Source organism: Rana temporaria, chromosome 5, assembly GCF_905171775.1.
Source record: "Rana temporaria chromosome 5, aRanTem1.1, whole genome shotgun sequence".
Lineage (NCBI taxonomy): Eukaryota > Metazoa > Chordata > Amphibia > Anura > Ranidae > Rana > Rana temporaria.
In genome coordinates this window covers 219,477,007-219,621,185 of record NC_053493.1, presented here as the reverse complement: position 1 = coordinate 219,621,185, position 144,179 = coordinate 219,477,007, and positions in this window count along the sequence as shown.

Genomic DNA, 144,179 nt, shown 5'->3' with positions numbered 1-144,179 from the left:
AGTAAGTGTGCCCTTATGTAATAGAATAGAAAAGCCCAAAGTATATATATATATATATATATATATATATATATATATATATATATATATATATATATATATATATATATATGCATTTTACTTTAGAAGAGCTTTGTTTCCTTTTGATGCTACATTGCAATGTGAGCAAAAAAAAAAAAGTTTAAGGAAATGGTTAATGTAACATAGAGATAACATTAAGTTGTGTGACGAGGGCACAAATTGGCACCCCTTTAAATTTCACATTGGGAACAGCACTGTGTCCATTCAGCGGCTGTGTCTGCAATTGAATGCAATGTGACTACCTGCACAGAGATGCACAGAACACCTGTGCTTCCCTATGCAGGGAAGCACAGCCCTCACGTGGGCTGCAGATTCATACACCCTATGCGTACAAGACCTTGGGCTTCATTCAGATGGTCTTGGGGATCTGTCTCTTTGTTTTCGTGCCTGCATCTTCCCCATGCCATGTGCAGGCAGCCTATAGAGGTGAATGCAGGCAGAAAAGCAGCATGGAGCATGGATTCAGATATTGTGCATTTTGATCCATTCACTTACTCCTGGCCGCATTTGATGCAGTCAGTGGAAGATGCAGGTGCAAAAACAAAGGAAGTCTGTGCGCAAGGTAAGTCTCTATACCCATCTGAACAAAGCCTAATGCCGCGTACACACGATTATTTTCGGCATGAAAAAAAAACAACGTTTTTAAAATGTCATTTAACCACTAGCCGACCGCGCACCGCCGTTCTACGTCGGCAGGTTGGCTCGGCTGGGCGAGAGCACGTAGTATAACGTCCTCTCTCTCAGCCGCCACTAGGGGCACGCGCGCACGCCCCCCGCTCGCCCCCGACTCCCGTGCGTGTGCCCGGGCACACGCGATCGCTCTGTACAGAGCGGGGACCGGGAGCTGTGTGTGTAAACACACAGCTCTTGGTCCTGTCAGCAGGGGAAATGCTGATCTTCTGTTCATACAACGTATGAACAGAGGATCAGTGTTTCCCCTAGTGAGGCCACGCCCCCCCACAGTAAGAACACACCCAGGCATACTTAACCCCTTCCCCGCCCCCTAGTGTTAACCCCTTCACTGCCAGTGGCATTTTTATTGTAATCCAATGCATTTTTATATCACTGATCGCTATAAAAATGCCAATGGTCCCAAAAATGTGTCAAAAGTGTCCGAAGTGTCCGCCATAATGTCGCAATACTGAAAAAAAATCGTTGATCGCCGCCATTACTAGTAAAAAATATATATTAATAAAAATGACATAAAAATACCCCCTATTTTGTAAACGCTATAACTTTTGCGCAAACCAATCAATAAATGCTTATTGCGATTTTTTTTACGAAAAAATATGTAGAAGAATACGTATCGGCCTAAACTGAGGAAAAAAAAATGTTTTTTATATATTTTTGGGGGATATTTATTACAGCAAAAAGTAAAAAATATTCATTTTTTTAAAAATTGTCGCTCTATTTTTGTTTAAAAAACGCAGAGGTGATCAAATACCACCAAAAGAAAGCTCTATTTGTGGGAAAAAAAGGATGCCAATTTTGTTTGGGAGCCACGTCGCACGACCGCGCAATTGTCTGTTAAAGCGACGCAGTCCTGAATCGCAAAAAGTACTCTGGTCTTTGGGCAGCAATAAGGTCCGGGGGGTAAGTGGTTAAAATGATCGTGTGTGGGCTTCTGAAAAACGACAAAAAAAAAATTCAAACATGCTGCATTTTTTAACGTTGTTTTAAAAAAATTTGTTTTTCGGGTTGTAAAAAAATGATCGTGTGTGGGCTAAAACAACGTTTTAAACCGCGCATGCTCAGAAGCAAGTTATGAGACGGGAGCGCTTGTTCAGGTAAAACTACCGTTCAAAATGGAGTAAGCACATTCATCACGCTGAAAAACGTGAATCGTCTTTTACTAACACGGAATCAGCTAAAGCAGCCCAAAGGCGAATAGAACTTCCCCTTTAGAGTGCCGTCGTACGTGTTGTACGTCACTGCACTTTTTTCATCATTTTTTAAAAACGATGGTGTGTGGGCAATGTCGTTTTTAATGATGAAGTTGGAAAAACTTTGTTTTAATTGGACATGCTGAAAAACTACGTTTTTTTCATGCCGAAAAATGATCGTGTGTACGCGGCATTAGAAATCATTCTGGGTATGGAATATATATATGGGATGGAACATTTAAATATACCTGTATATATACACCTGTAAGTATGTATATATATATATATATATATATATACATACTTACATTATATATACACACATACTATATTACCAAAAGTATTAGTAACTTTAATGACATCCCAGTCTTAGTCCGTCGGGATCAATATTGAGTTGGCCTACCCTTTGCAGCTAAAACAACTTTAACTTTGTTGGGAAGGTCGTCCACAAGGTTTAAGAGTGTCTATGGGAATGTTTTCGGTAGTGCATTTGTGAGGTCAGACACTGATGTGGATGAGAAGACCTGGCTCGCAGTCTCTACTCTAATTCATACCAAAGATGTTCTATCTGGTTGACATCAGGACTATGTGCAGGCCTGTCATCTTCCTCCACCCCAAATTTGCTCATCCATGTCTTTATAGACCTTGCTTTGTGCACTGGTGCGCAGTAATTTTGGAAGAGGAAGGGGCATCCCCAAACTGTTCTCACAAAGTTGGGAGCATGACATTTTCCAAAATGTCTTGGTATGCTGACAATAATGTCGTGTACACACCATGGGCCAAATTCTCAAAAACATGTGTAAATTTAGGATTATCTAACTTATGTCATTTAAGTTACGGCGCCCTAAGTTGGTGTCGTAAGTACCGTATTCTCAGTGCATTTGCGCACAAAACTGCGCCATCCTTAACTTAAGTTTCAATGCGTAAGGCGTGGTTATGGCAAGTGGGAATGAAGTGGGCGTGCTTCATTGTAATGAGCTGTGACCCCATGCAAATGAAGTGCCGGCCGTACTGCGCATGCGCGCACGAATCTGGACCTCACTGCGCATGTGCAGAACTTTGGTCAGCGCAATCAGTGAGATAGGTAAAAGGCCAAGCGTACTTAGTTTGAAGATCGCCCTGTGTCTAAATAGCCCCAGTCAAATTGACTTCAATATTTCCCTGTGTTCCCTTCCTAAAGCAAGTTGCTTCTGCTTTGAACGTTTGTCAGTGTTTGTTGGTAAGATTTGTTTGTGAGAAAAGTGTTTGTGGAGTTGGAGGGTATAGTTGGTGTTTGTTTTTGATAATTTGTTCTTTGTTTTGATTGTTTGCGTGTTTGTTTTTGATAAGTGTTTTTTTTTGGTTGTGTTTATATTTTTTGTTTTCCTTTTTTGCCTGTTTGTTTTCAAATTAATAGTAGCTGTCTGTATATTTTTTATTTTTGCTTGTTTGTATTTTCTTTGTTGTGTGTGTGTATTGTTGTTTGTTTTTTGGGTGAGTTCCCTGTTGCTGGGTGTTGTCTGTCATGGCTCCCAAGCGCAGGAAGCTTAATTTTACCCTGGCAGAGAAGCATATACTTGCTCAGGGCGTCATTAAATTTGGGCGATTTCTCCATGGCCCTGAGAGCCACACCACCACCCCGGCCAGGAGGAAGGAGATCCTTCAAAAGATCACCGATCGGATCAATGCGGCGGGGGGGGGGGGGGGAGCCCAGGACCATGGCTGGAGTTAAAAAAAAAAAAAATGACTTGAGGAGCGTGTCCCGGAACAAGATGGCAACGCTGCATGCCCATACCAGGGGCACTGGAGGAGGGGGACCCTGCCCAGTCAGGATGAGTGAGGAGGAATGGGCAGTGGCCCAGTGTTTCCACCCACAGCAGGTGGTGGGCCTGCCTGGCTTTGACAATGATCCTCTTATGAGGACAGGTAATTTTTTTGAATTTCTATCTGGTGATTAGCATGTGTGGGTGGGGGAAGGGAAGATGTGCCAAGTGTGTGGATCCAACAACCTGTGATTGTTTTGTGTCCTCCCCAGATGGCCAGGAGGTTGCAGCCCCATCAGCCCAGGAGGTGGCAGCCCCATCAGCCCAGGAGGTGGCAGCCCCATCAGCCCAGGAGGTGGCAGCCCCATCAGCCCAGGAGGTGGCAGCCCCATCAGCCCAGGAGGTGGCTGGCCCATCAGGTCAGGAGGTTGCAGGCCCATCAGGGCAGGCTGCTGCACCACCCCCAAGACAGGCTCATGCAGAGTCCCAAGAAGGGCAGGATTCGCCATGGGAGGGGAGTGCCCACAACTCCCCTAATTTGGATGTTGAGTGGGAGGAGGATGAGGGGGAGGAAGATGACAATATTCTGATTGGGCAGGAAATAATGATGGGCCAAGATATGACCTTTGAATCATACCCTGAGGGAACCCCACAGGCGCCCAGCAGTCAGGCCACCATCATGGGTCGCCCCTTCCAACCCTCCTCCAACATGCAGCAGCACCCATGGCTCACTCCAACTCCTCCTCCAAGGCCACAAGCCTCAGGGGCAAGTAGGATGCCGACCCCTGAAAACAGGGGGGGGTTGGTGCGTCTGCCGGTCAGTCTGTTGAGGGACAATGTCCGGCAGACCCGCAGTCTGTCTGCAATACAAAAAACAATGACCAAGGTGGAGCGCAGCCTGGGTGCAATGAGGGAGTCACTGGGTGACGTGGCCACCAACTCCGTGGGGGTCATCACCTGTTTGTGGGACCTGAGGAACGCCACAACAGGTGTGGCCCAGGAGGTGACTGCCCTCACCCAGGCTGTGCAGGCCAATACCCGGGCTGTGCAGGCCAATACGGCTGACATTACTTCCTGTCTGACAAGGATAGCCGTTGCCTTGGAGGGAAGGCCAGCAGGAGGACAGACACCAGGGGAGGCTGCTTCCTCCCCTGTACAGTCCCCCCCCCCTGAAAATACTCCCTCCCCTGTACAGTCCCCCCCCCCCTGAAAATACTCCCTCCCCTGCACAGTCCCCCCCCCTGAAAATACTCCCTCCCCTGCACAGACCCCCCCCGTGAAGATCCCCCAGTCGGCCGTGGCCGTCCCCGTGGCCGTGCCCGTGCCCGTGACCGTGCCCGTGCCCGTGGCCGTGGGCAGCCCAGAAGGAGCACTCGGCAACATCCTTAATTTGCAGGGGTACTTTTTTTTTTTTTTCTTTTTTTTTACACTGTACTTATGATTTGGTTTATGTGTGTGAATGATGTGTGAATGTGGGGGGGTGGCATTCCTGAAAACATAAGGGTGTCACCCTCAGTTTTGGTGGAGTAGGGATCCCCAGGACCAGGGAGAAGTCATCCTAGGTTCCTGAATGGTGTATGAATGCACAGTGACATAATTGGAGCCGTGGCGGGGCGTTACTGCTCCCAAGTACCAAAGGGGGGGTACTTGGATCTAATCCAATTCGATGTGCATGTGATGTGTCTGTGCTAGGGACCACAGTGACGTGCATTCATGCATTCTCATTGTGAGATAATTAATGTGCGTTTTGTAACTAAAAAAAAACATTCTCATTGGCATATAAGTAATGTGCATTTATTTTGCAAAGTAAAGATTTAAAGGTCACATAATCTCTGTGATTTGTTCTGGGCAAAGCAAAAACAAAAATATAATTAGGATCCATTTACTGGGCAAAGATGCCTTCAGACAGTTGTCTCCTGATTGCCTGGCCCTCAGCAGACCGGGTAGAGGGGTTTGGGGGGGGGGGGTTGCCTGGGTGGGGGGTTAGGTCAGGACATATCTCCACATGCATGCCCCTTCTTAAACAAAATTGTGCAGTATGCAACATGCCCCAATAATTTGGCATACAAAGTCTGGGGAATACAATAGTGTACCCCCAGTCTTGTCAAGGCATCTGAATCTTGACTTTAGCAGGCCAAAAGTCCGCTCTACTATAGCCCGGGTCTGGATGTGCACCTCATTGAATTTTCGTTCTCCGGGTGTTTGGGGGTTCCTAAAGGGGGTCATCAGGTGGGGTCCCAAGGCATATCCTGAGTCACCTGTAAGGGAAAAGACAGGAGGATATTAGTCATGCATGTGCCCCTTGTGATGTCTGCATCATGGGGGGGGCATACCTGACACAAATGTCACTCACCAATCAGCCAGCTGTCTCCATAAACGTTCATCTCAAAGTCTCTGTAGATCTTGGTCTGCCTTAGGATTTAACTATCATGGCACGAGCCGGGAAACTTGGCACAAACGTGCCAGATGAGGCCATGTGCATCTACGATAACCTGTACATTTATCGAATGCCAGCCTTTCCTATTTCTGAACAGGTGTTCAGTATCATGGGGGGGCTGTAGTGCCACATGGGTGCAGTCTATCGCCCCGATGGTCTTAGGAAAGCCAGCAATATTATAAAAGTCTGTCATTGCTTGCACACGCTGGTCCTCCTGGGTGGGCATGACAAACTGGTTGCTCATGCGCCGCAGTATGGCAGGGACCACCTGATGTAGACATTTGCTCATGGTTGACTGCACCATCCAAGCCACACCTCCAGATGCTCGCTGGAATGAGCCACTCGCTAAAAAATGGAGGGTTGCCATCACTTTTTCAAGAGGTGTCAGGGCATGGGAACGTAGGGTTGGGGCGATTAGATCCTCATGAAGGAGTTGGGTGATCTCCAGGATGGCCTCCCTATCAAAACGGTAGTTGCCAATCACCTCATAAGCTGGCATTTGCCAAATATCACGCCGTGGACGATAAACTCGCGCCTGTGCCCTCATCCTCCTCCTCTGTGCCCTCCTCCTCCTTTGTGCCTGTAAGGCAGCAAGTGCCGTCAAAATCATCGCTGGTCCTGGCATTTTTAAACAAAAACCTTCACAACTAGAGCTCTAACCTCTAGTCACTACCTTCAGCAAACCCTTCCACAGCATGTGTAAAATTAGGGCTGGTTTTATAATGTGGAAATTTAGTCAGAAAAACTAACAGGTGCGCACAGGGCGGAAAATACGGCACACACACTTAATTCTGAGAATCGCCCTAACTCCCTCATTTGCATCTTTGCCTATCAAAAACAGCGGCGAGCCTAGCGTAATTTGCGCCCGGGAATGCGCAGGTGTAACTAATTTAAGTACGGCTGAAAATACGGAAATCTTTGCTTAAGTCGTTTTGACGATCGTGCGCAAATATACGCGCCATGTAAATTTAGAAAAATGGAGTTAAGTCTGCGTATCTCTTTTGAGAATTTGGCCCCATCACTTTATGTGATGAAAAAAAACGACGTTTTTAAAAACGTCACTTTAAATGACCATGTGTGGGGGAAAACGTTGTTTTATGTCTTGTGAAAAACGACAAGAAAAAATTGAAGCATGCTTCAATTTTATGTGTCGTTTTTCAAAACGTAGTTTTTTACTTCACAGAAATTGACCGTGTGTAGCAAAAAACGACGTTTAAAACAATGTTTTTACACCCGCGCATGCCCAGAAGCTAGTTATGAAGAGAGCTTCAATGGAAAAAAGTGGTGAACGTAACCTCGCTTTGTTAGAGCATTGTGAAAAAACTATGGTGTGTAGGCAACTTCGTCTTTGAAAATTGAAGTTTCAAAAACGTCGTTTTTTACTTCACAGAAAATGTCGTTTTTTTTCATCACATAAAGTGATGGTGTGTATTAGGCATTAGACTAAAGGAGTTGGCCTGTTTTTCTCACGAAAAACCCAGTTCTCGCTGGTGTCTGAAATTACCAAATAAGGGCCAATCAACATTTTTTGAGTCTCTATTTCGCACTCTGGCCCCCCATCTTGAAGGTCTAATCATTTACGGTGGAAACTCTAACAGAGCGTTTGATGCAGGGACGGATAAAACCCGCCCCCCGGGAAGGGACTGCATTCGTCCCACCAGGCAGAGTCTCATATATGTAGGCCCTCCTCCGAATCGGCAGCAAAACCTGAAGCAGCGCATACAGCTTTAAACTTGGCTCTCACTGCCATGGCAGAAAAGAGTCTACGATGGGAGGGTGGGAGGTTTTACTATCAGAAGGACAAGCAAGGTCCTATGCTGGCGCATAGGCTGACTCCAACAGTTAGACCTCGCACCTTACCTAAAATTCAACTTTGCAATGGTACCATGACACAAAACCCGTAGAAAATCATGGAAGCTTTTCATGACTTTTACCGCAAGTTGTACAGCAAAGAGGGGAAGGACTCCCCGCCCAGCCTGATAGACTCCTTCCTAAATTCCTTGCAGATCCCCATGCTACAGGATCGCCACAGGAATTGCTTGGAGGCTCCCATATCGGTTGAGGAAATCTCTCTGGTCATAAATAAACTCAAAAATAACTCTGCCCCTGGCCCCGATGGTTTTTCTGTTCCGTATTACAAACATTTTGCCCCACTACTCTCCCCTTACCTGGCTCTATTTTTTTAGACACAACTCTAAATTCAGCTTATATCACAGTAATACCTAAACCAGGCAAAGACACTAGTTGCACTGATAATTGCCGCCCCATTTCATTGATAAATATGATTATTGATAAATGATCTAAAAATATTAACAAAAATCATGGCAGACAGGATTTCCAACTTTATTGGCCTTTATGTCCACGAAGACCAGGTGGGCTTTATGCCTGGACAACAGGGACCTGATCAGATCAGAAGAGCAATAGATATAGTCTCCTTGCTGGGGTCTGGTTGGGACGGGGGATCTCCACAGAAGGGTTTTTTGCTTTCTCTAGACCTCAGGAAAACGTTTGACTCTGTCTCTTGGTCTTTCATGTTTCCGACCTTACAAAAATGGGGCTTCGGCCAACACTTCATGAACACATTGAGGGCACTATACTCCAACCCGGAGGCAACAATTAAAATGCAGGGATACTACTCGACACCTTTCCCAATTCTAAACGGCACGAGACAGGGCTGTCCCTTATCCCCACTGATCTTTGCCATGATCATTGAAACCCTAGCTATCGCGATTAGAGACAACCCTGATATACAAGGAGTTCGCTGTGGGCCACAAATTCACAAATGTGCTCTCTTTGCGGATGACTTACTACTCTTTATCACCTCTCCCCTTACATCGTTACCAAATGTATGCAGGGTTCTTGATGATTTTGGCACAGTTTCTGGATTTAGGGTTAACTATTCGAAATCCCTAGCACTAAATATCAACCTACCAGATTCGCTGATGACGCAGCTTAAAGACAACTTTCGGTTCAAATGGAAAGAAAAAACAATTCCCTATCTAGGGATTAACCTCACCACTTCCATAGGCAAACTATATGCCGCAAATTTTCCCCCTATTCAAATTGGAGGAAGATCTCTTGCATTGGGATAAACTAGGCCTCTCCTGGCTTGGTAGAGTAAATTCAGTCAAGATGAACCTCTTGCCACGTATCCTATACTTGTTTAGATCATTACCTATCCCCATATCCAGGGACCACCTCAGGAAATTTCAATCTAAGATAATACAATTTATTTGGGGAGCAAAGGGACATAGAATGGCCAAAGGGACCCTGTTTAGGAATAAAGACCAGGGAGGGGTGGGTTTACCCAACCTCCTCTGGTATTATATGGCAGCACAGCTATCTCAACTCTCCACTATATATTCTAAAATAGCTCACCCTGACTGGGTACACATGGAAATACAAGCTATCCCACATTACACCCTGGACTTTATTCTTTGGTGTCCCGCTAAAACCAGACCTGCTAACATGGCCCCCACGCTCTCCCACTCCCTGGTTCTATGGGACTCTATTAAAACAAATCCACTCCTGATCTCACACTGGCGCCCACTGTCTCATATATTTTGAAACCCCTTGTTCCCTCCCGGTTTAGACATTGCTGCTTTCCGTTGGTGGTTAGATAAAGGTTTATATAGGATAGGACACTTTGTCCACCCAGCGGGGCCTCTCACTCTGGCCCACTGTATGAGTAAACTCGACATGCCAAAATCAGAAAGGTTCACCAGATCGCCAATTTTATCCGATCCTTACGATCATCCACATCCACCCCGCTATCGATTACAAACTATGAAAGGTGGTGCGGTCAAGCCATGGAGAAGAGGGGGGATATCGGTGATATACCGTTTGCTTGCTAGGGCTGAGTCCAAAACGCTCTATATGAGAGAATGGGAAATTGATCTGCAACATGATTGGAGCAATGAGGATTGGCATAGAGCATCGACTGCGGCTTCTAAGGGCATTTTAAATATAGTACTTGTTGAAGCAAATTTGAAAGTCCTAATGAGGTGGTATATGGTCCCCCTGAAAATTTCTAAAATCTATCCGAACGCCTCCCCTCTGTGCTTCCGCAATTGCGGACACGTTGGGTCGATGCTACACATCTGGTGGGACTGTCCCAAGATCCGGAGCTTATGGAATAAAATATTCCACACCATAAGGAAAATCACGGGCCTTCCGGTCCAACAGTCTCCTCAATATGCCCTCTTAAACGTTCCCATCCCAAAGACCCCTAAACTAGTCCAACGCTTGATCATGTTTGTTTTCCTTGGGACCAAGCTAACGATTGCTCGGGCTTTGAAAAAACCCACTGTTTTCTTTATCTTGGTCAAAAGGAAGATATCATGGATCATGACCCAGGAGAAAACGGTTAGCATCCTCTTGGATACAGTCGACAAACATGAGGCCATCTGGGAGCCCTGGATTAGATATCTATCTCAGGCATCCACCACCCATTGCTGACTTGGATTTGTGAGAATGAGCGAGTTCCACACTGTCTACTAGAGTTGAGCGAACCCGAACTGTAAAGTTCGGGTTCGGGAACGGACTTTGGGTTTTTCCCGAACCTGGACCCGAACCGGAATAATTGCTGAAAGTTCGGGTTCGGAGTTCGGAAAAAAAATGCGCGGAGGTCCTCCCAAATTCAATAACCAGACCCTTTAGGTCTGGTATGGATATTAAGGGGAACCCCGCCGTCAATTTGAAAAAAAAAATGACGTGGGGTTCCCCCTAAATATCCATAACCAGACCCTTTGGGTCTGGTGTGGATTTTAAGGGGAACTCCACCCCAAATAAAAAAAAATGGCATGGAGTTCCCCCTAAAATCCATACCAGACCCCTTATCCAAGCACGTTGACCTGGCCGGCCGCAGAAACGAGGGGGGGACAGAGTGCGGCCCCCCTCTCCTAAACCGCACCAGGCCACATGCCCTCAACATTGGGAGGGTGCTTTGGGGTGCCCCCCAAAGCACCTTGTCCCCATGTTGATGGGGACAAGGGTCTCATCCCCACATCCCTTGCCCGGTGGTTGTGGGGGTATGCGGGCAGGGGGCTTATCAGAATCTGGAAGACCCCTTTAACTAAGGGGACCCCCAGATCCTGCCCCCCCCTGTGTGAAATGGTAATGGGGTACACTGTACCCCTACCATTTCACGAAGGAAGTGTAAATAGTAGTTTTCAGAAAAAAACACACACACCGTAGAACAAATTACTTTATTAACTAAACCAAATAAAAATCCAGCGGTGAAAAAAGACGATCGATGCTGTTTCCTGCTCCAACATTGTGTCTATCCAGCGTTGGGTGATGTGTCCAGCGACGGGTGATGTGTCCAGCGACGGGTGATGTGTCCAGCGATTGGTCCAGCGATGAGAACATCCATCCATTCAAAGCACAGCTCAGCGAATGATGCGCCGATGCTTTGACGTTTCTTTTATAGAGGAGGCGGGCAACGCGTCACGTGACCCCGTCCCCCTCTGACGCACACTCTGCTACGTCACTTGGACAGCCCTTGCGTCAGAGCGGGATGGGGTCATGTGACGCATGGCCAGGTCAACGTGCTCGGATAAGGGGTCTGGTGTGGATTTTAGGGGGAACTCCACGCCATTTTTTTTTTAAATTTGGGGTGGAGTTCCCCTTAAAATCCACACCAGACCTGAAGGGTCTGGTTATGGATATTTAGGGGGAACCCCATGTCATTTTATTTTCAAATTCATGGCGGGGTTCCCCTTAATATCCATACCAGACCTAAAGGGTCTGGTTATTGAATTTGGGGGGACCTCCGCGCATTTTTTTTTTACTAAAAGTCCGTGTCCCATTGACTTCAATGGGGTTCAGAGTTCGGGTTCCCGAACCCGAACTTTCAGGTGTATGCTCAACTCTACTGTCTACTACTAAGCTGGCGCTGCTTTCTCCTTCCTTTTTTTTCTCTTTCTTTCTCTTCTGTCCTTTCTTATTTCCTCTTTTCTCTTTCTCTCCTCACTTGAGTGGATGCAAGGATCTGTCAGGTTATTTTTTGATTCAACCCAATGGTTGGACACAAATAATTGTCAGTGTATACCCTGCATAACTTACATCAAGTGTAGTTTCAGCTGCAAACAACTTACTAAGATTTTCTCTTTTTATCGCAAAAAACTGAAAGTTTTAAGCCAGTCACTTTACAATATAACTGTTTTTTGTTGGCATTCTGCATATTACCAGATCATCAAAGGTGCTGATGGGAATAATTATCTAAGTTATAAGATGAAGTTAGGATATCAAACAGTTGCGTTTCATCCTGTGTGTTCAGCTATTTGTTTTTTCCTATGGCCATGAGCTTTTCCACTTCATGTTTTTGGCTGTTATATATTTTGTGAAGCTCACACTGCATACACATGAATTTTAGTGCTGCTAGTTGGCAGGGCATAGATATGTAAACAACCAGACGCTGTGTTTTATCCAGATGCATCAATACCTAAGGCTAGAAATGTTTAAGTCTCTTAGAGTGGACCTGATTTCTTTTTTTTGTAGCTTTTGCTACACATATAAAATTATATATTTTTCTGGTCTTCTATTCCCTGATGTCATAAATGCAAGTGAATATTATGAGTACAAGGATGCTAACAGATCAGCAAAGAGGCTGATTCATATTTAACAGTGTAATACTTTGCTACATTTGTCTCTGGAGTGTTTTTAATGATTCTTTCCCATGGTATTAATTTTGTTCAGTGCGGTCTTATCACTAACATCTGGATTCGTATTGACATGTTCCTAGTAAAGTACCTGGAAGTGTTCTCTATCTAAACTGTACAATATATGACGTCTGCTCTTTGAAAGTGTAGGCTTTTATTATTTCCCTGGGAGGTAATTGATCACAAAGGAAATAATGTGATATCCAGCTGCAGTCTAACAAGTCAAAGATCATTGACTTTTGATTTAAGGTCAACAGTATGATAAACATCTGAAATTAAGTTATTTTATTAAAAACACGAACATCACATCATTGATGTTGATACTCTCTGCTCTGAATATTTTTATATCTTCAACACTTTATTATTATGTTGGTATATTATGTTGTATTGAATAATTCTGAGCCCGAAAGATTGTGTTAGGCCTCGTACCCACGATAGGTTAAACAGAGGACAATGGTCTGATGGACCGTTTTCATCGGTCAAAACCGATCATGTGTGGGCCCCATAGGTTATTTAACCATTGGATAAAAAAAAGCCAACTTGCTTTAAATTCAACCGTTAGTAGGCACAACCATTGGTTAAAAATCCACGCATGCTCAGAATCAAGTCGAAGCATGCTTGGAAGCATTGAATTTTTTTTCAGCACGTCGTTGTGTTTTACGTCACCGCGTTCTGACACGATCGTTTTTTTAACCGATGGTGTGTAGACGCGACGGACCATCACTCAGCTTCATCGGTTCATCGGTCCGTTCTCATCGGATGGACTGATCGTGTGTACGCGGCTTTAAAGGCTAAATTCACCTTTAGAAGCATTATATACTCATATTCAGTGTGTAACATGTTACTAAACCAGCAGCCTCTCACCCCCCCAGATCCCTCATTGTGACAGCGGGTGGGGGATCCTCTCTCCGCACCTGCTGTCACATTTTAAAAACAGGGTGGCTGTACAGGGCTCTACCCACACAGCCATGTCAGTCATTCACAGACTTCTGTGAATGAATGAACTACAAGTGCCATCTTTCACTGCTGAAGATGGCTTGTAGTTTTCAAGGAACTGCTGCGAGGGGGCAGATGAGCACCCTCATTGTTCATTGATTCTTCTTGCTCTGCAGAAACTGTCTTCCTGTACAGGAAGTATGGGTACACAGTTGTACTGAAAGTTTGCAGAAGCCTGTCATTGCACCCGCAGTCTGATGACTGCTGGTGCAATGCTCTGCAGGCTTCTAGGGAAACAAAATATAAATGCAGAAAAAATGAGAAATTATTATTAGTTATTATTTACAAAAGTGAACTTATCCTTTACATTTTTACATAAGCAAAAAATGGGTACGTTCTGTTTGATTTTAATGTGATAAATTAGATATTTCCCTTTCATGGGGGTTATATTATTTAATTGGGTTGTCCAGAATTAAATTATAAAGGCAATTTTTTTTTTTACCTTAATGCATTCTATCCTTCTGTACAGTATGTAGTTTCCCTCCAGCCCACCCTTATACTTACTTGAGCCCAATCTTGATGCAGTGATTTGCATGAGAGCAGAGGCCCCTTCATTGGCTCAGAGACAGCAGCAGAAGCCATTGGCTCCTGCTGCTGTCAATCACAGCCACTAACCAGGGATCAGGGAGTGGGGCCAAGTCCTGCTGTCTGTGTCGATAGGCTTGGGAGGGAGCCCATATGCGTGCCCCCATATACTATGGTGGTGCTCAGCGGGGGAAAGAGTTAAGCCCTGTGCACACGATCAGTTTGTCTGATGAAAACAGACCGATGAACCGCTTTCATCAGACAAACCGATCGTGTGTGGGCCCCATCGGTGAAAAAAAAATAGAACATGTTTTAAAATTTTCCTATGGATAAAAAACAATAGAAAAAAATGATCGTCTGTGTGGAAATCCATCGGTCAAAAATCCACGCATGCTCAGAATTAAGTTGACGCATGCTCGGAAGCATTGAACTTCATTTTTCTCAGCACGTCGTAGTGTTTTACGTCACCGCGTTGGACACGGTCAAATTTTTGACCGATGGTGTGTAGGCAAGACTGATGAAAGTCAGCTTCATCGGATATCTGATGAAAAAATCCATCGGATTAGATTCCATCAGATATTTGATTGTGTGTACAGGGCTTTAGGAATGCCAGCAGGGGAGCTGATATGAGGATGCACAGAGCAGGTAAGTATTTGTTATTTTAAAGAAAAAAATATGTTACATTTAGAATCAGTTTAACATATACTAGCTATCCTCTCTACATTTCCTAGTCAAGAAGAATCATACTGTGAAACAATGGATACTAAATACCAGTATCAATGTCAATTGTCAATTGGATATGTGAAATATCTACAAATTAACAGTGCTGTCCATTAATATTAACATGATGTACAACATTGCCCTGTCTACTAGAATAGGAAGAGAGACCCACCAGAGAAGACTATATAATTGTTGCCAACATTTCAGATAGTCTATAGAAAAAAAATACAATGGAACTTTAAGTGCAACTTAGACAACAAATAGAATTTCTATAAAACATATATTTTATTACATTCATTAAAAGTTTTGTAAATCATACAGTTACTAAAAAAACAAAGACGGCTGAAATTGCATGAAACTTTGTATAAATGTAGTGACAATGGGCCAGATTCACATAGAGCGGCGCAAATTAAGTTACTCCAAACGTATGTCATTTAAGTTACGGCGCCTTAATTTTGTGTCGTAAGTGCCCTATCCACAGCGCATTTGCGCCCAAATTTGCGCCAGCGTAACTTAAATCCCGAGGCGTAAGGCGGGGGTTATTGCAAGTGGGAAGGAAGTGGGCATGCTCCATTGTAATGAGCCGTGACCCCATGCAAATGAAGGGCCGGCCGTACTGCGCATGCGCGCACAAATCTGCACCTCACTGGGCATGCTCAGAACTCGGCTCAGCGCAATCAGTGAGATAGGTAAAAGGCCAAGCGTACTTAGTTTGAGAATCGCCCTGTGTATAAATAGCCCCAGACAAACACACTTCCCTTGCAAAAGTACATCCCTGTTTTCCCCTTCCTATAGCAAGTTGATTTTGCTCTGTCGTCTGTTGGTGTGTGTTGGTGAGTGTACTGTTAGTTAAAAAATTTGGAGGAGTAGTAGATTGTAGTAGCTGTGTTTTTTTTCTGAGTGTTTTTTCTGTTTGTTTTTTTGGTGTTTGTTTTTTCTGATTGTTTTTCTGTTTGTTTTTTCGGTGTTTGTGTTTGAATTTGTATTAGCTGTCTGCTTGTGTGGTTTGATTTTTGTGTGTGTTTGTACTGTGAGTATTTGTGTGTGTTTGTTCTGTGAGTATTTGTGTGTGTTTGTTCTGTGAGTATTTGTGTTTGTTTGTTCTGTGAGTATTTGTGTTTGTTTGTTGTGTTTGTTTTTTGTGTTTGGTGCTGAGTGTTGGGTGTTATGGCACCGAAGCGCAGGAAATTGAATTTTTCTGTGAGAGAAAAGCAGATACTTGCTAGGGCCATCACCCATTTCGGGCGTTATTTGCATGGCCCTGAGAGCCGGGACACCACCCCGGCCAGGAGGAAGGAGATCATTCAGCGAATTACTGATCAGATCAATGCGGAGGGGTGGGGGAGATGAGGACCCCCAGTGGGATTCAGAAGAAGATCAACGATCTTAGGAGCCTGGTCCGAGAGAAGATGGCCATGCCAGGGGCACTGGAGGAGGACCACCCTGCTCTGTCAGGCTGACTGAGGAGGAATGGGCAGTGGCCCGGTGCTTCCATAGCCAGCAGGTGGTGGGCCTGCCTGGCTTTGAATCTGATGATCCTGTGAGAACAGGTAATTTTTTTTTTTCTATCTGGTGACTAGCATGTGTGGGTGGGGGAAGGGAATATGTGCCAAGTGTGTGGATCCTCCAACCTGTGAATGTTTTGTGTCCTCCACAGATGGCCAGGAGATTGCTGGGCCATCAGGCCAGGAGATTGCTGGGTCATAAGGCCAGGCTGCAACACCCCCAGGACAACAGGCTGCAGAAGAGCCCCAAGAAGGGCAGGAGTCCCCAGGGGAGGGGAGTGGCCACACCTCACATCATGAGGAGGTTGAGGGGGAGGAGGATGAGGGGGGGATGAGGATGAAGATATGGTCATTGCCAGGTAAATCCTTTTGGCTTCGGATGTGGTTCCCCCTGAGGCTACCCCTGAGGCTGGCAGCAGTCAGGCCACCATCAGGGGTAGCCCATCCCACTCATCCCCCAACAGGCCTCCCCCACAATGGTATCTCTCTCCCCTCCTCCCAGGCCACAAGACTCAGCTGCAGGCAGGAAGGCTACCCATAAGGCCAGGGGGTGGCCAAGGTTCTACCGGCCAGTCTGCGGAGGGACCATGCTCTTCAGACCTGCCATCTGGGTCAGATCAACCGGACTTTGACCCAGATGGAGGACAGCCTGGGCTCAATTAAGGACTCATTCACTGATGTGGCCACAAACTCCTTGGCGGTCATCACATGCTTTTGTGACCTGCAGACCGCAACAACAGGCGTGGCCCAGGAGGTGAGTGCCCTGACCCAGGCTGTCCACGACAACACTCGGGCTGTCCAGGCCAATACGGCAGCCCTCACACTCAGTCTGAACAGGATAGCAGTGGCCTTGGAGGGCAGGCCAGCAGGAGGACAGTCACCAGGGGAGGCTCCTCCTTCCCCTGCTTCCCCCCCCAGGAGTCTCCCCTGGTTGGCCGTGGCCGTGGCCGGCCCAGGGGTAGCTCACGCTGCCGCCGTTAAGTTTGGGGGTACTTTTGATTTTTTATTTTTATTATTTTTTTATTATACTGTGCTTATGATTTTTTTTATGTGTGTGAATGATGTATGAATGTGGGGGTGGCATTCCTGATTAAATAAGGGTGTCACCCTCAGTTTTGGTGGATTAGGGATCCCCAGGACCAGGGAGAAGTGATCCCAGGTCCATGTGAATGGTTTATGAATGCACAGTGACATAATTGGAGCCGTGGCGTGACGTTACTGCTCCCAAGTACCATTGGGGGTACTTGGATCTAATCCAATTAGATGTGCATGTGATGTGTCTGTGCTAGGGACCACAGTGGGTGTGCATGCATGCATTCTCATTGTGACATGATTAAGGTGTGTGTTTACTGTGCAAAGATGCATTCTGCGAGGCGTCTCCTGACTGCTGTTCCCTCAGAAGAGGGGTACCCTCGGTTACTAAAGTCACTAGTATAGTTATGAGCATGGATGCCCCTGGCATGTTGGCATACAGATTGTTGTCCTGCAAGTGTGTGTGCTCAGCTCTTCCATAATGGTGTTGCTTTACCTGACATTTACACGGCTGGTGCAAAGTTAGGGCATCTTTTATAAAGTGTAATTTTACACCATGAAACTAGCAGATGCGCACAGGGCGTAGCCTACGCCGCACACACTTAATTTTGTGGATCGCCTTATCTCCCTCATTTGCATCTTTGCCTATCAAAACAGTGGTGTATCTAGCGTATTTTGCGCTCGAAGAAGCGCTGGTGTAATTTTTTTAGGTAGGACGGAAAAAACAGGATTTCAGGCGTATCTCGTTTTGAGGATACGGCGCAAAGATACGCGCGGCGCATTTTTCAATTACGCCGCGCATCTCGAGATAAGTCGGCGTAAATGCTTTGTGAATCTGGCCCAGTGTCTCCAATGCATTTCATGAAGAGGTCAATCCTTTCTTCAGGGGTATAGCGGGGGAGACTCATATACTTTATGTGTTTATAAATGGAATATAACATTTACCATTGGTAAAGAAACAATGGTATATGGACATGGAACTCCTCTGTATATTTCACAGTGGTCACATACCATATATGATGATCGATACTTCTTATACAGCCGTACATAGTTTAAAAAAAACATGTTCACTTTCGTCAGGTGGAGGGGGCTGTATTCTACTAGAATACAGGAATGGTTCTGAAGTGGAATGTGTGTGTATATGTGTTTGTATGTGCATTATATTAATGTATGCAAGCCTTGTTTTGTACCTACAGGTCGTCTTAGCTTTGTCCAGCTTGTTCAGGCACTCCCCCACTGCAAAGAGGACCCTGTGCTTTCTCAGAAGGTCTGTACCTCTCAGCCTCCCAGAACATATCATCTTGCTTCATTCGATTGGCAAGCAGATTGCTGTCACATTACACCTGCCCAAGCCCTCGGGATTATGTTCATGTTTATGGGTTCCTCTATAGACACGTCAACAGCCCTAGTGCATACATCAGCAGCAGCATGACCCTACAAGCCAAAAGGCAGGGAGATGCATGACAAGGTGAGGTGGGCTGAGGACCAAGAGAAGCAACTGGGGAATACACCCCCTCTCACTGAACCTCACTAACCTTCTATATGTGCAGAGAGCTGTGGCTTGACTGCTCGCCAATTAGAGATCCAGCATGCCCAAGGTTCTGTCAGTCAGTAGTAGAAATCGTTCTACCCAGTGAAGCACTGTAATGCTTTCCTTTCTGTCACCAGGGCCCACCACACATTACATTTTGTGTAGAGACCCCCATTACTCATGTTTTTACCCTTCTCTACTCATATATGCCATTCTTTCCTAACCCTCACTAGACACCACAGACCTCTATATGTGTGTGTACATTTATAAAGCTAAATATATAATATTGGGGACCTCTCCCTCATAACATTATGTGTAGAAGATTCCCTATTCCATGTGTACATTCCTGAGATTGTGCAATATGCACCCCTAAGCCCTATTCCTTGTGCAATAGGCACTCTTAGATACTGTGTCTGGTGTGATGTGCACTTCTGAGCCCTGCATTATATATATATATATATATATATATATATATATATATATATATATATATATATATATATATATATATATATAGCCCTGTACCCTGTGTGATATGAACTCCCAAGCCCTGCACTGCATTTAATGTGTTGTACATTTTATACTCTTGACCATTGCACCATACACACTGGTATATTTATAATATACTCCTGAAAACCAAACGTTATGCTATATTTTACATTTCATACTTTTGAACAAAGAGTTAAAGGGGTTTTAAACTCTTGTGTTTTTTTCACCTTAATGAATCCTATGCACTGAGATGAAAAAAACACCTGGCCTGAGCCCCTTTATCTCTTTGGCGGGAACACGCTGTCCTTTTCTCCACAGGGTTTATTGGATAGATTGATAGCAGCGCAGCCATTGGCTCTCGGGGGGTGGGGCCGATAGGGTTGCCACATCATCCCTTTAATCCAGGACACATATGAATTACACAGGTTCTGAGGCTGATTTAATGCAGATAAGGCACCAGGTAAATGTAATTACCACCTTTATTAGCCACAGAACCTGTGCAATTAATGTGTGTCTTGAATTAAAGGGATGATGTGGCAGCCCTAGGGGTCGAGTCTGGCATTTGTGTGTGTGTAGACGCAAATGCTGGACTCAGGAGCACAGCCAGCAGGTAGCCCCCTCTGGGGAGCGCTTCTCCTAGGGGGTTATCTGATGTGGGGAGAAGCTGCAGAGCCACCGGGGGACCCCAGAAGATGATGTTCGGGGCCACTCTGTGCAAATCGAGCCACACAGTGGAGGTAAGTATGATATGTTTGTTATGTAAAAAAAAAATACCCTTTACAATCACTTTAACCACTTCAGCTCCAGAGGATTTGGCTGCCAAATGACCGGGACAATTTTTACGATTCAGCACTGCGTCGCTTTAACTGACAATTGCGCAGTCGTGCGACATGGCTCCAAAACAAAATTGACGTCCTTTTTTTTCCAAAAATAGAGCTTTGTTTTGGAGGTATTTGATCACCTCTGTGTTTTTTTTTGTTTTGCGCTAAAAACAAAAAAAATAAATATGTTTTACTTTTTGCTATAATAAATATCCCTTAAAAATATATATATAAAATCCTCAGTTTAGGCCAATATGTATTATTCTACATATTTTTGGTAAAAAAAATGCAATAAGCGTTTATTGATTGGTTTGCGCAAAAGTTATACCAGAAAAAAGGAGAAAAAATTGCGCATACCATATGTGAAAACAAAAGAACAAAAGCTGCGTCTCAAAAATGTTATACAACATCAAAAATACAAATTAAAAGGAAGGAGTCGCGCTAAATAACACAAAATAAGTAGCTTATTATCCACTAAGTGACGTGGACACAATACAGGTGAAATATCTAATCAGCATATAAAAACTATCAAAGATATATGCACATGGTATATAAATTGAGAGAGTAAAAAATAATAAACATAGTCCAATAATAGACACAAATCGAGATAGTAAATCCCAAGTGTAAAGCAGATCCACACATGGTGTGATTGTAGACGAACAAAGGCCTCCACCAACAGAAAACACTGACCCTTACCAGAGCCAAAGATCTCATAGAGATCAGACACAGCGGGCCAGATTCACAAAGAGATACAACGGTGTATCTACAGATACACCATCGTATCTCTGAAGTAAACTGGTCCTATCTATGCGCCTGATTCATAGAATCAGATACGCATAGATAGGGCTAGATCCGACAGTGTTACACTGTCGGATCTATTTTTAAATTTAAAAATGGCGCCGGGGGCGTTCCCACTGATTTACAAGAAATAATATGTAAATCAGCGAGATACGCAAATTCACGAACGTACGCGGACCCGACGCAGTCTTCTTACGACGTTTCCGTAGCGGCGTACCCATCGTATACTTACCCTTTCTTTTATCAGGCGCAGCCAATGTTAAGTATAGCCGGCGTTCCCACGTCAAATTTGAATTTTTTAACGTCGTTTGCGTAAGTCATTCTCGAATACGGACGGACGTCGTTTACGTAAGCGTCGCAACCACTGACGTCCTAGCGACGTCAGTGGGAGCAATGCACGCCGGGAAATTTTGCGGACGGCGCCTGCGCATTTAAATCGGCGCGGGAACGCGCCTGATTTAAATATGACACTCCCCTAGCCGCGGAATTTGAATTCCGCTGGAGGATTTAGGATCCACCGTCGCAAGTTTGGAGGTAAGTGGTTTGTGAATTAGCCACTTGCCTCCTAAACTTGCGGGAGCGGATCTTAATTCACGTTAATCGAGCGGATCTATAGATTCTATAGATCCGCTGAGCTACGTGAGCTACGTGAATCTGGCCCAGCATGAATAAGGTAATATCCACCATCCGCAATGAAAGTGTAGTATAACCTCCGTCCAATGCAGTCAGACAGGTAATTTGCCACTATCCCAAATGGACACAGGATGACAATACTCCGGGATATGAAAAGGAATCAGGGGAAACTCACATAGTGTAAAAACGTATGGGTTTTAATGAATAAAATAGATTGTGCGCACTTACAGCAATCTTGAAATAAAACAGCATTAAAATCAGCCGGCCGGCTTGTAGGAGCGTGTACCCATCTCTTCCGGGTCCTCACACGTAAAGCGATGATGTCAGAGCGCCGCCTCCCGACGTTTCGTCTCTAATGGGACTTGATCACAGGATGAGGCGACGCTTCGAGTCACCGCATAAATGTAAACAAAGGGTGGAGCTAGCCTCGAGATGAGTCCAAATCAGCCGCACGTCCGCCATCTTAACTTCTGGAGAAGCAAGACAGCTCAAATACAGAACATATACAATACCTCTGAAAGAGAGTAAGGGCAAAAAAAACGATGTATTGGTATTGATAGACTCATCAGCTCGTAACCGACAGCAACCAATACAAACAAAACGTTAAAATGTACAAAAAACAAAGGGTCAATATTAGCAGTCAGCAATGTATATGGAAGAGAAGTAAATAAACAACTCCACACATATCAATCGCATATGGCCGTGTACTAACCCATAATGGTACTCAGATGTTATTACAGATAAAAATATATAACCAGAATCGAGTACCGAAAATAAAAAATATATATAAAGTGATGTCTATTACTGTCACTAATGGATGTGCAACTGAGTGGGACCCATCTCAAGTTTACAAAGTTTTATCACAAATAGAAAGACTGTTAATAAAACCACTCAAGCCTCCTCTTGTAAATGGTATACTATGAATATTGTAAATAACAACAACATTCTATATATACAGATATGTATACATAACAACACCGCTTTAACACATCAAATATTGTCAGTATTGGGAATAGATACCAATAAGGACAAATTTACATCAAATCATGAAAATAAAAAAACAAATATAAAACCAGTAATTGGTCAAGAACAATTACTTATTATTGTAAAAAATGTATTATGAGTTATCAATAAAGCAGTTCACATCGACCTCAATATTGAGGCCATGAGGAGTGTAGCATTTTATTTTGTGTATCCAAGACATTTCAGACCTTGAAATACTTCTCACTAGGTCATTCCCCCTCCAGTGTGCATTAAATTTGTCTATACCCAAAAAAACAGTATTTTTGGGATTTTTATTATGAGCAGTCAAATAATGCTTCGAAACTGAATGTTCCGTGAACCCACTTCGAATGTTAGTAATATGTTCATTGAGCCGTATATGTAAGGGACGTTTGGTCCTGCCAACATATTGTAGGCCACAAGGGCACATTAGCATATAGATGACCCCCACAGTTGAGCAGGTAATAAAGGGCTTGATATTAAAGCTCTTTAGAGTACAGCTAGAGCTGAACTCAGTAGTCCTTTTGGATTTACAACCATTTAAAGCACAACTCTGACACCTACCGCATTTGTAAAACCCTGATAGGCCCGCAAGTAACATCAATGGTATTTTAGGGGGGTTCAACACATTTGGTGCCAATTTGTCTTTCAAGGACGGGAGTCCCCTGAAGACAACCTGTGGTCTATCAGGTAACAAACCATTGAGAACATTATCGCTCTTCAGAACATGCCAATGTTTGGAAAAAATGTGCTTAACATTAGCATACTGACACAAATAGTCTGTGACGAATGGAGTCTTGAACTTATTAGCAGAGTCAGGGCGTGGCTTATCCTTTCACAACATCGCTCTGTCTATACCAATCACATGGTCCAAAGTTTCAGACAGAAAATGACGGCAATAGCCTTTCGCTAAAAAACGTTCTGTTAAAATATCGGCCTGTCTCATAAAAGTAACATGTTTAGTACAATTCCTTTTTAGCCGTAAATACTGGCTCTTCGGTACAGACTTAAGCCAAGAGGCATGGTGGCAACTATCTCTAGAGATATAAGAATTTCTGTCGATAGTTTTAAAATGTGTTCATGTCACAAAATTGCCATCCTCAACAGAAATGACAAGATCCAGGAAATTAATCCTTGCTTTGCTGGCCTCGTAGCTCAAAAAAATTCCTCGCTCATTGATATTGAGTGAATCAATGAACAAGGATAAATCACTCTCTGTGCCATTCCATAGGAGGAGGATGTCGTTGATGTATCTGGCCCACAGAAGAATCTGGGGCCTAGACTGAACACAGACGACATCCTCCTCCCACTTGGCCATAAATAGATTCGCCAGGCTAGGGGCGTATTTAGCGCCCATAGCCACTCCTCGGTTTTGTTTATAAAAGTGTCCATCATGCCAAAAAAAATTATGGGTAGCGGCAAATTCTAATAGTTCCATAATAAAAGAGATTTGTTCTGCGGCCAAACCACTATCTCTATAGAGATAATGCGAAACCGCATCCAAGCCTAAACTATGTGGGATGATAGTGTACAGCGACGTTACGTCTGCCGTCACCATCCGCAAAAGTTATACCGTCTACAAAATAGGGGGTCGTTTTATGGCATTTTTATTATTATTTTTTTTTTTTTACTAGTAATGGCAGCGATCTGCGATTTTTATTGTGACTGCGACATTATGGTGGACACAACAAACACTTTTGACGCTATTTTGGGGCCATTGTCATTTATACTGCGATTGGTGCAATAAAAATGCACTGATTACTGTGTAAATGACACTGGCAGGGAAGGGGTTAACCACTAGTGGGCGAGGAAGTCCTAGCCTAACTGTGTGGGGGCTGGACTACCAGTGACATGACACTTATTACTGCTCCCAATGACAGGGAGCAGTAGATCAGTGTCCTGTCACAAGGCAAAACAGGGAGATGCCTTGTTTACACTGGCATCTCCCCATTCTGTCGCTCCGTGACATGATCGTGGTGGGACACCGACGGACATTGAGTCCGCGGGTACGCTCACAAAGCTGGCAGGGGCGCGCACCCGCACAGCGGCAAATTCAAAGCAGCGTACCTGTAATTTGCTTTGTGCAGCCGTGACATTCTGCCGACGTAAATGGACACAGTCAGCAAGTGGTTAATTGTCTCAACAGTTGGTTCCCTTTGAGGGCTTTATTTAATGCATTCCCTTTGAGGGCTTTATATAAATACAGCTTATTACCCTAATACATTTCCAAAGTTCAAGAAAAATTGCAATTTTTAAAGGAAATACAGTACATAACCCTTTCTTTCTATGCCTAATTTACCATTTTAACTTATTTATAAGCAAAGTAAACGTATACAAATTTATCTGTCATTGAAGGCTTATGGTGTCTGTCGAATGTTCTAAGAAGATTCGACAGAATCTTTAAAAAAAAAAAAAGATTAGACGGAGCAACGAAACTGTACAATGCCGCAATCGTACATTTCCGGTCGAATATTCCGCCTACAAGCTATAGAAGAATTCTAATGTTGTATGACTTATAATAATTATATTTATTAATTATTAATACTAGTCAACCAACATTAGAATTATTCTATAGCCTATGGGCCGAGCATTTCACCATAAATGCCTGCTTGCTGCGATCGTATGTTTTTAGCTACTTCGTCGAATCTTCATGTCTCTCTATGTCAAATCTTTTCTCTCTATGTCAAATCTTTTCTCTCTATGTCCACTCTTCTTCATGTCTCTATAATGTCAAATCTTTTCTCTCAATGTCAAATCTTTTCTCTTTATGTAGAATAATATTGGACTAATAGTGTTAAGGTTAGGCACATTCGATCGCAACAAAAAACAAAAATAAAGCATTTGTTTATGTTGGATCTTTTGGTTTTCGTTTTCTGTGCTTTCATTATCGTTTGTTAAAATGTTAATGAAAATACCTGAAATTTGGACGAAAACTAATGCACATGTCTATTCTTTGATGCTCTGTAGGTTTCTCCCCACTTGGTCTTATGTCTTCTATCCACAACTCACTGGGCTTTGCCTTTGCTTTTTTGTAAGTCTCCTCTTCCTCTGTTTGTTTTAGTACCAAAATCCATCCTATTCTCAATTTTACATAGTTTTCATCTCTGACATTTATCCTTCTTTCTGGAGTCTTTGTTGAAATTTTAATGTTAGATTCTGATGTTTGCTGTTGTAGCATAATACTATGTGATTCTCGTAACTGGGTGTCCTTAGTACTGTATGGAAAAAATCAAGAGATAGTGTTGCGCTCCAATAGCATAGCATGGTGTAATTGGTAAAATGTATAAATAACCAAAATAATATAATTGATGAATGAATGTGCAAATATGAAGTCATGTAACAGTGACAATACGGGTCAGACACTAGGACACCGGAAGTGACGTTTGCACAGTGTGAGCTCGCTGCTCGTTTCTGATATACACTTATTACTATTTTAAATGTGAGTACCCTGTTTTTTATATGTGTGAATAAACCACTGAGTGGTTAAAACATATTACCGCATTTGCTGGCGTATAAGACGACTGGGCGTATAAGACGACCCCCTAATTTTCCAGCTAAAATGTTGGTTTTGGGATATACTCGCTGTATAAGACGACCCCCTTCCTACTAGTCATGCCTCGCCTCACATCACTGTGCCATTACATGCCTCACTGTGCTATTACATGCCTCACTGTGCCATTACATGCCTTACTGTGCCACCATTACATGCCAGACTGTGCCACCATTACATGCCTCACTGACTTTTAAGAAGAATTTCTTGTGTTAAAAAGTCGTCTTATACTCCGGAAAGTACAGTACACTAGAGAGCCTCCACTATGTTTTCTCACCCTTCTTGGTAAAACACTTTGGAGCTGTCTTACCTTGCTGACCACCCAGCCTGGAAGGAAGCCTTAACCCCCTAGTAGCCACACTATTGGAAGGATGGATAGGAGTTATCCCCTCTACCCCCGATTAATTCCATTGGTTTTATTGAATGCTGCTTACCTTGCAGCCGTAAGGTAATTTGCTAGCAGACCTTTGGGTGTCACCATACACTGAAGATTCACCAACAAGTCACCTTGCCACCTGCTCATGTCATTTAGCACTCAGCACTTCACTCGCACTTTGCAATTTCTTTTGATTAAATTGCATTACCTCTTGGACTGAGTCGCAGTTGCATCATCCATCATTGGTTTATATCAGTTATGTTCAGTCATTCATGTTGATGGGAGCATAACACCATCCTGCGATTTCCTCCGAGACTGCATATATTATCTTTACGTTGCGATTCTATTTCTGCACCCAACACTCTACTTGCACCTTGCAACCATTCATATGATGTGATTTTACTTACATTATACAGTCACCTATTTGTATGTATTTGCACTCTTATTCAGTTCACGGTTTTATTCATCCATCATTGTTGTAAATCAGTTATGTCCAGTCATTCATTTTGATTGGAGCATAACACCATCCTGCGATTTCCTCTGTGACTGCATATATTATTATCTTTACGTTGTGGTTTTATTTATGCACCTGAGTCACCTTATCTGCACTTTCTTGCACATTCATTCAGTACACCTTTGGATGCACCTTATCTTAGCATTTACAGCAATTGTTATCTTTCAGTCAGTCTATTTACATATTAGCACATTCATTTATCAATTATATTATTTTGGTTATTTATACATTTTACCAATTACACCATTCTATGCTATTGGAGCGCAACACCATCTCTTGATTTTTTCCATGTCTAACTGTGGGTAGTGGTTGGCCCATATGCCTTTACCCTCTGCACACATAGTTTCCACTGTAGCGCAGGAATAACTACTTTTCCCATCTCTTTAGTACTGTATGCATGCTTACCTCAGTTTTTGCTTCTGATTTCTGTCGTATTGTTTTGAATGGCTTATCCCTGCAGTATGATTCTAGTTTATGATTCTAGTTTATCTTCCTGCTGTGCTTGTAGCTGCTCGCATTTACCCATCATCTCCTTTTTTCAATGTTTGATTACAAGCAGTTATTACCTCCTTTTGGTGCAGGGCCAATAGCACTTAATGCAGTGCTCAACAGAAAATAAAGGAGCTTAAAGAGTATGCAAACCCTAAATCTATATTTTAGTATGTTTGACATGTTCTGTATATCTTACTGTATACAGTTTTCTTAATTAAACTAGTTCCATTCACAAATACCAGCAGTGTTGTTAGCCTACAGTGTGCGCGCCAGCAGCTGTCCTTTAGGTTGCCTATCTATAGGACTTAATAGGCAGCCCAAAGGACAACTAAAGAAGAACATGGCATCCTGAAACAGGAAGTGTTGTTACTGGTAAGATCTCCAGGATAAAATTTTGCAATAGATTCACAAAACCGTCTTTGCTTAAAGTGGAAGTAAACACATAGGGCCAGATTCTCAGAAGAGTTACGACGGTGTATCTCAGGAAACACCGTTGTATCTCTGTTTTTGGCCCTGGGTATCTATGCGTATGATTCCTAGAATAATTTCAAATCATTTCAGAATCAGATACGGCGTAGATCCGACAGGTGTAAGTCACTCACACCGTCGGATCTTAGATGTAATTTGACGCTGGCCGCTAAGTGGCGTTTACGTTCAGTTCTCATTTGACTATGCAAATGAGCCTGATACGCCGATTCCCGAACGAATTTGCGCCGCGTCGTCGTCGTTTACGTCGTTTCCGTAAGCGGAAGGTTACCCCTGCTATATGAGGGGTAACCTTATGCCAGTCCGCCGTATGCCATGTTAAGTATGGCGTCGGGTCAGCATCATCTTTTTCCGTCGGTTACGTCGTTTTACTAAGTCGTTCGCGAATACGACTTTACGTCAATGACGCTCACGTCGGCATCATTGAGGTTTTCCGTCGTGAGCTGGAGCATGCGCACTGGGCTATTTTTCCGCCCGGCGCATGCACAGTTCGATCGGCGCGGGGGCGCGCTTAATTTGAATACAAGCCGCCTCCTTTGAATTACACGGCCATACGCCGGGCCATTTACACTATGCCACCGCAAATTACGGAGCAAGTGCTTGGAGAATACGCCACTTGCTCCAGTAAGTTGCGGTGGCATGGTGTAAATGGCTTACACTACGCCAACGCCGATTCTTTGAGAATCTGGCCCATAGGCCCGGATTCACATACATCGGCGCATATTTACACCCCCGTAGCGTATCTAATATACGCTACGCTGATGCAGCGCAGAGAGGCAAGCACAGAATTCACAAAGCACTTGCCTCCCAAACTGCGCTGGCTTTCCTCGGCATAAGCCGGTGTAGGTGGAAGTGGGCGTGAGCCATGCTAATGAGGCGTGACCCCATGCAAATAATGGGCCGAGTGTCAGACAAGTGATTAAAATGAACGGTGCATGCGCCGTCCCGTGGACTTATCTCAGTGCGCATGCTCACAATCACGTCGAAACAACTGGCTAAGATACATCGAATCACTGCCTACGATGTGAACGTAACCTACGCCCAGCCCTATTCACGTAATACGTAAACGACGTAAAATACGACGGCTTGTGTTCCCTGGTCCATACCTTTGCATGGGTTGCGCCTCATAGATGGGGAATAACTTTACGCTGGACGTACGACTTACGCAAACTGCATATATTATGCGCCGGGCGCAAGTACGTTCGTGAATCGCTGTATCTCCCTCATTTACATATTTGAATAGAAAATCAATGGGAGCGCCAAATGCGTCCAGCATAAATATGCGCCCACTCTACGCCAGCGTAGGCAAGTTACGCCGGTGGACTGAAGCCTGTTTTAAGGTGTATCTTAGTTCTGTGGGCACAGCGCACAGATATGACGGCGCATATTTACACTTACGTGGCGTATCTCGAGATACGTCGGTGTAAGTGCTTTGTGAATTCGGGCCATATGTTTTACTTGTACCTACAAGTAAGCCTATAATGAGGCTTACCTGTAGGTACAGTGAATATTTCCTAAACCTGCAAGGTATAGGAGATATTTACACTGCATGCATCCGGTGACATCACTGGCGCAATAGCTCTGAAGGGATGGTATACCTGTCCTGTAGATTCTGAGCTCCATGCCATGGTCCGTGACTCCACAGGAGTGACGTCATCACTGCACAGCCAATTGGACAGCTGAAGGATGCACACTCGGAAGAACAAAATATGCCTTTACCTTGCAGGGTTTAAAAGAAAACAAAAGTGTGGTTTACTACTGCTTTAATAAAGCTGTATACAGTGAGATATGGTAGTTGATTTACTAAAGGCAAATAGGCTGTGCGCTGTGCACTTTGCAGGTGTGGTTGATCCAGAGCTTAGTAAATAAGGCAATGTCTTTACGAAGAATATCCAACAAGCAATAAAAATAATAGGATACAATTAGCAGAGCTTTCCCTCATTTGCCAAGCTCTGTAGCCACTGCACTTGTGGCAGTGGCATAAGTATAGGGGTCACTGAGGTCACCATGTTGATGGCCCCATGCTGCAGGGGGCTCTGAGGGCCCCCTGTATACCTCTATAGGAGGAGTGGCAAGGGCAACTGAGACCGAGCTCCCCGATCCTCAGCCAAGCTGTAATCGGCACTGTGAAGGGAGCACATCACATTTATTACATCTAAAGTGATAGCACAGTGTGTGCTGTGCTCTTTGTCTCCCCCAACAGTGCAGTTCCCGGCAAGAAGAGGTAAGGTAAAGCACTGATGATTTTTAAAAGGTTATCTGTATGTATAAAAAAAGAAATTACCATGCTAAATGTGAACAGTGAACAAAAGCAGCAACTAACAAGTGAAATACACACAAAATAGTAATGGAAAAAAATAGAGCTGCGCTGTATGTATGTGTGTGTGTGTGTGTGTGCATGTATGTGTATGTATGTGTGCGCATGTGCTTATATGAGTGTCTATATATATATATATATATATATATATATATATATATATATATATATATATATATATATATGTGTATGTGTGCATATATATATATATATATATATATATATATATATATATATATATATATAATGTAGCGTCCTGCTCCTGTTGGGTAGGCACTATTTGTAAATTTAAGTTGTCTGCGCTGTAGTTTAACTCAGAATGATTATGTCAAATTAATGGTTTCTGTTCCAGTTCAGCTGCGTTGCACATTTTCCACTTGACTGTGACCTGGCCAATCTACCACACAGTGCTGCCGGCTGGCTGAAAGATCCTGGTACTGTGTAGCTGTGTTTTTGGAACTTTTGCAAAGTATGTGTGTGGTTACATGGTCCTGTGGCAGAGGACTGTGCAAAGACTCGTTTGCACGCATCAAATCTGTGACAGAGACTGTTGAACGAGCTTCGCACTGGCTGCTAGGTCAGTGAGAGAGACCTTTCTGGTGGTTACTGAATCCAGTGTGGAAACGGTTTGTCCTCTGGATCCAAGAACATGCCCATGATTCACAAAGCAAGGTACCTGAATCTCCCTTAACCCTCCATCCCTCTGACTGAGTTTGTTTAATAAAACCTTGGAAGAAAAAAGAGACCAAGTGTTGGTGCAGACATGTGTGTGTGTGTGTGTGTGTGTGTGGGTTTACATGTATGTATGTGTTTAATCCTGACCCCCTATATGTGTACAATCAGAACAGATTTTTTTTTTCTTGCTTGTTCATAGTGCCATCAACAAAATGCTGTACCTCTGAAAAGCGATTCATGCACAGATCACTTTTCAGAGGCATTTGACAGCCGGTAAATGGACAATATGATGCTCTATGGACATTACCCATGATTAAGTCACGTGGCAAGTGACCATACACGTGGGGGAGGAGCCTGCCATACGAGACCTGTCGGAAATTCCCGAGTGAGGATCTCTACAATTCGTTACTGAGCGGCTTTCACAAAGAGGGGGAAAATCGTGAGTGTATCAGCGCACGGCGCCTCTGATTCTGCTTTGGAGCTTTGCAGCATTACACTATTGTGTGTTTCTTTTTCTCCCTCATATATTTCACATCCTGCCGTGATTTGTGTGGAGTGGATCTGAAGTAACTGCATTGCATATTATTCAACAAGGCTGTGTGGTATCATCACACTGAAGCGGGTCTGAATCCATTTGTAGTGCTCAATAGCCATCCTAGGCTGTGTTGGTTTGATTGCACTGACATTCACTTTCTGCTGATTAAACACGCACTGTTAACCCTTCAGAGCAATATCCATTCAACTATAGGGACGGTTATTGGAAACCTTATGCAGTCGATGCTATTTTGATTTTATCACATTTGTTTGCGGTGATAACAATACCGAGTTCACTCATCAGTATTAGCAATTTTTGTTTGTTTTTTATCACATTTGGCATCTGATCTTTTGTAGTAGATATCACATTAATTAGTTGTTTTTAGTGCATATGTACATTATTTAAATGGACAATATGTTGCCTCCTGACCGCCTGTTTTAACCCCTTAAATGTATCATCACTATGCTGCAACTGCATGCAATGCACACAGTTGCAGAGTGGTTGCAGTGCAAACCCCCCTCACCTAGGGGTATACTTCAAGGGTGCCTTGACTGCAAAAAGATTGAAAAAACTGGCATAGAGGAACAAATCTCTAAATTTTTCTCCTGCAGCCACTGAAAGCCTTTGGGAGGGAGAGGAGGAGAAGCAGGAGGAAATGGAGAAATCTGTTCCTTTATATGCAGCCACCCACTTGTGACCGGGCCCTGTTGTTCTGCCACAGGGCACTGAGAAAAGGGCCTGTCTGGGGGTCAGGATGGCCCTCCATGATTTCTTGCATTGGGGCCCTGAAGGTTCTAGTTAAGCCACTGACTTGCGGAGTGCAATTGCAGTTGCAAAAGTGCACAGTCTATTTGCCTTTAGTAAATAACCCCCATGATGTCAAACATATGGAAAAAAATTGATGTTGGCATGTGTTTTAAACTACAGTGATTGATCTTAGTACAGTGAATGTTTAGTGAATATCACATTTGCCGCTTCATACACATTTTCTGCTTTAAACACATGAGTAGACTATTTTAACTTCATCTTCTAAAAGGACTTAAAATGTATATGTGGCTAATATTATTAATTGGCTATAGTTGTAATTATTAGAAAATAAATCTATTTTCTTTTGTATTAAACAGCAAACATTGGTAAATGCCAGTGTTCTGGATATGCAACAATTCCCGCTTACAGACCAACAAAAGACATGCATTGATTTATTATACAAGGGCTTGAGCATTAAAAGACGACTCTTGTTCTAGCAATTAGTTATTTGCAAAAACAACATGGCTTTTCTACTTCATTGTATTTAAGACTGATCAATATAAAATTGTTGGGATTGTTGGCTATGCAATGAACACTAAATTAACTATAATAAGGGATGTTTGCAAATATAATTCCATGTCACTAAATTTTCCGAAAAGGCACGCTGACTAAGCAATACATTTAATATGTATTTATTGCTATGCATCTCACAATTTGAAACGCGTTAGCCTTGTCCCTGTCTTAATTTCAAGTTTGACTGTGATTTGGATTTTATCTTCATTAAAGAACGTCTTATACAGAGTGCAGCAGTCCAGGACGATTTCCTTTCTTGCAAGCTTGTGCAGAGCCAGCACCTACAGTATGTGTTCAAAGTAGGGTGGGAGCTTCAAAAAGACTCAGAGGCTTGGTGAGCGGTAATTCATTCCCCATGTATGTATCATTCTGTTCATTTTTGAGCTCTGGAGCACAGTTTAGCCTTCATTCAGAGGATGTGAAGAGTAAGTAACAAGAATCTCAAGCCTCCTACACATGCTCGGTTTACTCGGCAAGAACCAGGAGGGAAACTGCTGGCAGAGATTTCTTGCCGAGTATACCGAGCGTGTGTACGAGGCTTTCAGGTTTCTCGTCAAGAAAACTGCCTAAAATCTCGATGAGAAAAATAAAGATCATGTTCTCTATTTTCTCGTTGTGATTCTCGGCAGTGTTTTCCTGCCGAGACACCCGAGAGTGTGTATTCTTACCCATCGCCGTTGGAAAGCCGCACATGCTCGAAATGACTTTGACGCATTTGTGGTAGCTTCCTAGGCATAGGAAGGGTGCAGCAAGATGGCGGCGACAGCATCAAATGTAATGAGCGCATGCTCGTCATACACAATGACGTCACCGCGTTCTTGCCTTCCAAAAGAACTGCGGTTCTTTTGAATGGAGTGTCTGTACACTCGGGCGGCAAGATATTCTTGCCAAGAATCTCGTCAGGAAAAACGACAGTTTTTTTCCTGACGAGATTCTGGTCCGTGTGTACAGGGCTTCAGTTTTGATAATCAGTGTTTATTTTTTCCACTGAATTGGATGTCACTTTTAGAACAAGTGCAAGATTTCAAGCTATGATTCTTCTTTCATATGATAATATCAAACAAATCAATCCTTATAATTATTCTGTAGTGATACATTCCACTTTTAATAAGCTCCTACCAGCACAGGGCATTAATGCTTACTCTTGTTCTTAAAACTTCTAAACTTCTCTACCGTAGAAATCTCTAAACCCAAAAAACATAGATTCAACATACTAAAGCTTACCACCAGATGTGGTGGCAGCATCAATATTCAATTTGTTTAACCACCACCCACCAATCGTATTGTATAATGACAGCAGCAGGATGGTTCTCTTGTTCTGAGACAATATTATATGACATCATTCCAGTCTCGCCACACATGTGCGGTCAGGGAGCATGCATTGTGGCTATTGGTGGCCGCCATTACCAGCAAAAACATAAAACAATTAAAAGTCCATAAATCTATCCCCTATTTTGTAGACACTATGGGCCAGATTCTCAAAGAGTTACGCCGGTGTATCAGAAGATACGCCGACGTAACTCCGAATCTAAGCCCGTCGTATGTTTAAGTATATTCTCAAACTGAGATACACTTAAACATGCCTAAGATACGGCGGCCTGCGCCGTCGTATCTTAGGGTGCAATATTTACGCTGGCCACTAGGTGGCACTTCCATTGCGGTCGGCGTAGAATATGCAAATGAGTCATTACGCCGATTCACGAACGTACGCTTGCCCGCCGCACTAAATTTACGCTGTTTCCGTAAAAGATACGCGGCGTAAAGATAAACATGCCCCCTAGGTGGCGTATTCAATGTTAAGTATGGCCGTCGTTCCCCCGTCGAAATCTTTAAATTTTACATTGTTTGCATAACTCGTCCGTGAATGGGGCTGGACGCCATTTACGTTCATGTCAAAACCAATGACGTCCATGCGACGTCATTTAGCGCAATGCACGTTGGGAAATTTTAGGGACGGTGCATGCGCAATACGTTCGGCGCGGGAACGCCTCTAATTTAAATGATCAACGCCCCCTACCCGGATCATTTGAATTAGGCGGGCTTGCGCCGGGGGATTTACGCTACGCCGCCGCAACTTTACAGGCAAGTGCTTTGTGAATCAAGCACTTGCCCGTAAAACTTGCGGTGGCGTAACGTAAATGTCATACGTTACGCCGCAGCAGATTTGCCTGATTCTGTGTGAATCTGGCCCTAAAACTTTTGCACAAACCAATCAATATACGGGTGAAAGAAAGCTCTATTTGTGGGGGGAAAAATGATCAATTGGGTACAGTGTTGCATGACCGCGCAATTGTCATTCAAAGTGTAACAGCACTGAAAGCTAAACATTTGTCTGGGCAGGAACGGGGTGAAAATTAACTGTATTGAAGTGGTTAAACAGTTGCTGATATCTGTGTATTCATTTCAGTACAGCTCTGATTAGCCATTTCTCCATGCCACATGCCCATCAGCACTATCAACACCATTAAAAATGTGCTGCAGCACCTCCTATCCTCCAGGAATGATACTAGGAGGCAGTGGACATGCCCAACAGTCGCCCTGCAAAACAAAAGGTAAGGGCTTTGCATTCATGTGAAAGAAAGACATCTTAGGCCAAAAAAGGTCAAAAAAACAAACAAACATATTTTTACATTTTGAGCTATAAGGATGTAATCATATTGTGATATCTGATTGTAGGGAGGTGAATCAAAGAAAGCCTCTCCTTCCACTTTAAAAATGCAAAAAACAACAACAAAAAAATGGACAAATGTAAAAACCTTAGTTCAAATTTAGTCCAATAAAAGCTATTATAATTATTAGGCCTCATGCATATGGGCTTATGAATTTATGTTGCAGTTTTTCAGCTAGAACTTGGCAAAAAAAAATGCCTCCAATGTTTTTGCACACATTTATTTACGTATTTATGTGCTTGTATACATGTATTCATTATGTCAGTATGACGTTTATGCATGTATGTGTACACTATTTATTCTAGCCACCAGAATAAATGTACCTGCATATGCACAGTTATGTGTATTTAGACGCGTTTATGCCCATAAATTATGATCATAAACACCTCGCCAAATGCACCTTTCGACATTTTTGTATGCCTCTGAATCCTGTGTAAAAATACATGTATAAACACCTGTATGTGCATGATAACATTAAATAATGTGTAGCTGTGTTCATGGGCATAAAAAAAATGCCAGACACCTCCACCTGCACAGATTTTTTCTGCATGTGTGGGTGAGTTGAACTGGATGGATTTGTGTTTTTTTTTCCATCAGGTCGATTGCAACAGAAACCTATTTTTGTTCTCTAATTATTGAAAATGTATTCACATTTAATGTGATTTGTGGTTAGGGCAGATGGTGAAATATCACAAAAAGGTCAGATAAAAGTGCTTATATTTCAGGATGAAGTATATTTGTAGTTTTAAAATTAAAAGTGTTAGAAAATCTAACATTAAGCTATACTAGGTGTGGAGCATATGATCTGGTGGGTCTGAGGAATTTCTACAGAGAGAGGGGAAAAAAACACAAGTACCACAAAAAAATCAGTCCTCATTTAAATGCATTTAAGAAAAAAATAAAACCAAATAATGCAAATATTTCACAACACAAATACAAATGTCTAATAAATGTCATATCTTCACATTGTTTGGATAAGGAACTATTGAAGAAATTAGACCAACAGACATTTTTGCATGATTTACATGTTGTGTTGTCATGGACAATAATTATTATTTGTGGTTTGTAATTACCATATTTATCGGCGTATAACACGCACCCTAACTTTAAGAGGGAAGTTTCAGGAAAAAAATGTCCACAGCCCCCTGTGTATAACACACAGGCACAGTTTACCATCTATTTTCAGGGTAAAAAGGTGAGTGTTATACGCCAATAAATACAGTAAATTAAAGTGCACAATACTAGTACTTCATATAAGCAACAATGTGATCTGTTTTATTTGATATCATTTTGTGGTAATACTTTATAAGGATCCACGATCTAGGATGTATGAGTTAAAGATGAATCATATTATTTTAAAGAGTGCTGAAGAGAGCTATTCTGACCATGTATGCAACAAATAAAGCATTTTTTTTAAATACTTTTTATTTTGTATATCTGCATTTACACACATTGACATTGTCACATTTCATCCTTTTCAATTCATTTGTTTCCTTCATATTAATAAATGCATTTACAGAATAATTCTTTATATACTTCCCTTCACCCTGAATTCTGTCATAAAAAATACTAAGTAGGGTGGAGATTGGAGTGGGTGGAAGGTAGAGAAAAATCCCCTCCCTTCCCCCTCCCTCCCAGAGAGATAGAGTTCAAGTCACCCATTTCCCCTGGCTGCAACCTCCACTACCTCCCCCTTTCTTAGGTTCCATATTCAAGGTAGTTTTCTGTCTATGCCCCTTTTATACATTATTCCTTACCTGCTAAGAGTTAAAGATGATTTTAACCATCCATCCCAGATTCTATGGTATTTCTGTGGTGTTCCTCTATACTTGTACATTAATTTCTCATATGGAAGTATTTGGTTTATTGCTTTAAGCCATTGCTCCCTAGATGGAGGTATTTGTTGCATCCACCTAAGCACAATTTGCTTACGTGCCATAAATAGTGTTTCTTGTAGACAGGTTCTAACATATACAGTCACCCTCTGGCTCTCGATCAGTCCCAACAAGCAGATCTCTGGGGTAGATGGAATGCATTCTCCCAGCACTTTTGACAGTGTATCCAGGACCTGTCTCCAATATCTACCTATATGGGGGCAGGACCACATTAAATGTTCAAAATCAGCCTCTGGTGCCCCACATCTTGCACATGTCACATTCTCTATTCTTCCCATCAGGCTTAGTCTATGCAGGGTAAGATAAGCTTGATGTATTATATATCTGTTTCAATCTATTATTGCTTGCAGGGGACACTACCAAATGTGATTTACAGGCTTCTGTCCAGGTCTGGTCTGTCATAGATGTACATATCTTTTGCCATTTTCTCTTAATCTGGAGTGGGGTCTCCCATGTCTTAGCCTGCATTAGATATGTCTATAGTGCAGATACTTGTCCTCTTGGTCCCTGAGTTCTTAATATTCCAATTAAAGGGAGTTTTGATATATTAATACTTTTACTGCCAGCATCCAGCGCATGTCTTATTTGTAAAAGTCTATAAAAAAATGTATCTGTTAAATGATATTGTATTTAAAAAAAATCAATTGAACATACTCTTCCATTTTGGTAGACCTGTTCCAATTCCACTATACCTCTTTGGATCCAGAATGTATTATCCTGTAATATACTTAATTCTTCAAATATTGGGTTATTCCACATGGGTAATTCGGATTGGATATCTCAAAATCGTATACATTTTTAGCCTCTCGCCATACCGATAGGATCACCATGCTCTCGCTGATTCGAACTCTTGGTAATTGCGTGCCCCTTGCTTCAAGTCCTATCAATTGATTATCCGCCAGTATTATTTTTAACAAATACTTCTCCACCCCCAGACTTTGTTCTTGTATCAGCCAGTTACACAGATGTCTTAATTGTCCCGTCAGATAGTACAAATACATATCTGGCAGAGTCAATCCTGTTTCTAATTTTGGGTGCTGTAATGTTGCAAGTTTTACTTTAGATTTACCTTTGGTCCATATACATTAAGTGAATAGAGAATTCAGTTTTTAAAAGATCTTTTTAGGGATCACCTGCGGGGAGTGTGAAAAAATATATGAACATTTTGGCAGTAAAATCTGTTTAATTACATGTATTCTACCCACCACCAAGAGTGGTAAGTTACTCCAATTTTTCAATTTAGATTTAATATACTCCATTAACGGGTTTACATTCACTGCTAGTGCATACCGAGGTTGCCATGTTATATAAATTCCTAAATACTTAAAGGAGTCCACGATTCTAAGTGAGGTGTCTATCATTTCCTCCAATTCTATTTTCTTCGGGGTATTCTGTGTTTCCCGCATATACAATATAATGTCGTCCGCATAGAGACCAATCTGTTCTATACTCTCCCAGATCTTTATCCCCTGATATTCTTCAGTCTGACAAAATCACAGGGCCAGTGATTCAATTTTGTTATAGCAAATAAAAGAGGGGATAAGGGACATCCCTGTCTCATACCTCTAAATAAAATGTATTGATGGAGTCAATGTTCCATTGATCAACATTTTGGATCTCGGTTTTGCATATAAAATCTCAACCCATTGTTTAAATCCATTACCAAATCCAAACATCCCCAGTGTTGCTTGCAAAAATCTCCATTCCACAGAGTCAAAGGCTGTATCAAGGGATGCTAGAGCCCCTGACTCTGGTATATCTTCATTCATTAATGTCACCAATTGTGTTCTATGGATATTTATCAATGTTGATTTACCAGGTATAAACCCTGTCTGGTCTGTGTGGATTATAGATGTTATTACAGTGTTCAATCTTCTAGCTAATATCCTAGCTAGGATTTTGTAATCACAGTTTAACAAGGATATTGGCCTATAGGATGTGCATTCATATGGGTTCATATCTGGTTTTAAGATTAGAATTACCGTTGCTTCATTGAATATGGAAGTTCTCCCCTAGCAAGGGCTCTTTATATACCCTGGTTAATATTGGGGCTATCCCATCTGGTCCTGAGGATTTACCACTGGCTAGCGATGAATTTGCCTCCCTTACTTCTTCCTCCATAATTTCCCCATTCATGAATTTTGCATTCTCTCTTGATATTTCCGGGAACTCTTATCTCCTCCAAATACCCATCTATTTCCTCCTCAGTGCATATTAATGAGGTAGCATACATATTGACATAATACTCATGAAAGCATTGCAGGATAACTTCTATTGTACCAACAAGTAACCCATATTAATTTTGTATCTTAGAGATAGCAGAGTTTGTTTGCTGTTTGGCAATAAATGCCAGTAGTCTACTAGACTGATTCCCTTGCTCAAAAATGTGTTGCCTCATAAAGAATTGTTTCCATCTGACCTTTATCTCCATTTGTCCCTTGTATAACTTAAGGAGACTTTCCCACCTTGCCTGGTTTTCACTTGAGGGATTAGATACATAATCATCTTCTGCTTGTACGCATTGTTTAGCTATTTCCTCCTCTCCTTGCATACTTGATCGCTTGATATGGGATATGGTTGACTTCAGTATCCCACGGAGTTATGCTTTGAATGCATCCCACACTGTGCCATACATTGCATAGTTCTCATGTGCCTCAAAAAAACATTTAACTGCTCTGGGATACGGTCATTAACCCAATCTGGGATAGCTAGTATGGGTGCATTTTCCAGATTGGTTGGCTCCCTCTAGGGCCAACTCTCAAATGGCAACTGTTCTGGGTCATATAGATTAAAGATATCATCTTCTTTTTTAATTGTCAGAGAGATCAGGTACCCCCATCTGTATGACACCTCCTTTTTCCCTCTGTGTTGACTGTATCACACCAATTTCCTCTCGCAGAGGACCCAGCCACATACTCATCATCATTTGAATGTCCTCCTTGGTGGGGAGAGCACATATCAGTTTCCTAATCTCCTGCTCCCCCCCAGGTCTCTCATTTCTGTGCCCTGTATATTTGAAAAGCATACCTGTGGATCGCTGGCAGACATTCTCTGTTTCAGTATGTCCATTTTATCTGACATCTGAGGCGCTGCGGGTATGATTTTGTTCTGTTCACTCTGTTCTACTCCCCTCACAGCCGGAGAGCTATGCCGCGTTACTTATGGCTCCCTCTTCGGCTCCTTCACCTTCTTCTCTCCCTGCGCTTGCTGCATCTCCCAAGCTATCGGCTGAGTGTCTCCTGGAATCCGGTGATGTGGATCTCCGCCAACGTCCTTGCCAGCCTCCGTACTATACTCCAGGCTCGCTCTGCCGCTCAGCGTCCTGCTGCTCAATAAATTTAGTCTGGCACTGCTCTGGAATTGCTCCTGCAAACGAGTGGCGTACGAGTGAGTAGAAGAGCTCACCCCTCTTGTCTTCCTTATCCAACCTGGCATGAGCTGCTTCACTCCTGGTCAATCAATCCACTTGCTTCTCAGAGAGCACTGTCAGGACCCCAGGCACACACACACGGCATCTCACTCTGCCATGTTTAACCACAACCCCCTGTGGGCGGAAGTCATAAAATAGCAATGAACACATATGTGCAAATAATAAATGAAACACAAAATGATGACCATCAAAAATGATATAAAAGGTGAGTAGGGATGATCCGAACACCCCTCTTTTCGGTTCGCACCAGAACTTGCGAACACACCAAATGTTTGTGTGAACTTTAGAACCCTATTAAAGTCTATGGGACTCAAACATTTGAAATCTAAAGTGCTAATTGTAAAGGCTAATATGCTTAGTTATTGCCCTAAAAAGTGTTTGGGGACCTGGGTCCTGTCCCAGGGGACGTGTATCAATGCAAAAAAAGTTTTTAAAATGGCTGTTTTTTCGGGAGCAGTGAATTTAATAATGCTAAAAGTGAAACAATAAAAGTGAAATATTCCTTTAAATTTCGTACTTAGGGGGGGGTGTAAAGTTAGCATGTGAAATAGCGCATGTTTCCTGTACTTATAACTGTCCATGCACAAAGTGTCATTTCTGAAAGGAAAAAAAGTCTTTTAAAACCGGACTTGCGGCTATAATGAATTGTCGGCTCTGGCAATTCAGAGCGAATTCATTCATAAAAAAAAAATAGCGTGGGGATCCCCCGAATTTCATTACCAGGCCCTTCAGGTCTGGAATGGATATTAAGGGGAACCCCGCCGTCAATTAAAAAAAATGACGTGGGGTTCCCCCCAAATATCCATTCCAGACCCTTCAGGTCTGGTGTGGATTTTAAGGGGAACTCCACCCCAAATAAAAAAAAATGGCATGCAGTTCCCCCAAAAATTCACACCAGACCCCTTATCTGAGCACGTTAACCTGGCCGGCCACAGAAAAGAGGGGGGGACAGAGTGTGCCCCCCCCTCTCCTGAACCGTACCATGCCACATGACCTCAACATGGGGAGGATGTCCCCATGTTAATGGGGACAAGGGCCTCATCCCCACAACCCTTGCCCGGTGGTTGTGGGGGTCTGCGGGCGGTGGGTTTATGAGAATCTGGAAGACCACTTTAACAAAGGGGACCCCCAGATTCTGCCCCCCCTATGTGAATTGGTAATGGGGTACATTGTACCCCTACCATTTCACGAAGGAAGTGTAAATAGTTGGAAAAAACACACACACCGTAGAAAAAAGTCCTTTATTAATAAAAAATAAATAAAAAAAATCCAGCTGTGGTAATCTACTCGGTCCCAGCTCCCTGCTCCAACGTTGTCTGTATCCAGTGACGGTTGATCTCTGGTCCAGCAATGAGAAGATCCATCCATCCAGAGCACAGCCACGCCAACCTCCTCTCTCCGCTTGACACATTCCAGCGAATGACGCAGCTGAAGCTGTGACATTTCTCCCATAGACTTTAACAGGGTGTTCCGCGGCTTTTCGAATTTGCCGCGAACACCCGTAATTGTTTGTTGTTCGTCAAACAGGCGAACAGGCAATGTTCGAGTCGCACATGAGTTCAACTCTAACTCGAAGCTCATCCCTAAAGGTGAGTGAACAATCCTAATAAGTGAAAAACACTTGATGAGGAAAGTCCTATATTCTGGAGTGCTCCTCCTTTGGAGCAAATGACTATTAGGACAATATGTGGTGAATTGCAATGTGGCGGGAATGGCGTGCGCCGGCAGCCACAGCAGATACACTACTGGAGAGGATTTGGAGGAAAAGTGGGAGAAACTACCATTCAAGGTCCCTGTATGTCAATGCTCTATTTATGCAAATCATTATACCATTAAGGTGAGAGATCTGGGAGACTGGGCATGGATAATTTTGTCCCTATTGGGAGACCCTTTCATATCACCACATATTGTCCTAATAGTCACTCGCTCCACAGGAGGAGCACTCCAGAATATAGGACTTTCATCATCAAGTGTTTTTCACTTATTAGGATTGTTCACTCACCTTTTATACCTTTTTAGATGGTCATCATTTTGTGTTTCATTTATTATTTGCACATTTGTGTTCATTGCTATTTTATTAGGCATCCCAGTCAGGATATTTTCTTTAGCGCAAGATCACCTTTTATATTAATATATTCCCTTTGGCCTCAATTTCAAATGGGATGTTAATTGCTTTATTACCAATAGTTAATTAACTTCATCCTTGCATTTTCTACTTGTATACCCCATTTTTAGCTGGATATTTTGGAGTGGTTTTTTTTCCCTTGTCCTCCTTCCCCCTTTTAATATTTGATTAATATATATATATATATATATATATATATATATATATATATATATATATATATATATATATATATATATATATATATATATATATATATATTATATATATATATATATATATATATATATATATATATATATATATATATATACAGTACAGACCAAAAGTTTGGACACACCTTCTCATTCAAAGAGTTTTCTTTATTTTCATGACTATGAAAATTGTAGATTCACACTGAAGGCATCAAAACTATGAATTAACACATGTGGAATTTTACATAACAAAAAAGTGTGAAACAACTGGAAATATATTTCATATTCTAGGTTCTTCAAAGTAGCCACCTTTTGCTTTGATTACTGCTTGGCACACTCTTGGCATTCTCTTGATGAGCTTCAAGAGGCGCAGCACCCCATCACTCTTCTTCTTGGTCAAATAGCCCTTACACAGCCTGAAGGTGTGTTTGGGGTCATTGTCCTGTTGAAAAATAAATGATGGTCCAACTAAACGCAAACTGGATGGAATAGCATGCCACTGCAAGATGCTGTGGTAGCTATGCTGGTTCAGTATGCCTTCAATTTTGAATAAATCCCCAACAGTGTCACCAGCAAAGCACCCCCACACCATCACACCTCCTCCTCCATGCTTCACGGTGGGAACCAGGCATGTAGAGTCCATCCGTTCACCTTTTCTGCGTCGCAAGACACGGGGGTTGTAACCAAAGATTTCAAGTTTGGACTCATCAGACCAAAGCACATATTTCCACTGGTCTAATGTCAATTCCTTGTGTTCTTTAGCCCAAACAAGTCTCTTCTGCTTGTTGCCTTTGTTTAGCAGTGGTTTCCTAGCAGATATTCTACCATGAAGGCCTGATTCACACAGTCTCCTCTTAACAGTTCTAGAGGTGTGTCTGCTGCAAAAGGTGGCTACTTTGAAGAACCTAGAATATGAAATATATTTTCAGTTGTTTCACACTTTTTTGTTATGTATAATTCCACATGTGTTAATTCATAGTTTTGATGTCTTCAGTGCGAATCTACAATTTCCATAGTCATGAAAATAAAGAAAACTCCTTGAATGAGAAGGTGTGTCCAAACTTTTGGTCTGTACTGTATATATATATATATATATATATATATATATATATATATATATATATATATATATATATATATATATATATATATTTTTTTATATATATATATATATATATATATATATATATATATATATATATATATATATATATATATATATATATATATAATATCCCTAGCATTATGTGCTATCATCACATCTAGTGAAACAACAGTATATACTGTATATTGGTATCTAGCCACTAGTTATGTGGCTATTTATTTATTGCCTGTATTAGTATTTAGGGCTGGCTTGAAGTTTTATTTCTTAGATAAGGGCGGCATACATTTAACCTGGATATTTATTTTTATCATTATTGTCTCCCATTTTTTTTTTTTATTTTGGAAACCATTTACTTACCGTCCTCATTAATATATTTCTTTGGGATTTTGTAGACATCTACATTTTGCTTATTCTTTTAGTTGAGATTAAAGAATTGAATTAATTATGGTATTATTGTATTTGGAGTGTTATTTTTTTGTAACAGCATGTTGATAGTATATATATTTTTATGCAGTTAAAATAATATTTCTCATTTGCCAAATTTGAGCAACCGAATTGTGTGGTTTGTGTGGCAATCTGGTTGCTCGGTTGTGAGCTGTGTTCTGTCTCTCTTAATTATAAAGGAGCAAGATCCTCTTTCCACACATATATTTCTTTTAGGTGGCTGAAAAGTAGAAGGAGTATGTATGCTTGAGCTATTAAGCCTGGGCGGCTTTCTCTGTGCAGGCTGAGTATATTTATAGTGAGACAGAGGGATGTTGTGTGTATGAGAGGTCACAGCAATGAGCTGGACCGGCATGGGATAGCGCAGAGGGAAGATTCAGGACCTAGGAATTTGATGCAATCAGGAGCTGCCGCGGCGTTCCTGGGCAGCAACAGCCGGGGATTGGTCCGTCGCGGCAGCCGCCTGATTGGTCAGTTCGCGCGGCTATTAGCCCGCGCTGTACGAGGCTATTTAAGGGAGCAGGTGAGGCAATTCGCTCAGTCCGTTCCCTGACGAGCAGCGACGCCCACCCGCCCCCCCCTTTTTTCTCCTTTGTTGTACAAGTCATGTTGTCTTCCGTATTGGGGGAGTAGTCATCCAGCTTTGGCTGGATGGACAGCAATTAATTTTATTTTAAAGTATAAGTTTAGCCAAGATGGACTTTTTAATTTAATTTATTTATAAGTTTTTTGTAGCCCCCACACACTTTTATGGATGACACCGTAACCAATTATATTCAAGCTAATAAAGTATGTTGTATTAAATTGTTGTACGGTCTCTTTGTGCTAGCCCATGTCCCATCCCCCCCATAAGACGTCACTGTTGAAGAAACGCATAGGAATGTGGCCACTCTCAGCATCCGTATGCAATACAGTAGCAATCAAAGCACTATCTAATGCTCTCTGCTTTGTACTATCAGCCTACTGATTTACCCTGTTGTGGAGCTTGTCACTGAACCCTGTAAGCTTTTAAATAAATGTTGATGCTTGTTATGGACTTCATGATGGAGATTTGTATTTATTTCCTGGCATTAGATTGGGAGTTACTGTGAAGTGACAACCATCGTTTTTCCTGCTAATCAATTAACCTGTAACCTTTGACCCATATTTTCCGGTAAGAGGCTTTATGATAATTTCTTGGGGGATCTCTTTGCACCTGAGTTGGAAGAACACGTTAATGGTTTTTCATTTTTTCTCTATGGAATTCACAATATTTTTTTTTTTTCTTTATGATATCAGGACATTTGCATATGCACCGTGTTTGTTTGCACATCAGCTGTTTCTTACATGCACAAAGAAAGTGTTGGATGTTTATCTGAAATGTACCCAATGCGGTTTCATATTTCACTTTTTGCAATTTGTCGCTTCATATTATAACTTTTTGCACAATTATTGTTAGATCTTTGGCACATATTTTAATTGGACAGTGATGTTTCAGTGGCAGGTGACTAAGTTACAATTTGTATTTACAGATCAAAAACTGATCAAAAACTGATCCATTTACCCAATATCAGTTTTCTGCTGTTCTTTCTTCATGCTTTCAAAATCTAGGTCTTTCTGGCTTCTACTTCTCCTTTCACTCATTTAGAAGAGGTGCTGCCATGGTGGCAAGCAGTATTGGTTTTGCCCAGTGGTGGCTGGTGCTCCATCAGTCAGATGGGGTGGCAGAAGGACTTCACCATGGACTCCCCCGTCGCTCCAGCCTGCTACCACGTGCCATATCCCCCCCCATCGCCGGCTCACTTACCCTGTTCTGCTATCTCCGGTTGTCACTGCCTTTACCTGCAGGCTCTGGGCTCTCCTCCTCCTGCTCCCGTTCAGCTCCTCATCTCCGAAGCCGGGTGCTGGGCTTGCTGCAGATGACTGCACACTCTGCCCCTGGACTGACATGTTGGAGGTTGCCCTCTCCCCCCTTTTGTATCCTCTGTGTCCTGGCCTCCGTATCGCCCCCTCTGTCTTCTCCTCTCAGCCAATCAGGGTATATTAATATTAATTTTCTAATGTCACACAAGTGGGTGGGCTCAGGGCATGGTGCTCTGGCACCCCAGGCCCACCCTTTTATGAAGCCAATTAGAGCATCAGACTCTAATCATGTGATTAAAAAAAAAAAAACTATTGAAATCCGACACCCTGCATGTAGATTAGGGGACAGACGCATTGATGGGGGGGGCGCCGTGCCACTTATGGATGGGCCTCCAGAGGTTTTGCCTCTGAGGAAGTTAAAAGTCTGGAACAGCAACTGATATACAAGTCATAATGATTTGGCTAATAAGTAATTATTAATTAATTTTCTTTGTCAGACACTGCTAAATTCAAAGCCTGGATTGTGGGCCATTCATTTATTTACTGGGCCCAAATGAAAGCTGCAACCAGGAATTACTCAGAGACTTTAGGCTTGAATGGTAATGATTTTTAAAAGTTCTGGCAAGGTATTAGGAGCCTAAGGCCTCGTACACACGACCAGTTTCCTCGGCAGAATCCATCAAGAAACTTGGTGGGAGAGTTTTTTTGCAGAGGAAACTGGTCGTGTGTACATTTTTCATCGAGGAAACTGTCAAGGAACTCGTCAAGCCAAAAAAAGAGCATGTTCTCTTTTTCCTCAACGGGAATGGAGAAAAGTTCCTCGACAAGCCGAACAAGAACTCGACGAGGAAAACGATGTGTTTCGCCCGCCGAGTTCCTCGGTCGTGTGTACGAGGCCTGAGATGGAGGAATTTGAGATATTAACTTATATGTTTATCAAATATCTAAGGGTTTATTATTGCATTTTCAGAGGTGGCCCCCTGCAGGTCATTTGTTCTATTCGGATAGGATTTGCAGGCATTTAAATACAACAATTCAACATTTCATCATCAATTCCAATGGATTATCATATCATCACATTGATTTAGAGGGTTTCATCCCAGGTCTTTAGAGATCAGATTTTGTGCATGTATTCACTATACAGTGCCTTGAAAAAGTATTCAAAAACGTAAATATATTTTATTGAGATTTTATGTGATAAACCAACACAAAGTGACACATAATTGTGAAGTGGAGTGAAAATGATAAATGGTTTTCATTTTTTTTTTACAAATAAATATGTGAAAGGTGTGGCATGCACTAAAATCTATTGGAACCAATTGCCGTTAGAAGTCACCTAATTAGTAAATAAAGTCCACCTGTGTGCAATTTAATCTCAGTATAAATACAGCTGTTCTGTGAAGCCCTCAGATGATTGTTAGAGCACCTTAGTGAACAAACCGCATCATTAAGGCCAAAGAATACACCAGACAGGTCAGGGATAAAGTTGTGGAGAAGTTTAAAGCAGGGTTAGGTTATAAAAAAATGTCCCCCAGCTTTGAACATCTCACGGAGCACTGTTCAATTCATCATCTAACAATGCAGAGTATGGCACAATGGCAAACCTACCAAGACATAGCCATCCATCTAAACTGACAGGCCGGGCAAGAAGGAGAGCATTAATCAAAGAAGCAGCCAAGAGGTCCATGGTAACTCTGGAGGAGCTACAGAGATCCACAGCTCAGGTGGAAAGAATCTGTCCACAGGACAACTATTAGTCATGCACTCCACAATTTGGTCTTTATGGAAGAGTGGCAAGAAGAAAGCCAGTGTTTAAAAAAGCCATAAGAAGTATTTTTTGAAGTTTGCGAGAAGCCATGTGGGGGACACAGCAAACATGGAAGAAGGTGCTCTGGTCAGATGATTCCCAGTGTGAAACATGGTAATGGCAGCATCATGTTGTGGGGATGCTTTTGTTCAGCAGGGACAGGGAAGCTGGTCAGAGTTGATGAGAAGATGGATGGAGCCAAACACAGGGCAATCTTAGAACAAATTTTGTTTGCAAATTACTTGAGACTGGGGTGGAGGTTTATCTTCCAGCTGGACATTGACCCTAAACATACAGCCAGAGCTACAATGGAATGGTTTAGATCAAAGCATATTCATGTGTTAGAAAGTCCAGACCTAAATGCAATTGAGAATCTGTAGCAAGATTTGAATATTGCTGTTTACAGATGCTCCCCATCCAATCTAACAGAGCTTGAGCTATTTTGAAAAGAAGTATGGGCAAAAATGTCATTCTCTAGATGCGCAAAGCTGGTAGAGACATACCCAAAAAGACTTGAAGCTGTAATTGCAGCAAAAGGTAGTTTTACAAAGTATTGACTCGGGGTGGGCTGAATACAAATGTACGCCACACTTTTCACATTTTTATTTGTAAAAAAAAATTGAAAAACATTTATCATTTGCCTTCCCATTCATAATTATGTGCCACTTTGTGTTGGTCTATCACATAAAATCCCAATAAAATACATTTATGTTTTTGGTTGTGTTGTAACATGACAAAATGTGTAAAATTTTAAGGGGTATGAATACTTTTTCAAGGCACTGTAGGTTTGGATAGTTTCAAATTAGGTTTGCAAGTATTATCGACCAGGACACAGCGTTTTGTGGTCTCAGACAATTGTTACACACTTGGCTTTGGCTGGTGAGGTTTGTCGTCCAGTCTGAATCTGGATGCCACTGAGTCATTCAGCTGAGTTTGAATTTAAGAATAATGTTTAAAGTAACATTTTGGTTATTGGAATGGAATTTTTAAACATTGGGTTAACCTTTAATTAAACACTGTGGCCATATATTGACCAATTAAACTGAGATTTGGCATCTGTCTCTTTATTGTTGTCTATTTTTCTACTGCGTTCTGTCCAGTGGTGGTTCAACCATTTGCACCTCTTGTTCACCTATTTAAGCTGGTTCCTGCTCTGCTTCTACCTGCCACCTGAGGAGGTACCAGTGCTCCCACCACCCCCCATCCTCCAGTTTTTTCTGTTTTTACTGTTGTTTAACCACTTAAGCCCCGGACCATTTTGCAGCTAAATGCCCAGGCCAGGTTTTGCGATTCGGCACTGCGTCGCTTTAACAGACAATTGCGCCAGACAATTGCGCGGTCGTGCGACGTGGCTCCCAAACAAAATTGGTGTCCTTTTTTCCCCACAAATAGAGCTTTCTTTTGGTGGTATTTGATCACCTCTGCGGTTTTTATTTTTTGCGCTTTAAACAAAAATAGAGTGACAATTTAGAAAAAAATGCAATATTTTTTACTTTTTGCTATAATAAATATCCCCCAAAAACATATATAACATTTTTTTCCTCAGTTTAGGCCGATACGTATTCTTCTACCTATTTTTGGTAAAAAAAAATCGCAATAAGCGTTTATCGATTGGTTTGCGCAAAATTTATAGCGTTTACAAAATAGGGGATAGTTTTATTGCATTTTTTTTTTTTTTACTACTATTGGCAGCGATCAGCGATTTTTTTCGTGACTGCGACATTATGGCGGACACTTCGGACAATTTTGACACATTTTTGGGACCATTGTCATTTTCACAGCAAAAAATGCATTTAAATTGCATTGTTTATTGTGAAAATGACAGTTGCAGTTTGGGAGTTAACCACAGGGGGCGCTGTAGGGGTTAGTGTTCACTTAGTGTGTGTTTACAACTGTAGGGGGGTGTGGCTGTAGGACTGACGTCATCGATCGAGTCTCCCTTATAAAAGGGATCACTCGATCGATACGCCGCCACAGTGAAGCACGGGGAAGCCGTGTTTACATACGGCTCTCCCCGTGCTTCAGCCTCGGGAAGCGATCGCGACGGAGCGGCTATAAACGAATAGCCGCGCCGTCGTCCCGGATCGCTCCCCGAGGGAACCCGCCCGCCGCACGCAGCGGGCGGGGGTCTCGATCAGACCCCCCACCCACTAGAAGGCAAGGACGTATATATACGTCCTTCTGCCTGTCCGTGCCATTCTGCGGACGTAAATAGTCGTGCGGCGGGCGTTAAGGGGTTAATATTGTTTATGTCTCAGTGTTATTTAGTGGGGGGTTTGTCATCCAGTCTAAATCTGGATTTACATCAATGAGTCATTCTGCTGATTTTGAATTTAAGAAATATGTTTGAAGTTGAATTTTGGTTATTGGAATTGTTAAACATTGGGTTACCCTAAATAGACACCATGGCCTTAATTTGACCATTTAAACTTTGTGCTGCCCCAAAATGCCTTGGCTGTCTTTTAGCACAATACCAATAAATTGTATATTTTGGTCTGATGCTCCATCCATGTATGCACATTTTTTTTTCTGGTCAGATTCTTGTGACAATTATTCTACAAACATTTCATAAATAGACCCCTTTCTTGAAATGATTATATCTGTTCCTATAATGACTACAAGTAAAATATGGACATTACCAGTTACTTAATCCTAATGATTTCTTCTTATTAATATTGCATATATTCAGTAACAGGTATGTAAAGAATAATACAGTAAAACAGCTTACATTTAGGTTAGACCAGTTCTAAGCATTTAAAATTAAAAAGAAAAAAAATATTTAGTCATAGGTAAGGATGAGCTTTGTGTTGGACTCGAACATTGTCTGTTCGTACGTTCGGCGAATTTCGAACAAAATGGGTCGTTCGCGCCAAATTCGAGTGACGCGCAACGGCCCATAATTCACTGCGGCATTGCGCGCTGATGATTGGTCAAGCATGCACCATGACCCTGCATGCTTGGCCAATCACAGCGCGCAAAAAATTAAGATACATAATTGGCCAAAGCCAGGGTGGCTTTGGCCAATTATGGCTCAGGGGGTTTAGTACACGCCAAACACTATATAAGGCCGCCTGCAAGGCGGCCGCGTGTAGTGTGTTCCGGCTTTGTTAAAGAGAAGTCAGTCAGTCAGTTAGAGAGAGGGAGATAGAGATAGACACATTGGGGTAGATTCACATACCTTTTGCGGCGGCGTATCTCCAGATATGCCGCCGCAATTTGAATTCCGCGCCCGCGTAGCGTTACGCCGATTCACAAAGGCAGTTACGCTGAAAAAATAGGCTTCCTCCACCGACGTAACTTCATTGCGGCGGCGTAGAATTGTGTGCAATATAACTTTGGCCGCTAGGGGCGCTTCCGTTGTTGTCGGCGTAGAATATGCTAATTTCCTAGATTCACAAACGTACGTGCGCCCGGCGTTCGTTTTTTACGTCGTTTGCGTTAAGGCTTTTTCGGCATAAGGCTGGCTCCTGCTATTAGGAGGCGCAGCAAATGTTAAGTATGGACGTTGTTCCCGCTTCGAAATTTGAATTATTTACGTTGTTTGCGTAAGTCGTTCGCGAATCCCTTTAAACCTGAACACAGAGTAATTACACAGGTTCTGGGGCTAATTTAATGTCGATAAGGCACCAAGTGAGTTTAATTAGCAGCACCTTAATCAGCCAGAGAACCTATGTAATTAATATGTTTTTGCTTTTAAAGGGATGAGATGGCAACCCTAGAAAGATCAGAAAAAAAACAATGGCTGGGTAAGGACGGCCCGGTGTCTATTTTGCCCAAGGTACGGACAAGTCCTCTGGGATCCATGCCTGGTTCATTTTAATGAACGTGAGCTTGTCCACATTGGCTCTGGACATGTGGCTGCGCTTGTCTGTGATAACGCCCCCTGCCGTGCTAAATACACGTTCAGACAATACACTGGCCGCAGGGCAGGCCAGCACCTCCAAGGCATAAAGGGCAAGCTCAGGCCATGTGCCCAATTTGGAGACCCAGAAGTTTAAGGGGGCATAGACATCATTCAGTACGTGTAGGCGTGTGCACACATACTGCTCCACCATGTTGCTGAAATGCTGCCTCCTGCTAAAACGTTCCATATCAGCTGGTGGTGCTGTTTGTTGTGGCGTGCTGACAAAGCTTTTCCACATTTCGGCCATGCTAACCCTGCCTTCTGAGGTGCTGGCGGCGCCCCTGCTGCGTTGGCAACCTCTTCCTCTTCCTCTGCCTTCGCCTTCTGCTTCCACTGTGCCCCCGCTGCCAGGTGGGAATTGCACCAGCAGCGCGTCTACCAGCGTGCGCTTGTACTCGCGCATCTTGCGTTCACACTCCAGTGAGGGAATTAAGGACGGTACATTGTCCTTGTAACGGGGATCCAGCAGCGTGGCCACCCAGTAATCAGCACCTGTTATAATGTGCGAAACACGCCGGTCGTTGCGGAGACACTGCAGCATGTAATTGCTCATGTGTACCAGGCTGCCCAGAGGCAACAAAAAGCTGTCCTCTGTGGGAGGTGTATCATCTGTGTCCTCTGTATCCCCCCAGCCACGCACCAGTGATGGCCATGAGCTGGTCTGGATGCTATCCTGCTGTGAACATGGTTCCTCCTCCTCCTCCATGTCTTCCTCCTCCTCATCCTCCACCGCCTCATCCTCCAGAACTGTGCCCTTGATGGACAATTGTGTACCTGGCCTTTGTTGGTGCACGAACTCCCCCCCTTGAAGCCACTTGTGAATGACTGAAAGCCTTGGAAATGATCCCGATTCCTCCTCCTCCTCCTCCTGTGCCACATCCTCTTCCATCATCGCCCGTAGCGTTTTTTCAAGGAGGCATAGAACTGGGATAGTCACGCTGAGAGCGGCGTCATCGGCACTGGCCATGTTGGTGGAGTACTCGAAACAAGGCACACAGGTCTCGCATGGAGGCCCAGTTATTGGTGGTGAAGTGGTTCTGTTCCGCAGAGCGACTCACGCGTGTGTGCTGCAGCTGAAACTCCACTATCGCCTGCTGCTGCTCGCACAGTATGGCCAGCATGTGCAAGGTGGAGTTCCACCTTGTGGGCACATCACATATGAGGCGGTGAGCGGGAAGGCCGAAGTTACGCTGCAGCGCTGCCAGGCGAGCAGCAGCAGGGTGAGAACGCCGAAAGTGCGCACAGACGGCCCACACTTTCTGTAGCAGCTGTGGCATATCGGGGTAAGTTTTCAGGAAACTCTGCACCACCAAATTCAGCACATGCGCCAGGCAAGGGATGTGCGTCAAACCGGCTAGGCCCAGAGCTGCTACGAGATTTCGCCCGTTATCGCACACCACCAGGCCCGGCTTGAGGCTCACTGATGCCAACCACTCATCGGTCTGTTGTTCCATGTCCCTCCACAACTCCTGCACGGTGTGTGTTTTTTCCCCCAAACAGGAAAGTTTTAAAACTGCCTGCTGGCGTTTACCCATGGCTGTGCTGAAGTTGGTGGTGAATTTGTTACGCTGACTGGATGAGGAGGCGGTAGAGGATGAGGAAGCAGAGTAGGAGGAGTTAGGAACAGGAGGCAAACTGAAGCGCCTTGCTATCATCGGTGGTGGAAGGACATGCGCCAAACTGCTATCCGCCTCAGGCCCAGCCGCCACTGCATTTACCCAGTGCGCTGTTAGGGAGATATAATGTCCCTGACCGTGCTTACTGGTCCACGTATCCATAGTTAGGGTGGACCTTGGCACAGATGGCGTTGCGCAGTGCAGGGGACCTGATTTTGTCCCCCACTTGGTTGTGCAGGGAAGGGATGGCTCGCCTGGAAAAGTAGTGGCGGCTGGGCACGACGTACTGTGTGACAGCCAATGCCATCAGGCTTTTAAAACTCTGTGTCTCCACCAGACGGAATGACAGCATTTCAAAGGCCAGTAATTTTGAAATGCTGGCATTCATGGCCAGGGATCGCGGGTGGGTAGGGGGGTACTTCCTCTTTCGCTCCAGTGTTTGGGAGATAGAGAGCTGAATGCTTCCATGGGACATTGTGGAGATGTTTGGGGACCCAGGTGGTAGTGTTTCTTGCCGGTCCTCTAATTGAGGGGTGGCAGGTGGCACTGTCACTACAGAATACAGGGCAGCTCAGTGATTGTGATTGTCATCAGGGAAGAGCAAACCTCTTGTGGGAGGGAAAAATAAAGAAGTAAAGAGGATATGCTCAATTAACAACCTTAAAACAGAGGAAAACTGAAAGGAATCCCGACTATCATATATGAATCTTGGAGCATGTTGAAGCACAATGGCAACAGTGAACAATGGACAGGTTACCAAATAGAGTATTATTTCTGAGCCTATAATTTCTTAACACATGTTATTTCTGGTGTACTAGGTACAAGTGTGAAGATTTCAAAGGCCTTTGGACAATGTATGCAAGGACATTTTTGCTAAAATGATTGAATTTGGAGTGGGTTGATTGGATTATATTGCTTTAAAATAACCATGTTTACTCTACTAGAGCTCCGTAAATGTTATACCATAAGGTAATGATTAACTGTAAGTCAGGCTAACACAACACAGAGTGCTTTAGAGTAAACTGTGTGATTATGTTTGAATAAAAGTAATTGAATAGCAGTATTATAAAGATGTGTAGAATGTGCTATAAACCTTAATGTCAGCTGGCTAATTTACCTAATAAGGACTGTATAATTAATATAGATTGAGGAAAACGTGAGCAATTACCAATCACAAAGTAACAACTTAATATGAAATATGTTTCACATGTAACAATGATTTACCTTTATGGAAAATAAAGTAGAAAAAAAACTATTTAAAAGTCAATTTAATGTAACATAACCACAATCATAATAATAATTAGTATTAATTATAGGTGTTACTGAATTTGGTATCATCTCATATATAAGGGTTAGGTTTAATTTGTAACAACATAGAGAATCTAGCAATGTTCAGCAAATAACACATCATAATATCACATTATTCTTTATTTAGGGTTGAAAATATATTTATTGGTAGTTTGACAGACAATACAAGGAAGCATCTAAAGTTACAATCTGGTGACAATCGCAAGCGAACATGTGTGGTAAGCCCAATGGCTATCACCCATAGCTAAACTCCTATCATCATACAGTATATTATTAACATTGACATTTGGAGTAAAGGGTAATTCCGGCTAGGAGAGCCCCGTTGTTCATTATAAAATTGTATACAAAAAAATTGAGGAATTAAAAATAAAAAGGGTCGAAAAAAAGGGGGGGGGGGGGAATGGTCCAAATATGGGTGTGAATTGAAAAAGAAAGGGTAAGAGGAAGAAAGAAGAAACGGGGAGGAATAAAAGAAAGATAGTCAAAGAAGAGCGTAAGGGCTGCTGACGAGACATTCGTAGAAAGGAGTTACCAGAGGACAGAGGGGGGGATCCGTAGGCCTGATTGTTCCCGCTGTCAGATTGTATGTTAGGGTGATCGAATCGGGGTCAACAGCATGTTGGCGAGAGTATCAGGGGCGGAGAAGTGGAGCCAGATGGACCACAGTACCTTATATTTTTCAAAGGTGTTGTTTTCAAGGGACATCATCTCCTCCATTCTCATGGAATCATTCTCATGGTAATCAAGACCCATTGTGATAAGGGAGGAGTGGTGGTTGTCTTCCAAAATGATGGGATGAGCTGTCTTGCTGAGGACATAAAACAATGGAGGAGATTCCGTTTCTGTGATGTTATTGACCCAGGGAGTATTATAAGAAGAGTTTATTAAAACATTCAAATACCTGAGACCAAAAGGGACGGATCCTCTTGCATTCCCACCAGACATGTAGATAGGTCCCTGTAGAGGAAATACATTGCCAACAAGAGGCTGGAGTAGATGGGAATATTTTGTGTAATGTGGAGAGGTCCCTGTACCATCTTGACAGAATTTTGTAGTTATTTTCCTGAGAGTAGCAAGATATTGTTGATTTGTGAGTAAAATGAAACAAGGTCTGCCAATCTGATCGGCAGGTGTCCTCTCCCAAGTCTGCAGACCACATCCTGGTGTAAGGTGGTACGTCATCATGTGTAAGAGCTTGTAGGAGACAGTATAGTGTTGAGAGAAGGTGTCTGGGTGTTTCAGAGAGGGAGCACAACCGGTCAAATTCAGTATAGGAGCGGTGGATTTGGGAGGAAGAATGTAGATGTTTTGTGAAAGTGGATAAGTGGAGGGTGGTGAGCCGGTCATGGGAACATGTCCCTTGCAGTGGGTGAACAAAGGAGTGCGCTTGGGGCCAGTCGGGACATTTAAAGGGCATTCATCTTTATTTATATTTGTCAGAATAAACTGTCTTTACAAACCTGCTAAAACATTTTTTGGTGGTTCTGGGATCTGGGCTGCCGATTTCATGGAAATGTAAAATATAAGTCAGAGTACATTAATGCAATACTGGTACATAAGGGAGCTGGAATTTAGAAAAAAAAAAGAAAAAAAGTGAAGTTAGTCTTTAACTGCTTGCCGACCAGCCGCCACAGTTATACGTTGGCAGGTCGTCTCTGCTGGGCGAGATCACGTAGCTATACATCATCTCGCCGATCAGCCAATAGGGGCGCGCGCGCACCCCCCGCTCGCCCCTGACTCCCGCGCGCGTGCCCAGCGGGCACGATCGCCGCCGGGCACCTGCGATCGCTCGTTACAGAGTGAAAACCAGGAGCTGTGTGTGTAAACACACAGCTCCCGGTCCTACATACAATGTATGAACAGCGATCAGTCATTTCTCCTAGTGAGTCCACCCCTTCCTACAGTTAGAACACACCCAGGGAAAATACTTAACCCCTTCCCCGCCCCCTAGTGTTAACCCCTTCCCTGCCAGTGGCATTTTTATAGTAATCAATGCATTTTTATAGCACTGATCGCTATAAAAATGCCAATGGTCCCAAAAATGTGTCAAAAGTGTCTGAAGTGTCCATAATGTCGCAGTACAGAAAAAAATCGCTGATCACCGCCATAACTAGTGAAAAAAAATATTAATAAAAATGCCATAAAACTACCCCCTATTTTGTAAACGCTATAACTTTTGCGCAAACCAATCAATAAACGCTTATTGCATTTTTTTTTTTTTTACGAAAAATATGTAGAAGAATACGTATCGGCCTAAACTGAGAAAAAAATATTTTTTATATATTTTTGGGGGATATTTATTATGGTAAAAAGTAAAAAATATATATATTTTTTTAATTTTGTCGCTGTATTTTTGTTTATAGCACAAAAACTAAAAACCGCAGAGGTGATCAAATACCACCAAAAGAAAGCTCTATTTGTGGGAAAAAAGGACGCCAATTTTGTTTGGGAGCTACGTTGCACGACCGCGCAATTGTCAGTTAAAGCAACGCAGTGCCGAATTGCAAAAAATGCTCTGGTCTTTGACCAGCAATATGGTCCGGGGCTGAAGTGGTTAAAGATATGATAGAGAATTTTTTTGTTATTTTCTGGCCTTTTTTAGACTCAAATTGCTAGCTTTTAAAATAATTAAAATTAAATTTAGTGAGAAGTGTGTCTTTTACTAAGGCTTAAATTGAAGCATTAGATACAGATAAATATAGAGTTTCTTTAAATAAAAGTCTTGGGGATGGTTTAAACAACCACATGACTATAGGATTTGCTTCTGCAAAAGTGACATTTTGATAGAAAAAAATACAGCTAAATTACGTTTCCTGGATGGTCTTGTTTTGTTTGTAAACAAAGACTGCATTAGATTCTCCCAAAACTTAGTTCTAGCCCCTTACCCTGTAAAGAGGTCTGGTATGAATTTTTGAGGGAGACCCCCAGGTAAAAATGATGTTGCATAGTTACATAGTTACATAGTTAGTCAGGTTGAAAAAAGACACAAGTCCATCAAGTTAAACCATAAGAAATAAAATAATAATAATAATAATAATAATAATAATAATAATAATACTATAATAATATATAATAATAATAATAATAATAATAATAATAATAATAATAATAATAATAATATCATACAATCACATACAATCACATATAATTACATATACCCAATTCTATATAGTCCTCCTGCAATTCATACCAACTTCTTAATAGGGATCTGATATGGCATAAAAGGGAGATTCCAAGAAAAAAAAATGATGTGGGTCCCCCTCACAATTAATACCAAACTCTCCATCAGGAAAGGGGGGGGGGGCATTATCAAGACATTCCTGGCCCAGTAGGGTAGGTGGGGGTCTGTGGGTCAAACTTATGTTAATCTAGAATCCCACTTTTAGATTAGTGGCTTCCCAAATCTCCAACCTCCCCCCAGCCCATGTGATACCCACCCACAAAATAATAAAATCCTTTATTTAAAAAAATAATAAACAATGTCCCAAGGTATAGATCGAATATCTGTCACAATAAACAGTACTTCAAAGATCAAAGCACACAAACATGACAACCCATGTACAACGATCGTACCCAATGGACCCAATGGCCTCTTACCATGAATGACAGCTCCCTGTCAGGCTGCTAAACAAACTCTCTGTCAACCTGAGCCCGAAGCTCAGCCCTTATTATACTATATCTTTAGCACTAACAATTACTAGTATAGTTTTCCATTTTTGGAAGTCATAAAAAAATGTATGTGTTGTGTAAATTTACGTGTTGTGTAATCCAAACATTTATTGAACAAGGGTAAGAGGTAGCAAAAACAACATACTAGTGTATATTTTCAGCTCCATATACTGTAGCTATGTATTTTAACTATTAGACGTGTCTTATATGATAGTGAAACTATAAAATGTGCTTTAAGAGGGCTAATCAAAACAGAAGGTGAATCCATGCAGATGTGATTTGTTGGCGGTTTTAACAACTATTTAGAGAGCTGTGAAAACGAAGCTGGTGACTGTTAATCTAAATGGGAAAATAAAGAACAAGTTGTGTATAAATACAGTATGCATGGACGTATTTGTGCATTTATTTTATTTTTTATATCCATTGGCCTAATTTACTAAAATATGAATTGAGATTGGGGCCTATGTCCCAATATTCATGCAAGCATAACAAATAATACCTGCATTGCATTTCTTTTTTTTTACTTATCTTTTATTTATGTTTTTTCCAACAAATAATCAAAAATACTACAACTGACAAGATGTAATTACAACTTCAATACATTCTCCTTCAGTTTTTTTTCCTTAACAGTCATCGTTCCTATTACCACTCTTCTTTAATACCCCCAAACAACCGACCTCCCCCCCCCCCCCCCCCCCCCCAAAAAAAAAAAAAAAAAAAAATTCCCTATAGAAACCCCCCCTCCCCCCCTCTCTCCTCTCACGAGATGTAGGATTGGTTCTTTTAAATTCCTTCTCTTCACCTCTGCCTTTACTCTAATAACGTCTTCCCTTCCTCCGATCTTATAAATACGTTCCATCCTGACCATGTTTCTTCATACTGTGTCCTCCTATTCTGCGCTGAATGCACCAAATCTTCCATTGCCCCAACCTCTTGAATCCTTTTAAGCCAACCTGCAATAGAGGGGGGGCACGAGTCCCTCCACCTCAACGTTATTCCTTCCCTTGCTGCATTAACCATATGGGGCACTACCGACCTCCTGTACTTCTGCACCGGTATCTGTGAGCTATGTAACAGAAAAAAGGCAGGATCATCTGGGATCCACTCTTCCTCAAATTTTTGTGAAATTCTTCTCACCTCCTCCCAGTACTGTCTGATTTTTTGGCAGGACCAAAAAATATGGATCAAAGTTCCTTGCTCTCTACCACACCTCCAGCACCTTCCATCTGCTTCTTCATCAAATTGATGTAATCTTTCTGGGGTGTAATACCATTGTATAAGGAGTTTGTAGTTAGCTTCTTGTATCTTTGAACATACCGAAGAGTTGAATGCTAGGTATATTATTTGTTTATGCTGACTTGGGGTGAAGGTTCTCCCCAAGTCCTTCTCCCATTTCCGCATTCCCGGCATCACAAATTCTTCCGGTGGCATGTTCAAAAACCCATACATTTTAGATAATACTATTGATACTGGTTCCACCCCATTACAATAAATCTCCATTGTTGTCAGCTGCCTTTGAAATTCAATTACCAAGCCCAGAGATCTTAAAAAATGACTTACTTGAAGCGCCTGCCACGTTGAGAGTTCAAATAAACCTCCAGCCTCTGTCAGATCTCCGATTGATGGCCAAGCATTTGGCTTTAAAAAATCCGAGACCTGTCGGAGGTTCTTTCCTTTAAACTTTTCAACTATGTCCTTCTCCATCCCTGGGATAAAATTAGGATTACCAATTATGGGTAACAGTGGTGATTTACTTGGTGTATATTTCTTATCGCCACATACTTTTGCTGAGATTAACAGTGTGGGGCCTATTATAGGGTGTCTCTTAAGTTGTCTAGGGAGAGCCGCATAGCACCAAGGTGCTCTACCTAAAGGTATCTGACTTATGTACTGCTCTATACTTACCCAACGTTTACACTCCCCATGTCTACACCAGTCTACCAACCTGGTCAAGTGTGTTTCTCTATAATATTTTATTATATTTGGGACTGCCATCCCTCCTGCACTTTTAGGCATTCTCAGCAGATCTCTTTTAATTCTGGCTTTTTTCCCTGCCCAAATAAATTTCATAAACAGGGTATTCACCTGTCTAAGAAAGGTCATTGGTATAGAGATTGGCAGTGCCTGAAATAAATACAGAACCTTTGGCAAAATGCACATTTTAACTATACTTCCTCTCCCAAACCACGAGTGCATTCCATTTCTCCATTTATCTAACAAAATTCGTATTGCATTGTACAGTGGGGGAAAATTCAATGCATATATATTTTTGATCTCTAAAGATATATATGTACCTAAATATTTTAATACCTTCCCCCATTTAAACTTAAAATTCTGTTTTAATATGTCGCCCATAGGTTCTGGGATCGCCACCTTCATTGCCTCAGATTTTGTTTTATTTATTTTCAGGTTCGATATCCTTCCATATTTCTCTATTTCTCTTACCAGGTTGGGGAGTGATACATGAGGGTTGGTCACTGAAAAGAGCAGGTTGTCCGCATATGCAGCTACTTTATGTACCTGATCTCCCATCTGGATTCCCTGGATATTCACATTTTGTCGAATTCTATTTAACAGGGGCTCTAATGTAAGAGCAAACAACAGGGGCGATAGGGGGCATCCCTGTCTTGTTCCGTTCGTAATTCCAAAAGGGGGTGATATTACTCCATTAACCCTTACTGAGGCACGTGGGCTTGTGTACATACTCATAATCCATCTGACCATCCGTTCACCCAGGCCCACTTGTCTCAGCACTTGCTCCAAAAAACGCCAACTCACTCTGTCAAACGCTTTTTCTGCGTCAGTGTTCAAAAATACACAGGGAATTTTTTTCTTTCCAACATAATGCACCAGATTAAGGATTTTAATCGTATTGTCTTTTGCTTCCCTCCCTGGCACAAATCCCACCTGGTCCATGTCCACTAACTGTGCTATCAATGGTTGCAGTCTAGACGCTATTATTTTAGAGAAGAGTTTTAGATCAGCGTTTAACAGTGATATAGGCCTATAACTACCACACTCTGCCGGATCCTTCCCCTCTTTAGGGATCACCGTAATATGGGCCAACAGTGCCTCTGGGGGAAAAACCGCCGTTCCCCCCACTGCATTAAAGAATTTTGTCATCTGCTCGTTTAGTATTCTGGAAAATTCCCTGTAATAACTTACCGAAAATCCATCAGGACCTGGAGATTTCCCTACTTTGACTTTCTTTAAGTTTTCCTCTACCTCTTCAGTAGTTATAGGACTCTCTAATTTCTTCCGAACCGGTGATGGCACTCTAGTTAATCCTGCCGCGGATAGATACTCCTCCGTCTCCAACTTTGTATCTGCTTCTGATGGTAAATTATATAACCCCGAGTAAAATTCCCCAAATGTTTGGGCTATCTCTCTAGGTTTTTTTATAAGCTGTCCCTCTTTCCCTTTAATCTGCGGAACATATATCGACCTGCTCTTTTCCTTGAGTTTCCCTGCCAATAGTTTACTGCATTTATCGCCTAACTCATAATTGACCTTCTTTCCTCTCTGTATGATCGCTTTGGCTTTAAACCGCATAATCTCTGAGATCTGCCTCCTTAATTGTCCTAGCTCTCTCCCCACCTCGGGTGATTGTTTTTTTTTGTGTTGAAGTTCTAATTCCTGAATTTCCTCTAGTATCTCCCTAATCTGTCTTTCTCGTTTTTTTTTTAAGTATGATCCATGTTTTATCAGAATTCCCCTGATTACTGTTTTATGGGCTTCCCACACCATACTAGGGTTACTCCCTGGCATATCATTGACCTGAAAGTATGCCACAATCTCCCTAGCGACATCCTCTCTTACTTCTGAATTTTGCAACAAACTCTCGTTTAATCGCCAGGTTCTATCTTGGGCAAATACATCGGAAGAGAGGGAGAGGCCTAAGCTAATCGGTGCATGGTCTGACCATGTTATGTTCCCAATAGTTGTCTCCGTTACTGAGGTAATCAGATAATGATGGATAAGAAACATATCTACCCGAGTGTATACTTGATGTGGATTAGAAAAAAAAGTGTAGTCCTTTTCATCTACATGTAGGATCCTCCACACATCCACTAATTGTACCTCGTGTAGTTTCTTTATTATCCCCCTTCTGATACTCCCTGGCACCGACGAGATCCCTGAAGATGCATCTATTCCTGGGTCCAGCGTAATGTTGAAATCCCCTCCCAAAATTAATTTACCCTCTGAAAATTCATCCAATTCTGTAAGAGCTTTTTTAATAAATATGTCTTGTTTCGTATTTGGTGCATACAGCGAAGCCAGGGTCACCTTAACCCCTCCTATGCTACCTTTCAGGAAAAGGAACCTGCCACTAGAGTCCAGGCGTTTATCTTGTAAAGTCCAAGCCACTCGATTTGAAATCAAGATTGATACTCCCTTTGTTTTCGCCTCCTGGTTCATTGCGTGATACACGCATGGAAAAAATCTATTCTGGAGAAATGGCAGGCTCCCTCCCCTGAAATGAGTCTCCTGTACAAAGGCCACATCCGTCCCCCAGTTCCTTAAATCTTTCAAAAGCATTTTTCGTTTTTCTGGAATATTTAGTCCTCTAGCATTCAGTGAAGTTACTTTTATAGTCCCCATCTCGAAAATCAGAGAGAGGAGAGAGAGAGAGAGTAAAAAAAAAAAAAAAACCCTGACCTACCCCCCTCCCTCCCTTAAATCAACCCCAATCCCTCTTCTCTAGCCCTAAGGAAAAATACCACCCAAGACTGGATCCTTCTCCAGTAGTCACCGTGGGTGTAAACCTACTCTGGGGGAAATAACGGAGCGGTCAAGTAGCACCATCCAGCCCCACTCCACTCCACTCCTCCCCCGACCTTCTTCCCATCCCATTTCCCCATTTTCCCCTCCTCTCAATCCCCCTGTCTCCTACTCTCTTACGTCTCTTCCCTCCCTTTTTCCCCTTCCCTCTCCTCATCCCCTTTCCATTATTCTATGTTTCCCTTCCTAGTTTTTTTCTACTGCTTTTCTCATTCCTCTTCCTTATCTCAACCCCCCACTTCCTCCCCTCTAGCTCCTTCCCTTGTCTATTCCTTTATTATATTTACGTTATATTTAGGTTACCCATCTTCTTTAATTTAATAGGTGGGTTAAGTGAAACCCACTACACGGGGGGAGAGAGCCGGAAAACAGGTTGAGCTCACACTCAGTAAACCTCTATCTTTATAGAAATAACCTCATCTCTAACAGAGGGAGGGAGAAAAAATAAAAAATAAACCCCAAGAGAAAAGGGGGGGAAGATATGATAGAGAATTTTTTTGTTATTTTCTGGCCTTTTTTAGACACACATTTCTAGCTTTTAAAATAAATAAAATTCAATTTAGTGAGAAGTGTGTCTTTTACTAAGGCTTAAATTGAAGCATTAGATACAGATAAATATAGAGTTTCTTTAAATAAAAGTCTTGGGGATGGTTTAAACAACCACATGACTATAGGATTTGCTTCTGCAAAAGTGACATTTTGATAGAAAAAAATACAGCTAAATTACGTTTCCTGGATGGTCTTGTTTTGTTTGTAAACAAAGACTGCATTAGGTTCTCCCAAAACTTAGTTCTAGCCCCTTACCCTGTAAAGAGGTCTAGTATGAATTTTTGAGGGAGACCCCCAGGTAAAAATGATGTTGCATAGTTACATAGTTACATAGTTAGTCAGGTTGAAAAAAGACACAAGTCCATCAAGTTAAACCATAAGAAATAAAATAATAATAATAATAATAATAATAATAATAATAATAATAATAATAATAATAATAATAATATAATAATATATAATAATAATAATAATAATAATAATAATAATAATAATATCATACAATCACATACAATCACATATAATTACATATACCCAATTCTATATAGTCCTCCTGCAATTCATACCAACTTCTTAATAGGGATCTGATATGGCATAAAAGGGAGATTCCAAGAAAAAAAAATGATGTGGGTCCCCCTCACAATTAATACCAAACTCTCCATCAGGAAAGGGGGGGGGGGCATTATCAAGACATTCCTGGCCCAGTAGGGTAGGTGGGGGTCTGTGGGTCAAACTTATGTTAATCTAGAATCCCACTTTTAGATTAGTGGCTTCCCAAATCTCCAACCTCCCCCCAGCCCATGTGATACCCACCCACAAAATAATAAAATCCTTTATTTAAAAAAATAATAAACAATGTCCCAAGGTATAGATCGAATATCTGTCACAATAAACAGTACTTCAAAGATCAAAGCACACAAACATGACAACCCATGTACAACGATCGTACCCAATGGACCCAATGGCCTCTTACCATGAATGACAGCTCCCTGTCAGGCTGCTAAACAAACTCTCTGTCAACCTGAGCCCGAAGCTCAGCCCTTATTATACTATATCTTTAGCACTAACAATTACTAGTATAGTTTTCCATTTTTGGAAGTCATAAAAAAATGTATGTGTTGTGTAAATTTACGTGTTGTGTAATCCAAACATTTATTGAACAAGGGTAAGAGGTAGCAAAAACAACATACTAGTGTATATTTTCAGCTCCATATACTGTAGCTATGTATTTTAACTATTAGACGTGTCTTATATGATAGTGAAACTATAAAATGTGCTTTAAGAGGGCTAATCAAAACAGAAGGTGAATCCATGCAGATGTGATTTGTTGGCGGTTTTAACAACTATTTAGAGAGCTGTGAAAACGAAGCTGGTGACTGTTAATCTAAATGGGAAAATAAAGAACAAGTTGTGTATAAATACAGTATGCATGGACGTATTTGTGCATTTATTTTATTTTTTATATCCATTGGCCTAATTTACTAAAATATGAATTGAGATTGGGGCCTATGTCCCAATATTCATGCAAGCATAACAAATAATACCTGCATTGCATTTCATATGTAATTGTTTCCTTGTTGCCTTTTGCTGTGAAAATGTAACATTCCCTAACATTTGATTCCAATACCGTGTACAGACGATCGGACATTCTGACAACAAAACCATGGATTTCTTTCAGACGGATGTTGGCTCAAACTTGTCTTGCATACACACGGTCACACAAATATTGTCGGAAAGAACGCCAAGAACGCGGTCATGTAAAACATGTACGTCGTCATTATTAAAGGGAAGTTCAACTAGCAGGGGAAATATTTTGAGGGAGACCTCTGCACTGTGTACAGTCTATGCTAGCTGCAGTGTAAAGTGAACTATTTGTGACAACTTCCTCTCCTTAGGCTATTAGCTAGGGATTCTTAACTGAATGGTAAAAACAAACAGAGGGGAGAGTGTAAAGAAAAAAGAAAAACATAAAAAAAAGCATATGTGGTCCCTCCCAAATTCCATACCAGACCCTTTGAGTTTGGTATGGATTTTAATTGGAAACCCAACCCAAAAAAACAAGATGAAAAAAACATGGGATCCCCCAAAATCCATTCACATGATGTCAGAAGGGGGCGGGGTCACCCGTGGCATCACCAGGTGGCCACGCCCTTGCCTATATAAGCGCTGTCAAAGTGAAGAGAGAGCAGTCAGCAGGAGGCCTCCCATGGAGGTGGAGAATTTTAAATTTTTGCTATTATTCGGGTCTGTCGCAGAGTCATTGATGGTGGATTTACATTCTTGGAAGACCTTAATATTAATAACAACAATATTAAGTTAGATTACACTATTAGCGATCTCAGCGTAAATTTCCTGGATGTGGTGATTGAATATTGTGAGGGATCTTTTAAGACCAAAGTGTTTTTCAAGAGCACGGATCGGAACAGCTACTTATGCATCAATAGCGGACATCATCCGACTTGGATCCGCAATATACCTAGGGGCCAGTTTCTTCGGGTCCGTAGGAATTGCACTGAGGATATTGATTATTTTGTACAGGCCAATGTACTAAAAGACAGATTTGTACAAAAGGGATATGATGAAGCTAAATTGAACTGTACCATCCAAGAAATCTCTACTATCCCTAGGGAGGAATGTCTTAGAAATAAAGACACCATAATGACAACTAACCAACACCAATGTAGTTTTCTATCGGGCTTCCATGCTCAGTATAAAGATATTGAAAATATATTTAAAACACATTGGGATATTCTGAGTAAGGACAGACACCTTAACCAAATCCTGCCTTCATTACCTAGGTTTATTTACCGCAAGGCACCCAATTTTGGAGATAGGGTGGTTCAGAAAATACTAGACCCCCCAAACATATGGTTGAAATTAGACCTTACTGGTTTCTACCCGTGTGGCAGATGCATCTGTTGTAAAACGGTGAAAATACACAACAGGGGAATTAAGGAAATACAGGGAAGTGATGGTAAGACCTTTGAATTGAAGGAATTTACGACGTGCAATTCATCACACGTAGTATACCTCCTTTGGTGCCCTTGCGGCCTCCTTTATGTTGGCAGAACAAAACGATTACTCAGGATAAGAATATCAGAGCACTTGGCCAATATAAGGAAGGGTTATAAATACCATAGTGTCTCTGTCCATTTTAAGGATAAGCACAGCCAGGACCCCACACTTGCTCAATTTTGTTGGATCGACTGTGTTTATCCAAATTGGAGAGGGTCCAATAGGGTAAGGGACCTGTCACAGCGAGAGACGTCCTGGATATTCGCCCTCAAAAGTCTTTTTCCGCGGGGGATGAACATCGAACTAGACGTGAATAGTTTTATCAATAATTCCTAAATGGACGTTTTTGACTGAATTTTCACTCTGTATTGTAGTCTTATTCATCTAGGAGGGGTTGTTTACCCCTTGGCCTTAACCTTGAGTGTGTCCTTAATTAATAACTTTAGGGATAAAACATTTTCCCCTTCATTGTTAGTTGGGCCCTCCAGCTGTTGTGGGATTCATATAAAACTATACATATTTTTTCCGGGCTTTATAGTTTTCCTCATGATATATTTCCGGCTCTTTTTATATATATGGTCTAGTTTGGGCATAACACCCATGACTTTCCTTGTTTTTTTATCTTATTGACTTTTATTGTATTTTTTAGTAACATTCCTTATATATACATAATGTTGTTTAACATTTGGTATTACCATTAATGTCTTAATTATTGACATTTGTTTCCATATTTATCATCCATGTTTTTTAGAAATGTGCAGTCTTTTATATTTATTTTATATTGTTTATATATGCCTAATACTGTGATCCGATGTATTTATTTTGGCTGAAAATGCACCGGTAGGAGTGTTGTTTGTATCGCTGGTTGCTGCATGGGATGTGTCCCCCTCTGCAGCATCTGACGATTGTAGAGTTTAAATAAATATGAGGCAAGACAGCATGACCTTCTCTGCTGACACTGCATCATCTCCCAGAGGAGATGTTGTGGCTATGGACTTCCGCCCATACTGTGAGTCTCACAATGACTCACTTCCGCCCACACATCGCGATTTTAACTGACAGAATTCCGTCCATATACACCAGCTATGGTGATTGGAAGAATCTGCTAGATGGGAGACACGCATCCTAGCAGTGATGAATGTCTCTGGGCCCTCAATTATGATGGATGGATGATTAAGATTTCCTATTGGCTTACTCACCAACCCCCAGAAACGTCGCACAGGAAATGACACCTAACATTGGAGCCAGTGCACAGGTGACACCTAACATTGGAGCCAGTACACAGGTGAATCATGTTCCTTCTTAATTTTTTAAGTGTATCCACCATTATTTAAACAGTGAATCTCAGATGTATTACCTCATTCCATGAATAAGTCAAATTTTACGACAAAACATGTCGGAAGCTTGGTTATCATCTGATCAGTGACCAATTGCTAACGTGAGAAGATAGGCCAGTTGCGTGTTTGTTCGCCAGTGACCAGCTTCAATTTCACTTCCAACACAGTGTGGGGATCGAGTGGTGTGAGTTGCCTGGGTTTTATTTTCTGGGTCCGCCGAGACCGTTGCATTTCAGCCGCACAATACAGAGGAATCTTTGCTGTGTATTTATCACGCTTTTTAATTTTGGCATTGTGTGAGAGCATCTTTTGAAGATTTTGCTTGTGGTTTGTGATTAAATTACTTTTACGGTTTTACACTATGTCACACTTTCTTCATTTATGAGGATCTTACTTGTCCACCTGTCTGGGAACGGAAGCTCGCCTGCTGATGTAAACTAACTATAACAAAGCTACTGTGCCAAAACACGAGAGTGCTAGGCATATAGTTCCGGTGAGTGGCCATTTCTATTGGTGGAGGATTCACTATTTTTTCACATCGGGTGTGGTGGAAGATTTCTTTGAATATGTTTTGAAGATTTTACACCTTGAAGGAGAGAAAGAAGTGTTTTTCCTTTTCGCTCTTCCATGAACTTTATGTTTTTCTATGAACACTTTTATCACGGGCTTTTGACTCATTTGCATTTATATTTGGATTATTATTATTTATTATTCATCACAGTGTGGATCACACACACTTGAGCGCTGTTTTATATATCATTTTTGGTTTATTGGTTTAAACACGTTATATATACTTTTTTATATTGACACTTTTAGAACAGCAGCTGTGATTTCTACTATTGTTGTTGTCCTGAGCGCAGAGGTGTGAATCAATAGGGCGCCATTGTTTGATCACATTTTTTTCTATATATAGGATTTGTAAAAAATTGTCTCTTGTGGTTTTTTACTATTTGACACTTTTTTTGGTGAATGGGTAGGTGTACGATGTACCCAATATCCATTCACATAGGGAGATCTGGGGGCCCCTTGTTAAGACTCCAACAACCACAGCCCAGGGTTGTTGGGAAGAGGCCCTTGTCTTCATTAACATAGGGACAAGGTGCTTTGGGGTGGGGGATGCAGAGTCCCCCTGCCCGAAAGCACCCACCCCCCCACGAGGGCATGTGGCCTGGTATGGTTCAGGAAGGGGGTGCTTGCTCGTCCCCCCCTTTTACTGACTTTCCAGACTGCATGCTCGGATAAGTGTTGAGACATGCTTGCTGTTTATGGCTGAGGTTTGTGCATAGCAGAGAATATTCCTCTTGTGACCATCTGTACATCAGTAATGATGGCTACAAACAGGGCCGCTGTTAGAAATTATGGGGCCCCGTACAGCCTACCTGACGGGGCCCCCTTCGACCACATCTTTGACCCCACCCCTAACCCTGTTATAAAACAAAAGGCAGGTTTGTTGCTGTTTACACGTGCGTGCGGGGGCCAACATGTGCGTTCGCAATTGCGCGTAAACATTTTGTTAATAAAATTACATTGTAGGTTTCATTTGTTTTTTTTGCTTTCACAAGAAATGAATAACATTCCTTGTGATAGCAGAGCCATGACAGGTCCTCTTTTTTACTTTCTGCCGAATCACTGGGGCTAAAAAATTATATTCGATCATTGCTGCAGTGATGGGGGTAAAATGCAGCTCCACTGCACATGTTTACTGCTCCCCCCCAACTGAAGTAGCATTACAATCATCATCACAGGCAGCACAGTAAGCAGGGGCTCTATCATGGCTGTATGTGACATGGCTGTTTGCTGACTTTGTTAACTTATGGCTGTACTGTATATAACAGACTGTAACACAGCACAGCCATAACAAAGTAAGTCAGCAGCCATAAGACACAGAGCCAGGATAGAGCCCCTACTTACATAACTGTGCTGCCTGTGAAGACTATTGTAATGCTACAGTAATGATAACCTGCTGAGTTCTATTCTAAGGACACAGTGAGGACTCTATGCTTTATTCTTTACTCACTGTGTCCACTGCAGCCAGGCTCTCCTTCATGTCAGCCTCCTTGGCTGCATCTCAGCACCTGAGAACGGAATCATAGTATCACTCCGCCGGCCGGAACTAATTGAGTGAGTAGTGGAGGGGCTGCATATACATCCGCTCCCGAAAATGAAGAAATAGTCCCTTCTCTGTGAGCACCTGGGCCCCTCTGTTGACCTGATGGGGCCCAGGAAAATGGTATAACCCCGCTCCATAAAACAAGTAGGAGCGGGGGAGAAGTTTACCAAGCTTGATTTTTTTATTTTTTATTTATTGCAGCTGTAATGCTGGCCGGGCCCCTCTATGCAGCTGATAGGGCCGGGCCCCGTACAACAGGGCTGGCTGTACTGCCCTATCAGCGGCCCTGACTACAAACATAAATTAAATTAGCCACTTGGCCTGTTTTCAAGTAGTCTGAACATGGTGAAAGTATTGAAAGAAAAACTGTACAGGTCAGTCATTATTATTTTTACTTATTCACTTTAGGCCTTGTACTCACGGCAGGACATGTCCGATGAAAACGGTCTGCAGACCGTTTCCATCGGACATGTCTGGCCGGGGACTGCCCGGGGACTTCTGTTCGATGGCTATACACACCATCGAACAGAAGCCCGCGCGTAAACATTACGCGGGGCGTGTCCGCGGTGTCGCCGCGTCGATGACGCGGTGTCGCCGCGACAATGACGCGGCGACGTGGGCGGGCCGCCTTAAAAATGCTTCCACGCATGCGTCAAAGTCATTCGACGCATGCGAGGGATGCGGGCGGCAGGACATGTACGGTAGGTCTGTACAGACGACCGTACATGTCCGGGCGGACAGGATTCCAGAGGACTGTTTTAAAACAAGTCCGGGAAACAGTTGTCCGCTGGAAACCTGTCCGATCCGTCCCAAAATGGTCCGCTCGGGCCAACACACGGCCAAACATGTCTGCTGAAACTGGTCTGCGGACCAGTTTCAGCAGACATGTTTGGTCGTGAGTACGGGGCCTAACAGGAAGCAGAGGCTCCATATGTACTGGGAAAATATTGCTACTTGCTGTATATTTAAATATACAGTCAAATTAGAAAGACATAAGGTTCCATTAACATACATTAATAACAACATAATCATATATACTATTTTTTTTTAAACGACATCTGTCTAAATGCTTCAATATAGATTGTTTTTTATCTACATCCTAATCCCTTGAGGAGGAGACCGTTACCGTTTAAATTTGCAAGTACATTTGCCTAAGTAGGCACCTTTCTTATTTGAGTATTGATTTCAGTTCTTTCATTGCTACCTAATTTAGGTGCTGCTCTTTTACAACATAATAGAAAATAGAAACAATCTAGTGCTCAAATGGAAGAAATAAATTGTAAATTACCAGGGATATAATTGAAATGATTGCAAGCAACAAACCTCTGGTAGTATAAACCACAAACTGCAGCACAGTACAATGCAATTCATCATTAATACAACTTTCAACTACCTTTAAAATAAAATAAAACATTAGTATTAAAGTGTATCCAAGTGTATCCATATTACAAACATGTAATATATTCCAGTTTACCAGTCCTTAGATACAGTGACTGTATTAGTTTTAATTTTTTATGCTGTTTTTGGACTTTTTCACCTGGCAATGGGCCAGTAGAACATCATAAAACTAAAGACTGCAAAATGCAACTGTGCATAGTAGCCAATCAGCTTTTAACTTCAGCTTGTTCAATCAATCTTCAACAACAAAACTGGAAGCTGAAATATCGATGCAGAGCTGCACCAGATTTTGTACTTTTCAGTTTTAGTAAATCAACTCCCTGGAAGAAGAACCAAAAAAAGATGACGTCTGTCACAGATATACCGTTCCCCAGCATGCCCCGCGAGGGAAAAACTACTCCAATTGGCTGCTGGGGAAAAGTGGCTCCCTCAGAACCCCTCTAGCGCCACCTGTCGCTAGGGGTGGAATCAACACCCCTGGAGCGCAGACTGACCTACAGGACAGTTCAGGAAAGACAGCAGCCCATAATTTATATATAATTTATATATATATATATATATATATATATATATATATATATATATATATATATATATATATATATATATATTGTTGTTAATATTCATTTTAACCCACTGGTGCTGATATTACAAAGAAATAAGAAATAAGTCTTCTTCCTCTTATCACACCAGCTTCTCTCCCAGATTCTCCACCTCTGAGCTGGTGAATCTGGAAGGGAGATATTTCAGTAGAAGGGCTGTGAGATCTTCAAATCTCGGTTTATTAAACTGGCCGTTTGTCACAAAACATGTGCTTTGATGAGAAGCGGAGAATATGTTCTCTGCTACTTATCTCTGTTTATTAAACCGGCAATGCTCTGAGATAAGCTGTGATCATCATGATCTTGGCTGATCACGGTTTATTAAACGTACATTATACTGTAGGATGAGATCTCTTTAAAAGGGAAAGATAGATAAATCAACTTAGTAAGGAATTATAAGGGATAGAAACAAATGGTTGGAATTAGTCCTCATAAAGATATGGCAAAGTTGGAGGCAGATATATCTTCCTTAAAGGGTCAAATGAATCTAAGCCTATCACTCTGGCTAACATTTACTGTCCCAATGCTCATCAGGTGACCTTTTTCAAGACCACGTGTGACCTCTTAGCTGCCTTCAAGTCAGGACTCTTGCTTCTAGGGGGGGACTTCAATGTCCCCCTGAACCCCTTGCTGGACTCCTCCACAGGTACCTCCACCTTGACCTATAAAGCACTGAGGCAAATCAACCTCTGCCTTCAGACCCTGTCCCTGCATGATGTTTGGCGCACGCTGTGTCCCTCAGATAGGGACTATACTTTTTTTTCGGCCCCCCACCAAAAGTACTCTAGGATCGATTATTTTTTCCTCTCCCAATCAGATTTGGCATACCTCCAGACTTCCACGATCGAGCCGATGTTTCTATCGGATCACCATCCGATTAGTGTCACCTTAGCCTTTCCCGAAATGTCCTCTAGGTCTAAGACTTGGCGTCTGAACTCTTCCCTACTTAAGGACCTACCTGTTACTGACCAAATCCGCACGCGCATCCAACAGTATTTCACGGAGAATTCCAGCCCGGAAGTTTCCCCGGTTTCCCTTTGGGAGGCGCATAAATGCGTCATTCGGGGAGAGCTGATCGCCTTAGCTACGAAAGCCAAGAAACAGCGCCAGGAATACATAAACTCCCTCATAGCGACAATTAAGCCGCTTGAGGCACTACACAAGAGGTCTTGTGCCCTGGCTACCTTACACGACTTGACACGAGCCAGAACTTCTCTTATGGAGGAACTGGGCAAATGTACTAGGAGACGCTACATTCTCGGGCAGAGGATTTTTTATGAACAGGGCAACAAAAGTGGGCGCCTTTTGGCACGTGCGGTGCAGAACTCTAAGCTTACCTCCACTATACACCACATCCAGGGTCGAGATGGTACCCGGCTAGTTAAGAACGAAGACATTGCCAAGGAATTCGAAGATTTTTACTTCAAATTGTATAATCTCCATCCCCAAGCCCGCTCGCAGTCCAAGATCTCCTCGAGGAGATCGCAGATCAAAGACTTTCTTTCCCGCTATAGCCCCAACCCAATCTCCCCACAGACGTCGCTCGCCCTGGAAGGTCCCATTACAGCTGCGGAGGTAGAGTTAGCTGTAAAGCAAATGAAGACCGGAAAGGCCCCGGGCCCGGACGGTTTCTCCCTACAGTATTATAAATCTTTTGGCGGGGTACTTACCTCCAAGCTCCTGGATTTATTCAATGCCCTGTCTGACCCTCAGAATAAACCCGATAGTATGCTGAGAGCCCACATAACGGTGATTCCAAAGGACGGCAAGGATCCTTCTGCAGTGGCCAGCTACCGTCCGATCTCACTCCTAAACGTGGATATAAAAATCTACGCGAAAATCCTAGCGAATAGGGTGGCGCCCTTGATCCCGGGTATTGTCTCTTTGGACCAGGTGGGTTTTGTCCCTGGACGGGAAGCCAGGGACAACACCATCCGTACTCTGAATCTTCACCACTGGCTCACATCTACAAAGACCCAAGGATTTTTTCTTTCTCTCGATGCTGAAAAGGCGTTCGACAGAGTGGCCTGGGACTACATGCAGGAGGTACTAATGGCTTTGGGCCTGGGGCCCCGTTTTCTGTCGCACATCCTAGCCCTGTACGCGGGCCCTTCAGCCGCGGTTAAAGTCAATGGCCAGCTGTCGAGCGCCTTTCCCATTAGCAACGGGACGCGACAGGGCTGTCCTCTGTCACCTCTGATATACATTCTTACACTGGAGCCCCTTCTTAACAGGCTGAGAGACAACCCAGACATCTTAGGGATCAATGTGGGGGGGAGGGAGTACAAGGTGGCTGCCTTTGCAGACGATGTTCTTCTGTCCTTGCGCTCCCCCAGGATCTCCCTTCCCAATCTTCTTAAAGACCTGAATCATTTTAGCTTTCTCTCAAACCTAAAAATTAATCACACAAAATCCCAAGTGCTTAATGTCTCCCTTCCCTCCATGGAAGTGTCGCACTGTCGGGAATCTTTCCCCTTTAGATGGACGCAAGATTCTCTCACTTATCTTGGTATCCGAATACCCCCCAATTTGGAGGACCTGTATGCGAAGAACTTCCACCCAGCCCTGCTTAAAGCCCAATCATGCCTTGGAGAGTGGATGGGTATGAATGTCTCTTGGTTCGGCCGTGCGGCCTTGATTAAAATGATAATTCTGCCACGCTTACTCTACCTGCTACAATCGGTGCCCATCTCCTTGCCCTCGGGATTCTTCACATCATACAGGAAGGCATGCTCAACCTTCCTTTGGAGGGGGTCTCAACCCCCGAATAAAATACTCCAGACTCACTTTACCTAAATCTAGAGGAGGCATTGGCCTCCCAGACCTCCAGAAGTACCATAGTGCATGTCACCTCGCGAGGATAGCAGACTGGAATATCCATGCCGGGAAGCTTTGGGTCCCTCTGGAGAGGAGCTCCTCGCCAAGCCCCCTACATTTACTCCCATGGCTGCCGCCCAGGAATTGGCCTCAATCCTTGCGGACCCATCCACTCATTTACCCCTCACTCCTAGTCTTCAAGAAAGCCTCAACGTTGGGTCCCCCGTCCTCCCAACCGAATCCCCTGACGTCCCTGCGGGGAAACTTAGATTTTCCACCTGGCATGTCGATTGACTTTCTGAGCCAGGAATGGCCCTTTGAGGACGTGCTAGCCCTTCAACTTTTTTCCGCTGGGAAGCCTTTATCCTTTGAGGCCGTGAAAACTGGCTCTAAGACATCTTCTTTCTCCTTCTGGACATATAGACAGATTCGTCATTTCCTCGCGTCTGTGGCGGATCAATCGCTATGGACGCGACAACTTACGCCTTTCGAGTCTTTGTGCCATCGCAAAACGCCGCAAAGGCACCTGATCTCTCTTCTATATGCCCTCTTAATGGAAGGCCAGTCGCAAACGCCGTCCTCACCACAGCTCGCTTGGAACAAAGACCTTCAAACCTCCCTGTCAGCGGAAGATTGGCACACTATCTATGAATTTGCCCATAAAGGCTCTGCGAACGTGGCGGTTCAAGAGAACGGTTCCAAAGTGATCACTAAGTGGTACAGAACCCCGTCGCGCCTCCATAAATTTTCCCCTGATATCCCCGACACTTGCTGGAGATGTGGTGCGGGAGTGGGGACTATGCTCCATGTGTGGTGGGATTGTGGCGCCCTCCAACCTTTTTGGAGGGGGGTTCACGACCTCATCTCACATGTCACTACATACACCCTGGATTACACTCCCTCTCAATTCCTTTTGCATCATTCCTCGATCCCCAAAAGAGAATATTTCAAGTCCCTGGCCATGCACATGGTTAATGCTGCCAGGGTTTGCATCCCCAGGCATTGGCGCTCTACCGAGGTCCCGACAATAAGAGAATGGCTGGCATGGATCTCTTTGATAAAAGAAATGGAGGAGCTGATCCACATCTCCCAGGATAGAGTACAGAAGTTCTCCTTTACTTGGGCTTGCTGGAATCATTTTGTCACCACTGACCGCTTCCGGCAATGCGTTTCCTGAGTCGACAGCGACGAAGGAGGCCCCCCCCCCTCCCTGATCATCGGGGGGGGGGGCAGGCACGGACCCACTCTCCCAACTCCCTCCTTTCCGGTTCTTTCCCTTCTTACCTCCACTTTGGCTTTTGTCACCCCCTTTACACCTCTCTCCTCTCCCTTCCCTCCCCCCCCCCATCCCCTCCCCACCGTTCTTTACTCTTCCTCTACACAGACACTTGTTCCCTTCATTTTCAAGATACGTCACACTTTAATTACTGACCGAGACTGAGGCCTTGCTTCACCTCCCCCTCTTGCATTTGGCACGAGGGGGTTGGGGGGAGGGGAAGATTGTGAGTTAAGATCTTCCGCCCTATTCCGCTTATTTAGCCTTATGTGCCTCATGCAGGGTCTAAAAACGTTGATTGATGCCTATCTGTAGTGTTTCGCATTATGCTGTCTTCATGGTGTCTGTTGTGTGTTAATTATCTTGTCATGTATTTCATGGTATGTTTTGCAAAAATAAAAATCTTTTATGGAAAAAAAAAAAGATATGGCAAAGTTGTGTATATAGAAAGATTTCTTGAGCAATCTTCCTTGATAGGAAAAGATATAAGATGTATCTAAGAAAAGATTTACCGTATATAGAAAAGGATGAATTGGCTCTGGGATTTTTCTGTATTATAGAATATAGATCCTATATGCAAAGCAAATATACGGGTAGATTTACAAAAATTGTAGAGTGCAAAATCTGTTACAGATGTGCATGGTAATCAGCCAGCTTCTAACTTCAGCTTGTTCAAGTAAGTTCTGACAAAAACCTGAAAGCTCATTGGTTTCTATGCAGAGCTGCACCAGAATTTGCACCCAGTATTAGTAAATCAACCCCATAGACTAGAGTGGTGAATCAAGTAATATAGCCTAATATATAGTGCTCTGAATATGAAGAGTTGGCAAGTCCAGTAAACCACCTTGTGAAAAACACCATAAGATTCTACACATTTAATTTATTAACAAATGAAGCTTGTGTTGTACTCTGATAGGGATGGACATGCGCAGGAGGATGCAAGTCATGCTTGGTATGCAAAATTAATAATATAACAAAACAGCCATGACCCATGACCCCGATAATGCATTTCATCATATAGACTTCAATAGAAGCATCATCAGATATTCAGTGCTGTCATTTGAATATCTTTTGTTAAGGTGTGCAGTGCATGTGTGTGGTATTTATGTACACTGGATAGTTACATACTAGTGTTGTATTAATATATACTCTGTGTTTATATAGATCTATATCTATCTATCTATCTATCTATCTATCTATCTATCTATCTATCTATCTATCTATCTATCTATGTGTATATATATATATATATATATATATATATATACGTACGTGCGTGCGTACGTACGTACGTACGTACGTACGTACGTACGTACGTACGTACGTACGTACGTACGTACGTACGCAGTTGTGCTCATAAGTTTTCATACCCTGGCAGAATTTATGATTTCTTGGCCATTTTTCACTGACATGCAGCCACCTTTTTAATACCAGATCAATGAAGCAGCGTCTTCTGACATCTGTTATGCCCTGTACACACAATCGGTTCATCCGATGAAAACGGTCTGATGGATTTTTTCATCAGATATCCGTTGAAGCTGACTTTCATCAGTCTTGTCTACACACCATCAGTTAAAAAACCGATTGTATCAGAACGCGGTGACGTAAAACACATTGACGTGCTGAGAAAAATGAAGTTCAATGCTTCCAAGCATGTGTCGACTTGATTCTGAGCATGTGTGGATTTTTAACCGATGGACGTGCCCACAGACGATCGGTTTTTTAACCATCAGATAATTTTAAAACAAGTTCCTAGTTTTTTCACCGATGGATAAAAAACTGATGGGGCCCACACACGATCGGTTCGTCTGATGAAAACGGTCCATCAGACCGTTTTCATCAGACGAACCGATCGTGTGTACGGGGCTTCAGGGAGAAACAGGAATGGGACCTCACAGGGTGAATAGAGGAAGGGTAATTTCTCACAGAAGCTAAATGGAATCTGCAGATTTAATACATAAGCAGGAATTAAGATATTTGAACGTACATAGTGTTATACTGTATGTTAATGACATGAAGGTGGTTTTGAATGTCTGTAACCCTCAAGGTAAATTCCTTAAAGCAGGCCTTTACTCATTATGATAGTTAAAAAGTACAATGTGGCAAATTACTATTTCCGAGAAAATATATTGATTCTTTGTAAGTTAAAATCATGTGGGACGTGTAACCATTTTACAATCAAAGAGTTTAAGAAGCGTACTGTGTTTGAATCATTAATAGATGACATTGCTCCTTCATCATATGCATAGAAATTAACAATGATGAGATACTTAGAGTCCAGATTAAAGTTAAGAGCTGAATTTTAAGCCAAATCAGAAGGTCACATAATAAGAAGTTTAAGATCAATTAAGCAGATGTCAAGAGAATAACAGCTAAGAATAGAAGTCACCTTTATAAGTACTAAGTACTAAAGACTGTCCATAATACATAGCATCAATACAGAATTCTTGATATACCGCTGATGGATTTCCTGTATTATTGATGTTCCTTAGTGTAAAATTTGTATTGATCTCACCATTATATCTCCATCGATCAACCAATGTAAAAGGAAAACCAGGTATTAGTTTTAAAATGTTTTCTTGCATTACTGATACACTACCTAAGCATCCAAATTGATCATATTTCAAATCCATTTAGGGCTTCATAACATGCGAGTTGATTATGAAGAATGAAACAATGCCAAATCAAGGAATATAGCCACATATATAGTGCTCTGAATATGAAGAGTTGGCAAGTCCGGTAACCCCCTTGTGAAAAAAACCATAAGATTCTACACATTTAATTTATTAACAAATGAAGCTTGTGTTGTACTCTGATGGAGATGGACACACACAGTCATGCTTGGTATGCAAAATTAATAATATAACATAACAGTCATAACCCATGACACCGATAATGCATTTCATCATATAGACTTGATTAGAAGCACCATCAGATATGTTGTCATTTGAATATCTTTTGCTAAGGTGTTCAGTGCATACATACAGTATTTATGTACACTGGATAGTCATGTGGTGTGATGATACGCGGCGGGATTGGAGAAATAGGCGGAACCGGAAGTGACGGAAATATACAAGCTCGGCGTCCGTGGATTATTACCTGTTTATTTAATCAAAAAGTGAGTATATCTACATTTTTATTCAAATAAATTGGCTTGTTTTAAATGGGATTACGCTATTGCTGATTTCTCTTCAATTCCATACCTCCCTATATTGAGCCTGTTATACTAGAAGGACACACTACAATCCATCTCTGGACCCATCATAGAGGGACCCTCTGTGGATTACTGCATTTGATTTATTCATGCTGTAACCTTACAGCAGTAAGGTGAGGGGCTCGTACACTCGTACAGTGGACTATCCTGGCACCGGCCATTTCTTTCACGGAGGAGGGATATACCACTCATCTCAACTGTATTTGATTGCCATAGTACCTTCTGAGACTAGTTTACACGTTATAGATTCTCTTACACAGAGTTTGCATTTGGACTTTTTACTTATGCTTATTATTCATATTATGTTTTTTAAAAAAAAATGTTTTATGCTATGGAACCTTCTCTATCTTATTCTTAATGGAATACCTTGATGGAGAGGATGTTGTTATTTGGAAGGATACCCTGATTTATCTCCAGTTCTTACTAGAAAGTTTAAAGACCCACTAACAAAGCTTATTTAACCTTCTTTTTAGTTAAAGAGGTCATATCCTTCTAGTGAGTTGGACATTAAACCCCACACATTAGGTGCAACTGTAAAGTTCTCTGCTTATGACGATGGCACAGACAAAATTACAGGACATTGGGGAGAAGATAATAAGAGGAAAAAAAAAATCTCACAAAATGAAACAAAATGGATATTCCTGTTAGACATCCTTCAATCAGCGGGTATGGATATAGATATCAACTGTTTTATTACCAATTTTTTATAATTTTATAAATACCTCCCACTTCCACCTTTTAACAAATGTTAATATATTTTTTTAACAATTTAATAAAACCTTTCATTTCCATATTAATTACAGATACCCACCTCTATACTCATTATCGTTAAAGTCCTCAGGGAATACACTTAAATATATTATTCCCATACACATACTTTTGTGTCATGTGTGTATGCCTAAAGCTCATTTTACTTCCATTTTATACATTCCAAACATTTTGTATTTAATTTTTATTTACCGTATTTTCCGCACCATAAGACGCACTTTTCCCCCAGAAATATGGAGGAAAATGTCTCTGCGTCTTATGGTGCAAATATACGACAGGCACCGCCCCCTGCCGCCGATGGCACCGCCCCCCACCGCCGATGGCACCACCCCCCACCCAGTGCACCTTGATGAAGTAAGTCTTTCACGAAACTAGTCGGGCGGAACGAGCGGCACACTGGCATCACCCCCTGGACTGCTCAACAATTTCCCAACTGACGGGTCTGTCTGTCTGTATCCGGCTGGTACAGCGGACTCAAGGCTTCTTTTTTAATGCAAAAGTGTGAGTTTTTTATACATATGAATACTCTATAATACATTTTTAAAAAGGTTTTACACTATCGAAGCATTCCCATGTCTCTTTCCATTTATATGTGATCGTCATCATTGGAGATTTGGATGGTGGATATGACCCTTTTCAGGCTGCCCATATGCTGCTGAGTCCAGCTGTTTGTATTACCTACATGCGATTTGGGGACCCCTGTAATAAGGGACCAATGAGATCTGGTAAGCAGATTGGTGTGCTCTTTCCGTGGAGGTCTTTTTCTGTTGGATGGTCACTAAGCATCAATACCATATATGTACATCACTCAAGATTACACCATTTAAGTTTTTTTTTCACATGGGTGGAGGAGAATTGTTTTTTTCTTCCTTTTTTTCTACAGACAATTTTGTTTTATTCTACTTTTTTGTGTTTTGTTTTTTGATTGTTTGGTTCATGGGTCCTTTTTTGTTGTAAAGTGTCTGGCTTCGCATTTATGAGGACTCGTGTAATATCATACAACATTATATCACGTGACACAAGGACTTCTATATGTTTTTGGGAATTTATCACTGTTTATTCCAGAATTTATATATGAATGTTTATTTGTCAATTATCACACTATTCATGCACAGTGTTTTATGAGCTTTAGCGCAATTATTTATTTTTCTCTATTTGTTCACTGTTTGTATTACACAGCGAATCGCAGCTTTAGCATTTTTGCATCACAGCAAACGTTCACTTATCTGTTTTTACGGTTTTGTTTTATTAGCGCAGTTTATATCACAATTTTTTTCCATATCATAATCAGAATGGCTTAAGCCTCGTACACACGATCAGTCCATCCGATGAGAATGGTCTGAAGGACCGTTGTCATCGGTTAACAGATAAAGCTGACTGATGGTTTGTCGCACCCACACACCATCGGTTAAATAACCGATCGTGTCAGAACGCAGTGACGTAAAACACAACGACGTGCTGAAAAAAATGAAGTTCAATGCTTCCAAGCATGCATTGACTTGATTCTGAGCATGCGTGGATTTTTAACCGATGGTCGTGCCTACTAACCAATGGTTAAATAACCTATGGGGCCCACACACGATCAGTTTTGATAGATGAAAACGGTCCATTAGACCGTTGTCCTCTGTTTAACCTATCGTGTGTACAAGGCCTTAGGGTATAATATTACAATAATAAAATTAAAACCAAAATTGTACCTGTAAATGGATGGACAAATCTAAAAAAACATTTTTAACCACTTCAGCCCCAGACCATTTTGCTGGTCAATGACAGGGCCAATTTTTGCGATTCAGCACTGTGTCGCTTTGACTGACCATTGCGCGGTCGTGCGACGTGGCTCCCAAACAAAATTGGCGTCCTTTTTTCCCACAAATGGAGTTTTTTGAGGAGGAGGGGGTGGTCAACCATATAAAAGGCAGCAGCGAGGTCCAAGAGTTGGAGTGCAGAGTAGTGTTCATTGGTTTTGGCTGTTAGTAGATCGTTTGTTAGTTTTAGGAGAGCATTTTCTGTGTAGTGTTGGGGACGAAATCCAGACTGAAGGGGAGCAAGAATGCTATTATGAGTCGGTTGTAGACCAGACGTTCAAGGAGTTTAGATAAAAAGGGGAGCAATCATTCTCTTTCCCACAGCCAAGACTCTTACTTGATAGGAATGATGTCAAATAAAAGAGATCATAAACACTTTGGTAAAAAAATAATCCAAATCAGAGTATATTATTTAGTATGTGTTAAAGTTATAGCGTTGACAAACTATGGTATATATGGCGACCGCAATACAAATATATACGTTGCGGTTTGCAAGTGTTTATTTATGATTATAGCTAATGATATCAGCAATAACCCTGGTACGTTTTTTTTAGCAGGCGGCTGGCTTTCTCATGAAACTGCTCATGAGCCACTGGAACCTTTTCCAAAGCGATTGGAGGGGGGTGCTGTCCCACCACTTGCCAGTGTTTCTCTGGATTTGCTGGTTCCCCCCAGAAACAATCTGACAATGCGGCCGGCTGCTCCTATAGGTGATCAAAGAGTTAACACTCCAAGACTCTATGGCCTTGGAGGACCAAAATGACATCATGACATCACCAGTCCAGCCTGGCATTTTTTTAATGTTGCAAAGCTGTAAAAGGAAGACTTACTAGAGGAGGTATTAAGTAGGGGATCAGGAGATACATTAAAATCCCCTCATACAAGCAGGAGGCCTTCTTTAAAATCAAGCAGTTTCTTTAACCACTTCAGCCCCAGAAGAATGTACCCCCTTCCTGACCAGAGCACTTTTTGTGATACGGAACTGCGTCGCTTTAACTGACAAACCTTACAAAATTGGCGTCCCTTTTTCCCCACAAATAGCGCTTTCTGTTGGTGGGATTTGTATCACCTCAGCAATTTTTTGTTGTGCTGTAAATAAAAGAAGAGTGACAATTTTGAACAAAAAAAGCAATATTTTTTACTTTTTGCTAAAATAAAAATCTCCAATAAATATATATGAAAAAAAAATCATTGTCATTTATACAGTGATCAGTGCTATACAAATGTACTGATTACTGTGTAAATGACACCAGCAGGGAAGGGGTTAAACCCTAGGGGGTGATCAAGGGGTTAAGTGTGTTCTATTAAGTTATTCTAACTGGGGGGGTGGGCTACAACTGACATGACAGGGAGCAGTAGATCCCTGTCATGTCACTAGGCAGAACAGGGAAATGCCTTGTTTACATAGGCATCTTCCCGTTCTGCCTCTCTGTGTCATGATCGCGGGCAGCCAGCGAACATTGAGTTTGCCTCTCCCACGGGCACGGAGTACACGGTGGGCGCGTGTAGCCAAATTAAAGGGGACATATCTGTATGCCCATTTGCCCACCGCTACCATTGTGCCGACATATATCGGAGTGCATCGGTCGGCAAGTGGTTAAAGGATAATTTCACCTTTTATAACATGTTACACCCATATTCAGAGTGTAACATGTTATGAACGAACTGGCCTCCACACCCCTCAATTCCCTGATTTTACAGCTGGTCTGGATCTTCTCTCCCCCCTGCTAGCTGTCACAACTCCGCCCGCCTGCTGCATCACTCATTTACAGTGTTCTGTGAATAGAAAAATATGAGGTCCAGCAGCCTCTGCAGCTGTCGGCTTTCAATTAACTACCACAGCACTGTGGTAGCTCGTTCTCTCTTCCTGATAGATTGTATCTACTTGCCCATATGGGATGTACAGGCACACAGATACACTGACAGATCTGCAGGAGACCTGCATGGCACCATAGATCTGCTGATTGCCGGTGCTATGCTTGAGGCCCCGTACTCACGACCAAACATGTCTGCTGAAACTGGTCCGCGGACCAGTTTCAGTGGACATGTTCGTTCGTGTGTAGGCAGTAACGTACAGGATTCCAGCAAACAATCGTCGGCCAGACCGTTTTCCAACGAACAACTGTTTCCTGGTCTTGCTTTAAAACAGTCTGCTGGAATCGTGTCCGTCAGACATGTTCGGTCGTCTGTACACAAAAGCAGCGTACAAAAACCCCGCGCATGCTCAGTCCAAATGAGGAGACGGGAGCGCTCGTTCAGGTAAAACTCGCGTTTGTTTGGGATATGGCACATTCGTCATTAGAAACCTTTTATTCTAGCAAGAGAACAATGTCTTAAAAAGGCGCACTAAACCACATTTTCTTGCCTCGTTTTATTAATTCTTCTCTTGCTAGAATAACCCCGTTCTCTTGCTGATGCAATTTCAATAGAGTTGTCCCATACTGAAATGTCACATTTCTTGCTTGTGATGTAATCCTTTAATAATGTTTTCTATGCCAGACGTGTGTTTTGGTTGGTGGTCCTCCATAATTTATAGTAGTCATTTTTGTAAAGGAATGTGCATATTTTTTTTTTTTGTTGTTTCTAGTTATGTCACCATTTAAAATATTTTTTTTTTACATGTTTTTTTTAATTTTTTTTTTTATTTATTTTTTTTGGTGTTTCATTAGAGAATATTAAACCATGTTGGCACACCAAATGTCCCCCTCCCCCAAGGAGTGTGTCCTTTGTAAATTACCCATTGTATATTTATTAAAGGTTTGCTGCCTAATAATCCCCACAGTATAACAAACAATAGACATGTTTTCAAATGAAAGCAAAAAGCCTTTTATTCAGGCAAATGTCATCACAAAAAATAAAAAGAACGGCAGCACTAGAATAGATATCAAACTATATGCAAACTTGCATTTCCAACATGGTGAAGGATAAACTTCCAAGCCTCAGGAGCCAAACACAAAAATATGAAGCAGCAGCACACAAACAAAGGAACCCAAACTGTGGTAGTACAAACAAGATGTCCTTTATGTGGAAGGAAATGGAAGGCAGAAAATCAACGTTTCCTCCTCTTTCCAGCCTTCCCTCCAGGCAGCCTTCCAGCGGATCTAACACGGGGTCTTGCAGGTGGGGTCGATGTGGCAGCAGGAGGATGGTGTTCCGCAAGCCGGGCCGGGTCACATAGCCCAGTCTCTGGGGTCAGCAGGCCCCTCTGCATCCACCAAAGGACCTGGTTCATCAGGGCCTTTGCCAGTCTTCTCTGGTCCTCCTCCCCTTCATTTAAATCATGGGCCAATGAGGCACTGAAGGCCTCTGTGGGGTTGAGGGGGGCCCTCATGATGGCGCTTGCCTCCTGTATCATGCGGAGGCTTGCCTCCTCCACAGGCCTCAACTGCCTCCTTCGGCCTGATGGCCTCACCTGGGGGGGAGAAGACTGGCTGGTGGTGGTTCTCCTGGCCGGGGGGACCTGCTGCAGGCCACTGGGCCCAGCCTCCTCCTGGCTGCCACTGACCCCGGCCTCCTCCTGGCTGCCACTGACCCCGGCCTCCTCCTGGCTGACAGACACTTGAGGATCTGCCACCTCCTGGCTGATCTCTTCTTCCTGTGTGCAAAAAAAAGGACATTTTTTACAATTTCGCTAAATAAAACCACACTCATTTTCATGTTTTTCGTTTAGTATTTTCTGTTCATTATTACTTGAATACACTCTACTTCTGACCCCTGCAGTTGTCATCTCTGACACCTATTTGTCTGAACACCTTTTTTTTTGCTTTTTCCCAGCTTGGCTTTTTTTTTACAATATCTAATCATTAATCCACCAAGAATTATTTACGCAAGAAATATAGAGGAAACTACTATACCTCCTCATCGAAGGGTGGCAGATCTGCATCTCTGTCAGCCAGGCCCTCTTCCTCCGACTCTGCAGGGCTGTGGTCATCTGGGGAAGGTCCGCTGGAAGGTAGCATGGAGGAAAGGTTGGAAGAAAGACTCAACATCGTTTTCCTGCCTTCCATTTCGTCCCGCAAAAAAGCCATCTGTTTATAATACCAAAGTTTGGGTTCCTTTGCTTGTCTTGCTGCTGCTCCCGATTTTTTGCTTTTATTAGCTTTGTATGCTCTCCTGTATGTGCTTCTGAGGTTGGCAAGTTTATCCTTCACCATGTTGGCAGTGTATCCTGGCACCCAAGTTTGCATATAGTTTGCTAGCTCTTCTAGTGCTGCCGCTCGTACCTCTTTATTGCAATATAATGCGTGTTTGGAATTCCACAGGATGGGCGTCTCCTGATATTTTTGGAGTAAGGCCTCTATAGCTTCCTTGGTTTGTAGGAGGTCCATTGAATTGTTTGAAAAATTATATTTCTTTTTGAGTCTAGATTCCAAAAACATAAACCACAGAAAAATAAATATTCAAAAGGATCAGCGTTGACCTTGATCTAATATGTGTCTTCAAATTTATTACCTATATCTAATTACAAACACAGTCTCTCTTGTTTAAACAATGATTGGCAGCCCGGCCGCATTGCTTGTACCAAACATTGATTTGCTAGATGCAGAGCCATTGTTAACATTGCAGTAAATATTTTTAATATAGAAAAATAAACAATGCTTACAAATGACAGTATTCATCTAGGCACTCTTTCATGTGTAAATCTCATGCCCCTGACAATGGATGACATAAAAGACACTTCCTAATGACCTCTGTACAACCAACACTTGAACAATACTTTGCCTGATCTGAATACACCATTCAAAAACTTGTCAATGAGGTACAGCATTGTTCACATCTCTATTTTGTGAGGTGTCCAAAAGCATTTGGATACCAAAATAACATTGTGGTACCCCATAGACAGAATAGCTTAAAAAGGGTGCAACCAACAGCCCAAACCCCCATCCCATGTGTCTACATTTTCAAGGCCTCTGCTGATCACATTTTTAATTTCCTTACCTTCCTGTCTCTCGCTCCTCGTTTCTCACGCTCGCCTAATTACCGCGTAAGATGCGTAATCACGGCGTGCACCTTTTAAACACTCCGCGTATTTATTAAACCCCGCCCTCGTCACCTTTGCGAGGCCCCTAATCAATGAGTTTAGGAAATATGGCGTTAACTGTGTATGTTCTGGATGCGCTCGAAGATTCTCCGCGTAACCGACGTAAACATGTTGTTTGCATTCTCTACACTCCGCGTATGTATTAAACGCCGCCCTCTTCTCCGCCCATGGCGTAAGAATTCATCTTTTCCACGCCCATAATCTCTGTGGGAAAGGAAAGATGGCGATGTCACACGAGCGGGCACGATGCTCTCATGCCACAAGTGAAGGGACAGAGGCAGGGACGTCCCGATCAAGGCAAAGAAGATATAAAGCCACTAATATGCGGTTCCAGGAAATGGTGGAGTTAGTTTACATCATGCGAAAGAAGGACTATGATGGTGAATTAGGGCCATACAAGACCCCTAACCGCCGAAAGGCACATATTATGGACAAGGTGGCGAGGAGAATGCAGAGGATGTTTGGGATCACCAGGTCCAAGGAACAGCTGAGGAAACGATGGTCAGACTTAAAATTGAGGGAGCCACATCAGATGAAGAAAATACTTAAAATTCTGCGTAAAAGTAAGTAAATATATATTGGGGTTGGGGGGGGGGGGTGATTGTCTGCAATAATGTGTTGCCATGTATATTTCACCATCTGCCTCCTTGGCCTGCTTGTAATTTTAAAGACATGTTGTCATTAATTTTTTATGACCTAAATACCGACATATTTACAAATAGTGTTCTTAGTAAACAACGTAACATCACATAGTTTCTCAGAAAGGCTCGGTTATTCCAGGAACAACACACCTGGACATGGCTCACTGGCCAAAAACTTTGTTTGTAAACATTGTGTAAAAGCTAGTTCTAGAAAATAAAATTATGAGAATGGGAAAGGCAAACAGGATTCATTCTAAAAACAGTGGTAATAAAGCAGATGTTTTCACATCTGCAATGCAGAGCACCTGTGTCTCCCCAAATCAAAAATGGGTTTTGGTAGGGTCTCCCAGAAATACAGTTTAGGGGGGACATCCATGTGTGTCACTTTGCTAAAAAGGGGCAGGATCAGAGCTTGCCATATAGAAGTAATTGCAAAATGTAGGTTTGGTGAAAGATAAAAGTAACTAAATGAAAGCATCTTCTAAGCAATGTGTGCGATTTATGCTCTCCAATATCTGTGTGCTGATGAGTCTACATTTTTTTTGGTTTATTTCAGGGGAAAGAAGTCGCCAGCATTTGGAGGAGGCAGAGAGGGCCAGACAAGGCCAAAATATGCCATCTCAACATGTGGAGGAGGAGGAGGATGTGGAAGGAGAAGAGGATGTGGAAGGAGAAGAGGATGTGGAAGGAGAAGAGGATGTGGAAGGAGAAGAGGATGTGGAAGGAGAGGAGGAAGGAAGAAAGGAGGAAGGAAGAGAGGAGGAAGAAGTAATTTTGGACTTAGAAGTTATAGCAGATGAAGGGCAAGTGGCGGAAGAACAATTTGGCGAATTGAAAGAAGGTGGATTGATGGATGAAGGAGGAGTCCAAGATGATGGGGAAGTGGTGGAAGAAGGAGGAGTGATAGAAGATGATGGGGAGGTGGTGGAAGAAGGAGGAGTGATAGAAGATGTCGAAGAGGTGGAAAGGAGAAGCCCATCAGGTCAGTGTCACCCTAGCTTGATTCAAAAAAACATATGTAGATAGGCCTCATCGAAAAATAAGGTTGTAAATGCCATTTTTTTTTTTTTTTTTAGGGGAGGAGGATGGTGTGCCAATATTTTCACGTGCAAGTGCTGCTATAATTATTCAGCAGGTAATGGAGTGCAGCACTGAAATGCACAATATGCGTGAAAGGATGGTTGTCATGGAAGAGAATTTAACAAATGTCCTTTTGGAATGCTGCACGGAAATGGACAATATGCGGCAAAGAATGATGGTCATCGAATCTAATTTTAAAAACATTATTGACATGATGGGCCGTGTCAAAGACTGAAACACCCCCCGCCCATCCCCCGCCCCCACAAACATTTTTACAGTTTTAATAATGAATACGCCAAAATTTTAAGATACACACACAGTGTGCCAACATGTGCTATCTGCCATCACAGAATATCTAATGTCTGTGCTTTGTGGGTCCAACCCCCTCCTCCATCCTCAAGTAGTTGAGAGGAAGGGTTTGCTCCCACAGAACACAGACATTGATCACCCATGATGTCAGATAGCACATGTGGCCATTTGTCTGTTGAACCAATGACATTTGGCGAGTTTGCACTGAATGTGTGTATCTTCCAATTTTGGCGTGTTCCAGTGTGAAAGCACACCATGACTGACTGCTGTTGTGAGTTTTTATATTTTTTGAATTGGATTTTGTTACTTTTTGACCATGTTGAACATTTTGGGATACTATAAAGTTTAGACCATAAAGAATAAACAACGCCAACAAATTTAAAATATATATATATAGAATTATAAATCTCTCTATTCACTGAATTTAGTGAAGTCGAGATTTGACTCCAAAATCTCACCAAAAAATTTACTTTTTGAAAAACACACCAAAAACAAAAAAAAATGGTTAAAAAAATATTGGTTTTTGTGCATAAAAAATATGCCAAAAAAAAAAAATTAAGGCGGTAAACACCCCACCAAAAATAGTCTATATATATATATATATATGTAAACAATAAATCTAACTATATTTGATAAACAAAAATGTGAACTTGTTAATAAATGTATAATCTGCATAATATTTTTGGTTGAATTACCTGAAAAAAAAAAAAAAAAAAATTTTTTTGTAGACTCCTAAGTACAAAAGCAGGGAGTAATGAAAAAAATATAAAATAATTTTTGGGGTCATGAACAAGCAAAAATTAAAATACTTGACCTCAAAATTTACAAATGGAGTTGCTTCTTATTTCTAGACTCAATACCCTGTTTGTAGATGAGTGAATACTGTGCAAAATGTGGTTAGTTACTAAAAGTGGAGAAATCAATTATGCATTACAATTGAAGAAGTTAGTTAGAGAACCAGGAAGACAGATAAAAAGAGAAAAAGCATTAATGACAAACAACTGTATAAAGTCCAATGGTCTAATTATGTATTATTTTTGAGAATATTCCTTTCTTTGGGGGCCGAATTAGAAAGAAATATGATCTGGCATAGCAATGGCCCCCCGACCCATGAAGTACTCAACATATTTGTCGCGTACCTCACGAGCTGATTGGGGGGCCAAGCCAGCACGACCAGTGTCCAGCCCGGGAAGGGGATCTGAGGGTAGTCTTGCCTCAGAACCGATGTCGGGTAGGTACGTCTGGGAGTGCCTGCGTAAAAAGTTGTGCAAAATGCAGCAGGCAAATACAACGGTGTCCAATTTATATTCCGCCAGATGTATCGATGTCCTGAACAGGCGGAACCGGTTGGTGAGTATCCCAAAGGCATTCTCGACTACCCTCCGAGCCCTGGCCAACCGAAAATTAAACACACTCCTCTCTGAGGTGAGGGTCCTCTGGGGAAAAGGCCGCATGAGGTGAGGACCAAGCCCGAAAGCCTCGTCCGCTAGGAACACAAACGGAAGTCCTTCCACATTATCTTCATCTGGTGGCAATGCCAGACCACCAGCTTGGAGACGATCATAGAAATCAGTCCGTGCGAACACTCCCCCATCAGACATCCGGCCGTTCTTCCCCACGTCCACATATAGAAACTCATACTGTGCCGACACCACCGCCATCAACACAATACTATGATAACCCTTGTAATTATAATAGTAGGACCCCGAGCGGGGTGGGGGCACAATGCGGACGTGTTTCCCATCTATTGCTCCACCGCAGTTAGGAAAATCCCACCGCTGGGCAAATTGGGAAGCCACAGACTGCCATTCCTGTGGTGTGGAGGGTAGCTGTGGGGACAAACAAAAAAAGAGATTTAGTACTTTGTAACAAAAACATCCTACAAGCATCCTTGTGACAGTTCACAGTATTAAAATTGCATTTGAAAAATGTGCATGGAGAATTTGGGAAATGAAATATATAGGGCCACTTCATTAAGAGACTCCACAGCCCTCTGATGGGGACAATAAAAGTTTGAAGGGGGGGGGGGGGGACACAAAAACCAAAAAGTCCTGTTTTAAAAAATGGCAAGGTGGGTTTGTCCCTAGGATAGCATGCTGGACAGGTTAATATTGGGTAAGGGACAAATATGCAGGTAGGTCAAGAAAAAAACATGTAAAAGCTGATATCAACATGCATAGGGAGAAAAGGTAACGTTAGTTAAACACACAGCATATCTGGGAAATTAAAAATAAAGTTAGTTGGCCACATTATTACAGCCAGGAAACTTACCTTAATATACTCCTCATGCATAACTTTGATGATGGCAGCACACGTGTCCGGTATGATGACCCCAAGCGCCTGCGGAGAGATGCCTGTCGAGAACTTGAGGTCCTGCAGGCTCCTCCCAGTCGCCAGGTACCGCAATGTGGCAATAAGCCTCTGCTCGGCCGTGATGGCTTGGCGCATCACAGTGTCCTGCCTCGTGATATAGGGGGACAGAAGTTCCAGCAGACTGTTGAATACGGGGTCCGTCATGCGGAGAAAATTCCTAAAGTCATTAGGATTATTCTCCTGGAGTTCCCTAAGCAGAGGCATATGTGAGAACTGGTCACGCTGGCGCAACCAATTCTTGGTCCAGAAACGCCTCCGCCCCCTGTTTCTGGCCAAAGTACTGGACAAATGAACATATCCAGCAGCCATCCCATAAACAGCACCAACTCGCGAAAATTGACGCTGCTGCTCCATCATGGCTTCAAACCGGCCGGCTGGTCAGTCAAGAACACACTGAAACAGAAAGCACTCGCAAATCCAGCACTACCTGCGACAAACGCGTGACAAACAGATACGAGCGCACAGGATGCAACTGCTAAAGCAGAAACAACCTGCTAGCCTATAGCCGAATGACAACTACGTTACCGCAAGCACACGCACTGAACCCGTGAATACACGCTGTCAAAGCCTGGAGACCGAGAAGCGCGAATCAGCTCTAACCAAACCTTCACTAACACGAGCAAACCCGTAACTAGCAAAAGAGGAACAGAGGGCGGCGCCATTAAGTTTGGTCTTCCCCTTTATAGTGACGTCGTACGTAGTTTACGTGCACGCGTTCCGGTACGACGGTAATTTGGTCCGCTGGTGTGTACACGCCAGCGGAACCAAACACAAATCAGCCTTGTACGCCGGAAACTGTCGGCCAGACAGTTTCCAGCGCACAGATCCGGTCGTGAGTACAAGGCCTGGGAGGCTCCAGAAACAAACAAAATAATAAATGCACAATTTTTTACCTGCAAACAAATGTGTATTTATTATTTTTTGCTAAAAGGGGAGCTTATCCTTTAACCACTTTTTTACTGGGCAATTTTACCCCTTTCCTGCCCAGGCCAATTCTCAGCTTTTATTGCTGTCGCAAGTGGAATGACAATGCTCTGTCATGCAACACTGTACCCAAACAAAATTTGTATAATTTGTTTAACACAGATAGAGCTTTCTTTTGCTGCTATTTAATCACCACTGAGTTTTTATTTTTGGCTAAATAAACGAGTAAAGGTCGACAATTTAGAAAAATAAAAGTTTTCATAGTTTGTTATAACATTTTGCAAACAGGTAATTTTTCTTCTTCACTGATGTGCGCTGATGAGTCTACACTGATGGGCACTGATAGGCACTAATAGGCTGCATTGGTGGGCACTGATAAGGTGGCACTGGTGGGCACTGATGAGGCTGTACTGATAGGTGGCACTGAAGGGCACTGATAGTCAACACCGATGGACACTGGTAGGCAGCACAAATATGTGAAACTGATGGGGGGGCACAGATGGGCACTGATTGGCAGGACTGATGGACACTTATTGGGCTGCACTGGTGGCCACTTATTGTCAGCACTGGTGGGCACTGATTAGCAGCACTGGTGGGCACAGATTGGCAGCACTGGTGGGCACTGTTGGGACTGCACTGATAATCAGGACACTGATAATCAGTGCCCTGATTATTAGTGTACATATCCCTTTTAGAGAAACCAGTTATTGGCTCTCTTCTCCTCTCTCGTGCTGTCAGCATGAGGAAAGGCATGCCAATAACTGGCTTCTATTTACATCCATGATCAGATGTGATTGGACACAGCTGATCACATGGTAAAGAAACGCTGATTGTCTCTTTACCTCAATCTATGGCCAGCAGTGTCCCCTGGACACTGTGATTACAGAGCGCGCCATCCATCATATGACTGCCTCCCAGAACTAGCCAGCCATGCTGTAGCCGTCATTTCACTATAGAGCAGTCAGCAAGTGGGTAAAATGTTAGATAGAAAATTGTTAGGGGCATAAATGTTGGCAATGGTAAACGTGTGACCTTGAACTGTACCTTTAACCACTTAAGCCCCGGACCAATATGCAGCCTAAAGACCCAAGGTGTTTTTACAGTTCGGGACTGCGTCGCTTTAACAGACAATTGCGCGGTCGTGCGACGTGGCTCCCAAACAAAATTGGCGTCCTTTTTTCCCCACAAATAGAGCTTTCTTTTGGTGGTATTTGATCACATCTGCGGTTTTTAGTTTTTGCGCTATAAACAAAAATAGAGCGACAATTTTGAAAAAAAAGCAATATTTTTTACTTTTTGCTGTAATAAATATCCCCAAAAACATATATAAAAACATTTTTTTTCCTCAGTTTAGGCCGATACGTATTCTTCTACCTATTTTTAGTAAAAAAAATCGCAATAAGCGTTTATCGATTGGTTTGCGCAAAATTTATAGTGTTTACAAAATAGGGGATAGTTTTATTGCATTTTTATTTTTTATTTTTTTTTTACTACTAATGGCGGCGATCAGCAATTTTTTTCGTGACTGCGACATTATGGCGGACACTTCGGACAATTTCGACACATTTTTGGGACCATTGTCATTTTCACAGCAAAAAATGCATTTAAATTGCATTCTTTATTGTGAAAATGACAGTTGCAGTTTGGGAGTTAACCACAGGTGGCGCTGTAGGAGTTAGGGTGCACCTAGTATGTGTTTACAACTGTTTGGGGGTGTGGCTGTAGGAATGACGTCATCGATCGTGTCTTCCCTATAAAGGGAATGACGCGATCGATGCGCCGCCATAGTGAAGGACGGGGAAGCCGTGTTTACACACAGCTCTCCTCGTTCTTCAGCTCCGGGGAGCGATCGCGACGGAGCGGCTATAAACAAATAGCCGCGCCGTGGTCCCGGATCGCTCCCCGAGCGGACCCGACCTCCGCATGTAGCGGGGGGGGTCCCGATCGGACCCCCCACCCGCTAATAGGCGAGGACGTACGTGTACGCCCATGTGCCTGTACGTGCCATATTGTGGACGTATATGTACATGCGGGGGTCGGGAAGTGGTTAATGTACAAATATCTGCCTTCTGGGAGTGCGCATGCGCGAGGGATCCAAGATGGCCGCGTGATCCGGAGCTCCGCCGTACACTGCTCCCACGGCACCGACTGCAGCCTTCAGAGGGGTCTTCTCCGCACACCGACGAGAGCCCCGGACTCCCGCTGACCCGGTCTATCCCCCTGTATGACGATCGCCCCGGTTCGTCGGGATCTTGGGCCGCAATTCGATCAGGCCCAGCAGCCCAGGGGATCCAAGATGGCCGCCGCAGCACAGCACCTTGCAGCACGCGTGGAGGGACACTCAGAGCCGAGGCAGGTAATCGCTCCAGCTACCCTGTCATTCACTCCAGCACACCAGAGTGCGGCTCTCCCACAAATGACTCCCTCCCCAGCCTCCACCGAGTCACTGCTGAGTAGGACTTTTGGTGATGCAGGGCACATTTCTGCAGGCATGTCCATACATGTGCAGCAGGATAGTCCCTTCCCTATTATACAATCCCCAGAATCTTTTTCAGATGACTTATTCCATAAATTGTCAGCTCTTCTGGACAGGGGTCTGGCATCTACGGCAGCTAAAATAACCACTGATATTAAGGCTGATTTCCAGAATTTGGGCTCAAGGATGGAAGCTATCGAACACAAGCTAGACCTCACAGTCTCCGCCACTAACCAGAATTCTGGTCATATACAAACGCTACAGGACAGACTCGATTCAGCTCTCCTCAGGATAGATGAACTCGAAAACAGAACCAGAAGGGACAATTTTAGGATCAGGGGTCTTCCAGAGGCTATAATGGATGTTATGCAAGCTACTCATGAGTTGATCTCATCACTGATCCCGAATATCCCGCAACATTGCATGGAACTTGATAGGGTTCACAGAGCTCTGGGCCCCCCCAGAAAGGATGGCACTCCTAGGGATGTTATCGTAAAGCCTCATTTTCTTCTGGTTAAAGAGGAAATAATGAAACAAGCTAGAGCAACAAATCAAATCCTGTGCCAGGGTCATCCAGTTCAAATTTTTGCCGATCTGTCCCAATCTACAATTCAGAGACGCCGTTCCCTGAAACCTATGTTGTCGGTCCTGTCTCAAAAGGCTATAAAATATTGGTGGACATTTCCGTTCGCTGTTAAATTTTCTCTTAATGGGAAGTACTACTCCTTTTCCACCCTTCAAGAGGGAGAGAAGATCCTCCTTTCATTGAAGCTGATTTCCCTGGAAGCTGACATGGACACTTCAAACCCATCGCACAACCCTGCCAAATGCCCATCTCTGAACAGTCCGCTTACCCCGCTTTGGAACAAACCGAAGTCAAAGAAACAGAAGGACATTATCCAAACCTGAGAGCATCCGGGGGAACTTTGCTTTTTTCTCTTTTTCCTCATTTAGGTTTCTCCCGGCAGGAGGGAGATTGTTTTTTCTGATGTCCGGTCCCTCAAATCTGTATGGGGGGGTTCCTTTTTTTTTTGTTCCCTTTAGGGGGGTTAAAGATTTTGGATATTTTCTGTACTGTTCCACCTAGGAGGGGGGTTGTGGTATTCCTCTCTACGAGGGTCTAGTTCCCTTTTTGTAGGCCTTAGATAACTGAAAATAAGTTTTCTCTATGTGTTTCTTTTTTTTATGTTTTCGTATTATTTTACTAGGTGCCCGGGAGCTGTGTACCTAGCATGCGCCTCCACCTATCTCTCGGCTTCTTCGGAGTCCGTGGGATGGGTTGTCTGCAGTTTTTTATGCAGACTTTTCTGGAAGGATCTGGCTCTGGGGGATCTTTGTACCCCTTGGAGTCTGATCCGCCTCTCCCAGAGAGATTGCCTGTGATCTCTCTGTCTTTTTATTCTCTCTCTTTCTGTTATATCTTCTCCATCTTCTCCCCATCTCCCCCCCCCTTTCCCTTGCACCTCGGGAACATTTTCATTTGTGTCTCTTTTTGTTGTTTTTTGTCAGGCAAAATTTGGGAGCTCTGTATGCATCTCGTTCTTGGATGAGTGTCTCGCCTACTTGCCGACTGGGGGTCTGGTTCTGCTCAAGGTAGGTGACGCATTCCTTTTTCTCCTCTCGATGTCTGACAAACCTCTTCCAGTCCTTAAAATAGCCTCCCATAACACTCAGGGCCTTAATTCCCCCATCAAACAGAGAAAGCTATTTGACAGCTACAAATCGCTTAAATGCGATGTTATTTTACTACAGGAGACCCACTTCCCCAGGCGATACAGTCCCACCTTTCTTCACCATAATTACCCTACGTTTTATTTAGCGAACGCAGAGGATAAAACTAAAGGGGTGGCGATAATATTTTCTAAAGCTTCTAATTTTTCTTGGCGTGCTGAATATAGCGACCCGGATGGCAGGTTCCTATTAGTTAAAGGTCTGATCGATGATCATATGTTCTCTTTTATTTCGTACTATGCTCCGAATAAAGGCCAATTACCGTTCTTTCGTTCTATGTTTTCTACCTTAGGCCCGCTGATTGAAGGGACTCCCATCCTTGGGGGTGACTCCAATCTGGCGCTGGATCAGGGGCTTGATAAATCTAATAAGCCTAAGACCTCTCTAAAACGTCCCACTAGAGCTAGCTTGAAATTTGCCCGTCTTCTTCATGCGCACGGCTTAGCTGATGTTTGGCGGGAGCAAAACCCAACAACTAGGGACTTTACTCATTTTTCATGTCCGCATCAGTCTTACGCCAGGATTGATCATATTCTGATGTCCACATACCATTTACCTACTGTTTCTGGATCCAAGATTGTGGAGTCGTCTCTCTCTGATCACTCCATAGTCGTGGCTATTATTTATAACCCCTCTCGCAACCCTAAACCTTTTCAGTGGAGACTTAATGAATCTCTCTTATCTGATCCCGTAGTTCTTGCTGAAATTAATAAAGCTCTCTCTGAATACTTCTCCTTAAATAACACTGGGGATGTCTCGGCTGAGGTTCTTTGGGCAGCCCACAAAGCTACCATTAGAGGGAAATTTATCCAATTAGCATCTAAAATGAAAAGGGAACGAAAAGTTTATATTGACAGACTTGAAAAATTGTACACTTCCCTTAAAACCCAACACAAGGCAAACCCCTCTAGCGTCCTACTATCCCAAATCGAAGCCGCTAGGTTGGAACTCAACCTTGCCCTTACCACGCGGGCTGAGAAATCACTTAGATGGAGTGGGGCTAAATTTTATTCTCAAAAGGACAAATTGGGCAGAATGCTTGCTACCAAGCTGTCCCCTAGAGTGAAACTTCTTACTCTTCCTAGGATTAGGACCCATCAACAGTACACAACCTCTGATCCCTCTAAAATCCTTACAGTGTTCAGGGACTTCTATGGTAAATTATATGATTCTGGTAGACAGGCTTCTGAAAGCTCCATCTCTCAATTTCTAGACACCCTCCCTATCCCTAAACTTTCAGCGGAACACATAGCCGTTATGGAGGATCCAATCTCTATAGCTGAAACGTTGGAAGTCATTAAAAGTCTGAAAAGGGGTTCGGCGCCTGGCCCGGACGGCTTTTCAGTACCATATTATAAATCATTTTCAGAGTCATTAGCCCCCTTTATGACAAAGTTTTTCAATGAAAAGGTTTCAGGAAGCCCCCTTGTTGCGGAGCTGAACGCCGCCTTCATAACTGTCATACCTAAACCCGATAAGAACCCGGAAGATGTTGGGAACTATAGACCGATCTCGCTGATAAACAACGACGTTAAAATCCTCACCAAGATTTTTGCTAATAGACTGAATACCTTCATCAGCTTATACGTTCATAAGGATCAGGTGGGCTTTATCCCAGGGAGGCAGGGGCCTGACCAGACTAGAAGAGTCATTGATATTATGTCAATTCTTCAATCTAACTGGCCAGGGGGACCGAAGCAGCAGGGTATGCTGTTATCACTGGATATCCAAAAAGCTTTCGATACGGTTTCCTGGCCTTATATCTTTACACTTTTAGATAGATGGGGTTTTGGTTGTCGTTTTATTGGAATCTTGAAAGCACTTTATTCCTCTCCCACGGCGCGTATTCGTGTACAGGGGTATTACTCCTCTCCGGTCCAAATAGCAAGAGGCACGAGGAAGGGGTGTCCTCTCTCCCCTATTATTTTCGCGATGGCCATGGAAACGCTTGCGATTGCGATTCGAGAGAACCCTAACGTGCTGGGGGTTTCCTGTGGTCCCAAGATGCACAAATGTGGCTTATTTGCCGACGATTTAATTATATTTCTTACGTCCCCTCTGATCTCTATTCCCAATCTAAATAAGATCCTTGATGCCTTTGGGGCTATCTCGGGCCTATTAGTCAATTTCTCTAAATCTCTAGCCCTTAATATTTCACTTAATCCCGAGATGGTAACCCTGCTAAAACGAGATTTTCGGTTTGAGTGGAGTGAATCTGATATTAAATATCTGGGCATCTTCCTCACATCTAAATTTGAAACTCTATACACCCGAAATTACCCCCCCACATGTATCGTAAATTGGAACAGGATTTGAAATCTTGGTCCAGACTTAATTTGTCTTGGCTAGGAAGAATAAATGCTGTAAAAATGACCCTGCTTCCTAGGCTCCTCTACCTTTTTCGAGCCCTCCCGATCCCCTTGAGGAAGGATCACTTGAAATCCTTCCAAAGCAAAATTTTGAAATTTGTCTGGGGAGGGTCGGGTTATAGGATTAAACAGCAATCTCTCTTCCATTCGAGGAAACAGGGTGGCTTAGGGTTGCCCCACTTATATAAATACTACTTGGCATCAAGATTGGTTCAATTTTCTATAATTTTTACTAAATGGGATAAACCTGATTGGGTTCAGATTGAACGACAGGCAATACCTCTACACACTCTGGATTTCCTCTCATGGATGGTCCCCAAGTCGAGACCCCCTATCCTTGCCCCTACCCTTTCTCACTCGTATGCGTTATGGGATAAATTGAAAGTGAATTCCAACCTCACATCTGATGTTAAACCCTTATCTCACCTCTTTCGTAATCCTATTTTTCCCCCTGGATTGGATATACAAGCTTTTCGATGGTGGCTTGATAAGGGACTGTATCGCCTGGGTCAGTTCTTCACCCCTAACGGCCCTGTATCCCTAGCCTATTGTGTACGTAAATTTGAACTCCCGCCTTCTGAGAGATTTCGCTTTTTTCAAATTAGTCATTTTTTACATAGCATTTGGTCCTCCAAGCCGTCCCCCCCTAAATTCACAGATTTTGAAGTGTTTTGTAGTCAGTCCATCGAGGGGAAGGGAGGCATATCGATTATCTATGCGTCACTTTCCTTACCGTCCACTAAGTCCTCCTTCATGCTAGCCTGGGAGGAGGAATTTCAGTTTAAGTGGAGCCTGGAGACCTGGCAGGCAGCTGTTTCCTCTGCTTTCAAAAGTATCATTAACATATCTCTCATGGAAGCCAGTTTGAAGGTCATAACTAGATGGTACTTGACTCCCTCTAAGTTGGCTAGGATTTTCCCCTCAGCTGACCCTTTATGTTTTAGGGGTTGTCAGTCGTTGGGCTCTTTTGCACATATTTGGTGGGAGTGCCCTAGAATCAGGCCGTTTTGGAGAAAAATTCTTTTAACTATTAAGAAGGTTACTGGCTACGAGATTGCAGGACACCCAGAGTCCTTCTTGTTGAGCCTGCACCTTCCTGGAATTTATACACAGACGCGCAGATTGATTAATTTTATTTTGCTTGGTGCAAAGATTACTTTGGCCAAAGCATGGAAACTACCGAGCGTCTCTGGTAAGGCGGCGTTCAGGAAGATCTCCTGGATCATGTGCCAGGAAAAGGTAGCCGCCATGTTGAATGATTCAATGCCTAGTTTTGAATTGATCTGGAGTCCATGGGCTCAGTATGTGGGTATATCGCTCATCCCAGGAACCTAGGTTAATTTTTTGCTTGGTTATTTTCCGCTTATTGAGACGATATCTTCCCGTCGTGCACTCCCCCCTTCATTCCCCTACTCCCCTTTTCTCTTCTTATCTTCTTGCTCTTCTCCCCTTTTTTTCCCTCTTTTTTATTTTTTATTTATTTTCGTCTTACGTACTACTGTTTTATGTGGCTTTCATTCCTGCACCATTATGTTTGGAGATGATCTGTCTATTTGTAGATCCCCTCAGGTATGGGGTGGTCCGGGGTGTCCCCACCCATCTGCACAGTGAGTTCCCTTTGGGGTGCTGGTGGTTGGGGATCCTCCAGTTACCCTACTATCCGGGGCCTATGGTGACGGGGTTGGGGTCTCTTATGAGGGTTTCTTAGTCCCCCTGTCCTTCTCTCCTTTGAATCTTAGGGGTTGATCTCTGGGGGTTTTTGTATTTTTATTGTTTGTATTCTTTTTGCAACCCCTTCATTCCTGGTTCAGGTCTGCCCTTGGTTATAACTTGAGACTCACCCAGTAGTCAACCATGAGCCTGTATCTCTACTGTTTTGTTATTTATTTTTGATGTCTGCAGGAATGGCTGTTTTATGTATTGTTTCTTCCTTTTTATTTTTTTTTGAAAATAAAAATCTTTGAAAGTAAATATCTACCTTCTGGGTCCAACAGTTGAGACCCCAAGACAAAGGGATATGATTCATGTACAGCGATTGCCACACCCCAAGCTTTAACTTAAAGCGGAGTTCCACCCAAAAGTGTGTACACTCTTTTTAGTGGGACTTCCTGTCCCACTTCCTAGTTCCTTTCTTTGTCCACCCAGGTGACTCCTCCTCTAGCCCTAGGTGGCCCCTCCCTGACAGCGATCTTCTAGGACACCACTCCCAGAAGATGGCCTGGCCAATAGAACTCATGTGCGCGCACAGCTTTCATGGCCGGGTGGCCACAGGTAAAATGACAGCGCTGAGGAGAAGAGGGGGAGAGGAGCGAGCCTCCGGGCGGTCGCATCGCTGGACTGTGAGTCAGGTAAGTGTCTGTTTATTAAAAGTCAGTAGCTGCTGACTTTTAATAAACTAAGAATAAGGTGGAACTCCGCTTTAATAAAATACACTATAGGAGGGAGAAGCTAAGCCCGTGATGTCACGCTGCCACCGCGGCCAATGTGGAGTGGTGAGCCAGCTGATGGGAATTATATGAGCACTTTTTATATTTATTTGCTTATAAGTGTAATTTAATAAGGGGGCTTTTACTAAACTGTTGAAATGGAGAGCACTATGTAATTGCCTTTTTATTACTTGTGGTTCGTCGATGAAATAAAAAAAAGTAGTGCCAAGTTTCAGGAGTGCGGAGAGGTGACCATCCCAGGGGGAATCACAGGAGTTGTAAAGATAAGCCTGTTTATTTGTGTATGAGTTGAGCAGGTTTTTCACTTGGTGTTGGTGTGCACTCAAATGTGCTCGTATGCATCGATTGAAGAGCACTGTGGTGGAAGAGCACATTTGTTTACGGACTATTTATTTATAGAATATTGTTGTGCTCCACCATTTGGGCTCCTTCTGCTAATCGTGAGAGACGATTCGCGCTTTTCAGCCTTGTGCTTTTCATTCCGTTACAGCGTGACGAATGTGCTATCTCCATTACGAACGCTAGTTTTACCAGACCGAGCGCTTACGTCTCATACTTGATTCAGAGCATGCGTGGAATTTTGTGCGTCGGAATTGTCTACACATGCTTGGAATTTACGAGAACGGATTTTGTTGTCGGAAAATTTGAGAACCAGCTCTCAAATTTTTGTTGTTGGATATTCCGACAGAAAATGTCCGATGGGGCCTACACACGGTCGGAATTTCCGACCAAAAGCTTCCATCGAACATTTGTTGTCGGAAATTCCGAGAGTGTGTACGCGGCATAACACTTAAAGGAATGGACTCTATATTGCACAATCAGTTTGTTGAAAAGAGGATTATATTGTTCAGTAGCGCTGCACTATATTAGTTATTATAATTTTGTTCTGTTATTTATAGCAGCTCACATTGAGTCAAAACAATAAGGAAAGCCTAGCATGCCCTTTCAATACTAATTAACAGTTACAAATTGTATAAAGCACAGTTGGTTACTATTATGTTACTCACTTACAATAAGACTTCTACCAAATATTAAGTAAGTGATCTACAAGACAAGCAGGGTATTTTGTTATGAAATTAATTAGTTTGTGCTTAATTCACTTCAAGTAACCAATCGTATTCTAGCATTTACTTTGTTTATTTTTGTACCATTTACAACAATAAAAGGCATGAAAAAAATGTATAATCATGTTATGTATTTTTTTTGTCATGAATGTACTACTTTTAAATACTTTACTAGCAAAATGGCAAAAAAAGATGACATTTGTATGTAAACACACTATTATGCATTTCTATTAAAACAAATGTAGACGTGAGTGTAATTGTTAAAGGAAACCTTTACTGAAAAGATAAGAAAGCTTCCACTGCTTTTTCTCCTTCTTAAAATGCTAGTTTAACCACTTAACCCCCGGACCATATTGCTGGTCAAAGACCAGGCCACTTTTTGCGTTTCGGCACTGCCTCACTTTAACTGACAATTGCGCGGTCATGTGACGTGGCTTCCAAACAAAATTGGCGTCCTTTTTTTCCCACAAATAGAGCTTTCTTTTGGTGGTATTTGATCACCTCTGCGGTTTTTAGTTTTTGCGCCATAAACAAAAATAGAGTGACAATTTTGAAAAAAATTAATATTCTTTACTTTTTGCTATAATAAATATCCCCCAAAAATATATAAAAAACAATTTTTTTCCTCAGTTTAGGCCGATACGTATTCGTCTACATATTTTTTGTAAAAAAAAAACGCAATAAGCGTTTATTGATTGGTTTGCGCAAAAGTTATAGCGTTTACAAAATAGGGGATAGTTTTATGGCATTTTTCTTAATATTTTTTTTTTTCTAGTAATGGCGGCGATCAGCGATTTTTTAACGGTACTGCGACATTATGGCGGACACTTCGGACACTTTTGACACATTTTTGGGACCATTGGCATTTTTATAGCGATCAGTGCTATAAAAATGCATTGCTTACTATAAAAATGCCACTGGCAGTGAATGGGTTAACCACTAGGGGGCGAGGAAGTGGTTAATCATGTTCCCAGGGTGTGTTCTAACTGAAGGGGGGGTGGACTGACATGGGGAAATTACAAATCGTTGTTCATACATTGTATGAACATACAATCGGTCATTTTCCCCCTGACAGGACTGGGAGCACAGCTCCCGGGTTCTCGCTCTGTAACAAGCGATCGCGCGTGCCCGGCGGTGATCGCGACCGCAGGGCACGTGCGCGCCCCTATTGTCTGCTGGGAGAGGTGACGTATAGCTTTATGCTCTCGCCCAGCAGAGCCGACCTCCTGCCGTATAACTGCGGTGGCTGGTCGGCAAGCAGTTAACAACTCTGGAATTTTAAAATACAATTTGGGTAAAAATCACAATAAACATGCGCAAATTGCATGAATGTGCAAAAGTAGCAAGTATATGTGCAAAACAGAAACACATTGTAAGTGCACTGCAAAGTTCAAATATAGTATCAGTTAAAAAAATATATGTGCAGCAGCAAATTGTAAATGCATTGTAAAGTATAAGCTGTGGAGTTCAAATATAGTCCCAATATGAAATAATGCTCTAAAACAATATTGTCCAAGACACTGCAAAAAAGTACCTAAAATGGACATATTCTGTGCCAAACAGTGCAAATATGAATATTTAAACTATAAACATGTAGCTATGTGCTATTAGCAATGTGTTTAAGTTAAACAAAAGTCAAAAATCATATTTCTCCATTTACACAAAGGTCAGGTTAATATACCCCAGCCAGCACAAAGTTACTCCTTACATCAGAGTCTACAGGATCCCCCTTACAGTGCAGGGGGACTCTGATAAAAAGAGGATTGCAGCAGATCACGATCTAAAGGGGAAATTTGATATAAGGGGTAACCCCTCAACATAAGCATCCACAGAGTTCCCCCTTGAACAGTAAGGGGGAATCCTGCAGACTGATGTAAAGGGGAATGCCGGTAACTCTAATGTGGGGGTGACTCTGGTGACCAGAGATCACCTTCCGTAGAATAAATGCACTAATGTGGGGGGTCCAGATATAAGGGGGAACCTTTATATAAGTGCCCCCCTCAGAATGGCCTGGTGGTGCTGTCACTGACTCCCTCTCAGGTGCACCGTGCAGGGCTCAGTCAGTTGGCTCCAGCTCAGTGGCTCTGGTTTTATCCTATGGTCTCCTCTTTACAGTCCACACACGTCTGACTTCTCCCATGACCCCCATCCTGGTGGCACTCCCACTCTTGACTCCTCTCCAGACTCCCCCCTCAGAGACTTTAGACATAATAAAAGACAAGAGATGGTCAGAGACTGCGGACATGATACAAGAGATGAAATAAGAAAATAGAGGAACACCAACCATAGGATGGACTATGGGTGTCCTAAGGTATTGCGGTGCCGCGTCCTAGCATGAGTGGAAGTTTTTAATTGTGAAGGAATAATGGACTTTATAGGCACCAATGGTCAACATAGAATGTAAAAGAAGTTTTTTATTGATACAAGCCCAGAGCCCTGGGTAATTGAATCAACAATTACAATATAGAAAAACAATATTAAAAAACATATAATTGACTATATTAAAAACATTAGTAAGCATAGAATATCTCTAAAATGCTAATAACCCATAGGGGTTGTACAAAAACCACAGATAGTCCACATGGGACAACAACAACAGTTGGTGAACGAACGTAGGCTTCAATTTGTGTATTTTTATACATATGCTCATATACATATGAGCATATGTATAAAAATACACAAATTGAAGCCTACGTTCGTTCACCAACTGTTGTTGTTGTCCCATGTGGACTATCTGTGGTTTTTGTACAACCCCTATGGGTTATTAGCATTTTAGAGATATTCTATGCTTACTAATGTTTTTAATATAGTCAATTATATGTTTTTTAATATTGTTTTTCTATATTGTAATTGTTGATTCAATTACCCAGGGCTCTGGGCTTGTATCAATAAAAAACTTCTTTTACATTCTATGTTGACCATTGGTGCCTATAAAGTCCATTATTCCTTCACAATTAAAAACTTCCAATGATACAAGAGATGGATAGCAGCTGCGAACATTGTACAGGAGGTGGTTAGAGGCTGCCGACATGGTACAGGAGATGTCAAAGAATGCGGACAGCCATATTTTTTATGTCTGCCGCTATATGCAGTGTGTCACTTGCCACCCATAGCCTGTGACCAGATACAGTGCCACTTGCCACCCACAGCCTGCCACCAAATGCAGTGTGCTAATTGCCACTAGATGCAAGGTGCCACTTGCCACCCAGAGCCTGCCAACAAATACCATGTGCCACTTGCCATCCATAGTCCACCACCAGATGCAGTGCCACTTGCAACCCAGAGCCTGCCACCAAATACCATGTGCCACTAGCCACCTATAGTCCACCACCAGGTGCAGTGCAACTTGCCACCCAGAGCCTGCCATGAAATGCAGTATGTCACTTGCCACCCATATCCCACCACCAGGTACAGTGCCACTTGCCACCTATTGTCCACCATCAGATGCAGTGCCACTTGCTACCCATAGCCTTCCGCCAAATTCAGTGTGTCACTTGCCATCCAGAGCCTGCCACCAAATGCTATGTGCCAATTGCCACCCATAGTCCACCACCAGATGCAGTGCCACTTGCCACCCAGAATCTGCCGCCAAATGCCATGTGCCACCCATAGTCCGCCACCAGGTGCAGTGCCGCTTGCCACCCAGAGCCTGCCACCAAATGCATTGTGTCACTTGTCACCCACATAGTTTCATGCTGGGATATGTAGTCCTTCACTTTTAGGGGGTCACATCTCCTGAAAGTGAAGGACTACAAGTCTCAGCATGAACCCCTGATATCATTAAAGATGTGTCTTCCAATTCTACCTCGCTTACTCTATCTGCTGCAGTCTGTGCCCATATCCTTGCCCTCGGGTTTCTTCGCTTCATACAGGAAGGCGTGCTCGGCTTTCCTCTGGAGGGGGTCTCAACCCCGAATAAAGTACTCCAGACTTGCTCTACCTAAATCTATAGGAGGCATTGGCCTTCCAGACCTCCAGAGGTACCACTCTGCATGCCACTATACGAGGATAGCAGATTGGAATATCCACGCCTCAAGGAAGTTGTGGTTCCTTCTGGAGAGGAGCTCCTCGCCAAGCCCCCTGCACTTACTCCCCTGGCTGCCAACCAGGAATTGGCCCCAATCCGTGCGGACTCACCCATTCATTTACCCCTCACTCTTGGTTTTCAAGAAAGCCTCAACATTGGGGCCCCGTCCTCCCAACCGAACCCCCTGACGTCCCTGAGGGGGAACATAGACTTTCCTCCTGGCATGTCGAAAGACTTTCTGAGCCAGCAATGGCCCTTTGAGGACATACTAGCCCTTCAACTTTTTTCAGCTGGGAAGCCTTTGTCATTTGAAGCCGTGAAAGCTAGCTCTAAGGCCCCATACACAGGCCCCAGCGGACCTTTTCCGCGGATAAATCCTCTCGAGGATTTCCGCGGATTTTCATGCGATGGAGTGTACACACCATCGCATTGAAATCCGCGCCAAAATCCTCTGGCGATGACGTGTCGCGCCGTCGCCGCGTTTATGACGCGGCGACGTGCGCGACACTATCATATAAGGAATTCCACGCATGCGTCTAATCATTGCGACGCATGCGGGGGATCCCTTCGGACGGATGGATCGGGTGAGTCTATACAGACCAACGGATCCATCCGTTGGGATGGACTCCAGCAGATGGATATGTTCTGCATGTCAGCGAATATTCGATCTGCTGGAATCCATCCCAGGGGAGATATATCCGCGGAAACAGATCCGCTGGCGTGTACACACCATAGGATCTATCCGCTGAAACCCATTTGCTGGGATTTATCTGCGCATGGATTCTATGGTGTGTACAGACATCTTCCTTCCCGTTCTGGACTTACAGACAGATTCAACATTTCCTCGCATCCATGGCGGACCGATCACTCTGGACGCGACAACTTACGCCCTTCGAGTCTCTGTGCTACCGCAAAACGCCGCAAAGACACCTGATCTCTCTTCTATATACTCTCTTAATGGAAGGCCAGTCGCAAACGCCATCCCCGCCGCAGCTCGCTTGGAATAAGGACCTTCAAACCTCACTGTCAACGGAAGACTGGCACACTATTTATGAATTTGCCCATAAAGGCTCTGCGAACGTGGCGGTTCAAGAGAACGGCTACAAAGTGATCACCAAGTGGTATAGAACCCCGTTGCGCCTTCATAAATTCTCCCCTGATATCCCTGACACTTGCTGGAGATGTGGTGCGGGAGTGGGGACCATGCTCCATGTGTGGTGGGATTGTGGCGCCCTCCAGCCTTTCTGGAGGGAGGTTCACGACCTCATCTCACATGTTACTACATACACCCTGGATTACACTCCCTCTCAAATCCTTTTGCATCACTCCTCGATCCCCAAAAGAGAATATTTCAGGTCCCTGGCCATGCACATGGTCAATGCTGCCAGGGTTTGCATCCCCAGACATTGGCGCTCCACGGACGTCCCGACGATAAGAGAATGGCTGGCCCGGATCTCTCTGATAAAAGAAATGGAGGAGCTGATTCATATCTCCCAGGATAGAGTGCAGAAATTCTCCTTTACTTGGGCCTGCTGGAACCACTTTGTTACCACTGACCGCTACCGACAATATGTTTCCTGAGTCGGCGGTGATGGGGGGGTCCCCCCCCCCAGATGATGGGGGGGGAGGGCAGGTGCGGACCCACTCCTCCTTCTCCCTTTATTTCTGTTCTTTCCCTTCTACACTTTTGCTTTGGCTTTCGTCGCCCCCTTTTCACTTCTCTCCTTTCCTTCCCCCCCGTCCCCTCCTTGCCGTCCTTTTCTTTTTCTTTACATAGACACTTGCTCCCTTCATCTCCATGATACGACACTCTTTAATTACTGACCGAAAGTGAGGCCTTACATCACCTCCCCCTCTTTCGTTTGGCGTGGGGGGTGTGGGGGGAGGGGAAGATTGAGAGTTAAGATCCTTCGCCCTTCTCCGCTTATTTAGCCCTCTGTGCCTCATGCATGGTCTAAACACGTTGATTGATGCCTTTTTGTGGTGTTGTGTATTATGCTGTCTTCTTGATTTCTGTTTTGTGATAATTATCTGGCTACGTATCTCAGGGTATGTTTTTGCTTAAATAAAAATCTTTTATGGAAAAAAAAAAAAGATGTGTCTTCCTCCCTTTCCTGCTCCGAGGGTATCATTGCATCTGTCACTGTCTCATTTATCAGTTTCCTCTCCTCTGTTTCCAGCTTGCACACCTCCCGGCATCTGCACAGTATACTGCAGTCATCCATCTGCTTACCACCGGTCTACCGAAGAAGGAGGATGTGAGTGGAGCAATGCACTAGGCATGGAGGATGAGGAGGAAGTTAAATGCTCAATTGCTCTGAATTGTGGGGGCCTCGCTCAGTGGTGATGTCACTGGTTGATAGACGCTATGCGGCAGGTGCCTAGCAACCAGTTAGGACAGTGAACCAGCAGCTGGTGAATTCGGGTGAATTAAAATGATTCTCAGCCGGCCCAGAAGTCCACCAGGACAAGTGACAGCGGCGATGTAGCAACCTATTTAGGGGGCATCAGATCGATCCAGGGGGCAATTCCGGGACACGTGATCACCCTAAAGCGGCTCCTAACAGGAGCGGCATTCCTGCTGTGAAAAAAAGTTCAGTAACGTTGTTACCATGTGTTCCCACAGAACTCAAGCCCTGGTTTTGGAACAATATTTAAACTGCACAGATATTTAGGTGCATTTAAAATGTATTGTGACTCAACCGACTCAACCGACTCCCTTATGCCTTTTGAGTCCTGTTTGTCCCCACAGTTTAGAGGTTCTCATATTTCCTGCCTACATTATCATATTCCCTGTTATGCATTTTTATATGATGATGCTACCATCCTATTTAGTTCACCTCTATTACGGTTAAGGGTTGAAATGGCCTGAGCCCAGTGCTGGCTCTTATTATGAAACTCAAAACTCCTAGAAATTTGACTCCTTTTCTTCCTTCCTTCCTTTCCCCTTCTCCCTATCCCCCCGCCTCCTCTATCTCTTTACCCCCCCCCCCCCCGCAAGCACTCACTGTGTCGTTTTTATTTTTTTAATTATGTCCTGTTATGCATCGTTATACTAGAATATCTTTGATATTTGTCACTGTGGCTGAAGTTTCTTGAAAAAAAAATACAAATGTATTGCTGTTTTACACATATAGGCCTGGATTCACAAAGCACTTGCGCCGACGTATCTCGAGATACGCCGCGTAAGTGCAAATATGCGCTGTCGTATCTGTGCGCCGTGCCCACAAAACTAGATACGCCTGAAAATAGGCTTCATCCGACCGACGTAACTTGCCTACGCCGGCGTAGTGTGGGCGCATATTTACGCTGGACGCATGTGTCGCTCCCATGAATTTTCTATTCAAATATGCAAATGAGGGAGATACGGCGATTCACGAACGTACTTGCGCTCGGCACAGGCTACGCGTGGTGCGCGTAAGTTGTACGTCCGGCCTAAAGTTATTCCCCATAAAGGAGGTGTAACTCAGCACCAGACGTGCACAGGTCAGCTGTAGAGCAGCTGCAGCATCACCGTAACGGACGAGCTGAGCAACCACATATAAAAAGAACTAAAAAGAAAAAAAAAAGAAATAAAATATAAAAATATATATATATATATAAAAAAAAAAAAAGGGGGCTTGCCATCTGGGGTTCTGTGGGCCTCCGGGGACCTTTTTTTTAAAAGGGGTTGCCATGCGGGCCCCTTACAGGTGTACTGCCTGTACCCCCCTGATGGCGGCCCTGATGCCATGCTGGAATTAGCCACAGCCCTGCATGATGAAATCACCAGCCAGACAGAACGCTCACATGCAGTGCAGCCACTAGTCAAGGTACTGGCAACACTGCATTTCCTCGCCAGTGGATCTTTCCAACGTACAAGTGGAGTCGTGTCTGGGATGTCACAATGCTGATGCCTGGATAAGTCTGGGGGGACCCTGTTGTATTCCCCAAACTTTGTGTGCCAGATCATCGGTGCATGTTACGTTCTGCACAACTACGCCATGAGAAAGGGCCTGGAAATTGACATATGTGATGACCTGACCCCCGAACCCACAGTGCCCCCCTGCCCGGGGCTACCCCGTCTGCTGAGGGAACAGCAGTCAGGAGTTGCATGGTGGAACGTATCTTTGCACGTTAAACACACACATTCATCATGGCACATGGACAATGCACGCATGCACACCACTGTGGTCCCTAGCTCACACACACCACATCCACCGCACATTGGTTTAGCCCAAGTCCACCGTGCAGGACTTGGGAGCAGCAACGCCACACCAAGGCCCCAATGATGTTGCTGTCCATTCATACCACATTCACACGGTCGTGGGGATAACCTCTCCCTGACGAACCAAGGTGACACGCCTTGCTGGCAGGAATGTCACCCACACATACACACACTCACACACCAGTCACACTGTAGTAGCACCGGGCAAACCCTGCCCCTGCAAACGGGTGTCCGGGCACCACTTCTGCACTCCTCACCGTGTGCAGTAAAAAAAAAAAATAGGGATCATGCCCTTACCGGAGGACGGCACATACCTCTGTGGACGTCCAACAAAACAAAAATAATAAAGCTCATAATCTGAGCAAAAAAAAAAGAGCAGTCATTTGCCCTCTCGTGGGCCAGGCCTGGTGCCACGGGTACAGCTCCTCAATTGTCTGGGGGGAGCCTCGGGTGGGGGGGGTGGGGCGTCAGGAGGAGGTTCATTCCCTGGTCTGTCACTCCTGGAAGATGTTGGCTGCATGCCCCCCAACGCAACGGCAATGCGGGTGAGGACAGAGTTCGTAGCCGCATGCATCCGCAGCTGGCGGGTGGTGGTCTGCCGCTGGTGGCACCTATTCTGCCTTCCCTCCGCCTCAATGGCAGCAGTGTTGGCCTGTACAGCCACTCCCAGGCTCTTCACCTCTGCCACAAGGCCTGCTGTTGTGGCCTGCAGCTCCCCAATTGCCCGGGTATGACGCTCCAGGCTGGCCTGCACATTAGAGCCCTGGTCACCAGATGGTGAGGGACCCCCTGCCACCATGTGGTGACGCATGGCATCCAGGGTCTGGGCTTGGTCACCCATGCATGTCACCATGGCAGCGCAGTTTGCGTGATCAAGCTGCTCTGCTCAGCCTGCTGTGTGAGGCACTGCTGCATAGTGGCTGCGGTGCCCTCCGCGCAAAAGTACTCTGCTCCAGGGGGAAGGGAAGAAAGCTGGTGTACTTTTGCACCGGACGGGCGTACGGCTGGGCGTATTTATGCGCTTGGCATAAGCTGGTGGGTCGGCGTATCTAAAGAAGTTGCGCCGGCGTAGTTGTGAGCATGCGCATAGGGGTGCTGACCATACGTCCACTTCACTGCGCATGCGTCGTTCATGATACACCGGGCGTAAAACACTGCACCACGCTCGGACCATCATTTGCATGGGGTCACACCCACTTCCACCTACGCCGGCTTATGCCTACGAAATATATACCACGCTGGTGCAACATTGGGAGCACTGGCTTCCTGAATTCCATGCTTGCCTCTCTGCGCTGCGTCAGCATAGTGTAAAGGAGATACGCTACGGCGGCATAAATATGCGCCGATGTATGTGAATCCGGGCTAAACCTGCTATGTTTGCACAGTTTTACAGGATTTTCACATTTGTGCAATTTTTTTTATTGTTCCTGAAATGTATTTGTGCATATAAATATTTGATTGATTATCTGTTGAATTAAAGCTCTGTATTTTGTGGGATTTTATAACTTTTATCTAAACAGCTGGGGAGCGGATTCATGTAGAGCGGCGCATCTTTTGCCCGGCGTAGCGCAAAAGACCAGTATTCACAAAGCACTTGCTCCGTAAGTTGCGCCAGCGTAACGTAAATTGGCCAGCGTAAGCCCGCCAAATTCAAAGTAGGGAGGTAGTGGGCATGATCTATTAAAATGAAGCGTCACCCCATGTAAATAAAGGGCCGAAACAAATGGCGCATGCTCATAAAAAGTTGAATCTAAGTTGTCCCTAAGATACGCCGGCTTAATGGCAACGACGTGAACGTAACCTACGCGCAGCCCCATTCACGTACCACTTACGTAAACAACGTAAAATACGACGGCTGTTCCGTCGTCCATACCCTAACATGACTTACACCTGCTTTAGGTGGAATAACTATATGCCAGACATACACCTTACGTAAACGGCGTAGATTACAGCGACGGGCGCAAGTATGTTCGTGAATCGGCGTATCTCAGTCATTTGCATATTTGACGCGTAAATCAATGGAAGCACCCCTTGCGGCCAGCGTAAATATGCGCTCAAGATAAGACGGCGTAGGAGACTTGCGTTGGTCGTATGAAGCCCAAATTCAGGCATATCTTATTTGCTGAATAAGGCGCATAGATACGACAGCGCATCCATGGACTTACGCGGCGTATCAATAGATACGTCGGCGTAAGTTCTTTCTGAATCTGGGCCCTAATTTTTTTTTTCAATCTCAACCATGACACCACCTGCCTGGAGTTTACATGTTCTCCCTGTGCTTGGGTGGGTTTCCTCCGGTACTCCAGTTTCCTCCTACACTCTAAAGACATGCTGCTAGGTTAACTGGATCCTGTCTAAATTGGCAGTAGTATGTGTATGTATGAATGTGAGTTAGACCTTAGATTATAAGCGCCTTGAGGGCAGGGGCCGATGTAAATGTGCAAAATATATGTGAACTGCTGAATAAATTGACAGTGAAATATAGATACCTGTAATAAATTATAATAATAAATAAGGTCAATGGGCCAGATTCACAAAAGGGATACGACGGCGTATCTGCTGATACACCGTTGTATCCCTGTTTCTATCTATGCGACTGATTCATAGAATCAGTTACGCATAGATATCCCTAAGATCCGACAGGTGTAATAGTTTTACACTGTCGGATCTTAGGATGCAGTACCGCGGCCGCCGCTGGGGGGATTTTGCGTCGTAAACCAGCGTCGGGTATGCAAATTAGCAGTTAGGGCGATCCACAAATGTTTTTCCCATCGTTACGTCGCCGCAAGTGTTAGTTTGCCGTCGCAAAGATAGGGCTGCTTTTACAAAGTGTAAACTTAGTACATCATGTAAAAGTATACCTGTCTTTCCCGCGTCACTTTCAAATTTTTTTTAAATATTTTTTTTTCCCCGGCGCAAGTCTTTTTTACCCGTCGCGATTCACAAAACGTTGGCGCGTCGTAACTTTGCGCAAAGCACGTCAGGAAATTTGCGACGGGAGTATGCGCAGTACGTCTGGCGCTGGAGCGCGCCTAATTTAAATGGGATTCGCCCCATTCGATTGGGCACGCCTTGTGCCGGACGGGTTTAGGATACACCGCCGCAAATTTCCAGGTAAGTGCTTTGTGGATCGGGCACTAACTTGGAAAAATTGCGGTGGTGTAACTTAAACCAGTTACGTTACGCTGCGCCCGGGATATGTGAATCTGGCCCAATGTGCAGAGTTTATTTTTAAATAATTGATACACTTGCAGTATTCTAATGAGGTAAGTTCCAGAGCCTGCATCCATTTAAAGTAATTGCAATTCTGGAGTATCCAACCAAAAATGTTGTTTTTGTTGCAGGGGATTCTTAAAATATGGAAAAATCAGTGACTAAATGACACAAGCAGAAAATTACATTTCGGGGAGGTTCTAGGCACCAACTATTTGTTGGCATTTACAGAAAAGTATAGTGCTGCAGATTGAGAAGGAAAGGTATTTTTTATTAACATTCAATTACAATATGACGCATGTAGCAATCGTATATGCTATATTTTTTCATTTGCTATTTTATTCACATAAAAGGGGAGTTACTTTTTAACCGCTTGCCGCGCACGCAGATATACGTCTGCAACATGGCACGGGCAGGCAAAAGGACATACCTGTACGTTCCCTTTAACTGCTTGCCGACTGCCCACCGTCATATTATGGCGGCAAGTCGGCTCCCCTGCGCGAGAGCCTGTAGTATAACATTGGCGCTCGCGTGCCCGGCGGGCGCGATTGCCGCCTGGCAACCGCGATTGCTCGTTACAGAGCGGGGAACGGGAGCTGTGTGTGTAAACACACAGCTCCCGGTCCTGTCAAGGGGGGAAATGCTGATCCTCTGTTTATACAATGTATGAACAGAAGATCAGTCATTTCCCCTAGTGAGGTCACCCCCCCTACAGTTAGAACACACCCAGGGAACATACTTAACCCCTTCCCCGCCCCTAGTGTTAACCCCTTCACTTCCAGTGGCATTTTTATAGTAATCCAATGCATTTTTAGAGCACTGATCGCTATAAAAATGCCAATGGTCCCAAAAATGTGTCAAAAGTGTCCGAAGTGTCCGCCATAATGTCACAGTACCAAAAAAAAAAAAACGCTGATCGCCGCCATTACTAGTAAAAAAAAAATATTAATGAAAATGCCATAAAAATACCCCCTATTTTGTAAACGCTATAACTTTTGCGTAAACCGATCAATAAACGCTTATTGCGATTTTTTTTTTACAAAAAATATGTAGAATAATACTTATCAGCCTAAAGTGAGGAAAAAAAAATGTTTTTTTTTATATATTTTTGGGGGATATTTATTATAGCAAAAGTAAAAAATATTCATTTTTTTCCAAATTGTCGCTCTATTTTTGTTTATAGCGCAAAAGCTAAAAACCGCAGAGGTGAGCAAATACCACCAAAAGAAAGCTCTATTTGTGGGAAAAAAGGACGCCAATTTTGTTGGGGAGCCACGTCGCACAACCACGCAATTGTCAGTTAAAGCGTCGCAGTGCCAAATCGCAAAAAGTGGTCTTTGGGCAGCAATATGGTCCGGGGCTTAAGTGGTTAAGAAGCGTTTTTTGCACGCTCGCCTGCCACGATCTCCGTGAGCACGCCCGCGAGTCCTGCGAACTTGATCACCGCGGGCATACCTGCGATCGTCTCACGGAGACATAGAATGGGGAGATGTTAGTGTAAACCAGTGTTTCTCAATTCCAGTCCTCAGGCCCCCCCAACAGGTCAGGTTTTCAGGATTTCCATTATTTTGCACAGGTGATTTGATCAGTTTCACTGCCTTAGTAATCACCACAGCCTTTTCATCTGAGGGAAATCCTGAAAACCTGACCTGTTGGGGGGGCCTGAGGACTGGAATTGAGAAGCACTGGTGTAAACACAACATCTCAGCCTAGCTGACACTGTCACTGATCATGTTCCGTGTCATTGGGATGTGTAACAGAAAGCCACGCCCCCTACAATAAGAATCACGCCTATGGGAACACTTAACCCCTACAGTGCCATCTAGTGGTTAACCTCTTCACTGCCAGTGTCATTTTCACAGTAACCAGTGAAAATGACAATGGTCCCAAAAATGTGTCAAAAGTGTCCGCTATAATGTCGCAGTCATGATAAAAATCGCAGATCACCGCTATTACTAGTAAAAAAAAAATTATTAATAAAAATGCTATAAAACTATCCCCTATTTTGTAGACGCTATAACTTGAGCAAACCGATCAAAAAACGCTTATTGCAATTTTTTTTTACCAAAAATATGTAGAAGAATACGTATCGGCCTAAACTGAGGAAAAAAAATGTTTATATATTTTTGGGGGATATTTATTATAGCAAAAAGTAAAAAATATTGTTTTTTTTTTTTTAATTGTCGCTTGTTTTTTTTGTTTAAAGCGCAAAAAAATAAAAACCGCAGAGGTGATCAAATACCACCAAAAGAAAGCTCTATTTGTGGGAAAAAAAAGGACGCCAATTTTGTTTGGGAACCACGTCGCACAAAATTGTCAGTTAAAGTGATGCAGTGCTGAATCGCAAAAAGAGGCCTGGTATTTTAGCTACAAAATGGTCCGGGACTTGTTTGGGGTCAATGAGTCAGAAAGTGTTTCATCCAGAAAAGAAGCCCTTGGGCCAGATTCACGTAGCTCAGCGGATCTATAGATCCGCTCGATCTACGTGAATTAAGATCCGCTCCCGCAAGTTTAGGAGGCAAGTGGCTAATTCACAAACAACTTACCTCCAAACTTGCGACGGCTAAATCCCCCGGCGAAATTCAAATTCCGCGGCTAGGGGAGTGTACTATTTAAATCAGGCGTGTTCCCGCGCCGATTTAAATGCGCAGGCGCCGTCCGCGAAATTTCCCGGCGTGCATTGCTCCCACTGACGTCGCTAGGACGTCAGTGGTTTCGACGCTTACGTAAACGACGTCCGTCCGTATTCGAGAACGACTTACGCAAACGACGTTAAAGAATTCAAATTCGACGCGGGAACGCCGGCTATACTTAACATTGGTTGCGCCTGATAAAAGAAGGGGTAAGTATAGGATGGTATGCCGCTACGGAAACATCGTAAGAAGACTGCGTCGGGTCCGCGTACGTTCGTGAATTTGCGCATCTCGCTGATTTACATATTATTTATCGTAAATCAGCGGGAACGCCCCCGGCGCCATTTTTAAATTGAAAAAAATATCTGACAGTGTAACACAGTGTAACACTGTCAGATCTTAGTCCTATCTATGCGTATCTGATTCTATGAATCAGGCGCATAGATAGGACCAGTGTAAGTCAGAGATACGATGGTGTATCTGTAGATACACCGTCGTATCTCTTTGTGAATCTATTTATTTTGGCATGGTTTGCTTTTAAGATGTTTAACCACTAGAGTACCGGGCCATCGTCAAATGACGGCTCCACGGTTACTCTGAAAATTCAACAGGACGTCATTTGACATCCTGTATTCTTGCGGCCACTGGGGGGCGTGCGAGCGCGCCGGCGGCAGCGCGCGCGCGCCCGGCGCGTCCCCGAGATGCCGATGCGCGTGCCTGGCGGTCGCGATGTCCGCCAGGCACTCGGGATCGGCGGCTACAGGGACAAGACGTGGAGCTCTGTGTGTAAACACAGAGCTCCACGTCCTGTCAGGGGAGAGAGGAGACGGATCTGTGTCCCTTGTACATAGGGACACAGCATCGGTCACCTCCCCCAGTCACCCCCCTTCCCCCACAGTTAGAACACAATTTAGGTATACATATTAACCCCTCCCTCACCCCCTAGTGTTAACCCCTTGAATGCCAGTCACATTTATACAGTAATTAGTGCATATTTATCGCATTAATCGCTGTATAAATGTGAATGGCGCCAAAAACGTGTCAAAAGTGTCCGATGTGTTCGCCGCAATGTCACGGTGACAGTAAAAAAAATCGCAAATCGCCGCCAATTCTAGTAAAAAAATTAATAAAATAAAAATGCCATAAATCTATCAGCTATTTTGTAAACGCTATAACTTTTGCGCAAACCAATCAATATATGATCATTGCGATTTTTTTTACCAAAAATATGTAGAAGAATACATATCGGCCTAAACTGAGGAAAAAAAACGTTTTTTTTTAAAAAAAAATGTGATATTTATTAAATAAAAAAGTAAAAAATAGTGTTTTTTTTTTAAATTGTCACTCTTCTTTTGTTTATAGCGCAAAAAATAAAAACCGCAGAGGTGATCAAATACCACCAAAAGAAAGCTCTATTTGTGGGAACAAAATGATAAAAAAATTGTTTGGGTACAGTGTAGCACGACCGCGCAATTGTCATTCAAAGTGCGACAGTGCTGAAAGCTGAAAATTGGCTTGGGCAGGAAGGGGCGTAAGTGCCCAGTATGGAAGTGGTTAAAGCAGTTGTAAACCACTGTTTTTTTGTTTTTGTTTTGTGGGGGGGGCCCGCACAGTAAAGCCATAAGTCAGCGCTGCAGGGGCTCCCATCTTCACTGTGTGTATTGTAAATAGTTCCTAAACGCTGCACGTTTAGGAGCTATTTACATTACCTATAGGTAAAAGCAAGAGATGGAAGTTCGCATCCACTTTAAGAAAAAAGTGGCATTCAAAGGTTGTTTTAAAATGTGTGTACAACAGAACTTCCCTCATCTAATTGAATCAATTACAATATCATTTGTTATACTTAATTAAATTCCCAACATTTTTTATTGTGTATGTAAACCATAACATTGAACTTCGCTTGACTGCTCTATTTAGTTTGTTCAATATCATTGAAAGAATTGTGTTATTTCTGTTCAGTAAGTGCAAAAATACCTTTTGATTGTGTTAGAAATTCCTGTATTCTGTTCACACTTACTATGCCTTAAGGAAATGAATCCTTTAAATTCTTAGCTTGGAACACAGAACATTAGCCCCACTCTTGTGAAGATGAGAAGACTGGGAGAGATGGGCATTTTTCTGTACTTGCAGGGTTCACACTGGGGCAGGGGGCATTAGCCGTAAAGCGCCGCTAATCTTAGCGGGAACTTTATTGCTGTAATAGCGACGCTTTACCGCTGCTAGCGGGGCACTTTTAACCCCAGCTAGTGGGTGAATAAGGAGTTAATAGCACCCACAAAGCGCTGCTGCCGAAGCGCTTTGCAGACGTTTTGCAGGCGTTCTATCTATCTATCTATCTATTTATCTATCTATCTATCTATTTATCTATATATTGGGGTTCAGCTTGAAGTGGAGAGTTCTCAGAGAGAACTTCCTGCCCGTGTTTAGGTACTGCAGCTTACACATGTATTTGCAAATGTGTGCAACGAAACCCCTGTTTTTAACGCATATTGTTAGACAGGTTAATTTGGTTGGTCGCAAGCTGGTTGGTAAGTTGAGCTTGGAAATTCTTTGGTTTTATTTGACCGTGTTTATTGGTCAGCATGTACAGAAAACAAAAGGATTCTCACGCAGGGGTAGGGAAGCACAGCCAAAAAAAATTGTCCAGCAATAGTCTGGGTTCATACTGCTACAGTGCAAAGTTAGCCAATCAGGGGAGAGGGGCCAGGTCGGGGCTCCGTGTCTGAATGGAAACACGGAGCTCTGACTCGGCTTGGGTGCCCCCATAGGAAGCTGCTGGTCTATGGAGGCACTTGTCAGGAGGGAGGGGCCAGGAGCACAGAAGAGGAACCCGAGAAGAGGAGGATCCGAGCTGCTCTGTGCAAATCCACTACACAGAGCAGGTATGTATAACATGTTTGTTATTTATTTATTTTTTTAAAGCAATACTTTACAATCACTTTAACATGTTATTGTTTTGATCAACCAACTCCTGTCTGTCATGTAAAATTGATCCAGTTAGCTCTATAGCCATCTAGTCACTTTTACAGTGTGGGCAGTATGGTGCCAATCACCCCAACTCTCCCCTTATTTATAGTACCCCAGCTCTCCCACTTGTCCCAGAGGCCTGGAACTACAATAAACAGTCTAAAGCCCCATACACACGGTCACACTTTTTGCCAACCAACTTCAAAATCTGCAAGTTTTCTAATTTGTCTGACCGTGTGTACGCTCCATCGGACCAACTTTTTCGTGTTTCATCCAACAAAAAGTTGGGTCTGCAAACGGACCAACTTTTCGGCAACAAAAGTCAGATGGTGCCTTGTCTGACTGTGTGTACAGCAATCCAATCAACTTTTGGACAAAGTGCAAATACGCATGCTCAGAACCAATGTTAAAAGCAACAAACAATAGCAGAAGTTAACCAAAGGGTGGCGGTAAAGAGCAGAAAATAGCAAAAAAAACATGTGATGTTAGGAAAGTTTTAGAAAAGTTTGCAGAAAAGTCTGACTGTGTGTATGCTATGGGTGTGGCCGGACAAATCAATTAGGAAAAAAAATCCAAGGGAAATTTTGTTGGATGTCTGACTGTGTGTATGATCCTTTAGGATGGCAAATTATCTCTTCAATTTCCTGTGTTATGTAAAAAGCTGAAGTGCTCTGCACTGAGTGCTTCTGGTTTCAGAGCTGTCATTCCCTGGCTGTAGCATCATCAACATGTGGATAAGGTTCCCTCCAAGTAAAAAAGCTTCACCCGCACTCCTTTCATGGTATTCTCTGAATGTTGAATGTTGAATGTTTTAGGAATGAGGGCCACAATCTCCCTGCCTTCCACTTTCCAGGCCACTCAGACTTCATGCCTGAAAAAGGGCCTAGTATGAATGTTAACGTAGTATTAAACACCCACATTTTTTTATATATTGTAGAATACTAATCATTAGATGGGATGACTGCATTTTTTTTCTTTTAGGTGTTTTTACTTTATTTCACCTGGTGAGTCAGCCAGTAACACACTTCCTGTCTTAGAGTGTCTGCATGTCTGCATTCTGGATTATAAATACATCTGCCCACAGACTCCTAGCAGCCCCGGCAGAGTAATATATAGCTGCCTCACTCCCCTAGTAATTCTAGAGGGCAGACTGAGGGCAGGCTTACAGCCGGTGGTGTCTCAGAGGGCCAGAGTGTAATTGTAGCCACCAGGTGGGGACTGTGGTGGTGGGTAGGGATGAGCTTTGAGTTCGAGTCGAACTCATGTTCAACTCGAACATTGTCTGTTCGCCGAACAGGAACACTTTGGGGTGTTCGCGGCAAGTTCGTGTGAACTTTAGAACCCCGTTAAAGTCTAATGGACTCGAACGTTTGAAATCTAAAGTGCTAATTTTAAAGGCTAATATGCAGGTTATTGTCATAAAAAGTGTTTGGGGACCCGGGTCCTGCCCCAGGGGACATGTATCAATGCAAAAAAAAAGATTTTAAAACTGCATTTTTTTCGGTAGAAGTGATTTTAATAATGCTTAAAGTGCTCCGTTGGAGCGGAGACCGAGAGTGGATTACCACTGCTTATTTTTTTTTACTAAAGGACTTCCGGGGTGTCTGTTTTTTTTACAATTGTTTGTTAAAGGGGTCTTCCAGATTCCGATAAGCCCCCCGCCTGCAGACCCCCACAACCACCGGGCAAGGGTTGTGGGGATGAGACCCTTGTCCCCATCAACATGGGGACATGGTGCTTTGAGGGGTCCCAATGTTGAGGGCATGTGGCCTGGTACGGTTCAGGAGGGGGGGCGCTCTCTTGTCCCCCCTCTTTTCCTGTGACCTGCCAGGTTGCATGCATGGATAAAGGGTCTGGTGTGGATTTTTGGGGGGACTCCATGCCATTTTTTTTTTAAATTTGGGGTGGAGTTCCCCTCAAAATCCATACCAGACCTGAACCCCACGTATTTTTTTTTTAAATTTGACGCAGGGTTCCCCTTAATATCCATACCAGACCTGAAGGGCCTGGTAATTGAATTTGGGGAGACCCCCACGCATTTTTTTTAAGAATGACTTTTCTCTGTATTGCCGGGAGCCGACAATTCATTATAGTCGCGAGTGATTTTAAATTACTTGTTTTCCTTCAGAAATGACACTTTGTGCAGGGACAGTTCTAAGCACGGGAAACAAGCGCTACTTTACAGGCATACTATACACCTAGGTAAGAAATTTAAAGGAATATTTCACTTTTATTATTTCACTTTAAGCATTATTAAAATCACTGCTCCCGAAAAAACGTCCGTTTTTAAAACTTCTTTTGCATTGATACATGTCCCCTTGGGCAGGACCCGGGCCCCTATACACTTTTTAGGACAATAACTTGCAAATTAGCCTTTAAAATTAGCACTTTAGATTTCAAACGTTCGAGTCCCATAGGCTTAAACGGGGTTCTAAAGTTCACACAAACTTTTGGTCTGTTCGCGGGGGGGTGTTCGGCTCATCCCTAGTGGTGGGCATAATCCAGTGCACTTTTGTTTGGTAAGAATGATGACTCGACAATACAGTAAGACACAGTCTATAGGCAGGATTTGTACTATATACTATTAATGCTCCTGACTAGACATGTGCAATTTGGTTCGTTCCAAATACATTTTTTAACAAATTTCAACAAATTTGTTAATTCGGAAATATCCGAATTAACGAAAACCCATTTAACACATTTTTTGGAATATTCGGAAATCTGAATATTTGAAAACTCGAAAATTTGAAAATTCGTAAATTGTAAATTCCTAAATTCGAAAATCGAAATTCCCAAAATTCAAAAATCTGAAATAATAAATAATAATAACAACTTAACTTTTACTAACTATTAAATTATAGGTATTGGAATTTCCTTTCAAATTTGGCTGTTAGTGAACGTAACAAATATGAATTTATCCGAAGTTACGAATTATCTGAAATAAAGAATTCTGTATCTAAACGAATGAAACATAACAAATTAATAATAAAAATGTACCGCATTGTTATTTATTATTAATTTGTTCAGTTCCATTTGTTTAGATGTGGTATTCTCTATTTTGGATAATTTGTAACTTCGGATAAAATCGTATTCGATATGTTCAAACAGCCAAATTTAAAAGGAAATTCCAATAATTTAAAAGTTATTTATTATTAGTCAGTTATTCTTTAAAATTTTCGGATTTTCTTTCTTATTTTCTTTTTTTCGAATTTTTGAATTTACGAATTTACACATTTATGAATTGTGGTCATAATGAATAAAAAACGAATATAACAAAAACTAAAACAAACATTTTTTTTTTTTTGGCAGTGCACATGTCTATTCCTGACAGGAGGTGTAATAGTATACAGTGCAAACACTGTCTGCAGCCATGAATGATTTAGCAACAGCTCACTGTGGTACAGCCTGTACTGTGTGATCATCAACATGATAGTTGGGGGGGTGGTCATGTGCCTCAATGTTTTTTTATGTGAATGAACACAAAGCCTCCTAATTTGTTCCAGGATAGGAGCTGATGATAGAAAGTCCCCACTTGACTGCTGCAATACAGCGCTGTATATTGTATGTAGCTAAGCCTATATACAATTCATACAGGGCAACCATCAAGTGCACCTGTTAGTACAGTAAACAGTTAATTTGGGTCAACTTTGCCCTAAAAAACTATTAACAGTAAATGTGGAGTTAGGCTTTAACCTCCTTAATGGTAATCCCGAAAGTGGTAACCCCCGGTAACCCCGAGCCACATTTGGGATTGCATCACAGGATCCATGTACAGCTTTTACTTACCTTGTCCCTTGGATCCTGCGATGTCTCCCCACTGTGTGTCCAAGCAGTATCTCTGCTCAATTCACAATGCCGAGCTCTGTTCTCTGCGAGCGTTGCGACACACGGGGACGGAGCTCGGCCCCAAATTCAAAAAGTTAAAAACACACAATACATACAGTATACTGTAATCTTACAGATTACAGTACTGTATCAAATAATTACACACCCCTGTGTCCATATTGCTTTGTCCAGTGCCCTGCATCCAGTTTTATATTATAAATACTGTTCTTTCTGCCTGGAAACTGTAGATTGTCCATAGCAACCAAAAAGTGTCTGTTTACGTAAAAAGTGCTTTTAGATCAGCTAGAAAACAGCGATAATAAATTAGAATCACTTGCAGAATTGAGCGATAGTGATTTGTGGGGAAATTTGTCATCAAACACTGAAAGTAATGACAGCGACAATTCTGCAACTGAGCAAAATTTCTGTGTTTTTGATTTGATTACATTATTGAATAATTTTTATTATAATTACATTATTATTTGTTATAATTATTTATAGTTATTTATTATTTTATAATTTATGATTTTGTGTTTCAAACTTTATCATACCCGGGATGTCTACTAGACTCTTATTTGGACAGATTTTAGTGAGTTATTTTTTATGCCCTGTACAAACGATCAGACTTTTTTCCTATCAAATTCACATCGGAATTCCAACGGAGGAAAAGAGAACACGTTCTCTATGTAAACTTCGATAGAATTCATCGGAATTTCCAATGGAATTACTCCAATGGGGCATACACACGGCCGGAATTTCCGATGGAAAAAGTCGTCTGACTTTTTCCATCGGAAATTCCGATCGTGTGTACGGGGCATTAGAATTACAGGCCTACAATATAAAACAATATAAAACACCATATGCAAAAATGAAAACACATTTTTTTTTTTTTTTTTTTTTTTTTACACAAAGTTGTCCATTTGTAAGATATTTCCAACACATAACATGTACATAGCAAAAATAAGAGGAACTCTGTCAAAAATGACTGGAACTCTGCTTTAATGTTGGTGAATAGCATAGGTAAAATCCAAAGACTTATCTAAGAACATTATTATAGGGAAACCAATACCCCAACCTGTATATTAGTTAATACCTTTTAAGTACATTTGTTTTAATATGATTCATTGAAAACCACACTGTAACATGTAAAATACTACATTATATAGAATGGATTCCCTGAAAAATAGTTGGATACTGGACTTTTTGGTTTTGACAAATCCTGTCAAATTGAATGTACAAGACGTCAACATTCTATTGGAACAAACACAAATCGTGTGAGTGTTACATTAACCTGCAAAAGACAGGTTAGAAAACAGAAAATATTATTTCACATATAAATAATATATTTGCAATGGTGTTATTTATGGATTTTTGTGCAGATATTTCAACATTTGAACACCTCCATGCTGCCCATGTTCCACTAGAGGGTTACCTGAACCCAGAAGGCTCTAAGCGGCAATTACTGTTGGAGCAGCCCATTAGTAAGCTGCCCATCACAGACATGTGAGGGTGCTGGGGCATCATCAGTGTCCAGGAAACTTGGTCAGTAATTGCATTATAGAATGCTGAAAAATTCTAGGGATCCCAGGATGCTTCATAGTGGAGAAATATGTCTGCTATTTACAGTTTAGAGATGTTTCAGGCCAATTAATTAGGTGAGTTTTAGTTACAGCTACTTCATTGTGCTGGCAGCTTCTTTTACAATATGCTTTCTAAAAAAAAAATTTGCATACTGTACATATTAAAATATGATGTTGTTTTTGAAAGTCATTGATTTAAATTCTTGCCACGCTGAATGCTTAGCAGTACTTGTATAGTATGTCAATAAATGAAATATGTTTTCCTGTTCTACACCTTTTTCGAAAACTACCTTAAAATGGTAAAATATTTTAGTATATCTAAGGAATTGGTTTACACCTTACTACTACAGTACGTTAATATTTAAAAAGACAGCATAATCATATAAATAATGGTGAGTAGGGACTAAAGAAATCAGATATATGCAATTTGGAATACATGTTTCTATAAAATGTGGATATATGTGAACTATAGACCAACAAAAGTGCAAAAAGTCCTGTACTAAAATAGGGAATAATCCTTATTTTTGAGATATGTGATATAATGAGATATGTGAATACCTTCTGTTTTAAGAAGGCTTTAATGTGCTATAGTACTAAATGTTCTAAAGATATGCATACTTATTTAAGTTGCTAACCATTAAAACTACAGCATTTTATTTTACAAAATTTATTGAGGGACTTCTAACATATATGTTGGCTTTTAAAACATACAATATACTCACAATATATACAATTTTTCACAGGTCTACATTTACTTTGAAATATCAGAATACCTAGAAATCTTTAATAAAAAAAAAATATCAACAGCCATAACCTTTTGAAGGTATTTTATTATCAAAGGGTTAATAGAGGTCTTGCAGGAGGTGGTCTTTATGAAATTCTGATTTAAAAGTTGGATTTTTCCAGGGGCAATCGGAAGCATTCTGACCTTAGGGTCTTATTATATACAACGTCTTAATGAAAAATATGATTTGGTTATAGTTATACAGTATATACTGAATTTTTATTTTGACGTTAAAGTATATATAGATATCTATATATAGATATATAGATATCTATATATAGATAGATCTATCTATATATACTGGGGCAGATCCACAGACAGAGTACGCCGGCGTATCTACTGATACGCCGGCGTACTTTTAAATTACCCGCGTTGTATGTTTGGTTTGAATCCTCAAACCAAGATACAACAGAATCTGGGTTAGATCCGACAGGTATACGTCCTCGTACGCCTTTCAGATCTAAGATGCAATACTTTGGCGTCCGCTGGGTGGCGTTCACGTCGTTTTCCGCGTCGGGCATGCAAATTAGATTTTTCTGTCGATCCACGAACGTACGAGCGGCCGGCGCCTTTTTTTTATGGTGTCTCTAGTTGCCTTTTTCCGGCGTATAGTTAAAGCTGGTATTTTGCGGTGTATAGTTAGACTTGCCATGTTAAGTATGGCCTTCGTTCCCGCATCGAAATTTGAATTTTTTTTTTGCGAAAGTCGTCCGTGAATCGGGATGGACGTAATTCACGTCTAAGTTAAAAAAAATTACGTTGTTGCGATGTCATTTAGCGCAATGCACAGCGGGAAATTTAGAAACGGAGCATGCGCAGTTCATTCGGCGCAGGGACGTGCTTCATTTAAATGAAACACGCCCCCTAATTGCCGATTTGAATTCCGCCGCCAGAGATACACTACGTCGCCGTAACTTACGGCGCAAAATCTTTAAGGATTCTAAATTACGCCAGGTAAGGTACGGTGGCGTAGCGTATCTCTGATACGCTGCGCCGATCTATTTCTATGTGGATCTGGCTCACTGTATCTATATATATATATATATATATATATATATATACACACAGAGGGTAAAATAAGTATTGAACACGTCACCATTTTTGTAGGTAAATATATTTCTAAAAAAGAGAAAAAAAACAAAAAAAAAATGAACCACACCCAATAGAGTTACCTCTAAAAAACATATTTATTATGCATATAGTAAAAAAAAGAGTCAGCATCACACACCCAAGAGCCCTCCACAGCCCACTAAATCCCACCCTGCCTAGAAACCTCCCCTATATGGTCCCTGCTCAAACTTATCCCAAAACACTAACAAGTGGGGATAACAGTCTTCCGATTTAAGCTGTGACACATGCCACCCCTACCACAACAGCCCCTAGATTTCCCCTATGTCCCACCTACATCACCATCTATATACTGCCCTACCAGGGCCCTGGTAAGTTCAGTATCTCACCTTAGAACCACAGTGGGTGAATGGGGCACTAAGCAAAGCACAACCACTGTGGACAATAAGGAGGAAACACATGCACAATATTGTCTGATCTGATTAAAAAGATTAAAGTTTACATTTTAAATGAAAAAGGCATGCATCTGCATGCTGATACATGAAGGTGCAACCAGTTGAATGGTGAGTGGAATGAAAGTTCTGGGGGATGAACCCCTAAAAATTACAGTGTCTAAAAGGTGCAGGGTGGGGAACCCGATCACTGTGCACAAAATGAAAGCAAAAGGAGGAGAGAGAAGTGCCAAGCCAATCCATTAAACAGCTTAGGAATTTATTCAGTATATAGGTATAAAACAACACTAAAAACGTGTGTGAAAAATGTTGGAGCACTTGCAGAGTGCTAGAGTGGGTGGGAGCTTCCACGTGCATTTTTGAGGGATCCATGAGCACTGTGCGTTAGCCGCAGCTGGATTCTCCATTAGTCTCGTGGAGACATCGGCTGTGTGTGTCTGGGTGGGAGTGGTCCAGGGCTGTCAAACTGGGGAGCTGCCCACATGCTGTCTGGCCAAGGCACTCATGTATCCCTCAATAGAGACGTCCCGGTGGTCCTGTGCTCCTGTTACACTGCACGTGGAAGCTTCCACCCACTCTAGCACTCTGTAAGTGCTCCAACATTTTTCACGCAAGTTTTTAGTGTTGTTTTATATTTATATACTGAATAAATACCCAAGCTGTTTAAAGGATTGGTTTGGCACTTCTCTCTCCTCCTTTTACTGTGGACAATAACCACCCAGTACTGCTCAAATTAGCCCGACATGGACTCTTGATCACTGGGATCCTCTAGTCATCATGACTCTGTATGTGGTGACCCAGGGTCTGTAGCTTGGCATAGAGAAAAGTTCATAAAGTTCATTGATGAATAAGGCAACCCATAATATGAAATAATGCTGTAAAGAGCTGTAATTCTAGTTCCTAAGGCAGATGTATCAGTCACTATGTTGATCAGAGTTGGGAGAAATAACAGATACACCCAAGCAGGAATAGACCAGCCACCTGGTATGAAAAGAGGATCACATGAGACATATTCATGACACAGTTCATAGAGTCCGGGGTGAGTAACAACTAATTTAGTGGGGTGTGGGGGGCACTTTGGTGTGTGATGCTGACTCTTTTTGTACTATATAAATAATATATATGTTTTTTTAGAAGTAACTCCTTTGGTTGTGCAAGTTTCATTCTTTTTTGTTTGATTTTTCTCTTCTTTACAAACTAACTTCGATCACACCATGCCTCAACAAAAAAAGGCGAGTATCTCTTTCTAATTAATTTTGCAGAGTTCTCGAGACAATTTATTTTCGAATTAATTTAAATATATTTCTAAAGCAATATTGCTATTGACATAAAATGTTCACCACATGTCGGTAACAACCCCTTTCAATCCATACATACAAAGAAACCAAAACAAATAAGTTCAGAAATTAAGTTATGTGTAAAAAAATGAAATGACACAGGGAAAAAGTATTGAACACATGAAGAAAGGGAGCTGTAAAAAGGCAAGACGCCAACTGAAATCTATCATTATTTAGAAAGCAATTCTGCCCCTTGTCAGTGCAAATTAATATCAGCTGGCTTAGTCTCAACTGATGGCCTATAAAAATGTGTCTCATTACCAAGGCGTCACACACAAAACATCTCATGATGGGCAAAAGCAAAAAGCTCTCAAGACCTTTGCAGCCTTATTGTTGCAAAACATACTGATGGCATTGGTTACAGTAGGTTTTCTAAACTTCTGAATGTTCTAGTGAGCACTATTATGCCATAAGCCGGAAGTGGAAAGAACATCATTTCATCATAAACCGGCTACGACCAAGTGCTCCTCGCAAGATTTATGACAGAGGAGTGAAAAGAATTATCATGTAGCGGTACTCCCGTAGGAGCTGCTGATTAGTTTTGGGCCTACTCTCTGAACTATCCACCCCTGTAACAAGCTCAAACCCTCCCTTGGCACAACCGGCAACTGATAATGTATTGTGATGTTCCTTGTTTGGCTAGGACCACAATGACACATATACATACACAAGAATATGCAAGAATGTTGTTACCTTCTTCTCTGGATGCAGTTCTCAGGAGCAAACACACCTCACACAATTAATATAGTAAACCAAGGGTAACTTTACTTGGCATAAAAGAGATAAAGAAATAAACAGCAGATAACACACATATAAACAATATATCTGACTCTGCAAGCGTCCCTGCAAAGTCAATAAAACAAAACTAAAAGATTAATATTGCTAAATTTATACGTAGCTATAAATAGTCTATGCTCGCGAGCTCCCCTAGTGGGCAATTCTGTAAAAGGTACAGTTACGGATAATCTTGGCTAAGCTTAACCCAGACAACTCCAAAATGTTCCTCAGAGGTGAAATCTATCATGAAGACGTTGGTGCACTTTAACCTATTTGTAATCCAAGAATACTTAGGCTCAGTCAAAGGGGTATGGTAAATACAGGTGCTTGTGAACCGATCGCCCAGTCAACATCGGTCAACTCGGCCAGAGTGACTTCCAGACGTTAGGCCTCGGGGTTAAATCAGTAGACAGTACGCTGCTCTGGTATGTGTAACACTACAAGTCACAAGGCTGAGGTAGTATTGGAACTTTGGGCAGGTGCCCTCTCACCCGAGCAGGCCTAATCCGCCTGAGTCCCTCACAAAAGATACGCTGATCAGTGGCCGCTCTGCAACGCGCAGTTTCCGGTGTCCGGCTCTCCGCTGTTACGACTGTCAGCCGGTGAGTTTCCCCGGTCTCTTGGAAGCACGAGCTGAAGGCATTTGGTCTTGTCCCTCTCCGGATGGCTGGCCCCCAGATAGATCCCGCCTCAGGCTTCAGGCCTAGCTATTTTACTGGAGAGCTCTCCCTCGTTCCGCAGAGGGAAGAAGGCTGATCCCAAGAGAGTGAACTCAGCTGGATACTAATGGGGAAGGCCCCACTAAATTTTCCGGAAGTTTCCTGGGTGTAGTTTTTCCTTTTTTTTCTGTAACTTGCACCCTCACTCCTCTACCATTGGGATTCTCTCTGGCTTCCGCCTGTCCATGTGGAGAGGGGGTGAGAGGCGGCCTTGAAAAATGGTTTATTTTCCTCTTTGGTCTCTTACCTTACTTTGTTTTTCTGGAGTTGTCTACAGGAGGCGGGCACCCGGTTGACTCCTTCACCGGGGCCCTCTGAAGTTTTCCGCCGGCTTGTGCATGTACTGACTAGTTTTTGCTGGGCTGGGGAAAACTTCCCTCACATGTCCTACTCCTCCACAGTTGAAGCAAAATATGACAAAAAACAATAAAATCAAGCGCTCACCAAAAGAGCTGTAAAGGATAAAAATACACGCTTAAGAATGGGGGGGGGAGGGGGTTCATGTGACTGCTGAAAAAATGGATATAGGGAGTGGGGAAGAAGTCAATTTCAGCTGTCCATGAGAGAATTATTAAAAATGTGATGTAAAAATTATTATTGTAAAACAAGTTCAGTCCATAGGGAGTTCATGGAGCAGTAGCACAAATTAATATGTATATATTCTATATACTCTTGCTTGGAGGGCTGCCAGCTGCCAAGAAGAAGCAATTCTGGAACAACAACAAAAGAACAAAAAGAGGCGCCCTCTAAGCGTAGTATAGAGTTTAATAGAAAACACAAACAACAATAATTCTTATGAGGGGTTACTCACAAGACTGCAGGGGGTACAGGCAATAAAAATACTGATGTCATCTGTGGCTGGCGTCCGGAGTACATGAACTCTGCTATGTTGGTCTTATCGCAGGCTTCAGGCAATCAGCGTGATGGATTATCCACAGGGTAGGGGCCGGGTGCGGCGTCTCTGGATGTCCCTGGATGGTGACACAGCGCTGGTACGAAGGGAGAAACAGGAACGCCACATTCGGCGTGATGCAACGCAGCCGTGGAGCGCAAGCAGCAGAGCGTCACTTCCGGGTTCAGTCTCAGGGCGGTGCACGCGTTCGAGGCATGCGTGCCTCTTCGTCAGGCTCTATGGGGGCCATCTTGGATGAGGGACAGAAGAACAGCTCAAACGGAGCTGATATTTTGATGCTAAATTACCCGGAAATCGACTTAACACAGCGGGGAGCCAAAAGACAATAACAAATAAGGAGATACATTCTGACGAATCTCACAAGGGACTGGTCATTGTTAAAGGAAAGAGGGAAAGGAACTACAATTTATTAATCAATAATTATTATTATTATTGCACAATTATTGCGCAACTAATAGAATGTATGTGTATGGGAATTGTAATGTTAAGACAAGAAGCAATTACTATGAGACTAACAGAGTCTTTTTGTTAATGATAAAATCAAGAAAAAAGATTATATTGAAAAAAATTGTTTCGATTAAAAAGATTCGATTAAAAAGATTGATATTCTTATTAGACAGTTGTTCCAACACTAGTTTTTAGGGGATCAGTGTTTGGGGTAGACTACTATTGAGTAGATTTACACTAAGGACAAAGTTATCCATTCAGAGGGTGCAAAGTGAGATGGATATAAAACGTGCGCAGCGGGCATACACCTCTGCGCATAAGTGTGCGCACCTATATAGAGGCACAAAGAGATGCGCACACGCACACAAATCACACTGATGGATATATATGAAATATGTAGTCTAGAATCTAGAAGAGAAAGAAATACTATAATCCAGACCGGGTTTTGGGGAATTATTAAATCAGAATAAGATCATATTTCAATCAAACATTACAGTAAAATATTAAATTGCAGTAAAATACTACAATAAAATATTACATTATTAAAATATTAAAATATAAAAATATATTATTATAAAAAAAGGAGAGATATCATAATAAAATATTGATCTCTAGGCCCTCGTTAAGGCCTCGGGGCGATAAACAATCTAAGGTGAAAATCCAATAGTTTTCCCTTTCGCAGAGTTTTTTGTATCTTTCAGCCTGAGGGAGAAGTCTGGAGATGGCCTCTATGACCCAAACACGAAGTTCTGAAGGGGATTGTTGATGGACCTCTTTAAAATGCCTGGCAACGCTGTACTTGTCCAGGCCTTTTTCAACGAAATTGCGATGTTCACCAAACCTCTTCCGTAGTGTCCGAATGGTACGGCCCACATAGAAGAGGCCACAATTTAATATTTTACTGTAATGTTTGATTGAAATATGATCTTATTCTGATTTAATAATTCCCCAAAACCCGGTCTGGATTATAGTATTTCTTTCTCTTCTAGATTCTAGACTACATATTTCATATATATCCATCAGTGTGATTTGTGTGCGTGTGCGCATCTCTTTGTGCCTCTATATAGGTGCGCACACTTATGCGCAGAGGTGTATGCCCGCTGCGCACGTTTTATATCCATCTCACTTTGCACCCTCTGAATGGATAACTTTGTCCTTAGTGTAAATCTACTCAATAGTAGTCTACCCCAAACACTGATCCCCTAAAAACTAGTGTTGGAACAACTGTCTAATAAGAATATCAATCTTTTTAATCGAATCTTTTTAATCGAAACAATTTTTTTCAATATAATCTTTTTTCTTGATTTTATCATTAACAAAAAGACTCTGTTAGTCTCATAGTAATTGCTTCTTGTCTTAACATTACAATTCCCATACACATACATTCTATTAGTTGCGCAATAATTGTGCAATAATAATAATAATTATTGATTAATAAATTGTAGTTCCTTTCCCTCTTTCCTTTAACAATGACCAGTCCCTTGTGAGATTCGTCAGAATGTATCTCCTTATTTGTTATTGTCTTTTGGCTCCCCGCTGTGTTAAGTCGATTTCCGGGTAATTTAGCATCAAAATATCAGCTCCGTTTGAGCTGTTCTTCTGTCCCTCATCCAAGATGGCCCCCATAGAGCCTGACGAAGAGGCACGCATGCCTCGAACGCGTGCACCGCCCTGAGACTGAACCCGGAAGTGACGCTCTGCTGCTTGCGCTCCACGGCTGCGTTGCATCACGCCGAATGTGGCGTTCCTGTTTCTCGCTTCGTACCAGCGCTGTGTCACCATCCAGGGACATCCAGAGACGCCGCACCCGGCCCCTACCCTGTGGATAATCCATCACGCTGATTGCCTGAAGCCTGCGATAAGACCAACATAGCAGAGTTCATGTACTCCGGACGCCAGCCACAGATGACATCAGTATTTTTATTGCCTGTACCCCCTGCAGTCTTGTGAGTAACCCCTCATAAGAATTATTGTTGTTTGTGTTTTCTATTAAACTCTATACTACGCTTAGAGGGCGCCGCTTTTTGTTCTTTTGAAGCAAAATATGAACCTCCTTGGTTTCCTTGCTTGATCATTTTGCCTACAGGCGAACTTCTCTGGCTCTTTCTGTTTGGTTTGATAAGGCATCACCTCCGCCTGGCTGGTCAAGGCGACCACCATTTCCATCAGCTGGGACACTTGCGTCCTCAGAAGCTCAACCTGAGAGTCGCCGTCCTCTGTGCATACTACCCGGACTCATGCTGGAGCCTCTGGTAGTTGATGCTTATTCTTTTGATCCAGCAAGACCTCTTCCTCTCTTATCATCCGAATCAAGTCAGGGTATTCCAACACGTCACCTCCTTGTCGGGTTTGTAGCAAAAGGGCAATGGGATCCATAGGTTGAGCTCCCCTCAAAACTTGTTTAGCTCTGGTTTCATCCACCTTTCTTGGGTCCATCCGCTTCTTCAACAGTATCTGATGCAGAATCTTATCCAATCGCCCAACAAACTCAGACAACTTCTCTTCTGGTTTTTGGTAGCAGTGTTCTAATTGGTAGCAGAGTTCACTGGTATTTTCAGTCCTCCCGAACACACTGTGTAGAACATCTAGATAGTCCTGTGCAGCACAGTCCTTTCGGCTGAGTTTAAGATTGCGTATGGCCTCTAATGCTGGGCCCCTTAAACTCTCTATAATCCTCTGCTTCTTGTGCTTCTCGGGTATTTCCCACTCCTCTAGGGCCTGAGTGGCGTGATCCAGCCATTCCTCAAATCCATCCTCCGATGAGGGCACTGGTTGTCCCCCTGAGAAAGTTCTGAGCTTCCTGTATCCAGTTATCAGGTAATCAGGGGAATCCTTCTTACACTGGGCCACAATTTCCCCTAACACGGCACATAACTCGGGACCAAGAGTCTTTAATGGCGAGGAGTCGGGGCTCTCTGTCCGTTGTTCTTTGCCTTTTCCTGGACTAAGTGAGCTAGAGGAGGTAGGACCCTCAGGTTCTCCTACTGGGTGTACTAGGAAAAGTTCTACTTGGTCCCATGTTTTTATGCTAGTCCCTTTAAAGCAGTCTGGGAGTCCTTTCTTCCACTCACATAAGGCATATGTGTGAGGGTTGACACTATCTATTCGCATCTCCACCACCCATGGCTTCTTGTCTGCGGATAGAGTCCTCAGGACTGGGAGAAATTTTTCCTCTTTCCAGGCTTCTCCCTTTATTTCGATCACTAAGCCATTCTTTAAAGTGACATTCTATTCGCTGCACCACCTGGCTGCGACAGCAGCATCCATGGCTAGTCCTGGCAAGGGTGAGGTTCAATATAAAAGGAATTTATTTTTAGAGAAGTAGGGTCCTAGACGAGCCTCCACGTGTAGCGGTACTCCCGTAGGAGCTGCTGATTAGTTTTGGGCCACTCTCTGACCTATCCACCCCTGTAACAAGCCTAGCTGTTTTGCTGGAGAGCTCTCCCTCGTTCCACAGGGGGAAGAAGGCCGATCCCAAGAGATCCTTACATATTAAGGAATCTTAATTTTATTTCTGTTGATTGCTGATGAGAAAAATAAACAGATGGATTTATTTGTTCCTGCCCCCAATCCTTTCTTTGCTTACTGCCTAGACCACATTCACCTTCATCACTGTGCTATATGTTTTCTGCTGCACCTCTGGCATGGTTATATCCTCAATAAATTTAGCAGAAACTTGTGCTTAAAGTAGAACTATAGGCAACGCTTTTTTTTGCCATCCATCAATTTCCTGCCCCATAGCCAAAGAGGAAGTGGGAGGAAATCTCTGCAGATTAAGATTGCGGCTATAATTCATTCATAAAAAAAAAATAGCGTGGGGGTCCCCCTAAATTCCATTACCAGGCCCTTCAGGTCTGGAATGGGTATTAAGGGGAACCCCACCGTCAATTTAAAAAAAAATTGCGTGGGATTCCCCCAAAAATTCACACCAGACCCCTTATCCCTTATAATAAAAAAAAAATACAGAGGTGGTAATCTACTAGGTCCCAGCTCCCTGCTCCAACGTTGTGTGTATCCATCGACGGGTGATCTCCGGTCCAGCGATGAGAAGATCCACCCATCCAGAGCGCAGCCACGCCGACCTCCTCTCTCCGCTGGACACAGCCCAGTGAATGACGCGGCTGAAGCTGTGACATTTCTTATATAGGGGAGGCGGGGCCACCCATCACGTGACCCCGCCCCCTCTGATGCAAGGGGGAAGACTGGGCTTCCCCAGTGATGTAGCAGAGGGTGCATCAGAGGGGGCATCCCCTATATAAGAAATGTCACAGCTTCAGCCGCGTCATTCACTGGGCTGTGTCCAGCGGAGAGAGGAGTTCGGCGATGCTGCGCTCTGGATGGATGGATCTTCTCATCGCTTGATACAGACAACGTTGGAGCAGGGAGCTGGGACCGAGTAGATTACCACCGCTGGATTTTTTTTATTTACTTTTTATTAATAAAGGACTTTTTTCTACGGTGTGTGTGTATGTGTTTTTTTCCAACTATTTACACTTCCTTTGTGAAATGGTAGGGGTACAATGTACCCCATTACCAATTCACATAGGGGGGGGGGCAGGATCTGGGGTCTTCCAGATTCTGATAAGCCCCTCACCCGCAGACCCCCACAACCACCGGCAAGGGTTGTGGGGATGAGGCCCTTGTCCCCATCAACATGGGGACATTCTCCCCATGTTGAGGGCATGTGGCCTGGTATGGTTCAAGAGAGGGGGGCGCACTCTGTCCCCCCTCTTTTCTGCGACCGGCCAGGTTAACGTGCTCTGATAAGGGGTCTGTTGTGAATTTTTGGGGGAACTCCACGCCATTTTTTTTTAAATTTGGGGTGGAGTTCCCCTTAAAATCCACACCAGACCTGGAGGGTCTGGAATGGATATTTGGGGGGAACCCCACATCATTTTTTTTTAAATTGACGGCGGGGTTTCCCTTAATATCCATTCCAGACCTGAAGGGCCTGATAATGGAATTTGGGGGGACCCCCACGCTATTTTTTTTTTATGAATGAATTCTCTCTGAATTGCCAGAGCCGACAATTAATTATAGCCACAAGTCAGTTTTAAATGTCTTTTTTTCTTTCATAAATGACACTTTGTGCAGAGACAGTTCTATGTACGGGAAACATGCAATATTTCACATGCTAACATTACACCCCCCCTAGGTACGAAATTTAAAGTAATATTTCACTTTTATTGTTTCACTTTTAGTATTATTAAATTCACTGCTCCCGAAAAAACTGCAGTTTTTAAAACTTTTTTTTGCATTGATACATGTCCCCTGGGACAGGACCCAGGTCCCCAAACACTTTTTAGGACAATAAATTGCATATTAGCCTTTAAAATTAGCACTTTAGATTTCTCCCATAGACTTTAACAGGGTGTTCCATGGCTTTTTGATCTATCTATCTATCTATCTATCTATCTATCTATCTATCTATCTATCTATCTATCTATCTATCTATCTATCTATCTATCTATCTATCTATCTATCTCTCTATCTCTCTATCTCTCTATCTATCTATCTATCTATCTATCTATCTATCTATCTATCTATCTATCTATCTATCTATCTCTCTATCTATCAAACTGTAGGGTTCTATATTGTAGCTATAACAGCTTCAACTCTTCTGTGAGGGCTGTCCACAAGGTTTAGGAGTGTGTCTATGGGAATGTTTGACCATTCTTCCAGAAGTGCATTTGTAAGGGGTCAGGCACTGATGTGGACTAAAAGGCCTACCTCACAGTCTCCACTCTCATTTTCAAAAATGTCATTTAAAATGACCGTGTGTGGGGAAAACGTTGTTTTATGTCTTCTGAATAACGACAAAAAAATAATTTGCGCATGCTTCAATTTTTTATGTCATTTTTCAAAACGTCGTTTTTTGTGTCATAAAAAATGACTGTGTGTAGCAACGTTTTTAAACCCGCGCATGCTCAGAAGCAAGTTAGGACGCAAGTTTTAATGGAACAGAGTGCCGCCGTACGTGCTGAACGTAACCGCGATTTGCTAGAGCTTGTTGAAAGAACGATGGTGTGTATGCTACGTCGTTTTTTAAAATGAAGTTTGAAAAACTTTGGGTTTTTTTCATGATAAAAAACAATGTTTTTTTTCATCACAAAAAACGACCGTCTGTACGTGGCATAATTCATCCCAAAGGTGTTCTATCAAGTTTCTCCCCCCCAAACTCACTCATCAATGTCCTTATGGACCTTGCTTTTTGCACTGGCCCAAATCATTTGGTGGAGGAGGGAATATGATGTGGTGTTATTTTTCAGGGGTTTGGCTTAGCACCTTTGTTCCAGTGAAGGGAACTCTTAAGGCGTCAGTATACCAAAACATTTTGGACAATTTCATGCTCCCAATTTAGTGGGAACAGTTTGGGGATGGCCCCTTCCTGTTCCAACCTGACTGTGCACCAGTGCACAAAGCAAGGTCCATAAAGACATGGGGGTAGATTCAGTAAGCAATTGCGTCTGCGTATCCATAGATACGCAGCGCAATTGCTTAGTTGCGCCGGCGTATCGACTTTTCTGTATTCAGAAAGCTTGATACGCCGACTGCAGCCTAAGGTATGACTGGCATAAGGCTCTTATGCCGTCGTATCGTATCGTGTTACACTGTCGGATCTTTTTTTCAATTTAAAAATGGCGCCGGGGGCGTTCCCGCTGATTTACCTTGAATAATATGTAAATCAGCGAGATACGCAAATTCACGAACGTACGCGGACCCGACGCAGTCTTCTTACGACGTTTCCGTAGCGGCGTACGGGTCGTATACTTACCCCTGCTTTTTTCAGGCGCAGCCAATGTTAAGTATAGCCGGCGTTCCCGCGTCGAATTTGAATTTAACGTCGTTTGCGTAAGTCGTTCTAGAATATGGACGTCGTTTACGTAAGCGTCGAAACCACTGACGTCCTAGCGACGTCAGTGGGAGCAATGCACGCCGGGAAATTCCCCGGACGGCGCATGCGCTTTTAAATCGGCGCGGGAACGCGCCTGATTTAAATAGTACACTCCCCCTAGCCGCGGAATTTTAATTCCGCTGGGGAAATTTAGGATCCGCCGCCGCAAGTTTGGAGGTAAGTGTTTTGTGAATTAGCCACCTGCCTCTCAAACTTGCGGGAGCGGATCTTAAATCACATAGATCGAGCGGATCTATAGATCCGCTGATCTACGTGAATCTGGCCCAGTGAGTTTATTGTTGGTAAGTAAGTCTTGTAAAAAAGGGGGGATTAGAGGGATGTAGGTAAAAAGCAAAGGGGAAAAAGATGAGGTGGGGGGAGAGGTTACCCCACTCCCCTACTTGATACTGGACACATGGGATACCAAAGATCTTACTAGTTACATGTCATCCAGGGTGTTCTGAGCCTCACAAGTTATTATATGAAATATGAAAAGCTGTCAGTCTGTGAGACTTTCCTTAAATCCGGTAGTGCAATAATATGCAGTTCAGTGAAAACAAGTTTTCTTCCCTGTACCCTTTAAAACACTAGTCAGATTCTCCATTTGCTTTATATCCTCAATCCTGCAAAACCAGATTGTCAAGGAGGGAAGAGTGGATGATTTCAACAATGAGAGGGGATACAGGAGCATGCAGTGTTGATTAACTGTCACACCATATACTTTGCATATGCTTTTAACAGAAAAATGCCAACATATAGAGCATGGATCGATCAGTGAACTCCTGTACAATGAAATAGACCTGTAGCCAAAAGGTCTGAAATGCTGAACAAGATCAAAAGATGTGTATCATGTCACTCCTGCTATCTCTGCATCTCCAATGGGTCTCAGGCACTAAAGATTACGGGCCAGATTCAGAAAGCCCTAACCTAGTGAGGCAGGTTCTGTATTCAGAAAGAATTATGGTGGCGTAGCGTATGTGGTCCGGCATAAGCCTGCATAATACAAATTATCCAGGCAGTGGGCGTGTTGTATGTTAATCAAGGCTGACCCACGTAAATGACGTTTTTGACTTGTCCGTGAACGTATCCCAGTGCGCATGCTCCAAATTACGCCGCAAATAGTCAATGCTTTCAAGGTGAACGTAACTTACGTACAGCCCTATTCGCGAACGACTTACGCAAACGACGTAATCAACGAAAAATTTGACGCTGGCCCGAAATCCATACTTAACATTGCGTACGCCTCATATAGCAGGGGTAACTTTACGCCGTAAAAAGCCTTACGTAAACGATGTAAAAAAATGCGCCGGGCGGACGTACGTTTCTGAATCGGCGTATTTACCTAATTTTCATATTCGAAGTGGAAGTCATGGGAAGCGACCCTAGCGGTCAGCGTAAATATTGCACCCTAAGATACGACGGCGTAGGAGACTTACGCCGCTCGTATCTAGGCAACATTGAGGCGTATCTGATTCTATGAATCAGGCGCCGAGATGCGAAGGGCCGCATTCAGAGTTACGACGGCGTATCTGGAGATACGCCGACGTAACTCCTTTCTGAATCCGGGCCTACATGTAATGCAGAAAGGCTGGCATAAAGTAGCATCAGCACACAAACCCCTTCAAAGGTACCTCAAAGTAAATGGCAGAACCCTGGAGTGGTCTATGTGTTTTTTTTTTTCAACAAAGAAGCTGTCAAAGTAATTTGCTGGCAATTTTGAAACCTTTTTTCTTTGTAAATATCAGTATTGCTTCAGCACTGTACATCACAGAAATCTACCCCTTCACAGGCAGGATTAGGGCACCCCAAGAATAATATTTAAAGGAATTTGATATGTTTAATGTTTCAGTTTAAGCATATAGAAAAATCACTGCTCCTGGCCAAATTGTTTTTTTTTTGTTTACGTTTTTTTTTGCATTGGCACATGCTCCCCAGGGTATTATCCAACCCTGTGCTATTTTTGACACCCCCTTGCCTATTAACCCACAAATGGACATTTTTAATTTGACAGTTGCCCTTGAATGTAATGAGGTTCTGCCTCAAAACTTGTTTTTAATTTAGGAGAGTGCTGGCTGGGTGTGGTAAAGCGGCGTGGTCCCTCATTGTCTGCATTAGCCACAGCCTGAAATCAAAAGAATGTCAGTTTTACCCAATAAAGTGGAAGTAATGGCTAATATACTGTAGCTCAAGTTAAAAACATTCCTACCCATCTCATCATACCCATTCTTCCAATCCAATTTGTAAAAAAGTTCAGTGTGAATACCTTTTAATCAGTTTCAATGCAGTCACGTGGCTACTCTTTGTAAGTGGGAGGCTACTGCAGTGGATGGGAAGGAGGCCCGATAACATGGTGGAGGGTCAATGGTATCCAGTTGGGACATCACAAGTCTGTGAATTCAGCCTTGTTGTTGAGAGCTCACAGGGGACTTGTGATTGCACTGAAGCTGATAAAAACGGAACTCTTTTACAAATAGTATGCAGTGAAAATTGGGTACTGTCCGTGATACTTGACAGTACCCAATTTTCTCGGTCACAATTGCACTAATACAGCTACAATCACGTCAAGTACAAATAGTATGCAGCAGAGGTATGAGAAAGGGCAAACACTATTTTTAAACCTAAATTATATTAGACTTTGCTTCTGTGTTAAGTCCTGATAAATTTTGTACTGTAAGAACTTTGTTTCATGATCCCCAAGAGCATTGCTTGTTAAAGAGTGTGGGTATGATAAGGAGTGCACTCCTGATAACATAAAATACTGTTTACTTTTATATGCAAGTTGTGAGAAATGGCTATTGGATATTGTTTTCAGAAACTGTAAACAGTCACTTGAATGCATTTTAGGTTCTTTCTGATTAAACAAATGCCTTATTTGACTTTATGCTAAGAGATGTTAAAATCTGTACTGTTCGGGAATCTCATCAAGTACCTATTGATTTTCCAGCAGCCAATAGAAACAACTTCACTAAATTAAAGGGGTGTTTGGCTACAAATGATCATCAACAAGCTAGAGTGGTCATCGCAATGTATGATTATTCATGCTACCTGTGGTGAAATACTGTATGATCATTATATTTACGGAATTTAAATGTAAATAACTGCAATATATTATCAATTCGAACCATTTTAGAAGACATTTTCTTCAATGCATAGTAACTGCATTTTAAAATATAGTATTATAATTCCATTAAAGTATAGGCCTGTTTAAATGAAGCTTATTTCACAAGGTTCCCTAGGAATTCTCAGTAACTGTGTCTGTCTGTAGATGTATTGATCTAATGATCAATGGATGTTCTGTGCTAATATATGTACTAAATAAATGCAGTAATTATTGCAGTTGTCTTTCATTTTAATGAACTTGGTGAAAAAGAACAATGTAAGTAGACAGCACTGTAAAATGTATTAAAGAGAAAATGTGCTTTTCATTAAATTCTTCTTAATGGAAGAAAAGAATTTGGGACTTTGAATGAGGCAATTACGAGGGGGTTGCAAGAAAGTATAGACATGTTTTATTGACATGGTCAAACACCAAATCATATAGTAGTGAGTATATTCAAGTACAGTAATAATTTTATATTTATATTACACATGACATTGTTGAATTCATATATGTACACACACATAATAGCAGCACTGTCAGGGTCAGTGGCTAAGGAGACCAGACATGTATAGCTACACAAGGGAACTGAGACCAAACAAAGTATTTATCATTAAAGTGATATTTATTTACAGTGAACACACACCAATAAACATACACAGCAACCAGTGAAAAACATAAACCACTCCAGCAAACAAGAATAACTAATGAACCTAACTGCTATCTATATACAATATCTACAACATAAGGGACAAGGCAACAGGGATGCAAGGAGGGGAAACACATCTGAGAACAAGAGCATGGAACAAGGCAGAAGTATGCAGGATGGATCAGGACAAGGGAAGGGTCAGGAACATTATCAGGCACAATCTGGTAGCAAGGAGGCGATCAGACGGGATAGTGACACCTTGGGGGGAAGGGAGGAGCAGCCTTAAATATCCGCCTGGCAGCTGGAGCCAGGTGTGGCTGATCAGAACCTGCTGGCTTCTGGGAGACACCTGCTGGTGGACACTGTCACTGCAGCCATCTGCAAAGTAAACACCAGTGCCGCCAGCAGGTGAACTCAACCCTGACAGACCCCCCCCCCCCCTTAAGGAGCATTCTCCAGACGGTCCACAAGGCCCTACCACTGGGGTCTGCAAGCTGGTCAGACCCTCTGAGATGATCCCCTAGTACACCCGGAGCTGTGGCAATTGCATCCAGATCATGGCAAGGCACAGATCGTACTCTGTCATTCCCCTGGAGCTTACCACCACCAGGCAGATGCAGCTACCAAGTGCATGTCTGAACCAAAGCAACACACTGCCAGAGGGACTCAATCAAGGCAACCATCAAATGAATCTCAGGCCCAGCAGATGACCCATTAGCAGGCACATTATTGAATAAGCGCATCATTCCCATCTTTTTCTTTTCCATTAGCAGGTGGACACTCAGCCTTTGCATAACAATCCAACTAAGCAGCTGGCATAGAGTCAATAGAACCTGGCGGGGTGGTAAGGAGAAGATATCTAAGATAAATGGTAGACTTGTCATCGGACAGCAGACCCTCAGAGGCAGGCAAGTTGTTGGGCGCAGGACGTCCAGAGGCAGGCTGGGAAGCAGGCACCAGATCAGCAGGCTGGGCAACAGGCAGAGGCACATCAGACTGGACAGTGGCACAGGTAATGGCATAGTCCAACTGGGAAGCAGCCCTGGATACAGCGCAGTCTGGCCGGGCGGCAGCCCCAAAATCAGCACAGTCCAGAGGGGCGGCAGCCCTGGAATCAGCACAGTCCAGAGGAGCGGTAGCCCCAGAATCAGCACAGTCTCTTCCTTGCTCACATTGCTCAATTAAATGGTGCACATCAGCAATACAATCCAACAGCACCTGTTGTGAATAGGCTGAACACTGCTGGAAAAATGAACCCCAGTAAATGGGGGAGTGAAAACATCATGGCCCTGACAGGTAAACTGAAATAGTAGCTCAAAACAGACCTGAAT